Below are 121,285 nucleotides of genomic sequence, written 5' to 3'. Positions count from 1 at the left end.
CCGGGGGCGGCGGCGGCGGCGGGGGCGGCGGCTGCGGCAGCTGCTGCCCGGGCGGCCTGCGGCGGAGCCTGCTCCTGCACGGCGCGCGCAGCAAGCCCTACTCGTGCCCCGAGTGCGGCAAGAGTTTCGGCGTGCGCAAGAGCCTCATCATCCACCACCGCAGCCACACCAAGGAGCGGCCGTACGAGTGCGCCGAGTGCGAGAAGAGCTTCAACTGCCACTCGGGCCTCATCCGCCACCAGATGACGCACCGCGGCGAGCGGCCCTACAAGTGCTCCGAGTGCGAGAAGACCTACAGCCGCAAAGAGCACCTGCAGAACCACCAGCGGCTGCACACGGGCGAGCGGCCCTTCCAGTGCGCGCTCTGCGGCAAGAGCTTCATCCGCAAGCAGAACCTGCTCAAGCACCAGCGCATCCACACGGGCGAGCGGCCCTACACGTGCGGCGAGTGCGGCAAGAGCTTCCGCTACAAGGAGTCGCTCAAGGACCACCTGCGCGTGCACAGCGGCGGCCCCGGGCTCGGCGCCCCTCGGCAGCTCCAGGCGCCGCCCGAGCACGACTAGGGCTGGGCTGGGGGAGGGGAGGGCCCGGAGGCGGGAGCAGGGGGGCGGGGGGAGTGGTGGGGGGCGGGCCTGGGAGGGGGGCGGCCGGAGCACCCCTGATCCTGCCCCTGGTTCTCGGCGCGCCTTCCCTCCCTCTGTCTGCCACCTGCTGGAAATTGGGAAGAGGAATTGCACTCCAGACAGGGTCCCCCAAGGCCCCCTAGACCTGTCCGGCCTAGATGGATGGCCAGCTCATCTCGTAGGGTGGACCAAGGGGCCGGCTGAGCGTCTTCCCTCAGGGAAGGTGCCAGAACGGACAGTGAGGGGGCGAGAGGCTTCGGGCATCCCCCTCAGGCACCTAGCGTGCCCGTTTGGCCACTGGAGTCCCGGTTTGTGATCGGGGGAAGCAACTAGGGAGTCTCAGAGGCCCTCTGAGATAAATGAGGTCCTGCGGTTAAGGGATGCTGAGTCAGGAAGCAGAAGTGTGACGAGGAGATGAGGAACGAGCTAAGGGGTAACATCTCTGGTGACAGCACTGCCTCGCGTTCTAATAGCGCTTTAGACTTTTTTTAAACGTGTTTTCTATCCGTTATCCGTTTTCACCCTTAGCCTGTCCCTCTGAGGTACGTGGGGTAGGATTGTCCCTACTGAGAAAAAAGACCCAGGTGGATGGTTTGCCAGGACGACACAAGAAGAGAGCCGCGGGGCTGGGACCAGGGCTCCTGACCCCAGTGCAGTGTCCCCCACCACACGCACTGCCTACCTCCCATGTCTGAGAGACTTCTGTGGCCTGGCCTCTCTTGGTCTCTCTCTCCTGTCTCCTTCCCCTGAGCCACCAAAACTCAGAAGCAGCAGGGGGCCAACTCCCCGGGTTTCTGGGGGTTGGGGGACCCATCAGCAGCTACACAATGCCCTGGGTTGTGCATCTGAAAGGCTCTTCCTGTGTAGGCATTCCTGGGCAGGAGGTCCCTCCCCCAGCCTGTCCTTCCCACCTCCAGTCCTTCAATCTGGTGCAGCATCTTTTCACTGCCCAGTAGTGACCCAGCCCTCCGAGGCAGCTGGTGCCCTGGGTCAGACCTCACTTTGTTGATTTATTCCAGTTTCCCCAGGGCCAAGGGGTGAGGGAGAGGCTCCTGCTGCCGGAGCAGCCGTCAAGGAAGCGAGTCTCTTCCCAGGAGGGCCGGGCAAGTGGGTGCTAGAGTCTGAGAGCCTCAGTCTCCTGCCCTGAGCCTCCCAACTGGTGCTATCTGTTAACTGACCATGCTCAAGGACATGGACACAGACCCTACTCTGCCCCAGACCCTGCAGGCGCCTCGGGAGGCGCCCAAAGGACTCCCTTGAGTTGGTGCATCTGCTCCGTGGTCCTGAGGGGCCATGGTCTCCATTTCTGCATCTTGCATGACCAGGCACTGGGATGGGGTGGCGTGCCCCAAGACCCTTGTTTGTGTCAAGAATGACTTTTCCTGCTCCTCCCATCGATCCTGCTTCTCTCCCAGTTCAGGGAGCACAGTGAGCAGCCGGCACCCGGCGCCACGTTTGTGAGCATTCTGCTTCCACCCTTCCCCTCATCTGCGCCGCTCTGCTTTCCTCAGACCCCTTTTTGCCATGCAAAGGGAATTCTCAAAATTAAATAAACGGTGTCCAGATTGCAGACTGCATTTTCACAAGGCCAGAGGGTTCTGCAGCGTGGCTCCGTAATGAGCTGGAATCCAACTAACTGGGATTTTTTTTTCCCCCTTCTTTCTGCTTTCTAAGAAGAGGAGTTGAGAAGTTAAACAGACAAATTCAATGGAATTTTTGTTTGTTTGGGTTTTTTTTTAGAGCAGAAGGGAACACTCTAGTCCAGTGTTTTGGTTGGGAGGAGGCAGTATTCTGCTTTAAAAAGTATATGCAGGAAATCAATATTTTCATAATCTAAATCACAGAGAATAAGACCAACAGTTTTTTCTTAATTTTTAAAATTAATTTATTTTTGTGGCTGTTGAGAGTGTGAAAGGGGAGAAATTCCATTTGAGACGTGGGTTTGGAACACCTGAACACAGCTGGAGTCCTTCCCTTTAGTTTAACCTCAAGGAGCTGATTCCCAAAGAGGGTTAGTGACTGAGCCAGAGAGAGGGCCAGGGCCGTCTGGTTCCCACATCCTGGTCTGGCGGATGCTGCCACACCAAGTGTCCCTCAGCTACACTGGGAGACACCCTAGCCTCCAGCACTGGCTTTGGACGTGTCCTAGAGTGAGCTCCACCCCTGGAGCTGATCAGAGGTGGTGACACTCGGTGTGGACCTCTACCAGGCAGCAGAGGTCCTTATTGAAGCAGGACAAAGGTCAAGGGTCCTGCTTTGAAGGTGGATTTTTATTTTCCTTCTGATAATGTGTTAATTAAAGTTAACTATTTTAATTTAAAAAATGCATGCAGTAAAAATTTAAATGGTAAAAAAACAAAAAAAGACACAAGAGTAAAACTCTTTCCTACCAGACTCCCTGTTGAGAGATACCCATGCTAAGAGCTTCTTATATGTCCTTCCAGAACTGGAGAAGTCAAGGCTCGGAGGATGAGTTGGATGGGGCAGAGGGAGAGGAGACAGGAGGCAATGTGGGATGAAGATGAAACATGGCAGGGAGGCAGTAATTGGGATTGTAAGACAGGAGACTGGCCTGGTCATACTCAGGATGTGAGGAAGTTGTAGGTGATGTTGTTTCAAGGTGAGTCAAGGCCAGGCCATGGAAGGCCTTGAATGCCAAGACTATTCCATAGACAAGCTATCAATTAGCCTGGGATCTGCTGTGCCACAGATCCCTCATAGCCCCCTTAGAACTCTTTAGGAGCCCAGGGGTGCCTGGCTGGCTCAGTCGGTAGAGCATGTGACCCTTGATTGCAGGGTCAAGCCCCATGTTGGGTGTAGAGGTGACTTAAAAAACTTTTTTTTTTAAGATTTTATTTATTTGAAAGAGAGCACGAGCAGCCAGAAGAGAGAGAAGCAGGCTCCCCACTGAGCCGGGAGCCCAACGTGGGGCTCGATCCCAGGACCCTGGGACCGTGATCTGAGCCGAAGGCAGACGCCCCTAAAAAATCTTTAGATGCCCAGAGTGTATAGCTCTGAGAGGTCAGAGGAGTGAAAATGTTAGTCTTGAGACAGCAAGTTTAAGCTAGACACCACTGAAAATGAACAATGACAAGGGAACAGTTCTCTTACAATAAAGGTTTTGGGCACCATAACTGGCTCTCTCAGATCTGGTCCCAGAATATTGGGTGTTGGAGAGTGAGGGGAAGGAGGGAACTTCACACTGGGCTCAAGATGAACTAGCCTATGACTATATTTAACGGTATTGGTTTATCCGATTGTTAGAAAAACATGCTACAGAGCATCCTATCAGCCTGGGGCCCTGAACAGGACCATTTGGGGGATGCAATGGCTGGCATTCCATCTGCCGCTGACTCGGAGCCATTGTGGAGGGATATTTCTAAAAGGGTAATTTTTTTTTAAGGTTTTATTTATTTGAGAGAGAGAGCATGAGCAGGGAGGAGAGGGAGAAGCAGGCCCCCTGCTGAGCAGGGAGCCTGACACAGGCCTGGATCCAAGGACCCTGGGATCATGACCTGCAATGAAGGCAGACACTTAACCGACAGCCACCCAGGCTCCCCTAAAAGAGTAGTTCTTGAGAAGAGGGATCTTGGGTGTGAGAATCTCGCTCCCCTCTCCCGGCCCACACCATCCTGTGAGGGTCCCATAGGTCCCCTTCCATAAGAGTCTTAGTTCTAGTGTGATGCTGGCACTGTGTCCTAAAGGTTGAGCACCTCTATTCAAATCTCTTGAGATGTATTTTAAACCAACATCATCCCCCGGCATAGGAATTTCTGTAGGTTTTCTTTCTCCTGTTATAAGAGAAAACTGCCTTTGATTTGTATCCCATTCAAGATTCAAGGGAGATCCCATATCCAGTCTTAGAAGTGAAAGCCAGTGTAGGTTACTTGGGTGTCCCCACAACTTCCATCCCTATGGGGCCAATATCCTTTGACCGTAAAATGACTTGAGTCCCCAGTCAGCAGCCCCTGCCCCATATCTCAAGGATGTGGGGGTGAGGAGGGGAATGGGAGAGGGAGAAGCAGGTTTCCTGCTGAGCGGGGAGCCCGATGCGGGGCTCGATCCCAGGACCCTGGGATCATGACCTGAGCCAAAGGCATATGCTTAACAACTCAGCGCCCCTAGATTTTACATTAATACATTCAAAATTCAAAATGGATAAAAGGATGTGCAGAAGAAAACAAAAAAACTCCTTGTCACCCAGTCACCCAGTTCCTCTACCTGACGCTGACTAGTCAACTATGGAGAAAGGGGAAGTTGCTGGAAGGAAGCTGGAATCCTTCACAGATTCAAAGGAACAGTTGAACAACCAATCCTAGACAGAGAATAATGTGTCTCTATCTCTGCTCCTTTTCTGTATGTTGGGATCATTCTTTAAAACCAACTTAAACTCCAAGAAATGGGGACAAGACTCTTCCTGACTCATACATTTATAGCTTCACTACAGAGGAAATTAACCTGTCCCCTCAGCTCTAGTTAGAAAGATCCCAGGGAAGAGCTCTGATTGGTTCAGCTTAATCATATGCCCACCCCTGGCTCAATTACCGTGGCCAGGAGGCTAGGATGCTATGATTGGACTGGCTTGAGTCAGATGCCCACCCTTCATGGAACAAGATGGCAGCACCCATTCTAAGTACATGGCTAGAGCCCAGGGAGGAGCTGTCCCCAAAGAGAAAGAGGTGCATCTATGCCCAGGAGAAGGGAAAAGTGCTAGGTTGACAAAGCTAACAGATGTCCACTGCCTGTGTCAACTGTCCGCTGTGTCCATACACACATATATGGGGGGCAGGGGTGGTGTGCAGCTGGAACCAAGATGGATTCATTCTAGGAGTCTCACGGACCTGGAGGCCTGCAGGGGGCACGCTCCCCAGGAGGTTATTTATGTGAGAGAAGGATCACAAAAGACCTGGTCCCTGCCATCTAGAGACTTGCGGGATAATAAGGGGAAGAGAATAGAAAGGGTTTCAACTAGAATAAAACCATGGTCCATAAACTTTCTCAAGTAAAAAAAAGTTTGGGCATACATATATGTACGTATATATGTTAATATGTATGCTATAAATCATATGCACAATAGAACATTTAAAGGACAAGAGAAATATTTTTAAAGCATTATTTTAAACTTAATTTGTATTATATGTGATTCAAAGGATACTTTCTCCTGTCACTAGAAACGAGGATGTGGGTAAGATAATGTCTAAGGTCAGTTTCAGCTCTGAATGTTAACGTTCATATTTTATAGACACAGATGACAGGTTACAAGTACTAAGTACATTTTCTCGAGTCCTTTAATACCACTGCCACCAATGGGAATAATTATGAGCCTTATTTAAAAGTTTATTTAAAGGCCCATGTCAAGATCTGAGTGTCATTGGGAAAGGACAAATGGGAAGCTTCTAAGAGACACAACAAGGTAACATTTATGTTGGTGAATTCACTGCAGCTCAAGGCTTGGACCTTGCAACAGCAAAACAAACCAAAATGAGAAATCGCTGGTCACTGAGTGCTTGCTATACGCCAGGCATTCAGTGACGCGAGCATTTGACTTACACTTGTGATTCCTTTTAATCCCATCAACAACCCGAGGATGTGATGTTTGTATTCTTAGTGGGAAGACACTGAAGCCGAGGGAGCATACACCACACCACTTAGTGAGGGAAGGAGCCGGAACACAAAGATTAATAGTGATCAGGAGCACTTTTTGAACCCTTCACCTGACAGGCACTGTTCTAAGCACTTGAACTAACTCATTTAATCTGCACAGCAACTCTGTGAGCTATGTGCTATTATTATTGCTCACTAATAATGAGGAAATGGAGATGCCAAGAAGTTAACGACTTGTCCACATCTAGTAAGTGGGAGAGACCAATGGTCTCGCTTTTCCCTCCCTCCCTCCCTCCCTCCCTCCCTTCCTTCCTTCCTTCCTTCCTTCCTTCCTTCCTTCCTTCCTTCCTTCTTCTCTCGCACTCTCTCTCTCTCTCTCGATACCAGTATAGACACTATTATTTTGCCCCAATTTTTAAAACATTTGCAATTTGAAAAAATGGTTTCGTTTCTTTTCTTTTTAGTGATTCAACAATTCCCTATATTACTCAGTGCTTATCAAGATAAGTGTGTTCTTAATCCTCTTCACCTATTTCACCAATCCTTGGCTCCGCTTTCTAAAGCATCATGCACACCATCTCTGCAAGCCCATGAAATTCAGACCAGCGCCTGGTGCTGCCTCCTTTGCACACTGGAAATTTGATCTAAATATTTTCCCACTGTTCCAGGCTCAGAGTCAGGGGTGCTGAATCATGGTGACTCTCAAGAGACTGATGGATAAGCCAGAGCATCAGTTTAATCATTTCCAGGGGTGGACTGGACATTTGTATCAGCCTGACCTGCACGTTGTCTCCCAGTAACTACACGGGAACCTGCATCATCAGACTACCTGGTGAACACAGAAACAGAATAGAGGGTTCTAGAACTGAACTGCTAATGACCCCAGTACCCAGTATCCTATGTCCTGATATGTCTGTCTCCACAGATATGATACATTTTTCTCTGTGTCTGACAGTAAGTTTTTGTTGGTCTGAGAAAGTAGGTCAGACCCTAGACATATCTCAGTGGCTGACTGGTTTCCTCAGCTTGACCCATCTTTTCCTTATTTTTTATTTTATTTTTTAAAAGATTTTATTTATTTCACAGAGAGAGACACAGTGAGAGGGAACACAAGCAGGGGGAGTGGGAGAGGGAGAAGCAGGCTTCCCGCCAAGCAGGGAGCCCGATGTGGGGCTCGAACCCAGGACCCTGGGATCATGACCCGAGCCGAAGGCAGACGCCCAACGATTGAGCCACCCAGGCGCCCCCCATCTTTTCTTTAGATGTATTAATAATCCGGTCAGTCTCCTGTTGATCTGGTTGCTGTGGACATTATGCCTTCTCCTGGAGGTGGCTTTACCTACCCTTATTCTCTGGTTCACCATTCAATCATCCAAAGATATTTATGAGCACTTCAGTGTGCAAGAAATGGTATATACTGTGGAGGGACATTTTAGTGAAAGGGACACATCACTATCATGTAAACTGATGAAAAAATTAAGTTATTTTGGTTAGTGATAATGCTGTGAAAACTTTTGATCGGAGGATCAGGATTGAGTGTTGGGATGGAGAAGGGTGTTGGGCTGTAGGCAGAGTGGACGGGAAATGTCTCTCTGAGGAGATGCAGTCTGAACTGAGCCCTGCGTGCTAAGAAGGAGCCAGTCTGTTGATTTTTTTTTTTTTAAAGATTTTATTTATTTGACACAGAGAGACAGTAAGAGAGGGAACACAAGCAGGGGGAGTGGAAGAGGGAGAAGCAGGCTTCCCGCAGAGCAGGGAGCCCGATGCGGGGCTCGATCCCAGGACCCTGGGATCATGACCTGAGCCGAAGGCAGATGCTTAACGACTGAGCCACCCAGGTGCCCCCAGTCTGTTGATCTTAAGAGTTTAGTTCTCAGGGGAAGTGCTTCGGGACTGTAATTCAAAGTGGAAGTTCATTGCCTGTCTCTGTAGAGACCATGTGGTGCAAATTAGGCAAGTATGGTTGTAGTAGTGTTTTGTATTGGGTGATCAAATGGAAATGCAGCCATGCTTTCCAAATCAAAATTCCAAACTCATCATTTAACAGTAACATGTGGACTGGATTAAACATTTGAAATCAGGGCTATCTTGGATTTTCCAAGGCATGCGATTACCATTATTAACAGGATACAATGGGTTGGCCTGGGCACCTTGACCCCACACTGTTGATGTAGAAAGTGTATTTCCAGTTTCTTTCTTTCTTTCTTTTTTTTTAAGAGAGAGTGATAGAGTATGAGCAGGGGGAAGGGCAGAGGCAGGGGGAGAGGGAGAAGCAGGCCCCCCCACAGAGTGGGAAGCCCAATGTGGGGCTCCATCCCAGGACCCTGAGATCATGACCTGAGCCAAAGGCAGAAGCTTAACCAACTGAGCCACCCAGGAACCTCATGTATTTCTGGTTTCTAGAAAGCCACATAACAGATGAACAAATGGAACAAAACCACATGTCATTTGGCACCATATCTTTTTTCCCCAACTAAATTACATATTCTTCCCTCAGAGCAAAGTCTGACTTTTATACATTTTGAATCCCTCAAAGCACCTCGCCGAGTGCTAGGCACGAAGAAGACACACAAGGCCCACGTTTGCCTTACATTTTCAACCCGCGCTTGACTTGGAGGGAGCAAGCCCTTCTGCGGTCGCACACTCTGGCCCGAGCGCCGAGTGCCGAGCTGCTGTTCATCCTCCTGCCGCACGGCGGCGCCCTGGAAATCCCGTGCGGTGAGGACGAGCCGCTGGAGCCGCTCTTGGCGCGGGAGGGCCGAACTCCCACAATGCATCTTGTATCAACACGGCCCTGGTGGCGGCTCTCAGGAGGGGCAGGGGGCGCCCACCGGACCGGCACGCAGCACGAGGGGTATCAGGCGGGGCCTGGGTGTTGAGGGACGACTGGCGGCCATGGCGGAGTCGGCGCCTGCTCGGGTAAGGGTGCCCCCGGCACGGATCGCGAGCGCGTTCGGGATGGCGGAGCTCCTGGCCGGGGCGGGGCTTCGAGGTTGGGACTCCGGTGGGGCTGGGGGTCCCGGGGCTTCCCGGGCTGCTCCTAGCGAACACCGGCCTCCTCCCACGACCCCAGGGCTCTGCCTTCCCCCTCTCCGGCTCCTTCCCTGTCGGGCCGGAGCCCCGGCGCCACACACCGTTGCCGAGAAACTTCTCCGAGGCTTGTTTCGTGTTTTTTTGTTTTTGTTTTTGTTTTTTTAGTATTTTTGTTTTTTTGAGAGAGAGCGCGCGATAGAGCGCGCGCACGAGCTGGGGGAGGGGCAGAGGGAGAGATTTTTCTTTTTTTCTTCAGAGAGAGGAGAGCGAGCGAGCGAGCGCGGGGCGGGGGAGGGGCAGAGAGAGAGAGAGAGAGAGAATTTTTTTTTTTTTTTTTTAAGAGAGCGCGAGCCGGGGGCGGAGGGGCAGAGGGAGAGAGAATCCGTTTTTTTGTTTTGTTTTGTTTTTGAGAGCTCGAGCGGTGGGGGAGAGAATATTTTTTAAGAGCCCGCGGGGGGGTGGCGGGCAGAGGGAGAGAATCTTTTCTTTTTTTGAGAGAGCGGGGGTGGGGTGGGGTGGGGGGAGGGGCAGAGGGAGAGAGAAAATCTTAAGCAGGCTCCATGCCCATTAGGGAGCCGGAAGCCGGGCTCCAGCTCATGACCCTGAGATCATGACCAGAGCCGAAATCAAGAGTCAGTGGCTTAACTGACTGAGCCACCTAGCAGCTGGAAAATGTAAAGGATATACCAGGTAAAAGGAAAATTATCCTAAACGTAAAGTCTGAAAATGTAAGCAAGTATGATGATCCGTGGAAATGGGTAAATCTGAACAAATATTGACTGAATGAAACAGTAATGATCTTTTGTGAGGTTAAAAACAAAGGCAAATTAAAATACATGGCAGCATTGGTGTAAAGGTTAGGAAGAGATCAGAATTCATTTGTTTAAAGGGCTTTGTAAGTATACTTCCCGTAATATCTAGGATACTTGCTAAAAGACTAGAAATGGGCTGTAAAACTTACAAGTTAGAAGAGGAAATAGTAGAATAAGAAAAAAAATCACCTAAAGGAAGGCAAGAAAGACGAGCACCAAAAAGGCAAAAAATCAAGAAAAATAGATCAACAGTTACAATAAATGTAAATGGAGTAAATGTTCTAGTTAAAAAGCAGAAAGTTGTCATATTGTTTGTAAGAGATACAAAAGACAAAACTACAGAAATGGTTGAACATAAAAGATACGAAAACATACCCGACTAATCAAAAGAAAATTGGTTCAACTGTATTAATATTGCTAGAGATCGAGGCTACTACTACTTTTGTAATGGTAAGACTCAATTTATCAGCTTGATATTCTCATGTTTTACATGTAATTATATAGCCTCAAAACATATAAAACAAACTGACAACTACAAGGAAAACTGGCACGGTAGAAGACTAACAAAACCTTAAGTTTTTATCAAGCAGAAAAAAAAATTAGGGTGTAGTGCATCCGATAGAACTTTCTGAGATTATGGAAATAATCTGCTTTGCACTGTTCAATATAGTCACTAGAAACATATGGCTATTAAGTACTTGAAATGTAGGTAGTATGGCTGAAGAACTGAATTTTTAATTCAGTTTTAATTAATTTAGATTTAAATAGCCATGTGTTTCTAGTGGGCTTTTGGACAGCACAGATAGAGATTTCTTTAATCCATATATCTTGTCAAAACATAATATCAACGTGTAGGCATGCCTCAGTTTATTGAGCTTTGCTTTATTGCACTTCGTAGATGCTGTGGTTTCGTTCCTTTTGTTTCCCCCACAAATTGAAGGTTTGTGGCAACCCCGTGTCAAGTCTCTCAGCTGCCATTTTCCCAACAGTATTTGCTCATTTTGTGTCTCTCTGTCACAATTTGGTAATTCTCACAATATTTTAAACTCTTTCATTATTATTATATTTGTTATGGTGTTCTGTGATCAGTAATTATGCTTGCTAAAAACTCAGATGATGGTTAGCCTTTTCTTTCTTGCAATAAAGTATTTTTAAATTAAAGTATGTACTTTTTTTTTAGATACAATGCTATTGCTTACTTAATAAGCTATAGTAAATTTATATGCCCTGGGAAACCAAAAAATTCATTTTACATGCTTTATTATGATATTTGCTTTATTGTGGTGTTCTGGAACCAGATTTGCAATGTTTGTGAGGTATGCCTGTATAGAGAGATTAATGAAGAAAAAATGAAGAGAGCAAAAGAGCCTTTTATTTTTTTAATTTTTTAAAAGATTTTATTTATTTATTTGACAGAGAAAGACAGCGAGAGAGAGGGAACACAAGCAGTGGGAGAGGGAGAAGCAGGCTTCCCGCTGAGCAGGGAGCCCAGTGTGGGGCTCGATCCCAGGACCCCGGGATCATGACCTGAGCCGAAGGCAGTCACTTAACGACTGAGCCACCCAGGCGCCCCCAAAAGAGCCCTTTTAGAAATGAAAGTGTGTTCTGGCAGTTCACTGTAGGCTGGGACCGTAGGTAGGGCTGTTAAACTGAGTATCTCCGCGTGCTTTCTCCATATGGCTTGGGATTTTTCAGGTGTTTTCCAGAGCCTGCCTGCCTGATTTGTTCCACTTGACATGGAATGGAGCAGAGATAAACTGTTCCTGACAAACCCTTCTTGAATTGCAGATTCATAAGCAAAGTAGATGTTGTTGTCTTAAGCCACTAAATATTGGGATTATTTGTTGTGTAGTGATCAGTGGTTGGAACAGGTACCTAGGGAATATGTTAAAATATTGAAAGTTATTAAAAATACCTTGAAAAAGGAGTGGCAGACTGTGTATGGATACATTTATCTATGGATTTGATACAGACAAAATCTCTAAAGACATTTTTGTGAGACTTCTTTTTTTAAAGATGTTTTATTTATTTGAGAGAGACTGCACACATGCATACGTGGGGGGGAGGGGAGGGGAGCAGAGGGAGAGGGAGAAGCAGGCTTCCCTGTTGAGCAGGGAGCTTGAGTGGGGCTTGATCCCAGGATCCTGGGATCATGACTTGAGCCGAAGACAGAGCCACCCAGGTGCCCCTGTGAGACCTTTCAAGTGTGTAAAGAATATCAACATCCAGTATAGTCAAGATAATCCTATAAAACAAGGAAGTGGGACTTGTCTTACCAAATATCAGTAATTATTTTTTAAAAAGCTGTGGTTGTTAAAACTATAGTATTGGTAAGGCAATATGAAAAATACCCTCCAGAACAAGACTAGAGATGCCAGAGACAAATTGCTATGTATGAAAATTTGATTCATGACAGAGATAGCATTATAAATCTTTGGGTATATCGATGGATTTTTCATCATATAATATTAGATCTATTGATTTCCCGTATGAAAATTGAGCCCTGCACCACACACAAATATCAGTTCTAGTTGAGTTACTCAAATGTGAAAACAAAACTATGAGTGTTTAGAAGACAATATTGTGGGATATCGATATTTTTTTTTTCACCTGACACAGAAGTTCAAACCATAAAAGAATTCTGATGAAACTCAACTACATTAATTTTTTTATTACAAGATAATACAGTGAATTTTAAAAATGAGGCACAAATAAGGAGAAAATGTTTGCAACACGTATAGCATGGATAAAGATTAGTATCCAGAATTTTCAGAGAAATTCTGAGATAGAAAGTCAGATAACCCAAAAGATAAACGGATGAAAGACTTGAGCAGGTAGTTCACTGAAGGTATTTGAATGGCCAGTAAATATTTAAAAGATGCTTACCCTTATTAGTAATCAAGGGAAGTGTAGATGGAAACCATGATGACATATTTCAGACCTCCTGGAGGGACCAAATTTTAGTCTTACAGTAGCAAGTGTTGACATAGTTGGGAAACATCCAGAATACTTACATACTTCTGACAGGAGTGAAATTCATACAACCACTTAGAAAACATTTGGCATTATTTACTGAAGTTCAAGTTGTGTATATACCCTGTTAGCCAACAATTCCCTCCTAGGACTATACCCTCAGGAAACTTGCCCATGTCTACTAGGAGCCGTGCACAGTCCTGTTCGTTGTAACTCTACTTGTAATGTCAAAGATGGGGACATAATAATGGAATGGAAAAGGAAATTGTGGTATTGTCACAGCAGAATATTATGCAGAAGTGAAAATTAATTATAGCCATCTGCAACAGCAGGATAGTCTCAGTTGTGGAATAAGGATTCTATTTATATAAAGTCCTAAGATAGGCAAAACTGAAGAACACGTATTGTTTTGGGAGAAAAGCATTTGGTGAAAATGTGAAAAAGACAGTTACTAGTGAAAAATCAAATTCAGGATAGTAGTTACTTTAGGGAGTTGTACAGAGGACTTCAGAGGCAATATTTGTATAACTGAGTGGTAGTTAATGGAGATTTGTGGCCATTACCTTACACATCTTATGTATTAAGTTTTTGTTTTCTTTTTTAACTATTCAATGTTAGAAAGTCATGGTATCTCAGAGTTGGAAGGGACTTTAAATATTATCCAGTCCACCTTAGTCAGATACCACTTTATAATGTTACTTATTTTGTATTTTACTCCAGCAGATTGAAGGTTTCTTAGCAACAGGGACCGTGTCTTATACTTAACGGTGACAGGTTTCAGACTGTAGTGGCAGGCCCATTGTAGGATACTTGATCTGACAGTATGAGAGAATGTCCAAGCGGGACTGCCCCAGAAAAATCCAGAAGTGTGGGGAATGTAAGTGTACTTTTTGTATTTCTCACTGCCATCAGGGATACTATTAAATATGGGATTTATGTAAAAAAATTACAAAAAAATACATGTTTATTGAAGAAGTCAAGCAAGCAATAGTTTACAAGGAAAGATTAAAATCTCTCCCTCTCATCTCCCTGAGGTAAGTCATGTTAACAGTTTAGTTTGGTGAATATCTTTCCAGACCTTTCTGTGGGCTGAAACAAACATATATGTTTTCTCTTCTTCAGGAAAGTGGGATCATAATAAATATATTTCCCTAAAAGTTGGATTTTTAACCAGCATGGTATGATGAAAACTCTTCCAAACCATACATACAGGTCATTATTTTTAAAGGTAGTATAGTGTCGTTTTTGGTTGTGCCATAATTTATTCCTTTATGAATAGACCTCGAGATTATTTCCAAGTTTTGACTTTTCCAAAGAATATTACCAGTAATCATTTTTGTATGGATGTCAGTAAATAATGCCTTTTTTTTTTTTTTCTGAAGATTTTATTTATTGGGGCGCCTGGGTGGCTCAGTCCTTAAGCATCTGCCTTCGGCTCAGGTCATGATCCCAGGGTCCTGGGATCGAGCCCCGCATCGGGCTCCCTGCTCCGCGGGAAGCCTGCTTCTCCCTCTCCCACTCCCCTGCTTGTGTTCCCTCTCTCGCTGTGTCTCCCTCTGTCAAATAAATAAATAAAATCTTAAAAAAATTAAAAAAAAAAAGATTTTATTTATTTATTTGACAGAGAGACCGCGAGAGAGGGAACACAAGCAGGGGGAGTAGGAGAGGGAGAAGCAGGCTCCCTGCTGAGCAGGGAGCCCAATGTTGGGCTCGATCCCAGGACCTCAGTACCACGACCCGAGCCGAAGGCAGACGCCCAACGACTGAGCCACCCAAGCACCCCAGTGCCATTTGTTTTTGTAAGATAGATTCCCGGAAGTGGGATTGCTAGGTGAAAGGATTGTTAGTGACTTTTATGAGATTTCCTTCCATAAAGTTTGTAATATTTTTCATTCCTTCAGGGAATGTTAATGAAAATGCCAGTTTTATATCCTACTCACCTCTGAATGTAGTTCCTTATCCCTCTTGTTCAAGTGTGCCAGCCTGGTGGGTGAAAAGTGGTTTTCCTGGGTTGTATTTGCACTCCTAACTGCTTCTTGACCACTTGCATTTCTGCTCTCATAATTACTTACAGTTTACAGTTTTATTTAGGGTTATTTTTTTCTTTCCATTTCATACTTTGTTTATAAATATCCTCTCCCCGTTTGTTTTTTTACGTTTAGTTTATGGCATTTTTCATGGCAGCTAACATTTTCTTCTATCTTGATACTCTAAGTCGTGCTTACTGAGATAATTTACATACAATAAAATTCACTCTTCAGGCATACAGTTGAGTGGGTTTTGATAAATGTGCAGCCATCATCATAATACCAAAATATAGAATATTTCCATCATCCCAGAAAGTGTTCCTTTGCATTCACTCTCCTTCCCCCACCCCCAGACCCTGGTAACCACTGATCTGTTTGTTTGTTTTAAAGATTTTATTTACTCATTTGAGAGAGAGAGACAGAGCACTAATGGGGAGAGGCAGAAACAGACTCTCAGCCGAGATGGGAGCCTGACATGGGGCTTGATCCCAGGACCCTGGGAGCATGACCTGAGCCCAAGGCAGACACTTAACCATCTGAGCCACCCAGGCACCCCTACTGATCTGTTTTCTGTCCCTATAGTTTTGCCTTTCCTGAATGTCATGTAAATGGAATAGAGTAGGTGACATTTTGTGTCTGGCTTCTTTCACATAGCATAGTCATTTTGAGATCTATATTGTTAGGTGTATCAATAATTTGTTCCCTTTTTATTGCTAATGTGTGCTTAACACATTAATTATTAATACATTAATAATGTAACAGTATTTTGTTGTATGGTGTATTAGTACCCTAAGGCTGCTGTAACAAAATATTACAAATTGAGGGGCTTACACACCAGAAGTGTACTGTCTTACAGTTCTAGAGGCTGGAAGTCTGAAATCAAGGTGTCCACAGACTTGATGCCTTTTAGGGCCAGATGCCTTCTTAGGGCCACGACGGAGAATCTGTTCCAGGCTTCTCTTACAGCTTCTGATGGCCCCACACATTTTCTTGGCTTGTGGCAACAAAACTCCGACCTCTGCCTCTGTTGTCACGTAGTTGTCTTCTCCCTGTGTCTTCACATCGTCTTCCCTAAGTGCACGTCTGTCTGTGTCCAGATCTCTCCCCTATTTTATAAGGACATCAAATCATATTTGATTAGAGCCCATCTGATGACCTCATTTAACTTGATGACCTCTAAAGATTCTTCCTTCAAGATAAGATCACAATCCGAGGTACTGGGGCTTGGGACTTCAACATATCTTTTTGTGGAAATAAAATTCAACCCATAACAGGTGGATGGACCTTGGTTTATTGATTCACCAGTTGATGGACATTTGAATTGTTTCCATCTCAATAGGTAGTTCAAAACAGAAGAAGCAGCTTTATTTAACACCTCTTTTCTTAGCTTTTTGCTTAGTGCTCAGATCCTGACCCACCTTCCTTTGCTAAGCAAGCAACAAAATGCTGGGCCACAGAAAGGCGGGAGGAGGCTCCACAAAGCTAGAGATGAGCAACTGAAAGTGAAAAGCAGAACATGGGATGAAAGGAGCCTGCCCAACAGTCTGATGTTCTGTTTTGTTTCATTCGTATTTGTTTTTAATGTAAAAGAAAAATTTACATTAAACTTTTATTTAAATCTTTTTTAGGGGGGACAGTTAAGCTTTAAACCCACATGTTCGTTAATGAACTGAATTGAGTCACTGGAGTAGGTCATGGCCAAGCTTACGGGTTCATTTCTTTGCCAATTGGGTTCGTTTTGTCCCGTTTCTCCAGACACTAAGTCCTGGCCCTAGCAGTTCTTTCAAAGCTCTTTCCTCTCTCTGTCTATTCTTGTGGGTAGAGAAGCAGCCTTGAAGAAAGTGTATGCCATAGAAAAGAACATGAAGCTTTGGGGCTTGAGGACTGAAATGAACATGCAGTGGTACATTGGGGTCAGAGGGAGCGGTGGGGAGACTCCCCACATGTTGGCTTTAGTAATGTTGAGCTTCAGCTGTAGTGATTTTCCTCCTTAGGGACAGATCATAAAAATAAACTGTGTAAGGAAACTGTCAGTAGGCTTCGTCAGATCACGTCAGTAAACACTTATGAAGGATTTAGTTGGGGATGCCTGAGTGGCTCAGTCGGTTAGGTGTTTGCCTTCAGCTCAGGTCATGATCCTAGGGTCCTGGGATCGAGTCCCGAGTAGGCTCCCTGCTTGGTGGGGAGCCTGGTGCTCTCTCTGCCTGCCCCTCCCCCTGCTTGTGCTCTCTCTTTCTCTCTGACAAATACATAAAATCTTTAAAAAAGAAAAAAGGATTTAGTTGGTGTTACTCACTGTACCAGCTGCTTGGGTGCAAAGGTAAATGAGTTGAGCCCTATAGGTCCTGCTGAGGAATTGTGTCTTTGTTGGTCTTAGAGAATATGTCAAGTGTGAAGTGCAGGTAATAAGACATTATGTACAATATGATTTCAACTTTGTGGAAAACAGATAAGTTAAAATATTTAAAAAAAGGCTTAAGATAAATATACCAAAATTCTGACAGCTTATTTCTGAATGGTGGTATTTTACATAACTTTTTCTTTCTACTTTTCAGTACTTTCTTACTATAATGTACGTGTATAATTTGCAGTATCAGAATATAAAAGAGCATGCTTTAAAAAAAAAAAGGGTAGAAACTAGGTAGCTCTAAGCACGCTTGGACCCACTAGACCCATTGTTTTCTTTACTTGATGTTTGGAAATGACACCGACTGACCCTGTGTCTGATTCTTCATTCAGCACAGGAGGAAACGCCGCTCCACACCTTTGACTTGCTCCACACCACCCCCACAAGCAACAGAGAAAAGCTCTTATTTGCAGACCACGGAGCTCTCACTCTGGACCGTGGTGGCCGCCATTCAGGCCGTGGAGAAAAAGATGGAGTCCCAGGCTGCCCGGCTACAGAGCCTGGAGGGGCGGACAGGGACGGCCGAGAAGAAGCTGGCCGACTGCGAGAAGACGGCCGTGGAGTTCGGGAACCAGCTGGAGGGCAAGTGGGCCGTGCTGGGGACCCTGCTGCAGGAGTATGGGCTGCTGCAGAGGCGGCTGGAGAACATGGAGAACCTGCTGAGAAACAGCAACTTCTGGGTCCTGAGGCTGCCCCCGGGCAGCAATGGAGAGGTTCCCAAGGTAGTCCCCTTGGGGATTAAGAGTTAGCCTACTGCACCTGGGTGGCTCAGTTGATTAAGCATTTGCCTTCAGCTTAAGTTATGATCCCGGAGTTCCGGGATCGAGTCCCACATTGGGCTCCCTGCTCAGCAGGGAGTCTGCTTCTCTCTCTGCCCTTCACCCTGCTCGTGCTCTCTCTCGCTCACTCTCTCTCAAATAAATAAAAATCTTAAAAAAAAAAATATGGTCACCTGTGAGCAACCTCTTTAGAAAAAAAAAAGCCTAAATGGGGAGCCCTCCCCTTTATTATTTAAGATTGTAAGTTGCTGGCTTTTCTTTTGTGGCTAGACGGGAGGCACTCATTGTACGATATTTGTGATTTCAGGTATCCAGGTCATTTGAAAATGATGGAGTCTGTTTCTCAGAGCAGGAGTGGGAAAATCTGGAGGACTGGCAGAAGGAGCTCTACAGAAATGTGATGAAGAGCAACTATGAGACTCTGGTCTCTCTGAGTAAGTAGTACTTTTCCCCCGAGAATTCTCTTTCAGACATCTTTACATCCCTGGCCAAGTAGCGTGTGACTCAGACTACACTTGGCTTTGGCTCCTCTGTTGGTCTGGGCTGGGTTGAGAAATGGGAGTCTCCAAAAAAAAGAGAGAGAGGGAAACAAAACGTAAGAGACTCTTAATGATAGAAAACACACTGAGGGTTGAGGGAGGGAGATGGGTGGGGAGTATGGGCTAGATATGTGATGGGCATTAAGGAGGGCACTTGTTGTGATGAGCAGTGGGTATTATATGTAAGGGATGAATCACTAAATTCTACTCCTGAAAACAATATATATATATATTTTTAAGATTTTATTTATTTATTTGACAGAGACAGCGAGAGAAAGACAGTGAGAGAGGGAACACAAGCAGGGGGGGTGGGAGAGGGAGAAGCAGGCTTCCCAGCGAGCAGGGAGCCCGATGCGGGGCTCGATCCCAGGACCCTGGGATCATGACCTGAGCCGAAGGCAGACACTTAACGACTGAGCCACCCAGGCGCCCCTACTCCTGAAAACAATATTACAGTATATATGAACTAACTAGAATTTAAATAAAAATTTGAAAAATAAGAGAAATGGGAGTCTTTAGGTCCTCAATTCATGAAGACTTTTGGAAAGGTCTTGGTGTTGTGTGTTTTGTATTCTCTGTGGTCACATAGTTCTTGATAATATTTACTAATAGAAAAGATGTTATCATTATAGTGTAACGTATATTGTAGTGTAATGTGACCAAGATTCCTTATGCTGTTTTTAATACTTAAAACTGTTTTTTTTAATTAATTAATTAATTTATTAAGATTTTATTTATTTATTTGTCAGAGACAGCACAAGCAGGGAGAGAGGCAGGCAGAGGGAGAAGCAGGCTCCTCGCTGAGCAAGGAGCTCCATTGTGGGACTCGATCCCAGGACCCTGGGATCATGACCTGAGCCGAAGGCAGACGCTTAACCCACTGAGCCATCTAGGCGTCCCAGTACTTAAAACTGTTTGACAAGAGGGGCGCCTGGGTGGCTCAGTTGTTAAGCGACTGCCTTCGGCTCAGGTCATGATCTCAGGGCCCTGGGATCGAGCCCCACATTGGGCTAGCTCTGTGGGAAGCCTGCTTCTCTCTCCCCCACTCCCCCTGCTTGTGTTCCCTCTCTCGCTGTCTCTCTCTCTCTCTCTCTGTCAAATAAATAAATTAAATCTTTAAAGAACAAAAGACAAAAAAAAAAATGACAAGAAATCCTTTGTTACCTGAGATGAGGCAGGCAGCCCAGGTTAACCAAAAAATTTTTCTTGGCCTTAGCTGGAATTACATTCAGTCCCTGTGAGCTCAGTGTCTATTTTGTGTTAATCAGAAGTGCTGCTTAATAGATACACATTTTTATATATAAAATACTAGCTTATTAGTAAGTAGATTTTGGTAGACAAAATCTTTTTTTTTTTTTTTAAGATTTTATTTATGTATTTATTGGAGAGAGTGATCATGGGGAGGAACAGAAGAGAGAGACAAGCAGAGTGCGCAGAGCCTGATGTGGGGCTCGACCCCACGACCCTGAGACCATGACCTGAGCCAAAACCAAGAGTCAGTCACTCAACTGACTGAGCCACCCAGGCGCCTCCGATAAAATCTTTTATTTGTTTTATTTATTTATTTTTTTTAAAGATTTTATTTATTTGACAGAGACACAGCAAGAGAGGGAACATAAGCAGGGGGAGTGGGAGAGGGAGAAGCAGGCTTCCCGCCGAGCAGGGAGCCCGATGCGGGGCTCGATCCCAGGACCCTGGGATCATGACCTGAGCTGAAGGCAGACGCTTAACTACTGAGCCACCCAGGCGCCCCCTAAAATCTTTTAAAACTGAGGTCCATGGAGAAGTGTCCAAAAGGCCAGTGTGACTAGAGCAGAGAGGGAAATAGCAGAAGGGTCGGGGGGTTGTGTGACCTGAGCCGAGTTCTGTGCTCTGCTAATGGCTGTTTCCTTCTCTGTCCCAGCTGGGGATAATGGTGCACCCCTCACCTTGCAGCGTGTCAGTGTGGATGAAATTCGATACGCTGAAAGGAAGCAGCACTTGAGACCATGTACAAGTGAGGGCAGGGTGGTGGCTGGGGAGCCTGACTGCTGGAGCCACAGTGACTAATGAAGGAGCGTTGAAGGCAGCAGCTGACTGAATAGATTTTTCGAATTGGCTCTAATTTTCTAGTGGTCCCAAGCTGCCACTGGCGGGAAAGTGGGAAGAACAGTGGCCTTTTAATCTTTGGAACTTTTAATATCAACCCTCTGACATTGGTCACCTTGTTCATTGGCAACTGACCAGTGTGCAGTGAGCTTTTACTATCTCCTGGGCTCACACTGTGCCTATTCCAACCCAGAGGTCCTTGGCCAGACAGAAGGAGAAGCGGAATTGGGTGCAGGGATGCTGGGTGACTTGGAGGAGGAAGGCCCTGGTGATGTCCACCCAGGTGAGTGGATCCAGAATATTCCATCCTTCTCTCCACTCCTTGCAGCCTATAATGAGCTTTCCCACTGCTAAACTGCCAAACACTGATTATCAGCAACCTCATCTGGTGTTATTTATTTTAGATTTCTCTATGATTTTCATTAGTTCACCTAACATATATGTGTCTCCATTTATTACCACTGTGGAGTCCTTAAGTGTTGTGACATATCCTACTTCATGTCTGTGCTACTGTACAGAGTAGAATGGCTCAAGTGAAAACCTGCTGGAGATTGAGGACAGGGTTGGTCACATCTTAGGAGTGAAGTTGTCTGGGTGAGAGGCAGGCAGAGCATTTATAAGCCAGGTATTGGGGGAATGTGCAGGAAGACTGGGGCTGGATACGTGAACATTTAAGCTTTAGGCTTAAGGGTGGTTGGGTTTTTTTTTTAATTGTTCACATTTATTATTTTAAACTCTTTAGTTATAGTATAATTTGCCATTTGTTTTTAAAGATTTTTTAATTTATTCATCCGAGACAAAGAGATACAGAGAGAGAACATGAGCAGGGGGAGCAGCAGAGGGAGGGGGAGAAGCAGGCTCCCCGCTGAGCAGGGAGCCTGATGCGGAGCTCGATCCCAGGACCCTGGGATCATGACCTGAGCAGAAGGCAGATGCCCAACCATCCGAGCCACCCAGGCGCCCCAATTTGCCATTTTGTACAGGAATTGAATACAAATTTATGGACAAGCTTAGAGAACTATCATTTATAACATTGTTCTAGAAAAATAATCTATTCAGATTTCTCTACCTGAATATGTGTTTAGTTTTTCAGGTCTTAGAACCCAGACTCCTTCTCCAGGGTGTCCTAATGCCCTTATCCTGGGGTGCTTTGATTTGAGTTCTTCTGAAATTCACAGATGTTTGTTTAGCTCTGAAGAAACCAAAAGTGCTAGAATGTGATCTTTTTTGGTCTTCTCTTTCTCGGCAGCCGAAGGGGTTATGATCAAGCAGGAGATCCAGTACGCTCAGGAAGGCTCTGCAGATCTTCCTGGAGAGTTCTCAGGCATTGCCGAAGAGCAGGCTTTCCTGAGCCCAGAGCATACTGAACTCTGGGATGGTCAGGGTGGTTCTGTCCTCTTGGATTCAGGCCCCAGGGACACTAATCTGGAGGATCCCATTGAGGGCAGTAGAGACCCTAGCAGCGGCAGAATTCTGAGCTGCCCCCCAAAGCAGAAACCTAGTAGGCAGGGGCAGCTGGGTCAGGAATGTGGGCAGGGCCTAAAGCTGAAAAGGGACACTTCTGGCCCATATGGATGTTCCGAGTGCGAGATCAGCTTCCACTATAAGCAGCAGCTAGCTGCGCATCTGCAGACCCACTCAGGGTGGGGGACTTACACAGCCTCGGAGCCAGAGGAGAGCCTTAGACCCAGGCCACAACTTAAGCCCCAGTCCAAGAGGGCAAAGATGCATCAGTGTGACGTGTGCATGAGAAGCTTCAGCTGCAGGGTGAGCCTGGTAACCCACCAGCGCTGCCACTTGCAGGAGGGGCCCAGTGCTGGCCACTGTGTCCAGGAGAGGTTCTCGCCCAATAGCCTGGTTGCTCTGCCCGGCCACATCCCTTGGAGGAAAAGCCGGAGTTCGCTCATCTGTGGTTACTGTGGCAAGAGCTTCAGCCATCCCTCTGACCTGGTGCGGCACCAGCGCATCCACACGGGTGAGCGGCCCTACAGCTGCTCGGAGTGTGAGAAGAGCTTTGTCCAGAAGCAGCACCTTCTGCAGCATCAGAAGATCCACCAGCGGGAGCGGGGCCTGGCCCTGGAGCCGGGAAGGCCCAACGGCCTGCTTTAAGGGTGCCAGCCCCTTGTCCGTCTTGGTGGGGGGCAGAAGGGGCTGGCATTGGTCCCCCCGAAGAGACACTGTGCAGAGTCAGGGACTGACTGCTTCCTGAGGAGAGTCACTTTGATTTGCCTTCCCTTGGCCAAGCACCGGGCCAAGCCCAGAGGCTGTGAAAACTATGGAAGAGGAGGAGTCCGGGGCCACTCCTCTCCCTGCTGTTTCTACCCTGCTGTGGAGCTTGTTGTTTCTGGCACCTTCAAGTCTCTGGTTTTCCCATCAGGGCTGATATTCATGGGCTGGGGTTGGCTCTCTGACCCTGCAGGGACTGGTGGCTGGTTCCAGGTCCTGTCCCAGCATTTCAGGTCTTCCCATGAGGTTGGGTCGGGCCAGGGGAGCGAGCAGGTATGTGGAAGAGTTCTGGGACTCCTAACCCGGTCTTTCCTCTTCTTTTGTAGTCTCTTTGTTAAAAACAAGTCGAAGAAATAATTTAAATGACTGCTTACCCTGTTCCGAGGAAACTTTTTTGGAATTAGATTTTAGTTGACTTAAAAAATTACAGTCTGACGCTTGTTTTTTTTAAATTTCCAGCATTGTAGAAGTTGTTCCTAACACGGGGACTGGGCCTACCCTCTACGAGGGATTTGTTTATGGGGCTCTTTTAGCCCATCCACGCTTAGTTAGGTCAGAGATCGGGGGCAGATTGCTGAGCTCCTCCTTGTGGGGGTCCTTGCTCACATGGGGCTAACTGAGTCCAGAGGAGCAAGAGGAGGGGAGTGGGAAGACCTCAAAACCCCTGCTGAGAACGAAGAATGCTGTGTTGGAGCCGAGAGCGTGTTGCTGCTGCTCGGGAATCCAGGTTTCTCACCATAATCCTCCTCCTCTTCCAACGTGGTCCTCGCTGGGTTCTGCCGCCGCCCAGGGTAGAAGACTGCTTTGTTACTTATGGTTGTCTGACTTGTTCCAGTGGGTATTGGAGTTTGTTCTTATTACACCAGTTGTTTCTTGAGATTGTGTAGATTACACATTTTTCAAATTAGTTCTGGGATTGACTGTTCCAGAGGGGATGGAGAAAAAGCACAAAAATGCTTTGTTTCTCAGGAGTGTTGAATGCCTGCCCCACTGTTGTTTGGGGAGATGGGAGTGGGCTCCTGGGTCCTATGTGAATGTCCCCTTTGATGATTTACAGTTGCTTAGAATAAAACTTGCTACTAGCAAAAAAAAAAGCTCATGTTGGATATTTTTCTCCCTTTGTCAAGATTACCAAGGTGGAGAAGGTGGCTGACGGGGAGCAGTAACAGAAGCCTGAAGTCCCAGCCTGACCTGCATTTTTACTTAAATTTAGGACAGATGAGCAGAGGGCATGTATGAGAGTATTCCTGGGACCCTGTGTGTGGTGGTCGAGGGCTGCAGGCAGTCTGGGTGTTGGTCGTTGGAGATGGTGGGAAGATAGGGCAGGTAAGCTATGGTAGGTGCACCGGGGACTACTGAGTAGCACTTAGGGATATTGGCTTAGAGAAGCATATAATGCTGAGTGGGAAAATACAAGAGATTGAATGAGATCTATGTCAGTACTATTTATGTACATTAAAAATGCACATATACAAAACAAAACATTTGGCGAGAACATGTAGAAACCCAAAGTTACACCTTTAAGGCATTAGAGTTGCGTGTGAGGGAGCAGTGAGTGGGATACGGGAATAAAAAGGATTAATAAAATAAACAGATAAAAATAAACTTGGGTCGCTGTAATGTATCGATTGTCTTGGTGTAGCAACTGAACATGGAAGTCATAGGGCAGGCGCCCTGCTCAGCTGAGGTGTTCGGCTTCACCAGATGTAGGAAAACCTAAGGAGCTAATCTAAATTCCTTCTACAGTCTCCTACCCTCAGTCTTTTGCACCATAGATTCCCCTGTACCCCATCCTTGATTATTTTTACGTCCCAACTGAGTAGTACACGTATATATATGTGTGTATGTATGTATTTAGAGAGCATGTGTGGGGGGAAGGCGTGAGGAAGAGGGAGAAGGAATCTCAAGCAAACACCGTGCCGAGTGTGGAGCCCGACATAGGGCTCATCTCACGACCTGAGCCAAAACCAAGAGCAGGATGCCCAACTGACTGAGCCACGCAGGCACCCCCCCAGTTGAGTGTTACAATGTGACCAGTCTGTCTTGCATTGTGGGGAGAAAAACGAAATACAGGGTAGGATTCTGGTTCTCTGGCAATGTTGTTTTCTTTGAGGCAGGAGAATAATTGAATTAGGCAATTGGACCATAGTAATAATGGCTAATAATTACTGAGCACTCAATGTGTGAGACACTCTTTTTAAAATGAACTTAATCCTCACATAACCCTATGTGGTGGGTATGATTATACTCCGTTTTACACATAAGATATGGGAAGCATGCTGAGAGGTGAAGTAGCAGGTGCAGGTAGCTGGGACCCCAGGCCATCTTGCTTCAGATCCCGCACACTTGACCATGGATGCTGTTGCTTCTGGTTGACCGCAATCAGGCACTTTGGGTCCAGGCTGGATTCTGAGTCCTTGTTACCCAGAGTGTGGACCCTGTGCCAGCAGCATCGGCATATCTTGGGAGCTTGGTGGAAATGCAGACTCAGACCCACTGATTTTTTTTAAAAGATTTTACTCAAGAGAGAGCAGAGTGTGCGTCAGTGAGAGAGAGCAGGAGCAGCGGGGAGAGGCAGAGGAAGAAGCGGACTCCCCACCAAGCTGGGAGCCCAACGTGGGGCTCGACCCCAGGACCATGACCTGAGCTGAAGGCAGATGCTTAACCACCTGAGCCACCCAGGTGCCCCAGAATCGAGATTTTAACTAGATCTTCAGGTCAGTCTCTGTACCCAGAAATACCTTCTTGAGAGAGAACAAACTATCAACCTCTTGCCTGCTTCAGCTGTCCATCAAAAGCCAGCTCTGCTAGGTGCTGTGAAGGAAACAGGAAATGGAGCTATGTGAAGGACAGGGATGATCAAATTAGAAAGATTAAATCAACACATGAGGAAGAATTCAATGCCAAACATCAGTGACTCTAATCTCTGCTTCTTCCTGTTCCTACAGGTAGGGTCCTGATCATTGCCCACCTAAACTCCAATAACCTAACTGCTCTCCTACCCTTAACCACATCCTTTTTGCTAGCAGAGTTAATGTCCTGGCATATGAATTGGACATGGGCTTTCCTCCAAGCCTTACAAGGATGTGACTGGCTACTGGTAAAGAGCAAGCTTTTTATTTTATTTATTTATATTTATTTTAAAGATTTTATTCGACAGACGCAGTGAGAGAGGGAACACAAGCAGGGGGAGTGGGAGAGGGGAGAAGCAGGCTTCCCGCGGAGCAAGGAGCCTGATGCGGGGCTCGATCCCAGGACCCTGGGACCATGACCTGAGCCGAAGGCAGACGCTTAACGACTGAGCCACCCAGGCGCCCCTGAGCAAGCTTTTTAGTATAGAACTTACACTTTGACAAACCTAACCTGCTCCGAATTTCTTCACCTTTCACTCTCTAAATTATCTGTGCTGCTGCCACGTTGGGCTTCCTGCTCTTTAGTGAATAAGCCATGCTTTCCATTTTCCAGGAACTCCCTTCTCTGTGAGCCAAATTCTATTTTTCACTGCTCAGTTTATAAACGCCCTTTTGTGAAAGCTTCCCTCATTTGTCTTTTTTATTCAACAAATTATCAAACACCTGATACCTAGGCACTGTTTGTTTTTTATTTTATTTAAAGATTTTATTTATTTATTTGACAGACACAGTAAGAGAGGGAACAGAAGCAGGGGGAGTGGGAGAGGGAGAAGCAGGCTTCCCGCTGAGCAGGGATCCTGATGCAGGGCTCGATCCCAGGACCCTGAAATCATGACCTGAGCAAACACTTAACAACTGAGCCACCCAGGCAGCACCCTAGGCACTGTTTTAAATACTTGGGATACATAGGTGTACAAAACAGATCTTTGCCCTAGTTGAATTTATATTCTATCAAAATCTGTTTCTTCCCTGTGCTGCACGTTTGCATAACCCTTTCCCAGACTAGTGGAAGATTCCATTCTGTTTGAGTGTGTGTGCACTCACAAGTATCTGAGTAGCCCCCACGTGCAAGGTCTACGGAGGAGTACATGGTTAAATCCGAGATCTTCCTCTTGGGTTTACAGGCTGTTAAGGGAATCTAATACAATTAGAAAATTACATGTCCCAAGTGAGGCTAAACAGGTCGAAATTCAGAGAACAATTAAATTTAATTGTGAGGTGTTGGGGAAGACTATGAGAGGTGACTTTTGAACTGGACCTTTAAGGATGGGAAGGATGGGAAGAAGGACATTGTAGTTGGAGCAACAAGAGCAAGAGAGGAGACGTGGGGCATATACAAATAATTCATTTGATTTGGCTGGAGGATAGGATGCAAGAAGGGGCGTAGTGGGGGATGTGGTTGGAAAGATAGATTGGGATCAGGCTAAGGAGTTTGCGTTTTATTGAGTTAGTAATGGGGAGCTGAGTTTGAGCAGAAGGGGGGATGGGGGATGTTAGGAGGTTTCTGAGTGAGACCAACAAGAGCCAATGAGTACTTGATTGGGTGCAGCTGCAGTGGGAAGAGAGCCACGGACAAGGATGGATGGACAAGACCGCCAAGGCAGAATCAACAGGATGTGATGCTGTTTGAACAGGGACCAGACTCCACAGCTCTGCGCACTGGGGCTTTGCACATAGATGCTCACCTTATTTGTTGAATGAACATGTATAATGGGTATTCACAGAATAGGGAGCTCAGGATTGTCTGAACTAGGAAAAGCTCCATGGAGGAAGAGGGACTTGGTTATACTTCTGGTCTTCCTCTGCTAAGACTTCCCTTCCTAATGCTTTATAATTCTGGGTGGGTCCACTTTCTAATCTAAATTACATGCCTGGAAATTGGTTGGAGGGGTGTCCTAGGCATTCTTTCTTTGAGCTGCCCCTGTCTCTTGGCTGAGAATGTGCTGGTGGGGACACTAGTGCTTTAGTATTTTGATCCCACTTGAGTGACCCTAGGTGGTGTTTTTTTGACCCTGAACTTCTAATGATACCACCTTCTGCAGGAGAGGCTTGATGATGGGCTGTTTCAGTGACCTGCACCTTGGTGGAGTCACTCCTATTCCTCCAGGGTCTGCGCCTCCACTTTGGAAATCCAGTGTCAGCTCACCGAGAGGTATTCAGGCTCAGGAGGTCTTATCCGAAAAAGAGCAAACACAGGAAACATTAATAAATAAGGATGCAGGTAATTGTAGTTTATATTCGAGCTATACCAGGCTGGTCTGCTCAGCAAACCACATCGTGGTGTAAAGGTTTTGTGCTTTTTGTTTAAAATATAAAATCAGAGCATGGGAATGGGAGGCAGCTGTAGGAACCTGATGAACACAGTGTTTCTCAGTGTGATCACCATGCCAGTAGAATCAGCATCACCTGGGAACTAGTTAGAAATGCAAATTCTGGCCACTGCCACCCCCTCCAGCCTCAGACCTGGACACTCTGATACAGGGGCCCTGCAGTCTGTGTTGTAACCAGCACACCAGGGGAGCATGATGCACACTCAAGTCTGAGTACCACTGACTTACAAAAACTGTCTAAAAAATCTAAGACAGCTGTCAAAAATTAGAGCACTCCCTCTGAATAGAGCTTGTTAAATACTAATGTTTTCCTCCTCTCCAGTCCATTTTCCAGACTCTTTGCAATGGGCATTAAATCTTATAAGCTCACAACTTAACCAGTATTTTATAATCCTTAATATTTTGGTCTGATCGACCCCCCAGAGATCCTAAGGATGCTCTTAATGCTTTCAGCACACATTTGCAAGTTATTAGGTTGGGTTATTTTCAATAAAGATCTCCACAGTGAATGATGCTATATATTGATTGTATTTCTTAAAGTAAACTTCCTAAGCTTGCCCTAAAGACTAGGGTGCACCTTACTTGGAGAAGGTATCAGTTTATTATATGTCATTTGACCACGCTTTTGCTTGCATCAAATATATGGGCTAATAATTTTCTTCCCTTCCTCCAAAAAGAGAAAATACTAAAAAGGAGAAACTGCAGAATAATTTCTCCTGGGAAGAGTTTGTAGGCTCTAGGCTCTTAAGACTAGGATGAACAGAAATGCAGAAAAGATAGAAGATAAAACTTAGCACGTTGTACTTTATATTCAGTGGTTAACTCTGGTTTTCCAAAGTAAGGCTCTTGGGTTACAGATGAGGAAGTTGGGTCCCAGCTTGAGTGGTTTATTCGAGATGTGTGAGGGTCTGAATTAAGTGTTGGATTTACTCTTGCTGCACTCCCAGCCTGGAGCCAAAGCTACAGAAGGTCCCCGCCTGGTGGCTGGTGGGCGAGTGGAGACTGGGTGTGGCATAGAAGGCTCCAGAGGACTCTGCCAAGCATCCCTGAGCAGAGTGTCAGCTGGGGAAGGAGAAGGAGACCCAGGATTCCCAAAGAGGATTTGGGGAAGGGGGAGAGAGGTTTTTTTTGTTTTTAATGAAATAAATTTTTCCTGAGGTGTATTTGTTCTGGAAAACTAAACAAGTAGTTTTATTTACTTTTTAAGATTTTATTTATTTGAGAGGGAGCGAGCGAGAGAGAGCACAAGCAGGGAGGAGAGGGAGAAGCAGACTTCTCTTGAGCAGGGAGTCCCATGTGGGGCTCGGTGCCAGGACCCTAAGATCATGACCTGAGCCGAAGGCAGCCGCTTAACCGACTGAGCCACCCAGGCGCCCCAACAAGTAGTTTTAAAACCTTTATCTGTCCCATCCTACCCCACCGCCGGGCATATCGTGTATACTCAAACTAAGTCACTTTGGGTCCTTTAGAGGCGTTAAACCGGTAAATCTACATATATTTTAGATTCCCCGGCAAGGACTGCCCTTCTTCTCCCACACAGAGGGGAACTCCCACATTTTCTTAGTGTCCTGCACGGCTGCTTCATTAGCTCCTGCACTCGATTCTCCCAAGTGGGACGCTGGGGCCCTAACGTCCTGGGGTGGGGGGTGGGGGTAGGGGCCAGGGCTGGGCCCAGCAAGCTGCCCCTGCACGGGGCCCGCGGGGAGCCCGCCGCCGGCGTCCACTCCCGCGGCCCAGGCCGGGGGGGGCGGCCGGCCTCCCCACGGGTGACCCCGAGGCCGCCAGGGTGGGCGGGCGCGCGCGGAAGGCCGCGGGCCGCGGGCGTGCGGTCCTTCGGGCTGCAGGGGGCGCTGTGCGCACCCTCGGGCCCGGCCGCGAGCGCAGCTCTTGTTTAAAGGGCCGACGGGGCACGTGGCTCGGACGCAGCTCGCGGCCGCCCGGCAGGAGCTCCGAGGCTGGGCGGCTCCGCTCCGCCTCCGCCGCCGCCTGCGCGCCGCGCCAGGCCCGACAGGCCAGGCCGAGGAGAGCCGCCGAGAGAGGGACGCGAGCAGCCATGGCCGGAGCGGCGCCCGCCCGGGTAAGCGCGCCGGCCCGCGGACGCCCAGACGGGCCGGGGCCGCCGCCGCCGCCAGGGCCCGCGAGGGTCTCCTCCCCGCCGGCGTGGAGCGGCCCCGCCGCGCGGCCTCCCGGCCCGCCGCCTCCGCCCAGGCTGGCGCCTGCCGCGTCGTGCCAGCTCGGTCCGCCCGCCACCCCGGTCTCGTGTCCGGGCCGGGCTTTCGGGCCGACCGACCGGGCGGCCCAAACGGCAGGCGGGGCGGCGGGGGCGGCGGGGCGGCCCCGACGGCGGGGGACAGGCCGGGCTTCCTAGCAACACTTCAGATGACAGGCCTTGCATTGAAACGGAGTGGCTGTTTCCCCCCGTCCATTGTCTGGTTGGTGGCACGCAGGGAGGACAGGGTCGCCCAGCCCCGTGCGGTTCTGACAACCCGAGTCTGAGGCTCAGGGAAGGGACCGGCCCAAGGTCACTCACCTAGTCGAGGCCGTAGTCCGAGGTCTAGGCCAGAATTTTGGAATTCCACCCCCATGAAGGTACCCAGGGTTCTACTTTTACCTAAGAGAAAGGTATGGAATGCTGTTTACGAGAGGGATGGTAGGTAGATTTTTTTTTTTTAAAGATTAGCTTAGCATGTTGAATTAGATTATTTGGATTATTTTGGAATGTTGGTCGGTAATGTGCAGTATGCCCAATTCGGAGAAAAGAATCCTCTGGCTATTTTTGACACACCAGAAAATCTCTTGCAAACAGAATGCAATAAGTGGCTTCTACTATTATTAATATCTCTTAGTGAAGTTTTTCTTTTTTTGAAGATTTTATTTTTACTTATTTGAAAAAGAGAGAATGAGAGACAGAGAGCACGAGAGGGAAAAGGGTCAGAGGGAGAAGCAGACTCCCTGCTGAGCAGGGAGCCCGATGCGGGACTCGATACCGGGACTCCAGGATCATGACCTGAGCTGAAGGCAGTCGCTTAACCAACTGAGCCACCCAGGCGCCACTTAGTGAAGTTTTTGAAACCTTGATTTTTGTGGATCCTTTTAAAGTAGGAGCTTCCCCTCCCTCTCCTTTCATTAATGAGTTTGGTGCTTCCCTTAGGAGTCCCTGAGTGCAAGGGAGAGAAAAGGGGTGGGAATACTGTGGTTTGTGGCCCTGTCCCCCAGGGAATACCCTCCAAGCCATCTCTGTAACTGCGGTGGTGACATCACCAGCTCCCACCGAACCCGGAGCCACTCCCTCAGAACTTTTCTGACCATTTCTATCCGCTCACTCCTTTCCCTCTACCATCTTACAGTACCCGAGAGTCAAACAGGACGGATTTGCCCCCAACTCTTTCTATACAGAATTTTTCTCCTGGAGAAGAAAGAACCACATAATTTTTTTTTGCATTCCCCCATTGCACCTTTACAATGGCAGGTGGTCAGTAGTTGTTACTGAATGAAGGTTGTTTAATTGTGTGGTCTTTCATTCATTCAGTAGGTATTCATTGAGCGTCTGCAGTGAGAGAGGCACTCTTTTAGAAGCTGGGAATACAACAGCGAATCACACACACCCTCGGGGAACTTATGTTCTGGGGGAAACAAACCAAAACCCAGGCAGATGCATGGAATCGTCCTGGATTCTTTTCTTCTTCTTTCTTTTTTATTTTAAGATTTTATTTATTTATTTGAGAGAGAGAGACAGAAATAGCAAGAAAGAGCACAAGCAGGGAGGAGAGGGAGAAGCAGACTCCCAGCTGAGTAGGGAGTCTGACACGGGGCTTGATCCCAGGACTCTGGGATCATGACCTGAGCCAAAGCAGACGCTTAACCAACTGAGCCACCCAGGCGCCCCCCAGCAAGGCTTTTAGCACGAGGTACTGGGACTGGGCTGTTGCACATGCTCCGGCTCATGCCTCAGGCACCAGGGTGAGTTGAGGCACTCTAGAAGCTCTTTCCAAGGTGCCAAAGGACAATGGAATGAAAAAGGTGGAGAAAAAAAGCCCATGGGAACTGCTTCTTGCTGCGTCCCTGAGCCTGAACCATCAGCAGCAGCCTCGTCAACATCCTTATCATTATCATCTTAGCTGAATCAACATGGGGCTTGTGTGCATTGAGTATTTACCACATGCTAGACATTGTGCTTTCAACAAAGATTGTGTCATTCGTTCTCACAATCTTCTCGTGTGAGTACCATTTTCTAGATGTGGAAGTGAAGTTGAAAGCTGTGTGAAAAACCTTGCCCAAAGTCAGCCAGCTTGGGAGTGGCGGGTTGCTGCTTGGACCTGGGCTCTCTGGCAGCAGATCTCATGTTCTCTGTGCTTCCAAGCCTGTCCCTTCATTTGCAGAGGAGGAGGAGACTAAGATCCAAGATGGAAGCCACCTGAGAACCGCAGATGCTTTCTGTCTTTGGCCATGTGTTTCCTCCCGTTTTCCACTTGCTAATTCCTTGGTCCAGCCAGTGTTTCCTGTCCCTCACTGATGTCCCTGCCTCCCTCCCACACCTGCCTGACTGGCCCGTAGGATCCTGGCTGGGGCTTTCCCTGGGCAGGTGTCACTGTGAGGCTTTGTGAAGTACGCATTTTGATGGTGTCATTCTGATACCATCTCCCCTTTTTCTTCTTGTGGACAGGCTCCAGAGAGGGACAAGCAGACAGAGGACGAAAGCCCTTCGACACCTTCTTTGTCACCCCCACCAGCTGCTGAGAAGAACTCCTACCTGTACTCCACGGAGATCACACTGTGGACGGTGGTGGCCGCCATCCAGGCCTTGGAGAAGAAGGTGGACTCCTGCCTGGCCCGCCTGCTTTCGCTAGAAGGGCGGACGGGGACGGCCGAGAAGAAGCTGGCGGACTGCGAGAAGACGGCCGTGGAGTTTGGGAACCAGCTGGAGGGCAAGTGGGCCGTGCTGGGGACCCTGCTGCAGGAGTACGGGCTGCTGCAGAGGCGGCTGGAGAACATGGAGAACCTGCTGAGGAACAGGAACTTCTGGATCCTGCGCCTGCCCCCGGGTAGCAAGGGGGAGGTCCCCAAGGTATCCCTCGGGCACCTGGGGTGGGACAGCCCGAGGGACTGTGCCTGTAAGTGTGTGGGTGAGCGTGCGCGACACTGTTCCAGGTGCCCGTGACCTTTGATGACGTGGCCGTGTATTTCTCTGAGCCGGAGTGGGGCAAGCTGGATAATTGGCAGAAGGAGCTCTACAAGCACGTGATGCGGGGCAACTACGAGACGCTGGTGTCCCTGGGTAAGGCTGCGTAGGTGGGGATCTGGGTCTGTGTCCGCAGATTGGCCTCCAGCAGTCTGTGTCTTTGCTTTGACTTCTCTTCTTCTCATGTCTCTCCAGCTCTGTGGGCAGCTGGGTGGCGGGTGTCCAGTCTTGACCCAGCTCCCCTTCCGTTCTGTATGCAGATTATGCCATCTCCAAACCAGACATCCTGACCCGGATGGAGAGGGGCGAGGAGCCTTGTCCTGAAGGCCCGTGGGGCCAGGAGGAGGGAAGTAAGAGGGAGGCGGCACGCCCAAGGAGGCCAAGCCCTGGTGAGTGGGAGCGAGACGGGGAGTGAGTGGGGCATGCTGCTCTCCTGGGCTTTCCACACGTGCTGGGAGGCCAGGAAGGGGCACAGGCCCTGAAGGCGAAGTGGGGCCCACTGTGTCCTAGGCCCGCCTGGTCAGGGGGGGCGCAGAGCTTTTGTCTTAGAGCCGCCCGGTTTCTGCTTCTGAGTGAGGGGCCGGCGGTACTGGCGTCGTGTGGTTGGGTGTTGTGCGGCCTCCGGGACGCGGCGGACGTAAGCGCGGACTTGCCGAGTGCTGTGTACGCGGGTGACCCTGCTCACAGCGGCATATTGCTGCCTCTCTTGCTTGCCTCTCCCACCTCTGCTCCCTGACGTGAACCCGCGGCTCTAAGGCCTGTCGTGAACTGGCTTCCCTTTGTGGAAACGGCCCTCTCGGAGGAGCAGCCCCGACTTCGTCCCCAGAGCTGGTGTGGTAAGGGACAGTGGTTCCGGAGTTGACAGCACATCAGAGTCGTCTGGGAGGCTTTTTTTTTTTTTTTAAATAAAATTTAAGAAAATAAACGGAAGTAGGGAGAAGAGTCCAGCAAACCTCCAAGTGACCGTCGCACACGTGGAGCAGTGATCAGGAGTCGCCACGTTGGCTTCCTCTGTCTCTTCCTTTTCTCTGAATGTAACCGAAATACCAGTGTCACACCCAGCAGATTAATATCTCATCCCGAGTCCATGTTCTCTTTTCCCCCCCGATTATCTCAAAACTGTTTTCTGTAGGTGTTGGGTCCCTAATGCTGGGACACCGACGTCCACCTGTTGCATTCGATTTATAAAAAGTCTGTTAAAAAGCCTGTGAAAGCTTCCCCCCGCCCCGCATTTAACAGCCTTATTGTGATGGAGTTAACATACCAGCCAATTCCTGGATTAGAGTATACGGCTCATTGTTTGTACTCTCTTCACAGTTTTGTGACCATCACCACAATCTGAACTTTCCTTGCCCACCAAAGAGAAACCTGTACTTGTGGGCATTAATTTCCTGTTTCCCTCCCCCTGCTCCCCGGCCCTAGGCAACTTCTCATCTCCTCTCTGTGTCTTAGATTTGCCTCTTCTGGACATTTCACGGAAATGGAGTCCTACTGTGTGGGACCTTTAGTGACTGCCTTCTTTCACTGAGCGCGCGCTCCAGCCTTACCCACCCTGCCTGTGTCAGGACCTCTGTGGATGCACACGTTACCACGTTCTGGTGCTCCGCTCCTCGGTTGATGGACCATCCTCACCTCCCCCTCTTTAGTATCATTTCTTTGTTGACATTCTAACGTCATTTATCTTTTTTTTTTTTTTTAAGATTTTATTTATTTATATCAGAGAGCGAGCGAGCACAAGCAGGGAGAGGGGCAGGCAGAGGGAGAAGCCGGCTCCCCGCTGAGCAAGGAGCCCGACATCGGGCTCGATCCCAGGACCCTGGGATCATGACCTGAGCTGAAGGCAGACGCTTAACCGACTGAGCCACCCAGGCGCCCCATAATGTCATTTATCTTTTTAAATGCCATCCTTTCCCGTATTCTGGATTTGGTGTCATTTATTGTTCTTCTGTTGCTTCCATTTCCTATAAACTGGTAGATCAGGAGGCTTCTTCAGATTCAGTTTCAACCTTATGGGCAGCATGGCTTCAGAGGTGGTGCTGTGTACTCCCTGCCAGGCCACGGCACGAGGCACGGAGGCTCCGTCCGCCTGCCTTCTGCTGATCCTGAGCTCGATCCTCTCAGTAGTCATTGCCCAGTGTTGCCCAGATTTGTTATTCCATTAGGGGTTGCAAAATAGTGAGAGTCTGTCATACGTATGCACTGCATAGCTGAAATTCTTTTATAAAGAATAATTTCCCTAATCAACTCTTAGTTTCCCTGAAATATAGTCTGTACAGAAAAGGCAGGATAGAAGCTTAATTCTTTTCCTTCATCTGTTTTCAGAGTGAAGAGTTACTGCCTTAGGAGCCTTCAAAGGTGACCACTACTTGGGCTTTTTTTTTTTTTTTTTTTTTTTACTTTTTAATGACTTTAGAGACTGTTGAATATTTTATATATGCCAATCGTTTGCAGCCATTATTTTTTGTGCTTAAATTGTCCCATCTTTAGCTCGTGGGAGCCCTTTCAAGTTGGCTCTTAGGTCATCTTGATGTGAATTCAGTGGCTTTCAGATACCATAAAATGTTCTAGAATCATCTAGTGTATTTCCTGCCCCAGACCTAGAATGCAAATTTCTCCAAGGAGTTTTGATTCCTTTCAGTGACAAATGATATTTGGAGACCACAATATGAGTGCTAGTAGTTGCTAATTTTTGACATTACTTCTAGGTTTTTCAGAAAATATGTATTTTTTTTGAGAAAATATGTGTTTTTGAAAAGGAAAAAATCATGAGCTCATAGTGATATTTCTCATTCAAATTTAATGTTCTTCTTATACTTGAATATCACTTTCTTTTTACATGGAAATCTTAAACAATTAGACTTTTGAATGAAGGCTGAGATTTTTTGCAGTTTTTTTTTTTTTTTAAGATTTTATTTATTTGAGAGAGAATGAGAGAGAGCACATGAGAGGAGTTAGGGTCAGAGGGAGAAGCAGACTCCCTGCTGAGCAGGGAGCCCGATGCGGGACTCGATCCAGGGACTCCAGGATCATGACCTGAGCCGAAGGCAGTCGCTTAACCAACTGAGCCACCCAGGCGCCCTGCAGTTCTTTTTGTCCTCCGAACGCATTCCATTCAGGACTTATAGACAAAGTAATGCCTTTTAAGTCACTTGAAATAATTATTTTCTCTATGGGGTTATGTCACCAACTTGATACACAGTTAAGTTCATTTATTTCTATTTATTTTTAGATTTTTTATTTTATTATTTATTTCTAAAAGATTTTATGTATTTATTTGAGAGAGAGAGAAACCACGAGTAGGGGTAGGGGCAGAGGGAGAGGGAGAAGCATACTCCCCGCTGAGCAGAGAGCCTTACATGGGGCTTGATCTCAGGACCCCGGGATCATGACCTGAGCCGAAGGCAGACGCTTAACGACTGAGCCACCCAGGCACCCCTATTTTTAGATGTTTAGAAATGGTTCTTTTTACCTTTTCATTGAACGTTTTGAATATGTAAGGCGTGTTACGTTTGCAAAGTCAAAATGGTTTAACAGGATACATTCAGGGAAGTCTTATTTCCATTCTTGTCCCCTCCTTTTCCCTATAGATAACCATTTTTATTAGCGTCTTGTTTATACTTCCGGTGTTTCCTTTCAAAAAGATCAGTAACATATATTTGCTTTCCCCCATCCCTGTCTTACACAATTTGTCCTGGAGATCACTTCATATGTATATATATATACACAGACCTTCCTCCTTTACTTTTGTGGATGCGGAATGTTCCAAGGTGTGAGATCGCATAGTTTGTTTAACCAGTCCCTGCTGGTGGACACTTATGGTATTTCCAGTATTTTGCTGATATAAATATGCTGTAGAGGCTACTTTGTGCATAAGGCAGCTCATATTTTTGCCAGTGCATCTTTGGGATAGATTCCTAGAAGCTGCACCGCTGGGTCAGAGGTAAATGAACACATAAATTTTCGAGAATTTATCACCAAATACCCCTCCATGGAGGTTGTATCATTTGCACCTCCCTCAGTGTTGTGAAAGAGGCCCCTTCCCAGCTCCCCCAGCCCTAAGCAATGACTGGTCTTCCTGACTATACCTATACATTTGCCAGCCTGGACATCTCATATAAATGGAATCTTATAATACGTGGTCTTTTGACTCTGGCTTCTTTCCCTTAGCATAGTGTTTTCAGGGTTCATCCATGTTGTACTGTGTATCAATATTTCATTTCTGTTTTCTTTTTTTATCCTGGTCAAATACACATAACATAAAATTTACCATCTTAGCCATTTTTAGGTGTACTTTTTGGTGGTATTAAATACATTATAATGTGATGCAATCCCATCAGAACTCCTTTCACCCTGTAGAGCTGAAACTCTATACTCATTAAACAGTAATCCCTCATTGGGTCCCCTGCCCCAGCCCCTGGCAACCACAGTACTACTTTCTGTCCCTCTGATTTTGTCTACTCCAAGGACCTCATAGAAGTGGAATCACACAGCATTTGTCTTTTCGTGACTGGCTTTATTTCACGTAGCGTGATGTCCTTAAGGTTCATCTGTGTTGTAGCGGGTATCAGAATTTCTTTCCTGTTTTTAGTCTAAATAATCTGTTGTCTGTGCCTACCACATTTTGCTTATCCATTCATCTGTTGACAGACACTTGGGTTTCCATGTTTTAGCTATTGTGAATAATGCTGCTATGATCATGGATATACAAATACCTCTTGGAGACTCTGTCTTCAGTTCTTTTCAGTATATACTTAGAAGTGGAATTTCTGGGTCATATGGTAATTCTATTTTTAATTTTTTTTAAAGATTTTATTTATTTATTTGAGATAGAGAGCAAGAGCAGGGGGCAGAGGGAGAAGCAGGAGAGCCAATGCAGGACTCCATCCCAGGACCCTGGGATCATGACCTGAGCTGGAGGCAGACGCTTCACCGACTGAGCCACCCAGGCGCCCTCTATTTTTAATTTTTAAGGACTGTTACACTGTTTTCTACAGTGACTGTACCATTTTATATTCTCACGAACAGTGTGCAAGGGTTCCAGTTTCTCCACATTCTTGCCAACACTTAATATTTTCTGTTGTTTCTTTTTAATAGTAGCCATCATAATGAGCGTGAAGTGGTATCTTATAGTTTTTTTCTATGTCTAGTCTGTTGAATGGTTTTATCAAGAAAGGGTGTTGAATTTTGTCAGATGCTTTTTCTGTATCAGTTGAGATGATCATGGGGTGTTCTCCCTTCATTCTGTTAGTATGGTGTATTCCATTGTTCGAGTTTCATATGTTGAACCAACCTTGCATTCCAGGAATGCACTCCACTTGGTCATGGTGTTTAATCCTTTTTCTTTTTTTCAAGATTTCATTTATCTATTAGAGCATGAGGGGGTGGGGTGGCAGAGGGATAGGGAGGAGCAGACTCCCCACTGAGCAAGGAGCCCAATGTGGGGCTCAATCCCTGGGATCATGACCTGAGCCGAAGGCAGAGGCTTAAATGACTGAGCCACTCAGGTACCCTGGGAACAGGGGTTTTTTCTTTTCTTTTTTTTTCTTCTTTTTTTTTTTATTTGAGAGAGAGGGGGGAGGAGAGGGAGGAGGGTCAGAGGGAGAAGCAGACTCCCTGCTGAGCGGGAAGCCTGATGTGGGAGTCGATCCTGGGACTCTGGGACTCGATCCTGGGACTCCGGGATCATGACCTGAGCCAAAGGCAGACTCCCAACAGACTGAGCCAGCCACGTACCCCAACAGTATATTTTTAATGGTACCTCTCTTACATGAGTGTGGTTGAGTATCTTTTTATTTGTTTATGGGCCATTTAAATTTCTTACTCTGTGAACTCTTTGTTCATCTGTTTTGCCCTAGGGAGCTTTTTTAAAATGCATACTAATGGGTGCACAGGTGCCTCAGTCGGTTAAGTTCTGACTTTGACTCAGGTCATGATCTCAGGGTCCTGGGATTGAGCCCTGTGTCAGGCTCCATGCTCAGCAGGGAGTCTGCTTCTCTCTCCCTCTCTCCCTCTGCCCCTCTATCCCCCGACTCGTGCTTGCACTTGCACACTCTCTCTCTCTCTCAAATAAATTAAATCTTTAAAAAAAAAAAACTGCAGGGGCTCCTGGGTGGCTCAGTCGGTTAAGCATCTGCCTTTGGCTCAGGTCATGATCCCGGGGCCCTGGGATCAAGCCCCATGTCAGGCTCCCTGCTCCGTGGAGAGTGTGCTTCTCCTTCTCTGCCCTTCCTCTTGCTTGTGTGTGCACGTGTGCACACGCTCTGTCTCAAATAAATAAAATCTCTAAAAATAAATAAATACAATAAAATCTTTTTCAAAAAATGCATACTTCCTAGGCCTACCCAGAACTACTAATGAGAATCTTGGGGTGCTTCCAAGGGGATCCTTATACATCAGCCTGGTATAGGACTCGGGACTGGAAGGCACTGTTGTGTTGTTCTGAGCTGGGAGGCCCTAACAAGCCACATCCTTGGCCCTGCTGTGTCATGACTTGTCTGGTACGATCAGATGTTCCTGTGCTGTACCTTTTCCTTCTTTTTTAGCCTCTCAGGATCAGTGAAGTCCACTAGCCTGTGTTTGGCCTGGTGCCCCCACCGTCAGTCCCAGTGACTACAGTCAGCCCTTCCTCAGAGGCTCCTGCCCCCGGGGGGATCTGTGTGTTGTCCTTGGTGTCACTGAGTTGCATTTTCCAGGCCTCCCTCCACACCCAGAGCACACCCTCAGCCCCGTCAGCCCTGCCCGGGAGGAGCCAAAAGAAGGGCAGGTCCCCAAGCACCAGCAAGACTCAGAGGCAAGAGCAACTGTACCCGGAGCGACCACGGGTGAGTGAGGGCCACCAGGTAGCCGTGTGAACAGCATCTCAGCAAGGACCAGACAGGTGCTACTGAGAACGAGTGCTAAAGCGTGAGGGTGGGACAGATGGTGGGCACCAGGCTTGGCTGAGCTGGACGGGCTTCCTGGGAAGGGGACCCCTGAGACAGGCCTTAGAGGAAGGGTAGATTTGGGCTGGGAACGAAGGGCATTTTCCACAGGAGAAAACGGTCTGAGCCAAAGTGTGGGTCCCTGAGGCCTGCTGGGGGCCAGGCCCTCTGGCCTGGCTGGAGTGAGGGGAGGGACACACAGAGGTGGGTCCTGGGCCTCCTCAGGCTTCCGACCACGGTCACGTTAACCGGACAGTCTGTTATATGCCTATAGCACGGTGCTGGCATGTGCCTTCTTCAGTAAATGTCCTCTCTCTAGAGGCCCGTGAGGGGCTCTGTGGCTTCAGTCCCCCTTCCAGTGATAACTGTCTGCCTGTGTGTAAAGGAAGTTCCTGTCCATCCTTTTACAAAAATGAAGTATAACTCAGAGGGCATTTGGCATAACACGTGGCATATAATCCAGAGTGTTGTTGTCTGTCTCCAGACTGCACCTTGCTAGCTTGGCTTCTCCTGTTCCCATGCCTCCTCCTTCCCCCTCCTTCCCGCGGGCTTGACTTTTCAGTGTGGGTTGCTTTCTCTCCAGTAATTTCTGTGTCTCTCCCCCAATGAATATGAGCTCCCTGGGGGTGGAGGTGATCCTCCCTCCCTCCCCAGTGTCCCTGCTGCCCAGCCAGTGTGTAAGGAGAGAGGACCTTCTCATTGTCCCTGCTCCCCTGCAGACCTGGCACTGTGCCCCAGAGGCTCCCCAAACCCTCTGTCCTTCGGAGGTCCATCAGGGTGACGGAGCTGTCAGCACTGGCCCAGATGGGAACTGGGGGCGTGGCCTTCACCGCTCTCCTCTCAACTCTGAAGCGGAGGCCATGGAGTGGGCAGTCCTCCGGACAGAGCCCTGGGGCCCCCTCATCCTGGCTGGCATTCGAGCATGTCCGGGGTCTGCTCAGAGATGCCTGTGCCGTCCTGCACGAGCCTGGTGTCGGGAAAGGCCCTCACAGTGTCTCTCTCACAGGGCCTCCAGCCTCAGTTAAACGGGAGGAAGAATCTTCAGGTGGGGAGTCTCCAACCTCCCCTCCCGGGGACAGCCTGCCCGGCATGGGGCCAGGTGAGTGATGGGAGGGGGCCCTTGGGAGTGGGCTGGGAGTTGGTGCAGTGGGCCCTGGTGAGGGGCTTCTTCCAGAGGGGTTCCTTCCTCATCCCCAGGTATTGTTGCCCTGGGGCTCTTGGCGATCCAGACCATCCAGGTCCTGGTCTTCCCCCATCACGTCTGGCTTGGTGGGAACATGCTGCTTGAACACAAGCTGCACGCACCAGGTCTGCGGTCTGGTGACAGAAAGGCCTCACGCAACCCTGTGAAGTGGCTCAGGTGCACAACCTCCAGTGTCCTGCAGTTTGTACATGGTGGCTTACGGTTTAAATTTAGGTCCCCCGCCTAGAGGCCACAAAACTCAGCTTACACCCTGATGAGCAGGAAAAAAGAAAGCAATTATCGCCCATTCTGGCTTTGGGGTGGTTTTCTGTCCTAATAGAAAGGGATCCAGTTCTCACCTGGTTCCATCCTGGTACCGGCTTTGGTGGGAGGCAGAGGTGAGATCTGGGCCCACCTTGGGGTAGTGGCATGGTGGGAGTCCAAGCTGGAGATGGGCTTCACATGAAGAGGTCTGGGAACCTTGGCCTTCACATGGAATAGGGCCTGAGACCCACACTAATCCCTAAGTTTAGGAATACCATGGTAGCCCATTGAATGCAACGGTTTAGATGCAAAGTTTAGATGATTCTTATAGACTCTTTACTGATTCTGTAGCTGGAGGACTAAATTACAAACCATTGGGTCATTTCCAACATAGAAATAAAAGTTCTGTCTGGAGTTATTGTGAGGGTTGCCGGTAAGCTGCACTGAGTAAGAACCCCGAGGTCTTGACATCAGGTGCTGGTCCAGAAGGTTCAGCAGTTAGCAGCAGTCTCCTGGGATGGGATTTAAGTTCATGCTTCAGCAAGAATAGAAATTGCTGGTAAGGGGCTAAAGATTTCGTTTTAATAGAGGGTAAGGTTCGCGGTCAGCCTTTGAGCAGACCTTGGGCTGCAGCAGCTGAGCTGCTGGGCACTGGGGGAGGTCAGAGAAGCCAGTAGTCAGGGCTGATTCCAGAAAAGCCCAGAGGGGAATAGCAGTTGAAGGATCTCGAAGAATGCACAGTGTTCCAGGTAGGGCCTGTGGCCGGGACCTTCCTTCCCAGCATCAGGGACCCCTGTGTTGCCTCAGAGCCCCCCTCTCTCCAATGTCCTGGCAGTTCCTATGCCTAAGCCCCACCTCAGAGTCAAGTGTGACTCACACTGAGGTCCAGCCAGGGAGCCTCGGTCCTCGTGCCTCCTGCCTGTCCCTCGAGAGCAGGTGCCAGACAGGTAGTGGATGCTCAGTGTTGATTTGTTATGTGGATGAGTAGCTCAGAGTATGGCTAAGTCGCCCGCCACCTCCAGGCCTGAGGCTTCTCACCTAGTCCAGTGGCCCCAGGGCTCACTGTCATTCATTGATGGGAACTAATATTATCAGAATTCTTGGGGATCCTGTGCGGCCAGTGTATCTCAGGGTCCAGGGTCTCCACTGCATCCTCCACCTGTTGTCTTTCACTCCATCTGGCCTCTGACTCCCCCGGGTCCCTGGATCCTGGTTTTGCGGCTTTGTCTCCTGTCTCCAAGCTTGGCCTCCAGGAATGGGCCACTGGAACATCTGGGCCACGTGACAATAAACAGACTGGATGATGTTGGGAGGCCGTGCCTGCTCGGTAGGGCCAAGGGAACGGGGTCCCTGATGTGTGCTCTGAGCACTTGCAGGAGAAAGGGCTCCGCGAAAGCAGGAGCAGGGTGGGTGCAGATGTGGCTCGGGATGCGCTGGAGGCCAGGGCTGGGGGGAGTGGCCTGGGTGGGGGGCTAGTGTGGCCCACTCGAAATCAATGGAGATTCCTTTCTCCAGGTGGTGGTGGTGTGATCATCAAGACAGAAGCCCAATCTGAGGACGAGATGATGCCTGAGCAGCTCTTCCTGGGGGAGTCCCGTAGCCAGCCCGTGTGTAGAATGCCCAAGGGGCCCAGGAGCAGGACCGGGGGCCCTGGCCGGCTTCATGCCGCAGGAGTGCCACGGGTGCGGGCGGGGGACCCGCGGCCGCCAGGGGCCGTGGGGGAGCCGCCCCGCATCCTTCCTCGCCGGCGAGAGCGGACCTTCCCCTGCCCTGACTGCGGGCAGAGTTTCCGCTTGAAGATTAACCTGACCATTCACCAGCGGACCCACGTGGAGGAGGAGCACAGGGAGACTCCGGGGAGCCCGCCCCCGGGCTGGGGGGAGGCCCACCCCGCTCTGGAGCCGGGGGAGGTGGTGGTGCCGGGCCCTGTCATCCGCTGGCTCCCCGAGGAGCCTGGAGGCCACCGCTCCCTGGCAGGCCGCCCGTGCCTGGGGCGGCGGCCGGCGACCAGCAAGGTGTACCACTGCAGCGAGTGCCTGCGCTTCTTCCAGCAGCGGAAGAGCCTGCTGCTGCACCAGCGCCTGCACACGGGCACCAGCCAGGGCTGGCCGGCCTGTCCCTACTGCGGCAAGGCCTTCCGCAGGCCCTCCGACCTCTTCCGGCACCAGCGCATCCACACTGGCGAGCGGCCCTACCAGTGCCCCCAGTGCGGCCGGGCCTTCAACCGCAACCACCACCTGGCCGTGCACATGCAGACTCACGCCCGAGGCCAGGCCGGCCCGCACTTCCCTGCTTCCTCCGCCCTCCCTGGGAGTCCCCCGCTGCCCCGGCCCAGCCACAGCCAGGAGGGCTGAGCCGGCAGGAGCGTGCAGGGGTACCCTCCGGCTCTCCTGGGGCACCCCCCGCAGGACTCCTGTCCGCCTGCAGGCCTTTCCCCTTGTGCCTGACGCCGGTGCCTCGTTCCGGAATAACTTTGGAGAGAACTTTTTTTCATTCAGATGGGAAGCAGCGGCCGTTTTGGTGACAGTGTGTGTGTGACCAGATGCCTCAATTCCCTGTTTCCTAAGTTTGTCACTTTTTGCCGCCTCTTCTACATTCCTGACTTAGAAAGGATCCCTTAAGGCTTAGAGGATGCCAACTTTCGGTGAGAGCAAGAGGACTGGAGATAGAGGCCCTTGCAGTAGGGGGCGACAGAGACATGGGGCTACTGCCCACGCAGGTCACAGCAGAGTGGACAGTCTGAAGAGTAGGCACTGGAAATTTGAGTTTCCTACTGTGTTATTTTGAAACTTTTTTTTCCCTCCATACGGAGTTTTTCTAGTGCTTTTGTAAGTGTTAAGTGTGGTTGCAAAGGGGACCAGGAGCCCTGAGGGTCAGGAATTATTCTGCCACCTCCTTGTTTGTGGGGATGGTAGAGGGGCTGTCCAGATCAGCCCGGGTGTGGGGGGATGCTTGGCTGCTGCCCTGGACATCAGGTGCCTTCCTGGGTATGCGTTCTTTGGCCCAGAATGATTCCCAATATCCCAACATCCGTGATTGATTTTGGTTATTAGTTGAGAGGGGGAAACTGAGGCCTAGAGTGGCTGACCCTTCCCCCAAGGTCTCAGTATTATGGGTATGCACGCTGCATGGACTGGACCCCGCACAACACCTTAGGGATGGGGGAGACGCAGACCCAGCCCAGGAAGCTCCTCGCAGAGAGGAAGATCCCGATGTGGGTGAAGCCGTTCAGCCAAGCTGGATTCCTGAGCTACCACACCTGAGTTGTTGTTAAAGGAGCAGTTGGTTTCCAAGAATTTGGGGCTGGTAGCAGAGTTAGGCCAGGATTTTTTTTAACCACCTCCAGCCTCATGTTCCTCACCTGTCAAAGGGGGTAATGACCCCAGTGCATCCTACCTCACCTTAGGGTTTTCAGGGTCATAAAAGATTTAGAGGCAGTGGGCCAAATAGGAAGCCTGGTTTTTGTCCTTCTTTTCTAGTTCAGGCCCCCCCCTTTCTCTCCCATGTTCATCTCCAGCCCTTTGCCCCAGTCAGAATCCCTCAGGAAGGACCTTTCTTTTCTAGAGTGAGTGGAAGGTCCCTTGGGTGCAGAGTGAGGAGAGACTTTCCCCTTGGGCTATATCCCCAGGGAGCCCTTTGTATTTCAGTGGAACAAATTCTTACCAAAGCAGTGAGGTTCAAACCATAGAAGTTCGGGCAATAGCATCAGGCCTCCTGGAGAAGTCTTGATGGCAGCTAGCATCTTGTGCCTCTTAAATCACACCACTTCGGGTGCTGCCTAGAGACCAACCCTTGGTTTGGGTGATTTAAAACTGGAGTACTGGGTCCTCGGCTATTTTGATTGTCTTATTTGCCTTGGCACTATGTGAAGTGGCAAGCATTCAGACCTGCTTCCAGGTGCCTGGGTCCCTGGCTGTGCCACTTCTTGTTGCCCCTCTGACCCTCACCCCTCTCCCAAAGTCATAAACAGAGTTGGGGGCAGATGCGAACGTTACCATCATCTCTGGGGCAAGAGTGAGTATGCAAGTCGGTGAGAGCCCAGCCAAGTTCCCCTGGGCTTGGGAAGAAGAGCTGCCACCCTCCCCTGCTGTGCATTCCGCTTGTCTGCTCTGGCATCCCCAACCGTCACCAGGGGCCCCACCAGTCGGGGCTGGGCTGTCAGCAAGTGTTCAGACAGGATATGGTGCAAATGGAGCTGCTCTGAGCTTACCCCTTCGCTTTAAGAGCTAGTCTCAGGTGTTTCCTGGGGATGCCTCAAGGCTCAAAGTTCCTAGACCTTTCTAATGCTTAATGTCCTGTGTAAACGCAGGTACTCCAGCAACGGCACAAGCCAGGAGTGATCGCTGGACACAGGCCCTCCCATTTCTTCCAAAGCCCTCAGTGTGCCGGGTTCCTGGTTACCAGGCCTTGTGAGTTTACCTGGCACGTACGCATCGTGGTGCCGGAGCGGAGCGGTGCTCCAGAACCCTGGAGGCTAGAACCTGGTTTGGCCTTCGACTGGCTCCTAGCTCTGCGTCTTGGCTTCCTCATTTGTAAACAAGGAAAGGTGGGGTCCTGGTGCTAAAGGCTCTTAAGAACTGTGACGGTGGCGGTCCTTTGCCTTCATCGGTGCTCAATAAATATGTTGAACTGAAGGAGTGGTGCTCATGACCTCCCTGCTCTCCGGGAGTCAGCCCTCTCGGGGAGCCCGTCCAGCAGGCGGGCCCGCAGCCCCGCACAGGCCGGGGCTCCCGGGCGGCGGCGGCGCGCGAGAGCAGCCCCGACGCCAGACGCCCTCGGCCGCCGGCCCCGCCCACTCTGGGCGTCCGCTGCGGGGGCGGGGCCTCTCGCCCGGCCAGTGGGAAACCGGCTCCCGGCCGCGGGGATCCGCCACGCGCGGGCCGGGGGCGGAGCTTCCAGGGCTGGCCAATGAGGAACCGGCTTCGGGACGCGGGGCGGGTCCCACTCGGGGCAGAGCTGCCGCCTGCCCCGGCTGCCGCGACGCCGACGCCACGTTCGCCCGCGGCGTGTCCGCCGCTCCGCGCTCGTAGAGCAGGCCGGGACGCACGGCCGCTGGAGAGCGGGGGGGATGATGTCCACCGGGACGCTCGAGGCCACAGCGGCCACGGGGAGCTGTCTGAGGCCAACGATACAGTACCTTCTCCTTTCTCGGCTGCAGTTTGCTAGTCTGCGGACTTAGCCCCAAGATTTGCGAGGTTCCCGCCAGCCCTGACGATTGGCCGAGCCAGCTCTGTGGGTCGGGGGAGGGGGCGGGAGGTCGGGGCGAGGGGGAGGATGGGCCGTGAGCGTGTTCACTCCAGAGAGCCTTCAGGGCTTTCCTTTTTTGGACCTGTCCTTCAGCCCACCCACTACGCCCCCTGCACTGACATCTTAGGGAGACCATCACCCCATTGTCACCCCCTTTTCCATACTGAGACCAGTTGCTGTTGTCTTGGGAGGTTATTTTCCCGCCAACCTAGGCCCTCGCCTTCCTCCTGTGGAGCAGTCTTGCACCTGGCTGTGAGGATCCCCTAAAACTCTTCTAGGCGTGAACTCTGATTTCAGTCAGGATGCATTTGAGGGCCTGCTTGCTCTTTTCCCAAGTTCCCCAAGAAGTCCTTCCTACTGCTGCTGGGAGGGGGTCTGTGTTATAGAGGACCTGTGTTATAGAGGACCTCTCAAATCTGAGACCTTCAGGCTCAGGTTTGACTTAGTCTGTCCCTGGCCTGCATGACAAGAACTGTCAAGACGAGATTTTTCCACATCTCCGAAGGTAGAGGTGTCATCTCCCGGTAGAAATAGCTTTTTTTAAAATTTATTTTTATTTTTTTTTAAGATTTTATTTATTTTTTTGACAGAGAGAGATCACAAGTAGGCAGACAGGCAGGCAGAGGGAGAGGGAGAAACAGGCTCCCTTCTGAGCAGGGAGCCTGATGCGGGCTCGATCCCAGGACCGTGGGATCATGACCTGAGCCGAAGGCAGACGCTTAACTGACTGAGCCACCCAGGCGCCCCTAGAAATAGCTTTGAAATGGTTTTAGATACATCCCTGAGTGCCAGATTTGTTACAGGGCATTACAGGACTAGAAGATGTTCATCCTTAATCTGTGCAGACCAGATCTTCCTCCTCCAGGCTACACCTTGTACTGATCAGAGGCCAGACTCAGAGATGGAACAATTGCCCTGTGAGAGAAGAAAAGAAGGGACTTGGGGCGCCTGGGTGGCTCAGTCGTTAAGCGTCTGCCTTCGGCTCAGGTCATGATCCCAGGGTCCTGGGATCGAGCCCCGCATCGGGCTCCCTGCTCGGCGGGAAGCCTGCTTCTCCCTCTCCCACTCCCCCTGTTTGTGTTCCCTCTCTCGCTGTGTCTCTCTCTGTCAAATAAATAAAATCTTAAAAAAAAAAAAGAAAGGAAGGGACAGGTGTCTGATGACCAGTACTAGTATGTGTTGGACATTTTGCGAAGCGCTTTTTGGAGGAGGTATTGAGGGAACCTCAGTTGCACAGAATTGGGCTATCAGTCTTTGGTTCATAACACATTCTGATTATCGGCCCTCAGCTTTTATGTTTGTTTTAGTAATAATAACATGTGCCAAGGGCAGTAATACACACTGAGTGCTTTTCCACACCTTTAGTTCACTTCATCCTCACAACTACCCCCAAAACATGCAAGATTCAAATGGCAGGGGAGGTATTGAGTCAAGTTCTAGTTAAGTTCCATTTCCAGGAATGTTTCCATTATATCTCGGCTGTCCCCAGGGAGGCATTCCTGAATTTCTTATTTTATTACTTCTAGTAATATACGATAAATTTTCCATGTCCTGGGGCAGGATATTTTTTGAAATATTTTCTTGTTCTGACTACTCTTAAGTGCTGGCTTTCAACTTTCTCTGGCTCCATTTCCTGGCAGCTAGGACCTGGCCTCCTAGTGTGAAGGGCACCCTGGGGCTGGTAAACAAGGCACCTGGGTCACAAGGCCCTAATAGGTCAGAAGGTCACGTGCCAGTGAATGTCGGGGTGGAAGGGCCTTAGAGATACCAAAGCCAGAACAAGCCAGAACAACAGAACCTTACCTCTGAGTCCTGAGTAATGGGGTGGGTTTGCTCTAGAATACTCGACAACTGAAATGGCATTCTGAGTGTGCATTGGTCTCCTAGGAAGTTTTCTGGACCACTCACTTCCTCAATTCTGGGCTGTGTTCCCAGATGCAGAAAAAAAGTTTGGTTAAGTAATTGGCTAAGCTAATATCGCTATTATGTGGTAGAGCTATGATTCGAATCCATTACACTCTGTCCATTCATGATGGTAATGCTTTGTTATTCATTTTCCATTGCCCCTGGGTCTTGGTTCAAGATTCTTCCCTTGGGGGCTCTGTGGTGTCCAGTGTCCGCTGTCTTTGAAAGTCTGCCAGCAAGGGTCTGTTTGGGGGTCTGACCAGTAAGGTCTTCTGGCATCCAGAACAAGTTTCCCCCATTCTAAAAGACCCTGTAGCTGGGAATGGCTCTGGTACCTCTCTCCTGGTGGTTGACTCACCTCCTTGTGTCTAGTTGCAGGAATGGCATATGGGGACTGGCCTCCCATGAGAGGCTCAGATCCAGTCTGCAGAGGTCTCTCTTCTGGCCATCTTGGACGCCGTTCAGATTGTGGAAATGATGGAGTCCCAGGACAGCCAACCTCAGAGCTAGGAGAGGTGGACAGAAACAGCTGAGAAGTCGCCCAACTGCGATAAGACGGCCGTGGAGTTCAAGAACCAGCTGGAGGGCAAGTGGGCCGTGCTGGGGACCCTGCTGCAGGAGTTCGGGCTGCTGCAGAGGCGGCTGGAGAAATGGGAACTTCTGGGTCCTGAGGCTGCCACTGGGCAGCAAGGGAGAGGCCCCCAAGGTACAGGAACTTGGTGGGGTGGAGAGGGCTTGCTTGGCTTCAGCAGGGTCCTCAGACTCATAGTGGAGGGGGTGCCATGTCTGCCAAAACTTGACCTCTTGGCTTTTTTTGTTTTTGAAGATCTTATTTATTTATTTGACAGAGAGACACAGGGAGAGAGGGAACACAAGCAGGGGGAGCGGGAGAGGGAGAAGCAGGCTTCCCGCTGAGCAGGGAGCCCAACATGGGGCTCGATCCCAGGACCCTGGGATCATGACCTGAGCCGAAGGCAGACGCTTAACCATCTGAGCCACCCAGGTGCCCCATTTTTTTTAAAGATTTATTTATTTGGGGCACCTGGGTGGCTCAGTCGTTTAAGCGTCTGCCTTCGGCTCAGGTCATGATCTCAGGGTCCTGGGATCAAGTCCCGCATCGGGCTCCTGGCTCAGTGAGGAGCCTGCTTCTCTCTGTGCCTGCCACTCCCCCTGCTTGTGGGCGCTCTCTCTGTCTCTCTCTGACAAATACATAAATAAAATCTTTAAGAAAAAGATTTATTTATTTATTTCAGAGAGAAAGAACATGGGGGTAGGTGGGGCAGAGGGAGAGAGAATCTCCAAGCAGACTCTGTGATGCCTTCTGGTCTGGGGGCAGGGAGAGGAGACTGGAGCTGGTTTTAACTGTTCTCTGAAATGGCTGTGACTCACGTTGGTGTGGGGGTACCTATACTTCCAGGTGTCTCTGACGACAGAAGATGTGGCCATGTGACTCCGAGCAGGAGTGGAGCAGCCTGGAAGATGCAGAAGGAGCTCTGTAAGCACATGAAAGGGAACCGTGAGAGTCTGGTCTCCCTGGTAAGAGGCTGGCTCCTGGGGGCTTCGAGGCCCAGAGTCCTTGGCTTTATTCCTTTATTGAATCAAAAGAGCCTCTTGGATTTGAGAACAGAAAGCACTTTGAGATCCTTTGATCAGCTGTCTTCAAGCAGGTAGAAGGTATCCTTAATTCCCATGTTTAGGTTTAATGAAATGAAATGAAATACAGGGAGGTTAAATGACTTGTCCAAGGTCTCATGGAGACTGACTGAATTGGCAGCCGCTCCTCACTATATTGCTCTTACCGTGGTACCAGGGGCAACTCTTACGCACACATCTTCTCTCACCTGCCAGCCTGTTTATCTCTGGTGAGCTGAGGCCTCCCCTAATTTATATTTGCACTTCTAGGACTCACTGAGCTGTACTCTGCACACTATGAGTTCTCCAGAAACTGCTGAACGAAGGATATATTGTAGGCATCTTCTTAAGGGTGCCCCAGGGCCATAAAAGGAGGTTGAGTCCTGGAACAGGAAGTTCTTCAGGCTGTGGATTAAGAGCCAGGGCGTGTGCACTTGCGTGTTTGTGTAAGACATGATTAAACAGATTTTGTAGCTGCCACACTCCTATTCCATTTCAGCTTGCACACCTGAGTTCTCCCACTGCTTTGAGGAGCTCAGCAGTCAGCTTTTTGTCCACCTTCCCCAGTTGGGAGGCTGAAGCCCAGAGCAAGGTGCCTTCCTTCCTTTTGCCTGGCCACCAATTTTTCTCTTGCAGAAGATGGTCCCGGTGTGCTGTGAGGCCACGGGGTGAGGGAGGATGCCAGGCTCCGGGGAAGCAGGGGGCACGTGGAAGGGAGGTCCGCGGGAACCCTGCGCTGCAGGATGCACAAACTGACAACCGACCTCCATGCGTGAAAAACTCCCTCTCCCGGGCCTCAGCTTCCCCATCTGTCAAATTAGGTGGCCGGACTAGGTGACTTTGGGTTCTTCCTGCCTTTCTTGGATTCCACTTTGTCCCCTGTGGGGGCAGCAGGATGGATGCCTTCCTCCTGGCCTGGTCACCCGCACTGCCTGCCTGGGGAGCACGGGGGGCTCTGCTTCACCCCAAACTCAGTGCTGTCCTCCACACATCTTGAAGGGGGGTGGATCCTACTCTAAACGCCTGGCAGGCACCCTTTCCCTTCAAGGCCTGCAGAGCCGAGCCCCATCACTGCCTTTAGGGCAGACCAGGCCCATTTCCTCCCTCGTAGACTGCGCCACCACCGGGCCCGAGCTCCAGACCCCAGTGGAGAGGGGAGGCAAGGCAGGCGGCAGGGCAGGGTGAGAGCCCCAGAGCCTGTCCCCTCGAGATGAGTGCAGGCCCAGCCTTCCGCCTTCGCCTGGCAAGGGCATTCTGGTGTCAGGAGTCCCCCCATTTGGAGAAACAGAGACAGAGAAGGGGGCAGTGAGCTGCCATTTGGGCCAGACCCAGTGCCCCGGCGCCCCCACCCCCACCCCGCCCGGCCCTGTGGAGAATTAGATGAATGATGAACAACAGTAGCTCAGGTGTCTTTCTCCGATCGTAGCAGTATCTTCAACATGCAGTTTTCAAAGCCTTTTTTTTTTTTTTTTTTTTTAGGCGAGGAACCCTTTATTTGAATGGCAGCTGGAAACCTATAACACAGGGCAAAGCAGGACCACTCTGGTTGAAGCAAGGGACACGTTCTCTCAGAACACACGTCCTGCCAAGACACCTGTTCCTTGTTTTCTAGACTCAGACATTTTATTTGGGGAGAAAGGCTTACTTTTGGAGCAAGTTCTTTGGGTGTGTGAATGCAGTCACGTTGACCTCAGAGCTGAAAGAAGGTGGGTGTTGACCGGGTGCTGAGTGACGCACGGAAGACAACCAAGGGCAGGCCTAGTATAGGGGCCCCGGGCAGCAGGCTGAGGCAGCGAGCGGGAGGCTGTGTCACCGTGAGTGCTCGAAGGGCAGGAGCCCAGGCAGCTGTTGCAGGGTCCCTGTGGCCACCAGACTGGGCCCCTGCGGCAGGGGTGGCAGGACTGGGCTGTTCCTCGCTCAGGGCAGGCACCACAGTTCTGGGCCGACGTGCCCCCGGGCCAGAGGCCCCCAACCCCAGCTCAGCTTTGCTGGGAAGCTGGGGTTTCCTCCTGAATTGGGCTCAGGCGAGCACTGGAAGGTGGGGGAATGAGGTCCTTAGAGGACTTGGGGTCTGTCCTGTGGCCTGAGACATCCCTGCTGTTTTCACGGTTACTTTCTTGCCTTGCACCCTCTCTGTAAGCTTTTCCAGACTCAGCAGGAGAGAGCTCTGTCCCCAGGACAGGCTTTACTCCAGGAGCTGTTTCTGCGCCCTCTGCTGCAAACATAGAGGCCCCCAGAGACTGCTTTATTTACTGGATGCTTCCACAGGCAGGCTCCTCCTCCTGGGGTCCTAGGGAAAGTGTAGATGTGGGTTCTCCTTCAGTAGGTCTGGGTGGGGTCTGAGTTTCAATCTGGATGTTCCCCTGGTGTTCCTCAGGGGACCCTGGGCAGGTCCACGTTTGAGAACCAAGGTTGGCAATGTCTCTGAACAGAGACTAACCAGCCTCTACCCTCTGAAAGGGTTTGCATTTTGACTCTGCAAGTATATTCTTACAAGAGTACATTCACGCCATGAAATGTAGAAGGTGTAGATGAAGCTGAAGGCTTCTCTCTGTAGGCCACCCTCCCGAGGGTCCCCACGTTGTCACTGTGGCATGTGACATTTCGGGCTCCTCTCATGCATTTTCATACACATGGGAACTGGAAGAATACAGGGTTGCAAGGACATGAATGCCATAGTGCACGTTATCATCCTGCAGCTTGTTGTTTGCACCTGACAATAAGTCTTAAGAACCTTTAGGTAAAGGTTCAGCACATTTTGACCCACTTCCCTCTCCGGGAGCCTGGGCTGACTACAGGATAGGAACTTGGTGTCCAGGACCCGGGTTCATCATGGAGTCAGCCTGGTGTGTGGGAACTGGGCACAGGGGGCTGGGCAGGCTGTCTCCCCAGCATGACCGTGATACAGGTGCCTCCAGGGACACGCTGAGCCCTCATCATCCTAGGGACAGAATCTGGCTCAGTGCTGCACGATGTGGGTAGCCGTTAGATATTAGTGGCCTGGAATATTCTCCATTTGTTCATTGATTTAACAAGAATCATGCCTACCCTGATGGCTGAGGCAGGAAGGAGGAGCAGTGATCATTCCCTATTCTTAAGAGGGCTCTTAGAGATTGGTGCCTTTGGGGAGGTCACTTAGCCCTTGAAGGACATTGACTCATGTTCCCTATGTTACGTAGGATATGTGATTGGCTGCCAGAACAGGGACTGAGAAAACACAAAACGAAGTAATGAGGGCACCGGGGTGGCTCAGTCAGTTAAGCGTCTGCCTTCGGCTCAGGTCATGATCCCGCGGTCCTGGGATCGAGCCCCGCATTGGGCTCCCTGCTCAGCGGGAAGCCTGCTTCTCCCTCTCCCTCTGCCCCTCCCCCTGCTTGTGCTCTCTTTCTCTCTCTTCTCTGTCAAATAAACAAATAAAATCTTAAAAAAACAAACAAACAAAATGAAGTAATGAACTAGTAGCTTCAACATGATAGTGGTGAGTGCTTGCTCTCCCCTGACAGGCTCTTGGTGGCACAGACCCAGGCTCCTTCCAGCTTGTTGCTCTACCCTTCCCAGGATGGGGCCTTGTCGCCATGGTTCTAGACGGCTTGCTACCGTCCGGAGTCTGTCAGGGCGAGGCAAGGAGGGGCGCGGTGCTCTTTCCCTTTAAGGACAGCACGTGTGTTTACTTCTTATTTAATTAACGCATATTTAGTACTTATCATGTTTTTTTTATCAGTATTGACCCACTGAAGCCTCATTACAACCTTTTGTTTACTCCTGTTACGGATCAAGAGACCAAGGCGCAGAGCGGCTGAATAAAGCCGTGTCCCATTTAACGCAGCCCTAGGAGGCAGAGCCTCTCACCCCGTTGAAGAGAACCAGCCACACAACCACATCTGCTCACAGGGGAGGCCTGGAAACGTGGTCCTGTTTAGGTGGCCGCATGTTCAGCAAAAAGCCCCAAATGTTCTGTGACTTGAAGGCAGTCCGTGGTGCTGGAGGACAGCCTGACAGCCTCTGTCCTCGCTCACGGCCTGTCACCTGTGGGCCGAGCTCCCCGGCTCTCCGACAACCTGCCAGGGCTCTTCCCACCGCGACACCCGTCTCTGACCTCAGAATCCCTCGCACAGGCGCATCTGGGAGACGTTGCGGGTCCGGTTCCGACCCCCGCGGGGAAGCTAAGAGTGCAAGAAAGCGGGTCCCAGGAATGTTCTGGTTTCCCAGTGCGGGGGTTGCGAGCGCGCTGCTGCGGTCTGCGGGCTGGGCGGCAGCCTTGCGTCCGCCACGACCACGAGCAGGCCCGCACTGGAAGAGCCCTCCCTGCGGACGGGCCCCCCGCCCCCGGAGCTCTCAGCGGGGCCGTCTTCCTGCCGCTGGAGGGTGGGGGCGGCGCTGGCGGCCGCTGAGCCCCCCGGGTGCCGGGCGCGGGGTCCCCGGACAACCGTGCAGGTCCCCGCACCGACGGCTCGCCCGGCAGCGCGCTTTCTCGGCGGCGGGCGCGTCTCCCCCCCAGGACCGCTGCCTTCGGAATGGGAGTCGGGCCTCTCGGGCCCCGCCGCCGCCGCCGTATCAGCTGAGCTTCTGTCACGCGCCGGATCCTCTGTCCGCCCGGCAGGGGACTCGGGAACCCCCGTGCTTGGCTCGTCCCGGAGCAGCACCTGCTCGGCCGGTCCCGTGTGCTCCTGAGCTTGCGGCACATCGGTCCCCGCTTCAGGCCGCGCTCCTCGTTCTGTTCTCTTGCTGTTTCCACTTCCTCCACGGACATCCTGAACCTTCAATTTGTAAAAAACAAACAAACAAACAATCTGGGAATCACAATAAAGCAAAGTGCAATAAAATGAGATGTGCCTGTAGAGAAAATTAAAAAATATGATGAATACAGGCTCTCCCAGAGTCCGGAGCTTCTAGCAGCCTTGGTCCCCACCGCCCGAGCCCTCTGGGACCCCGTGAGAACAGCCAAGAAAGCCAAGCACAGTGGCGAAGCATGGCATCTGTGTTGGGTAGGAGGGTGAAAGGCGGGGAAGAGCTGAGCAGCTGCGGGGAAAGGGAAGGAGAAGGGCAGAGGGCGGTGTGCGCATGTGCTGGAGGGGAAGTTAGAGATCACCCTGAGGATGGGACACTTGTGGACGTGGGGCAGTTTCTTTTTTATTTATTTATTTATTTATTTATTTATTTATTTATTTATTTAAATTAAAAAAATTTTTTTATTGTTATGTTAATCCCCATACATTACATCATTAGTTTTAGATATAGTGTTCCATGATTCATTGTTTGTGCATAACACCCAGTGCTCCATGCAGAACGTGCCCTCCTCAATACCCATCACCAGGCTAACCCATCCTCCCACCCAGTGCGGCAGTTTCTAATGATAACCAGGTCCCAGCGGTGCGCTCTGGCCAAAGAGGAGTCGAGGTCAAGGCACTGAGGGACCAGGGACGGGGGAGGCTCATCAGCATGGACGCAGAGATCTCCAGGCACAGGCAGAGCACGGAGGAGCAGAGGCCTAAGCCGGCAGGGCTGGTGGGGAAGCATCCTGGAGGCCGCCACAGCTGCGGCCATGAGGCCGGGAGGCAGGTTGCACAAGGGGGGTGCTCCCCCGTGTTTAAAGACAGCGGGACGGCCAGAAGGAAAACCCCAGGTGGCGGTCGTGTCCTGGGAGTGAGAGGGATGTGCAGACTGACACGTAGCTTGACACGCAGTCAGAGGAGAGGGCTGTTGGTGGTAGCTGCTCAGAGCACTCCCAAGAGACTCAGGGAGATGGGAAGGAGGGAGAGGGGACTGGATCACAGAACGGCCACTGACTCCAGGGGCTTGGATGAATCAGTTGTGCATTCTTCAGTTTCGCCGGACAAGAAGACGAGTGGTCCAGGAGCAGCGAACACCCCTGCCAAGTGTGAAAGCGAATGATCTCTGCCGGGGGAGAGCGAGGGGGTGCCGCCCCCGGAGGGCTGATGGAGGCCACAGAGCTTTGGGAAGGGAGCGTAAGGTGGGACAGGGATGAAACAGACGGTGTGTCCGAGCTGGGGCCCGGAATCTTGCACCCCTCAGCCACTAGTTCGTTAAAATACTGTCACCACTCCAAGCAACCTGTGACCTGCTGTCTGTGTTTGCAGACCAGGTTTCATTTTCTAGAATTATATACAAATGGAATCAGAGCATATGTACTCCCCCCCGCCCGCCTTTTTTTTTGTTTGTTTGTTTTTGGTCTGGCTTCATTTACTCAAGATAATTATTTGAGATCTGCCCCTACGGTTCTGAGTATTAATAGCTCCTTCGTTTTTATCCATAAGAAGTCTTCCATCCGAGGCCCACACCGCCCTTTATCCTTGCACCTGTTGATAAATGCTTGAGTTGGTCTCAGTTTTTGCCTTTAGAAATAAAGTTGCTGCGAACCTTCATGCACTAGCGCATGGCTGAGCGCCTTCATTTCTCTCCGGGAAGTCCTTGGGAGTATAATATCTCGGTCGTATGGAAGGTGTACGCCTCGACTTCTAAGGAGCTGCCGAACGATTCCCCAGGGTGGCCGCGGCCGCTCCACACCCTGCCCAACACTGCTCACCGTCCGTCTTGCGGACTTACGTTCTGGCACAATGTAGTCTCTCATCGTGGTTTTAATGTTTATTTCCCTCATCACTGCCGATGTCGAGGGTATTTTTATGTGCTTGTTGCCATCGTATGTTTTCTTTGGTGAAGTATCTTCTCGGATCCTCTGTCCACTTTTTCATTTGGCTTGTTCGTTTTCTTAGGGTTGAGTTTTGAAGGTTCTGTTGGTGCAAATCCTGTAACAGGTAAGTGGCTTGCAAATACTTCCTCTCCGTCTGTGACTTGCCTTTTCCTTGTCCTAACAGTGTCTTTCAAAGAGCACAGGGTCTTAATTTTGATGAAGTCCAGTTTATCGGGTGAGCTTTTGGTGTCATATTTAAGAAATTTTCGCCTAACTCGAAATCACGCCACCAGCTCTCAATCTCAGAAGGAAACCGATTTTCTTTAATGTTGGCAATATGACACATCAGTAAAAACTTTATGAAATTTTCTATGTAAAAGCCCAAATATTTCTGGTTTTTGGAACGACAATGAGGAAGTTGTCAGCCCTTCCCCGACACGATGCAGCAGGAGTGGTGCCCCTTGAACACCGTGTGTAACAAACGGGTCAGGGAGCCCCTCGTCCTGTCCTCTCTCCCCGCTGCTGCTGTGACCCCGTTCTGCCAGAATTCACTTCATCACGTTGACCTCACGGCACATTTCTTGCTTTCCTGAGAAATGTAACATTCTGGCTATTTTTGCTTATGGTTTCTTTCTTAGCGACCACAGTTAATGAGAACAGTGTCGGGGAACCGTCCCTTCCCAGCGCCGGGCCTCAGCAGTCCCGCCTCTCCCACACACTGTCCTCCTAGAGTCTTCTCTCCTGTCTCCCTTTCTGGCCACCTCCCACGGGGCCAAGCCCAGCAAGACGCTTCTCTCCCCCGCACCCCTGTCCTGCCAGCCCCGAGGCCCACACCCTCGGCGGCTTCAGCGTCTCAGGCCTGTTTCCAAGCCTGGCTGCTCAAACAAGTCTCCTTCCCAGAGGGGACTGGAGTGGCGGACTGGCGGCATGGGTGTGGGAGAGGAGCCTGAGGGCCGGGAGCCCATGTGGAGTAGGGCCAGACAGCAGCCTCACACCAGCTTTCTGTCAGGGGAAGGAGCCCGCGAGGCCGGGCTCACCTGGGTTCACACAAGCTCTCCGCCGAGGCCGGGGGCAGGGACCAGTCAGGGGCCAGGTCCTGCTCGCTGGTTGCCACCTCGTTGCCCTCCAGTCAGTCGGAACTAAAAATATCACCCCCTTGGGTCAGTGGACCAGTGGACCCACTGGAAGGAGCCTGTGGTCCATTTTGGTGTGTCCCGGCGGCCTGGAGAAAGGAGGAGAGCTCAAAAAGTATGAAATCACTTCAGGTGCAAGGTGACTTGGCGCAGCAGCCCAGGCTCTAGGGCCTTCGTCAGGATTTCTGAACAAAAGAGCTACTTCCCTAGAGTCCTGTGAGCGCATAGACTATAGGGAAGGCTGCTTCTAGGGGACAAGAGAGGGGGCGGGGAGGGCACTGGGAAGGGTTGATAAGGTCTCAGACCCTCTTTTGGCTTCTCCATCACTGGGTGGGGCTGAGGTGGGAGGAGCTTCCTTGGGCTGTGTCCCCCACCAGTGCAGCCCCTCGCCTGGCCACCTCCTCATTCCCCGCTGCTCACAGCGCACAGAGCTGCCTACATCTGCTGGGGAGTCTTGGAAGCCACCGTTTTCCACGCCTGGGGCTCACAAGCAAGCTACCACAGTGTTCCACCCCTCCTCAGCTGGGTTTTCTCCTTGAGCAGGAATCTGGAACTGGTCCACCTGATTCCTCCACAGTATTCAGCAGGTTAAGTGGATGAGCACATGGTGGAAAGGGAGAAAGGGGGTCCTCTGTGTCTCCGGGTGTGGTGCCAGGACCAGGTTCTTGTCCCAGACCTGCTCCTGCATCCGTGCAGAGACCTCTCTCCTCAGCACCGCAGTGCAGGGAGCGGGGAGAGGACCAAGGCTCTACTCGGATGGGAAAGCCAATGACTGCCCACCACGGCAAAGACGGAACAGGGGTGGCAGAGGTAAATGAGCCAGAGGGGGAGGAAGAGGAAATGGAAGGAGAGGGAGGGATGAGCCGGGCCTGTAGAAGCTGGTTAGTAGGTGTTTATATGTGGATGAATGAGTGAGTGATGACTGGGAGAGCGGGGCTGTCGTGGGGCAGGCTGCCTGCTTCCAGGAGCTGGTCTGTAGCAGTCCAGAAACAAGGCAACTGCGCAGTTCAAGGGGTGCAATTAAGGTTTAAAGGCAGGCTTGGGGGCATAGCTCAGGGGTAGAGCATTTGACTGCAGATCAAGAGGTCCCCGGTTCAAATCCGGGTGCCCCCTTGCTAAAGTCACTTTTGGCTGTGAAGTAGTAAATAAGAAGGAGGCAAATAATTCTGATGCTCTGTGCCTGGGTTCTCTTCTGTCCTCATCTCTAGGAGTGGACAACAGGGAGGGTGGTTGTGAGGGTTCCTTGAGGTCAAGCCTGTCATGCTGTGTCACAGGCTTTCCCCAGCACCAATGTCTGGGAGGACCCTCATTGCCTTAGCAGGAATCCAGACTTCCAAAATGTTTCCTGGCTTGATGAACACACCTTCCTTGTGATCTCAGTCTCAAGCCTCACTGATCTCCAGACACACTTGACCCACTTTTTAAAAACATTTTGGTTCTTATTCCTCCCCTGGCCTTATTCTTCCTTGGCCTCCCTAGCTTCTTCATTTTATCAGGGTCCTGCTTGTCCATTTCCTCCAGGAAGCCCCTCCTGACTTCCTAGCAGCATAGCTTCTTACTCCCTGTTCTCACAGCTCTCTGCTTGGACTTCTGCCACTCCGTGGAAATACTTTGGTTCGTGGGTTTGTCTCCTGTTTGGACTAAGACTCTTGGAGGAACAGGGATAATGTTTTATTAGTCTGTGTCCTCAACATGGATGACAGAGCCTGGCGCCTATCATGCTCCAAGAGGGTTTGTTGAGTGAATAAATGAATGAGTGAAACAATGAGCACCCTCCTGGGGCTTGGAGTATGGAGGAGGCTCTCCCTGGGCTGAGCGTGAGGTTCACTTAAGGCCCAGAAGCAACCACTGTTGTTCTGATGACTATGTGCCAGCCTCGGCAGAAAGACTAGTACAGACTTGAATGATCTTTCCAGGTGTGAAGGTTGATGCCATTGCTACTGCTTGGGGAAGAGAGCAGGAGAGAGGGGGACTAGTTAAGTTTGAGAGGGGAAGACAGGAAAGTAGACTACAGTGGAGGAGACTTGCCACCTCCTGGGACATGCAGAAAAAACCCAGCAAATTATAGACACAGAGGTCCTGAGTGCAATGCGTGGGTGAAAAGGTGATAATGAGAAGCAATAAACAGGAGGGGGTATAGCTCAGGGGTAGAGCATTTGACTGCAGATCAAGGGGCCCTTGGTTCCAATCCAGGTGCCCCCTTTCTTACTTTTTAAATTACTGAAGCGGGTGCTGGCATTTCTGCCTCTTCTCCCCACATAGAACCATTAAACGAATGCTCTTTGTCTTGGGATAAAAATTCAGGATCTGCACCAGGACCAGCTCCCAGAATCTTACCCTAAGCATCATCCAGACAATAGCTACTGGGGTCACATTTCACCGAAGAGGCTGATGAAGTTGGCTCAGTCCCTTCCTACCTACCTGGAGACTCTTGCCCTTCATGGCCTGTGGGGAGACTTCACTCCCTTTCTCTTAATGTCTCATTTTCTCAACCTTGTTATAATCTCCAGAGAGAAGACTATCTCTTCGTTCTTACTGCTACCACTTGTGAAGTGTGGATATGCATCTTCCTACTTCCCAGAAGTGACTGTGAGAGTTAGCATATCAAAAGCAGAGCGTCTGTCCTCCCCCTGGGAATCTCTCAGAGAGGCTGCCTCCACCACACACTTAGACCACTTGATTCTCCCTTCTCCCTCTTTTGTCTCTTACCACTCTTTCTTTTTTAACCTGCATCAGTATTTCCTTGGTGAGAATGCCTAGAAGTAGACCCTAATTTATATAATAATTTTTAGAAATTTAGTCAAAAGATTTAAAACATATAATGGTATAAAGAATCCTGCAGAGGAATTTCCATGTTCCTTAATGAAGAAGATAATTTGAACCAATCTTTCCTATGAGGACAAATAAAAAAGCTGGGAAAATATTACAAACATCTCATCAAAAGCCTCAGAGGGCCAACTAGTTAGATAGGAAATACAAAGTGGAGATTCAGAACAAATGGGAAACAGAAAGATAAAGCTCCACATGAGAGGCTGCTTTGGCCCTGACCATGGTTTTCAGTCTAAGAGAGGCAGCGGAGAGGCTAAGTGAATTTCTGGAAGTCTCTCAGGACCAGGGGGATAGAAGTCAGAATTCTGGGCCCGCCTAGAATAGGGACATGGGTAAAACCAACTCTGGCTTTGGGCTAGGACCCTGAGGAGGAAGGGTGAACTGAACAAAAACAGTCCCTGAAAGAATTTGGGGCTGGTCTTTGTGACATCTGGATGGCCCAGAAAACTCAAGCCTTGAAATTATATTAAGATATCCTGACTGCTAGAGCCACTCAGATACCCGGAAAAAGCAAATGAAGGATACTATCATCTCCACCTGGCTTCAGATTAGTTCTACAAATATATTTTTTAATACAGTGTTCAATATGTAGTCAAGAATAACTATGTACACAATGAGGCAAAAACCACCAATGAAAATCAATAGAAACAACAGACCACAGAACTAAACACAGGGACTTTTTGTATTAGAACTGCCAGAAACACACTGTAAAAAAAAAACAATGCTTGCTGTTTTTAAGAAGATAAAAGACAAGCTTGAAAATTTCAGTAGGAAGCTGGAAAGCATAAGAAGTAACTAAGAAGATGTGAAAAGAGAACAAAGAAATTTTGTATCTAAAAATCAATAACTAAATTAAAAATTCAATAGGTATGTCCATGTTATAGTCAGTGAATGATTTCAGCCAAAGAGAAAATCGGTGAATTAGAACATTGGGATGAAAAAACATCCATTATAAAGCATGCAGACAAAAGCACAGCAAACACAGAATAGAGAGTAACAAATCTAGAGGATACAGTAGGAAGGTCTAGTGTACATTTAAATGGACTCCTGGAAGAGAAAATGAGAGAATGAAGTAGAGGCAATATTTGAGGAGACAAAGGCTAAGACTATTTTGCAACTTAGGAAAGACATTAATGCTGACATTCAAGAACCCCAGTGAATCTCAAACATAAGAAACAAAATTAAATCCATACCCAGAGTTACTGTAGTAAAACTGCAGAAAATCACAGACAAGAAACTCAAAAGCATCATAAAAAGAAGACACATTATTTTCAATGAGGTCCAATGAGATTGACAACTGAGTTTTCTAGAGTAACAATGAAAACCAGAAGGCAGTGGAATTGCATCTACTGAAATACTGTTAACATAAAATTCTGTACTCAGGTAAAATATCCTTCAGGAGTGAAGGTAAAATAAAGACAATTTCAGACAAATAAAAACTGAAATAACTCATCCATAGCATGCATGCACTCAAGGAAATTCTAAAAGGTATATTCTAAGCAGCAGGGAAATGATTTGGATGGAAGGACAGATGTAGTAAGGAAGACAGAGGCCAAGAAATAGTAAATATCTGAATAAATTTAAGTGAACATTGTATAAAAAATAACAATAATGAGGTTAACACAACTTATGGAATAATGTAAAAGACAAAAACTGCATATAAGTTGGGAGGAAAGTAAGTGCAGTTGAAAGTATTCTAAGGGGAGTCTGGGTGGCTCAGTCTCTAAGCATCTGCCTTCGGCTCAGGTCATGGTCCCAGGGTCCTGGGATTGAGCCCCGCATCGGGCTCCCTGCTCAGCGGGAAGCCTGCTTCTCCCTCCCCCACCCCCCTGCTTGTGTTCCCTCTCTCGCTGTGTCTCTCTCTGTCAAATAAATAATTTTAAAAAAAGTATTCTAAGATGCTGGGGCACCTGGGTGGCTCAGTTGGTTAAGCGGCTGCTTTTGGCTCGGGTCGTGATCCCAGGGTCTTGGGATTGAACCCCACATTGGGCTCCTTGCTCAGTGGGGAGCCTGCTTCTTCCTCTGCCTGCCGCTCCCCCTGCTTGTGCTTGCTTTTCCCCGCCCCGTGTCAAATAAATAAATAAAATCTTTAAAAAATTGTAAACAAAAAAAATTTTTTAAAGTATTCTAAGATGTTTGTATTACCTGTGCAGAAGATAAATCCACTGGTTAACCACAGACTTTGAGAAATAACTATGCATATGGAGTTTGTAGCATAATCACTAAAATAGAAGAAATAGCATTTATATTTTTCAAACCAGTAGGGAAAAATAATAGCATTATAAAAATCTCAGTCAAAAAAAAAAAAAAAAGGAGAAAGAGAGAAAAACATAAATAAGCACTATAAATTGAAAGCATAAAATGAGGTAGACTTGAATACAAATACATCAGCAATTACACTAAAAGTAAATAAATTAAATGACCCAGTTTAAAAGACAGAGATTATCATACTGGGGTTAAAACCAACCAACTATATTCTATTTACAAAAGACATCATCTAAAATTTGGGATACAGAAAGATTGAAAAGTAAAAGGATGAAAAAATAAATGACTGGCAACACATTAACAAAAAGAAAGCAGGTGTAGCTTACTATCAGACAAAATAGTCTTTAAAACATGAAATATTACTAGAGATAAAAAGATAAATTATTAATAACCAAAGGCTGAATTTAACAGGAAGATGTAAAAATTCCTGATTTTTATGCTTCTAGTAATATAGCTTCAAAATATGCAAGGCAAAAACTTGACAGAATAACAAAGAGAAATAAACATACCTAGAATTAGAGTGGAAAATTTTTATAAACCTTTCTCATTAATTAACAGAAGGGACAAAAACATTATGAATAAATAAAAATTTTTAGTTTCTTTCCCCTCTAGGTTTATTGAGATACAATTGACAAATAGAATTGTAATATATTTAAAGTGTACAATGTATGATATGATTTACATATACATTGTGAAATGATTACCAAAATCAAGTCAATTAACACACCCATACTTACTTGGCAGGGGAGATACCATGATCATGAAGGTGGTTTTCCAGGGTGAGGCTTATTCATTGCAATCCGGATGTGCTGACCCCTGTAATTTCCCCAAATGTGGGAAACTCGACTGCATAATTTGTGGTAGAGGGGACTGAAAAAAAAAGTTAACATACCATCACCCCACGTAGTTACTTGTGTGTGTGTGTGTGTGTGTGTGTGTGTGTGTGTGTGTATGCTTAAGATCTACTCTCATAGCAACTTTCAAGTTTACAATACAGTATTATTAACTATAGTGTCCATGATGTACATTAGATCTCTGGAACTTATTCACCTTATAACTGAGTTTCTACCCTTTGACCAACATCCCCCCATTTCTCCCACCCCTCAGCCCCTGGCAATGACCAATCCACTCTCTGTTTCTGGGTTTGACTTAAAAAAATTTTTTTTCACATATAAGTGATACCATACGGTATTTACCTTGTTTGGGGGGGTGGTTCCTGGCTTATTTTGCTTAATACAATGCCCACCAGTTTCATCCATGTTGTTACCGATGGCAGGACTTCCTTCTTTCTAATGGCTGAATAATATTCCACTGTGTGTGTGTGTATGTGTGACATTTTCTTCATCTATTCATCCATTGATGGACATTAAATCAGCATTTAGAGAAATACTTGTAGCTTTGAGCAATATGCTGGAAAAGAAGAATAGAAATAAACTAAAAATCCATCTCAAGAAGTTAGAAAAACTGGATAAAAGAACACTATGAGAGAAGAAAGAAAAGAGCAGAAATTAATGAAATAGAAAACAAGCACACAGTAGACAGGATTAACAAAGCCAAAAGTTGGTTTTTGAAAAGAAAAGATTGACTAACCTTTCGTGAAACTGATAAGAAAAATAAACAGAAACAAATAAACCTATATCAGAAATTAAAAAGCAAAACTGCAGATTCTTTAGACTTTAAAATAATGATTATTTAACATTATGAAAAACAATATACAAAAAATTAAAAAATCTAACAAACATGAACAAAGAACTTAAACTGTGTGGCAGGCATGATTTTATGTACTTTAAAAATGTTAATTTTTATTTTATTAATGTTAATTTAATTTTCATAACATCTCCACAAATGAGGCATTATCACTGTGCTCATTTCTATAATCATGCCCTTTTTATATATGGCAAAACTGAGGCTAAGGTAGTTAATCGATTTCACTAAGTCCACTCAGAGCCCAGAATTTGAACCCACATATTATGTGTTAAGCGTCCAAAGACTTTGCTACCATGCTATGCTGAAATTGAGCAAGAACTTAAAAAATACTACAACTTAATAAAGCTGACACACACAAAAAATAGAAAAGCTGAATAGTCCTCTAAGTTTTAAGTAGTTACTTTATTCAAACTATTATTTGAAACTTTTTCACAAAAATTTCAGGTAAGATGGTTTTACTGGTGAGTTTTGTCTCATCCTTAAATAAACAGTAACTATTTTTACATAAAAATCTAAGAATAGAAAAGATATATACATTCTATAACTCCTTTTACGAGATTAGCACAATCTTGATACCAAAACCCAACAAGGACAGTATAAAGAATGCATAGGCCAATCTCACTCATAAACATAGGTACAAAAAATTAAATTATTATCTAACAGAATTGACAAATATATATGTATATATCTGAGATATGTATATATATATATATATATATATATATATATATATAGGATAGGGCTTCATGACTAAGTTGGATTTATATCTGGAATCCAAAGTATGTTTAATTTTACAAAAAGCAGTAAGTGTAATTCACCATGTAAATAGACTAAAAGAGGAAAAATCATATGATTATCTCAATAGATGCAAAAAGGGGGTTTGATAAAATTTCACATCCATGATAAATTTTTTTGCACACTAGAAATTGAAGAAAAATTCCTTAATTTGATAAAGATCACTTAGAAAAAGTATAGTTCACGATATGTACTTAATGGTAAAATGTTGAGAGCTTTTCATTTGAAATCAGAATGAGTCAAGATATTTACTATTAACACCCTTATTCAACATTACACTTGAGGTCCTAATCGGTACAATAAGGTAAGAAAAAAAAATCTTAAGGCCTGGAACAAGGGAAATAAACTTGCAAATTACTTAGACGGTATGAGCATATACATAAGAAATTGAAAAGAATCAACAAAGAAATTATTAGAATTAATGAGTGTTTAGCAAGACTACCAGCATATACCCTGCATTCTTTTATCCCCTTTTGCCTGGGAAAATCACAACTTTTGAAATGATACACTAGAAATTTCTGCTTTCAAATCTTAAAGTTCTAATGTTAATCAATAGTTTTATCCTCCTCACAAATTACATAAAGATACTTTAACTCTTATCACTCTGTTCCTTGTATGTTATTGTTAACCAGTATTTTAGTTTTATCTTTTTTTTTTTTTTTAAGATTTTATTTATTTGACAGAGAGAGACACAGCGAGAGAGGGAACACAAGCAGGGGCAGTGGGAGAGGGAGAAGCAGGCTTCCCACTGAGCAGGGAGCCTGATGCGGGGCTCGATCCCAGGACCCTGGGATCATAACCTGAGCCGAAGGCAGACGCTTAACGACTGAGCCACCCAGGCACCCCAGTTTTATCTTTTTAAAAAAACTTTATAAATTATACATTAGCATTGTGTTATATGGTCAGTGATTTTTTTAGATTTATTTACATATCTTATATTTTCTTTTTTCAACATTCCTTTTTTTGTCTCAGATCTCCCATTTTGGGATCACTTCTCTTTTCTCTAAAGTATATATTTAAAATTTGCTTTAGTGAGAGTCTGTTGGCAGTAAACTCTCTCAGCTTTTGTCTGTTCTTGAAGAATAGTTTGGCTGGGAATAGAATTCAAAGCTGACTGTGATTTCCTCTCAACATATGGAATGTGTTATTGTACTGCTTTCTGGCTTCCTTTGCAACTGTTGGTAAGTCATACAGCAGTTGAAATATTGTCCTTTTATAGGTGATCTCAGATTTCCTTCTGGCTACCTTCAAAGGACAGAGTCCTCACCCTCGGCCAGGAGACCAAGTACACACTGGTGAGTGCAGGGACCAGGTGAGGGGAGTGTGGGGAGATCAGAGGAGGGGACAAACACACCACCTGAGCAGAGCTGCCGGCTTGGGCGTGATCTCTGCTTCTTCACCCTTTGCAAGAAAATTCAGAACCCAGATTCAGCAAGAGGAGAGGAAATTGGAACTTCCTTACTGCCACCACCACCACCACCACCACCACCACCACCACCACCACCACCGCCGCCGCTAGTGGCTAAAATGCCAGGGGGCACCCAGATTTGAACTGGGGACCTCTTGATCTGTAGTCAAATGCTCTACCCCTGAGCTATACCCCCTGCTATACCAGGGAGATCCAATTAATACCCTTTCCCTGCGCAGCCACACCCAGAACTCCCGCCCCGGATGGCCCCTTCAGCACGGAGGCTGAGTTGCAGGACCTGCTTTACTGCTAACTCATTTCCCTGCTTTAGGAGAAGCGGCAGCAGGTTGCTTTCTCCCCCAGCTGGGCAACCTCTCCATCTTCAGGTCCTGTGCGAGAGCAGTAACTTGGGAAGCATTCCCTGACAGCTGGAAGGATCTGTCGTAACATCTGTATTGTGGTTTTTGTGCTGAGCACCCGAAAACAGACTCAGAATGCCCAGAATGCGCACCACTTGAAGGGTAGAAGACACACGGACTGGCGGTGGGTCGGAGCCCTCCACACAATGCTACACCCTCGGATGCAGCCAGAGCCCTCTCTCATCGCCTCAGCTCTCCACGTAGTCAACCCTTAAACTGCTGGGTGAGATGAGCCACCTGAAGAAATGACTGTCCCTAGGCTCCAAGTCCCCCTTTCTGGGCTCTGTCCTGCGATGCTGGCTCTGGGACTCTGTAAACCACGCTTACCCTTTGCCGGGTGGCTTCCCGGTTGGTCCCCCGTAGGGCTCTGGGAGGGAGACGGGAAGGTGGGAGCCTGCTCTGCCTGCGGTGGTTCCTGTCGGGGTCACCTAGCAGCCACAGCCCGTCCCAGGAGCAGCCGTGATTGCCGCCTGCAGTTTGGTGCTCGCAGGACCCACCTTGCCACGACTCTTCGGGGACACCAGTGCCTCCTTAGGGAACCGAGGCCAGGATCTGCAGAGAATCCCCCCACGCCCGTGAGATTTCCCAAGTTCCTCCTCCTCTCTTTGTTCCCCCGGCCCCGGAGCCCGAGCCGCTTCTGACAGCTACCACCTCCGTGAAACTCAGTCCCTCCTTTTCGTCCATCAGTTCTCCACGTTCTGGTTGTTATGGGTCAGATCTCCAAAAAGATCTGCTGAAATCTTTCCCTTGGTACCGCAGGATGCGACCTTACTTGGATGGGGCCATGGGGAGACAGCTAGCTGGGGTGAGGTCACGGTGGAGAGGATCGGGGCACAGTATGACCGGGTCCTGGTAGGAAGAGGAGAGACACACACAGGGAGACGACAGCCAGGGAGGACCCTCCTCTTCAGAGAGGGTGCGCCCTGCCCCAACCCCTTGATTTCCGACTCGGGGCCCCAGAGCGGTGCGCCAACACCTTTCTGTTGTTTGAAGCACCAGCTTGTGGTACTTTGTTACAGCAGCTTTAGGAAACTGATACACTCGTTAACGATTATTTATATTAAATTCTCTGCTAAAATAACGGAGGCAGCTTTTGCCTCTGGACTGGACCCTGGATGATGCTGAAATTGGGACCATTGCGGCTCTGGGGAAACAGACCCTCAAAAAGGACATTTGGGATGGATTCGGCCTTGTCCTTGGTCTTCAAGGCGGTGCTGAGTCTATGGAATGACCATAAGTGTGCTGGATCGTAGGCTCAAGCCAGCCTCGTCCTGTCTGGGGTACTAGAGGACAGTGGCTATTCAACTCAATTTTGTCATTTCAGGTGAGGGAGGAAAAAGCAGCTTCTTGAAGGGGGCACCTGGATTTGAACCAGGGACCTCTTGATCTGCAGTCAAATGCTCTACCACTGAGCTATACCCCCTCCTGTTAAAGAAAGTGTAATTAATAAGCTTACACTTCCACACACAGGCTGCTCATTCGGACTCAGTACAGAACTGCTAGGTCTGGGCAACTATAAACGCGGCCTCACATGCCATAACTATCCTCCTTTTCCAAAAAGGCACCATCCCTTCTCGGCACCAGCTTGGAAGATCCCTGAAGTTTCCATCTGAGACCACGATGTCTGTACCCGGCTTGGTATTCCGGCAGAAAGTGAAGCCCCGGGGTAAGGTGCTGCCCACTGAACGATGACTAGAATGTTCATTGTCAGCTTCTCCATGTTAGTCCTGCACGAATTTACCTTTTGATATAAGCGAATTGATCCTTTCTAGTTTGTGATTTGGGGGCGGTGTCAGGATGGCGTCGGGATGGTGCCTTGAGTGTTTGGGACAGATGCGGTGCGTGTGCTGGTTCTGGTGGAAACAGACTGGCCCCCAGCGCTGGGGCTGGCGGTGGGTGTGGGTGTTTCTTCAGCACGCCAGGTCTGCAGCTCGGCTTGGGGCATCGTTCCTAGAAAGCTTGCCTGGAGTCTCCTTTCCCCGTCCTCTTTCCTGGTGAGATATATATTTGTAATAAACGTTTGAGGCTCCATCTGGCTTCCGTTGCTGGACCCGAGGGCTCTGACTGCCACAGCGCGCTAAATCCCGAAGTGCCTTATGTTCCACGCTGCTGACAAATGCATCTCCAAGGGGGATGAAGTCGAGCAAAGCTTTTCCAACTTTCTGCAGCGAAGGATCAGCTTTATTTTTATTTTCCAAAATTCTGTCATGGCTCAATAACAGTGCATCAGACTTGCGGACTTTGAGACCACCCCCCCCCCCCGCCCCCTGCCACCAACACCAGAGCTGGCTAACGTCAGACTGTTGTAGAATTTCTAAGCATTGACAGAGAGCTCATGGACGACACTTTGAATGGCACCAGGCTCGTGCTTGCTTTCGCGACGTATTTACTGAAGGGCACCAGGCTCGAGGACATGCTGACCATGAACTCCTCCGGAATAGAGGGATGACTTTACTATCTGTTGAGATAGTCATGCAAGCCCTCTGTAGAACTACCTTTTCCAACCAGCAGGCGAGTCATACTCCACCAGTTAGAAACTGCATTCACTTAAAGAATGCAGAAATGACCAGAAATGAGAGTGCTGTTGTGCGGGGGGCAGGGGGGGGGGCAGACTCGCTCACTACTGTGCTGTGCATTTCTAGTGGGAAAGACAGGAAGTTCCTGGGGGTGCTTACAGGCAAGGAAGCAGCCAAATGCACATGGGCCCTGAGCTCTCTTCATTCCACAGAGAGGTGGGCTTGGACCAGGTGGAGCTGGGTGCCCCACAAAACGTGCACCTGTAGAAGGATCTTTCCTTGCACTGCTATACATTGTCATAGGGGGAGCTAGGAAGACCTCAGGAGTGCTCAGTTGACTGTAACAGTGGGAGTTTCTTGGTCAAGGAAGTAGCCTTCTTAGAAGAGCCTCCTTCTAATGAGTAACTCAGACCTACTGAGCTAGGTCCTTGATACTTCGTAGTTGATGGGGAAAGGACAGGAGCCTTCTGACTCATGTTGATTTGTGGTGTAAACACATCTCCTTTGTGGTGTAAACAAGCTAGATACACACGCCTTTCTTTTGCAAAGGGTGTGTGCGGATGAGCAGACCTGGACTGGCATGGCCACTCCAGGGTGTCTTTAGGGACACAGGTTCCTTTTATCTCTCTGGTCAGCCTTTTTTGAAATGTGGGTCCTATCCTCAAGGTTGACCCATGGTCCAAGGTGGCAGCTGGTACTCCAGCCATCACATCTGTGCTCCAAGTAAGAAGCAGGAGTAAAGGCCAAAAAAAGGACATGTCGTGTTTGTCCTTCTCTGAAGTTTTCCCGGAAGTCTTGTCCAATGACTGCATCTTATCCCTCTTTGCCTCCCCTAGCCAAAGAGAGGCCAGGAAATGTGGTCTTTAGGGTGGACATAACTGCTCTATAAAATCAGGGTTCTGTTACTAAGGAAGAGGGAAGAATGTATATTGGGTAGTTAACTGGTGAGCTCTGCCCCCTCCACACACACACATGCACACACACACACGCTCACACGCACACTCACACATGTATACATATGTGTGTGTTGCACAGTTTCTACTTTTTTTTTTTTTTGTAAAGGGGGAAAATGTGGCTAGTATCTAGGGTCAGTATACTGCATAACTGCAGGGTACTATGTAACTGGTGGAGTTGTATAATGCACAACCTGTGCATCCGTACCTGGCTGCCCTGTCAATAACCATCTCTCCAGTGTTCCATCTATAAAGACCTATCATATGAATGCCTGCTGTTTCTCAGAGCTAATGAGATATTGCACTCCTTTGATAAATAGGTATGTTTCCACTCCTGTTTGATTACCAGGAAGCTCAGAGATGAGTTTTATATTCAGCAATAGTAGCTTCTCCTAACCTGGGCTCTCAGGAATAATTATTTACCTCCTCTCTGAATGCTCAGTCCTTGCCTTTTTTCCCCTTTCAATTTAAAAAATTGTGGTAAACAATACATAACATAAAATGTATTGCCTTAACCATGTTTAAGTGTACAATTCAGCGGCATTAAGTATACTCATATGGCTGTGCAACCATCCCCACCATCTGTCTCCTGACCTTTTTCATCTTCCCAAACTGAAACCCTGTCCCTGTTCATCAATAACTGCCCATCCCCCTGCCCCCAGCCCCTGACATCCCCCCTTCTGCTTTCTGTCGCCATAATTTTGACAACCTCATATAGTCAGCCCTGTTTATACTTGTTTGATCGGTTGGACTTTTATGTATCTTTTATTGCGAGCTGCCTCAGATTCAATTTTTTTTGAAGCAAGCTTGGTATAAACAAATAAAATCAGGATGGTAATAATTAGGCACAAGGGAAACACTGAGAAAGCCTAGGGCAGGTTTCCTCTATCCCTTCAGGAAATGAGTATGGCTGAGATAAACATGACACACTCAGTCTTCACTACTTGTTGGAAAGCTAGATCCCGGGAGGCTGGGCCTAGGGGTAGCAAGGAGCTGTCCTTCCACTGGAGTGAAAGGTCCTCCACATAGAGGCATCGGGATTTGAACTGGTGACCTGTTGGTTTGCAATCAAATGCTCTACCCCTGAGCTGTACCCCCACCTCCCTTTGTCCTTTTAATAAGATACTTCCATAATTCCAGTCTTTGCCAAGCTGTGCTCCCACGGTGGGCCTCCTGGGGAGCTGCCTGAGCGCCTTCTCTGGGCACGCAGCTCCACACCCGTCAGAAGCTGCTCTCCACCTCCCGCCTGCGCACCTGTGTCCGCGTGAACACCCCCTCTTCCCAGGTGATGCCAGTGATGATGATGCTGGTAGTGATTACCGGGTACCGGAGGGATCCTACCCATTCCCTCCACATCTAAGATGCTTGCTTTCTTTTTCTGCCTCTCCCGCTCTGTTTTGCTTTCCTTTCCCAGGGACTAAGACCTGGGACTGATCAGAGGCTTTCTCAGGGCTTACCCCAGGGGAGGCACCCGGCCTCCGGCAGGCAGAGAAAGCTGCAGCCCCAAACTGTGGGGGGAGGGGAGTGGGCAAGGACCAGCCCAGGTGTCGGCAGGCGGGAGGGCCGGGGTTGGGCATGGGGTGCTTGCTCTCAAAGAGCCCCTGCTCGGCGGTGATGCATTTCTAATATTGAGCCATTATTGCATTTCCGTTGAATCTTTCTTGGTTATTTTGTCCTGTACTATTGGATAGAATTTTCTGCTCTTGTATTGAGAGGATTCTGAAGTGAGATTGGCCTTCCCTGGTAGAGGAGGATGGTTCCCTGCTCGAGGGTCTAGTAGTAGCTGCTCCCTGTGCTAGACCCTCCAAACAAGCTCTCGGGTCCGTCTGTAGAGGATGTAGGCAGTCAAGCTCCCAAGACTCCAGACACAAGCAGATGAGGTGCTGTACTCGGCAGTCCGCCTTTCTTTAAAAAAAAAAAAAAAAAAAAAGAGTCAAGAGCGTTGGAAAGTGGATGAATTTTTTCCAGGATTATGAACACTTCGATGAACATAAGCGCACGTGTTGCCCACTTCTCCTGATTTCCCTACGATGGCTTCCTCAAAGTGAAATGTCAGGCTCAGGACGTGGCTCAGCGACGTGGCCCTCCCAGTGGCTGTCACATGTCCCCCCTCACGTCCCTCCCCTGTGGTCCCCCCAGGTCTCAACACAGACTCTGCCCCTCAGCAGGGTGCTAACAATCCGCTTCGGAACGGGGTCTGCTAATCCCCAACCGGCATAACCTCAGTGTGGTCGTCCCAGTATGGAGCTCGGTTCCCAGACCCACATGCCAGACCCCCGAATGCAAAGAGGCCCCCTGATCTGACCCGGCTCTCAACACCTCCCCAGTCCGCCTCTCAATACAGATCCAGTAAGCCGGAACGCCCTCCAGGTTCCCCGGGAAACCAAATTAGCTGTCAGAAGGTTGCTTAGTAAGGCTGCAATCAGAGCAAATGGAATCGAATGTTCTTGAGGGTTTTCTGCTCAGGCCACAGAAGTTGTTCATGAATTATTCCCATTCCAAAGTACTGTCCCTTCTCTGGAGGCCAGAATACTCACACCCACCAGAGTGGGCATCTCAGTGTGTCCTCGGCTGCCCCTACTAGGTGGCTGAGTCCTGTCACCCCATGTCCTGAACGCATGCACCCCTTCCCCGCCTCGTGTCTCCACTCTCCGACCTGCTAAGTGTGTTCGAGTCTTGGTTCACAAACGGAGGGCTAGAGGATACGTCACTTCATTTTTCTACAAAACAGCTTGATCTCTCTTTTGTGTCCCATCCTGCTGAATGACAGAAATTGAATGACTCAACTCTGGGGTTCCCCACAACTTCCCCTGTGCTGTGCCTAAGTTCTGAAGGGGCTTTCGGAGTACCTCAGCTGTCGGGGAGGGTGGGCGTCTAGTCTGCCACCTGGTCTTGACCCCAGTGTGAGCACTGGGACCCTCTGATCCCATGCTGGTCCTGTCTGCATCTTCTGCTTGGCTACCTGGTACTTGCCACCATGCCCATGTGGCCCTTCCGTGCTGGGACGGAGTTGGCTGCAGGTGCCAGTCTGTATGGTCTGAATCCCCCAGCGCCCAAATGGCTGGAACGTGAAAGCTGAGCATTGACAGTTTGCATTGACAGGCTCATCCCTTCCCCCTGGTATTAAGGACGCAAGCTCTCCCTGGCTGGCTGGCTGGCTGGGGGGCGGGGGCTGGGGTGGGATAGGAGCCAGAGGCGCAGGAAATCTTAGTTACCATCTCCACTGTGACCGGCCGCACCTGAACTGCAGGAAGACTCAGCTGCCCGTCTCCCCTCCACTGACCCCAGGACCCTCCATCCTTACAAGACAGCTCTCGCAGGGGCCTTCCTGCGAGTCAGCGTTGAACGCTTTCTGTGAATTGTCACCTTGAGTCTTCACGTCCACCCCTGAGCTGGGCACAATTATTATACCCAAGTTGCAGATGAAGAAACTAAGGCTTAGAGAAATTCAGGAGCCCAGACAGTCTAACTCTGGGACTAAAGCTTGTGGACCATGTTGCAAGTTCTAACGCACAGAGTGAATCGGGTCTCTGCGTGGCAGGACAAGATGAAACACCAGCCAGTTCCTTACTGTGTGCTTTCTCTTCTGAAATATTTGAGAGATAACAGCGTGTCGCCCGATACTGTAGGCTATTAGGCTATGATGCAATTAGTGAGGTCATAGCTCCCTTTTACCGATATTCCCGTCTCAAGAAGTCCCTTTGAGTGCGCCTGCTCAAAAACACATCTCTCGGGGGCACTTCTGCTGGTGGCCAATCCCATCTGTTGCGTGCTGATTCTAGTTTCATGTTCACGGGGCAATATTATCTTCACGTTTTAGGGGTATCACCAGCCCGCGTATAAACCAAAGTGGGCGTGTCCTAGGAGCTGGAGGGAAGCACTACCCCCCCACCCCCCAAACCTCTGGGCAAGTTGAGTCATTTCGCCAATCCCTGAGGTGCAAGCCCAGCTGGCTGGAGGAACACCAAGCAGCTAGAACTCATTGCCCCGTCCATCCACTCGTGACCTCACCCTGTGTTGCTGGTGATGCTCCTGATGCCACCAATGAGCCCGAAAGCATAGTAACTGGTTCTGTGAGCATGCTTCTTTGTTTCTCCTTGCTTTTCAGTGAAGTTGCCTTAGAAGTCAGCCTTTCTCCATGGTGCTAAGGGGAATACAGAGAGTTGTCGTCCTCACACACGGATGCACGGCTGATTAATGTAAGATACAAACCCTCATCAGAACCAGAAAACGAAAATAGTATTTTTTTTTTTTTAAATTGGGGAGTGTAATTTCCTTCTGTTATACTTAAAAATACTTACTATGGGAAAGGGATTTTTAATTTTTTTATTATGGAAAATCTCAAATATATACAAAAGTAGTGGCATCCATCATTCAGTTATTGGTCAGGGTTCTCCACAGAGACAGAGACACAGAAGCAACAGAGGCGATGGTGGTGGAGGGAGAGAGGGGTTTATGATAAGGAATTGGTTCCTGTGATTGTGGAGGCTGAGACGTCCCATGATCGCGCACCTGCAAACTACAGACCCAGGGAGGCTGGTGATGTGGTTCTAGTCCAAGCCTCCCGTCCTTAGAACCGGAGAGCTGCTGATGTAAGTTCTAGTCTGGGGCAGGAGAAGCCGATGTCCCAGCTCAAATAGGGAGAGAATGATTTGCCCCACCTCTGCCTTTTCCTTCTATTCAGGCCCCCGATGGATTGGATGATGCCCATCGGCATTGGGGAGGGCAATTGGCTTCACTTAGGTTTTACTGATCCAAATGCTAATCTCATCTGGAAATACCTCACAAGCACACCCCAAAATAATGTTTATCTAAATATCTATGTGCCCTGTGATCAGTCAAGTTGACATGTAAAATTAACCATCATATTTTCAACATGGCCAAGCTCATTAGAGATAGAGGCTTGACCAGAGTTCAACCTTTGGCAAGAAGATGTCACTGGAAGGACTGTGTACTTCCTTTGCATAAGGATGCTCCTCATGTCTGCTTGTTTCTCTTTTTGTGGAATTGGGACTAAGTGGTGTGTTGAGAGGTTGTTAACCTCGTCAATTTCCCCATCGAACATTTATCTCATGGCTTTAGCAGGCATTGGTGATACTTGCTTACATCTCTTATGTCATTAGGAGCTGCAAATGGTTTTATTCCCATCCTCTACCTCATTAGCTCAAATTCTTTTATAAGGAAAGATATCCTTTACCAGCTATTTGGTTCTGCTGGAATATAGTTAATAGCAAAGGTATAGAACAAATGCTTGATTCTTTCCTTTTATTTATGAATTTTCAAAATAATGAATCCATGCCTTAGCAACCTCCAGATTTGACCAGTGAGAGCTTTAAATATATATACATATCCTCATGGATTAACGGATTTTTAAATGCATGTTTTCTGTGTTTCAATCAGTTACACTAATTTTTCTTTGTGATCCTCAAATAATCCCACCTTTGGCCACTGGGCACTTGTTTAATTTGGCTCCTATGTCCACTTACCATGCTTCTACTAGTCTTTGAGAATTTCTGTGTGGGTGAGTGTGAGGGTGTGTGTTTGCACAAGCAAAATGAGATTGCCAGGCTGGGTGGGCTGCCTTTAGTAGGCATCAAGCCCCATCACACAGATGGACTTGTATTTGTCTGCAAGGTGGAGGAAGGTGAGCCTCACAGGGGAAGGGTTGGCCGGAGCTCCGGAGCATGATGGGAAGGACAGGTAGAGAACACAGAGTCTTGGGAGAGAACTCCAGCAGAACCGGGGAGCGCCAAGGGCTCAGGCCTTAGCGGGGGGAAGCCCCACAGGAGCTGCTTGCCTGGAAGAGGCCGGAGCCGACCTGGCTGAGGATGGGCCTCGGTGCAGATTGTCCACACTGGGGATTCTGGCAAAACACAGCAGAAAGGGGGAGGACATTCAAACAGACCCATGCTGGATTCCCCACCAGTCTTGGTGGGTGAGACCTTATATGATTTATTTTTAAATTGTGTATTTTATTTTAAAAAGATAAACACTGAACTCACAGAATTCATATGATACAGTGTTCAAAAGGTACAAAAAATATGCTGTTGGAAGCAATTGTCGCTCAGGAGGTGAATGGATAAACTGTGGCGCATCCAGACAAAGGTATATTATTCAGCGCCGAAAAGAAATGAGCTCACGAGCCAGGAAAAGATGTGGAGAAATCTTAAATGCCTATTACTAAGTGAAGAAGCCAATCTGAAAAGGCTGCATACTGTATGGCTTCCCGAAAAAGGCAAAACTATGGAGATGGTCAAAAGTTCAGTGGTCGCCAGGGGTTTTGGGGGTGAGAAGAGAGATCAACAGGCAGAGCACAGAGGATTTTTAGCGGGGGGTGAAGGTACTCTGCATGATACTGTAATCATGAATGCGTGTCATTGTACATTTGTCCAAACCCACGGGTGATTATGATGTGCATCACGGTCGCAGACGTACCACGCTGGTGGGGGGTGTTCATAGCGGGGGCGGCTGGGGGTGGGTGGAATGCAGGGGTATATGGGAAATTCCTGTACCTTCCTCTCAATTTTGCTGTAAACCTAAAACTAAAAAAATAAAATCTTTTTTTAAAAAGATTTTATTTATTTATTTGAAAGCAAGAGAGTGAGAGCGAGCGAGCACGAGCAGGGTGAGGGGCAGAGGGAGAAGCAGGCTGTCCGCTGAGCAGGGGGCCTGATGTGGTGCTGGATCCCGGGACTCCAGGATCATGACCTGAGCCAGAGGCAGACACTTAACTGACTGAGCCATACAGGCGCCCCTAAAAATTTTAATTTAAAGATTTTATTTATTTGAGAGAGAGAGACAGAGACAGAGACAGAGAGCATGAGCAGGGAGGAGGGACAGAGAGAGAGGGAGAAGCAGGTTGCCCGCTGAGCAAGGAGTCCCATGGGGGCCTCCATCCCGGGACCCTGGGATCATATCCTAGGACCCTGGGATCATGACCTAAGCCAAAGGCAGACACTTAACCAAGTAAGCCACCCAGGTGCCCCCTAAAAAAATAAAATCTCAAGAATAAATAAATAGATTTAAAGAATAACATGTGAAAAAGGTACGCAGTCAAAATTCTCCCTCTTCCTCATCTGACAAACCTCCCTCTTCTGATGCTTGGAGGAAAGCCAGATTAAGTTTCTTTTACGGTCTTCCAGTCTACATGTAGCTAATGCATAGGCTCTCTTGGACTTTATTAATAAGAACTCACCCCTTCCTAGCCCTAGGAGAAAGGAAACCCCAGAGTCAGAGACTCAAAGTCCCTGCGTGCATGCCATGCTGTGAGCGAGACAGCAGCCAGATGGAGGGAACTGTCGGGTAATTACAGGGGACTTCTGGATTTGAACCAGGGACCTTGCGATCTGCAGCCAAGTGCTCTAACCTCTGAGCTACGCTCCCTGCCTGAGCAAAGAGATCTTCGCATTTTGGTAGCTACACCCAAGACACCTGGGAGAACTAGACTTAATGTTTATCGAACACTTCTAATGTGCTAGAGAAACTATTCTAAGAGAGATATATATATATAGAATATAGATACATATATATAGATATAGATATGATTTAAAAACCATCTTGGTGGTATTATCACCACCACCACCATCACCATCCTCATCGAGGATGACACGGACACAGGGGATTAAAGCAACTTGTCCCAAATTACAGAGTAAGTGACAGACTGAGAGCTAGCCACCACTTTGCTCATACGTCATACTCATTTGCAGAGCTTTGTCTTGTAAGTATTTTGGTGGAAATATTTGTCTTATAAATATTGTGTGGAAGAAATGTGCTTTGAGTGGAATGCAAAAGACAATGCCTATGAAAATCTTGTGACCAAAATACATATTGCAATACAAAAAAAATCAGCACTAAGAATACTCTTTAATTAGCACATTTTGCTCCGAGCTTACCAGTCACCTCAGCACCGGTATCAGAGCATTTTCACTAAATATATTATGGGCTGCAGAGCAAATTGAAGGTGGCTGTCCGGGGACCTGGAAATCCATGGGTTTCCTGCACCTTCCCAGAGCCACCTGCCTACCGCCGTCTCTTTCCTGTAATTGGGGGAGCAGCCCACCACACTGTGGGGAGCAAAAGGAGCCTCTCTGTACTCTGACCTGCACACCCACCTACCCCCTCAAAACTGCCAGAAACCGGTGAGGCTTCCCCCGCTCAGGAGGGCCCACCATCTACAGGTGGCTGGTCCAGATGGACAGGAGCTTTAGGAGGAAAGTGCTCACCAGATTTCAAGGAGTCCAGAAGCCCCACAAAACATAAAATATCTCATTTAGAAATGTTTATATTGATTACATGTTGAAATGATAATGTTTTGGATCTATTGCACTAGAATACAGAAATCAGGGCGCCTGGGTGGCTCAGTTGGTTAAGCGACTGCCTTCAGCTCAGGTCATGATCCTGGAGTCCCAGGATCGAGTCCCGCATCGGGCTCCCTGTTCAGCAGGGAGTCTGCTTCTCCCTCTGACCCTCCCCCCTCTCATGTTCTCTCTATCTCATTCTCTCTCTCAAATAAATAAATAAAATCTTTAAAAAAAAATTAAAAAAATACGGAAATCAGTTTCACCAATTGCTTTTTACTTTATATTTTTAAAAATGTCCCACCTTTGTTGAGATATAATTGACATTTAACATTGTATTAGTTTAAGGTGCACGACAATAATTCAGTATTTGTATATACTGTGAAATGAGCGCACAATAAGTCTAGTTAACATCCATTGCCTCATATAGTTATATATTTTTTTCCTGGTGATGAGAACTTTTAAGATGTACTCTCTTAAAGATTGATGGATTGATTGATTGATTTGTCAGAGAGAGAGAGAGAGAGCACAAGCAGGGAGGGCAGGCAGAGGGAGAAACAGGCTCCCCGCCGAGCAGGGAGCCCCACGCGGGACTCAGTCCCAGGACCCTGGGATCATGACCTGAGCCGAAGGCAGACGCTTAACGACTAAGCCACCCAGGTGCCCCAAGATGCACTCTCTTAGAGGCAGCCGGGGTGCTGAGTTGGTCGGGCACTCAGCTCATATCTCCTGTGGTGAGATCAGCTCCAGTGCAGAGTCCGCTCGGGATTCTCTCTATCCCTCTGCCCCTTCCCCTACTTTCTCTCTCTCTCTAAATAAATAAGTAAAATCTTTTAAAAAAATCTACTTTCTTAACAACTTTCCAAATACACAACACAGTATTGTTAGCTATGCCACCATGCTGTACCTTACATCCCAGGACTTAATTATGACTGGAAATTGTACCTTTTGACACTCTTCACCCACCCTTTTTTTTACTTTACTTAATGTGGTTAGCTTGCATACTATTTCTGGGGCTGGCAAGGCTGACCTCGCCTGGGACCCCAGAGCCCAGGATGTGAGTTTCTCTCTGCTCTCTCTGGTCCTGGTTCTTGGGAGCCTGCTCTCGGCAATGCTGTGGGCAGAGGGCAAGAGAGGATGGGGGAATGGTTGCAAGAGAGGATGGGGGAATGGTTGCAAATCAGCTTTGCAGCCAGAACGCGGGATAAAACACACAGTGCACGCAGGGGGCACCCGGATTTGAACCGGGGACCTCTTGATCTGCAGTCAAATGCTCTACCCCTGAGCTATACCCCCAGGCATGCAAGCCTTGTCTCACGCACACTCTTCTACCCACAACAGCTGCAACCGGTCTTGCCGGCCTCTGCAGCCTCCGCGGCCTCCCCGCCTCCAGCTTCCTTCCGAACTGGCCTTTCTGCTCTGAACACCAGCTTGCTCTCTTCCCTGGAGTTAGGTGGATCGAGGGGTCAGACGCCCACAGCCGGAGGCAGCAGAGGTTCGGGGAACCTCTCCTTATCTAGACGCCAAAACCCAGGCCTCCTGGAGCCCCTCTCCACGCCCTGCACGGGGTCTGAGAGCACGGGCCACCTGTTTTTTTTTCCATCTAGCATCTTCTCTCATCTGCCCCCCTGGGGTCCTTTCTCCCTTTTGCCCTTCTCCTCCCCCGGCCCATTCCCTGGTGTCACTCAGGGCCTTCCCCTCCGCTCTCCTCTCCTAGCCGCCGAGACCTCGTGGGCCCTTACTAAATCAAGATTGTCTTCCCCCAAGCTAACTCCTGGCCTGCGCTGTGAATGGGAGACCAGGCCCAGTAAATACAACGGAATCGGTGACCTAAGCTGCGAGAACTGTGAAAATAACAGGAGCAACACTGGAGGGCTCGTGGAGGGCTCGTCCTGGTAAATAAGAAGACCTCTACTAAAGCACACGACTGAAAACAGCCTGAGGACAGACAGACCACCTGAATCCCAGACCTGGGGAACCGCCAATGTAAAGCCACAGTGTAATAAAATAACCACAAATGTTTATCCAGCCGTCATTATGTTCGGGACAATTCCATAGGGGCTGTGATTGTTACCCCCATTTTGCAGATGAGGAAACTGAGGTGCCCAGATCTTCCATAAGTAATCCAACGTGCAATGATTAGTCAGTGAGCTTGCGAACCCAGGCGGTCGAGCTCGCCCACATACCTCACCTCACCATATCATCACTGCCTGATCGCAACTGCGGTCCCAAATGCACAGGGAAAGGAAAGGCCATTTATGTAAATTATGCTGGGAGAATTTAGTTGGCCATTTGGGAAAAATTATTAAAGTAGCAACTAAGCTTCTCTTTGTGTATCAAAATAAAGTCCAGGTGGATTAAAGCATGACGTATAGGGGCGCCTGGGTGGCTCAGTCCTTAAGCGTCTGCCTTCGGCTCGGGTCATGATCCCAGGGTCCTGGGATCGAGCCCCGCATCGGGCTCCCTGCTCAGCGGGAAGCCTGCTTCTCCCTCTCCCACTCCCCCTGCTTGTATTCCCTCTATCGCTGTGTCTCTCTGTCAAATAAATAAATAAAATCTTAAAAAAAAAGCATGATATATAAATAAATAAAAGCAAACGAGTATAAATGAATATCTAACTGATTTAAGAACAGCAAGGAAAGCATTCCCGTGGAAGAAATCACAACAGAAAATAGCAATAGATTTGGCTAATAAGCATTAAAAGTTTAAGTAGGTGGACAAAATCAAAAGGTTAATAGCAACCTGGGAAAATATTCTCATCATTTATGATAGACAAAATATTACAAATTAATATCCTTCACATGTAAAGAGCCCACATATAATGACAAAGATCATCAAGGATGTGTTCAGTCTCAATAAATCAGAATAAACCTTAGTAAAACCAAAGAAATACTAATTAAAACATTATAATATTTTACATCCATCAAATTAGAAAAAAAAATTTTCTACAATAAAATGTATTACTTTCAAAATCAGAAAAACCAATAAATATTACAAATTTAAGAATATTTCCTTCTAGGGGCGCCTGGGTGGCTCAGTTGTTAAGTGTCTGCCTTCGGCTCAGGTCATGATCCCAGGGTCCTGGGATCGAGCCCCGCGTTGGGCTCCTTGCTCAGCGGGGAGCCTGCCTCTCCCTCTCCCACTCCCCCTGCTTGTATTCCCTCTCTTGCTGTCTCTCTCTCTGTCAAATAAATAAAATCTTTAAAAAAAAAAAAAAAATTTCCTTCTAGGGGCTCCTGGTCGCTCAGTTGGTTAAGTGTCCAATTCCTGATTTGGGCTCAGGTCATGATCTCAGGGTCCTGGGATCAAGCCCCATGTCGGGCTCTGTGCTGGGTGAGGAACCTGCTTAGGATTCTCTCTCTCCCTCTGCAACCCCCCCGCCCCCCAATCACGTGTGCTCTCTCTCTCTCTCAAAACAAAAACAAAACTATTCCCTTCTAGTAATTATAAGCAATATAATTTCCTATTGACATAATTAATAAGTAATTGCTTTAAGATCAAAAGAATCAATGGAATACTTATTTGGGAAATATGCATTATAATTTAGGTTTGTAGGAATAGTTTCTTCCATTTTGAAGATGAGGACACAGCCTCAGAAAGTTTCCAAGAGACTCAATTTCAAGACCTCCCGGGTCCAAGTCCGTGGCTATTTCCATGATACCACACTTCTTCCATCCGTTTGTGGTAACGGTTGGGTAACTGGAAGAACCTGAGGGTGGGCTCACTGGGGGTCTCTAAGACTTACCACCTCAGCCGCCATCTTGCCCCCCTGCGAGTTAGGAGGTGCGTCAACCTAAGATATTAATAATGGCTTGGATATGTTGAGTGTTTAGTATGCGAGGCCCTGCTCATACCTCTTCCCATTTAACCCTCCCAAGGACCCTTTGAGGTGGGTACAATTATTATCTCCTGTGAAGTAGCTAAGATGACCCCGATTTTGTAGATGAAGAAATAGAATACTAGAGGGTTTTAAATAACTTTCAGTCACGCAACGAATACTTAGTAAGCACCCACTCCGTTCCAGGTTCCAGTCTAGCACCGAGCGAGGCCTCAGCAGCGAACAAGGCGAACAAGGTCTCTGCCCTGGAGGAACCTATGTTCTGAGAGGTGTGGGGTGACAGCCAAGAACACAAAGGAAGCAGATCATTGCAGATACGGAAAGCACGAGCGTCACATGGAGCAGGGTGATGTGATGGAAGATGATGGGGCGCAATGGAGTGCTCAGGGAAGCGACAATTCGAGCCCCAGTCTGGATGATAAGCCAGTGGGTCAGATGGGGACGCAGAACCTTCCCGGCTGTGGGTACAGACCTGCCGGGGCTCTGAGGCAGGGACGAGCTCGGCAGGACGGGGGAGTGTGACCAGCGCCCGTGTGGCTGCCGCAAAGGGACGGTGTGGGACAGGGGTTCAAACAGAGGGCAGCGAGGCGGGACAGGGTCAGACAGTGGCCGTTATTTCTCGGGCCACCGAGGAAAGGGCGGAGCCTCGGCTGAAGGCAGACTGTCTCGGCCCATGGACCGCGGCCCCCGCCTCTGAGACCCTCTCATGGGCTCCCTGCAGGGGACTCAGCCCAGGGCCTGCCGTGTCAGGCCGGTCCCACTGCAACAGGTGTCCCCGTGTCAGTCTGTAAGTCCCCTTGGCCATGAACTTAGGTTTGTCATTGTTGCTTCAGTCCATCTGGCTCCCGGCCTCGTGGGGGCAACTTTCTAGTGGAGGAGGCACACCCGTCCCTCAGGAGACACACTGTCACTCAGGCACTCCTTGAGAGGTGATTGTGATGATGGCCCTGAGCCCGTACATGGGGCGGGGTGACCTGAGTCTGTGGGGCTCCGGAGGGCTTCTCCGGGGCGGTGGCATCTCCATCTCACCTTGCGGGGGAAAGGGAAGTTAGGCGGAGACGAGTGGTTCCCGAGGACCCCGTGCAGTTCGGGTGGAGGCCTGAGCCAGAAGAGCAGGGAAGGCCAGGGTGCCCGAGTCAGGGGAGACAGCCTCCTGTGGGTTGAAGGGGTGCCCCCAAATTCATGTGCTCCCAGGAACCTCAGAATGTGGCTTTATTTAGAAATACGGTCATTGCAGGGGCACCTGGGTGGCTCAGTCCGTTGGGCGTCTGCCTTCGGCTCAGGTCATGATCTCAGGGGCCTGGGATCGAGCCCCGCATCGGGCTCCCTGCTCAGCGGAGAGCCTGCTTCTCCCTCTCCCTCTGCCCCTCCCTGTGCTCGTTCTCTCTCCCTCTCTCAAATAAATAAATAGAATCTTAAAAAAAAAAGAAAGAAATATGGTCATTGCAGATACAATTAGTTAAATTAAGATGAGGTCATACCGGATTAGGGTGGGTCCTTAATCTAACCCGACTGTTGTCCTTATAAAAGGAGAGACACCCAGATGGAGACACAGGAGAACACCACGAAGACACACACACAAGGAAGGTGCCATGTGATCAGAGAGGCAGACACTGGAGTGAAGCAGACATGGGAGTGAAGCGTTTCTAAGCCAAGGGGTGCCAAGGATTGCTGGCAGCCGCCAGAAGCTAGAAGCGAGGAACAGATTCCCCCTCAGCTTCTGGGGTGTAAAGCCACCCAGTCTGCGGTACTTTGTTAGGGCAACTCTGGGAAACTGGTACACAGCCCAGCGGAGGGCTGCAGAGCCAGGCAGGGCCTGGTGGGCCCGTCGGGACTCTGGATTTTACCCTCAGAGCAACGGCGAACCACTGCTCTGGGGGTGACAAGTAAAAGAGGACCACGGTCAAATCTCATTTTCAGAGGATCCCTCCAGGTGCTCTCGAAGCATCCAAATCCACCGAGCGTCGGGAATCGGGCCCCACAAGGACCCAGCCACGGCCCCAAAGCCCTGCCGGCTCACACGGAACCACACACGCTGTTCCTCAAATGCCAGGCGACTGCTCACCTCCCTCCCCTGCCCCGCAGGCGCCGGCCTTCCCGGTTCCCAGCCCGGCCGGCCGCCCGGTCCCCGACTCCCGATCTGCGTCCCGCGGACAAGCACGAGCCGGTGGGCATTCCGGGAGAAGGTCCGGCAACACGCATCAAAAGCCTTAGGGGAAAAAAGTCCACACCCCGTGCCAGGGCAGTTCTACCGCCCGGAAATAGCTGGACCAATGTTTGAACACGTATGAAAGAACAGACAAGAAGCGCAGCCCCTCGGCAGGGTGCTTCTCGAGGTCCCCGTCGCGGGCTGCGGCCTCCAGCCTCCGGCCTCCCCGAGCCTGCGGAGAGCGGGCAGAGCAAGCGCGGCCCGCGAGCGCGTCCCTGCGGCCTGCAGCTGGGGGCCGGCCTCCGCCCGCCGCGCCCCGCGACTCCCTTCCCGCGGCCCCTCCGGGTGGGGTCGGTGTCTGCGCCCCCGCCGCGCGGCGAGCCCCGAGGCCTCGCCTTTGTGTTCGCGCCCCGATCTGCACAAAGGACGGGCCCCGCGAAGCTCGGGGAACGGGGCCGGGCAGGCGGGGCGCGCGAGGAGACGAGCACACGGGAAAGGGCTGGCCCCAGGCGGCGGAGGCCGCGGCTCCGGGCCGCCCCGCAGGGAGACACCCCGGGCTTCTGGGGACGGCCCCCTGGTGGGCAGCGGCGGCCGCCCGCGCCACCACCGAGAGGCCCGCGTTCCTAGAGCGGCCGCGGGCGGCCAGGTGCGCGCGGCGGCCTCCGGGCTCCCGGCTCCGGGCTCCGGCCGGCAGGGGGCAGCACGGCCGCGACCGCCCCACGTGGCGGGGGCGCGGGCAGCGAGGCCGAGGGCCCGGGCCGGCCCGGGGGCGCTGGGCGCCTCCCGCGGCTGGGCGGGCGGCAGGTCCGGCCGAGCAATTTTAAAAATTCGAGTTATTAAATATTAAATGTACAAAACGCATATATACATGTATTTAAAATAAATCTATAGAAATAACGTTTTTTAAAATAAAAAGCTGGCTTTCCGGCAGCTCCACCCGCTCGCAGCACGCTAGCCGCGCCGGTCCCCGTTTCCCAGGGGCGCGCTCGGGCCCGGCCTGCCGGGGAGTCGAGGAGGGCTCGGGCGGGAAGGGCGGGAGCAGAGGCCGGCGCGGGGACTGGGCGCGCGGCGGGGCGGGGGCCGGGGCGCGGGGGGCCGCGTCGGCCGTGCGGGGGCTGAGCGTGCGGCCGCCGAGAGCGGGACGGCGCCGCGGAGCCGGCCGACTGGGAGCCCGAGAGGCTCGGCGGCGCCGCGGGCCTGCGCAGACAGACGGACGACAAGGACAGCTCGCAGCCGGCCGCGGAAGGGTGGGAGGGCTTCCCGGCTGCCGGGCAGACGCCAACGGCCCCATCTCCCCGCAGCCCAGCTCCGCTCAGGCTTGGGCTCAGGAGGGACTAGGGTGACCCTCCTCCCGAGGCGGGGGCAGCCCAGAGGGTTCCTGTCGTTGCCCCGGGCACCCCGCGACTGCGGTGGGAGGATTGGGCAGTGACCCGGGGGCTCTACCTAATACCGAGGCTGAAATATCGGAGGGAATGATAAAATACATATCTTTGAAAGGGTTTGGCTTAGCTTTAATGAAGAAAATAGTCTGCATCCCAAGCGGGCAGAGACTGGGCAGGGGCGGGGGGGTGGTTTACCTGTGTTCCTTCCTGCACAGAGTCACCCGTGGCTCCTTCACCCCATCACTTAACATGCATTGAGTCCCTCGCTTGGGTCAGCCCGGGGCGCTCAGGGGAGCCCAGGGGAGCCCCGAGGAGCCGGGGGACCCTCCAGGCTGCACGCAGCCATGTTGTGTGGCCGAGGGTCCTGCAGACGCCTCTTGCACCTGGATCTCCTCTTGCCGTCCCAGTGTAGGCTGTTGCTGTAAAAATAACTTTGGGGATCCTTGCAGCTTCTGACAGGGCTTTTCTGGCCATCTGTGCTATTCCCCCCCCCCAACACCCCGCCTTCCAGGGATTCTTGGAGAGTGTCACCTCCCTAGATTTCACCATGACTCGCCACTGTCTGATGAGAACATCTGCCCAGTGATGGAGAGGTTTTAGAGAGTAGAAATGCATATACCCCCTAAAAGAAGAAAGAAACTTAAGAACCCCCCTGATCTATCAGAGAACGAAGTAAGTGTGCGATGAGTTGCTGGATACATTAAACACACACAGTTTGGATTGAACTGAGAAGTAAGGGAGAAGGGTGGTCAGAGACCCCCAGGACAGCCCCAGGGCCGGGGAGGGCTGAGCAGGTGGGCTTAGTACCCCCCTCGGGTTGGTGCTCCAACTTGGCACCCGGCTGCAGGTATTTCACTTGTTTACCTTCAGAAGATGGTTTTATTTAAACGGGATTCTGGGGCTAAAAACAAAAGCCTGAAAACACGGATGAAGCACAGAGCATTTGGCGGATCATGGTAAATTTAATGAAGATGTTGTGTCCTTAATCTGAGATTCTAAAATATTATAGATTTCGTTCCTACCTATTTAGTTTCTTCCAAGGAAGAAATGGCTTCATTTCCCAGGTGTGGAGATGGTTAAACGTCCTCATACTGCGTGGTAAATGAAATGATTTCTTCTGTTACATTTACGGACAAGACTTGATACCTTCTCTTGAAGAAATAAAGGGCTCAGTCAATTTTAAGATAAACTTTTATTGGTTGGGACTCAGAAATTCCTTTCACAGAAAAATATAACAATGCTATTTTCTTTTGGGAGAGAAGGGTTTTCAATTAAATTCTGAAATTCTATTATGCGATTATTACATACTAATGAGAGTTCATCTTTTTGGTAAAATGAACACCCAAGCATGTTTGTATGCAGTTTATGCTCATTCCAAGACTCTAAGGAGCTGGCACAGATTCGGGCAAGAAAAATGTGTCTATTTCTTCTCAATATGTCTACTGTTTGAATTAAATATACTGGAGAGATTGGTGTAATTTGGTCTGGATATTGACTTGCTTTTTTAGCAGTGCTCTGAAATGTTGGTTTCATTTTTTTCCAAACCTATTTCAAAATATATTACAAACCTTTGGCTTAGTAAATCATCAATTAAGTCAAGATAAGCTAAGGAAACCACCGCATTAAAGTGGGAAGGGAATAATAATAATTTTAGTTGGGTATTTGTTATTAAATTGTTCAAGGGAAACCAATTTACTGCTTTTGCTTTTGGACAAAATTAATGTGACTTTTAGGGATGATGATTAATCCAAGTAGGACAATACACATATAAACATTTTATGTTAGATTTTAACACCTTAGATTTCAGAATCTGTATAAATAAATTGCCTGCAGAAAATCAGATCGTGGAACCGTGTGGCTCTTGGATCATACCTTCAGTGGGAGAATGGCAAAAGTCACATTTCATAACCTGTTTAATTTTCTGCTGAATTTAGCTTAAATCCAATCAATTTCAATTCTTTGAGGGCACAACCTTAGTATTTGTGTATCCTGTAAATAAAGAACTGATTGAATATAGTTCTTAAGGAGGGTGTATACTTAGACTATACCGATTCTGAAATCAAACAGTTTGTTATCCTGATATTCATTATTTAAATAAAAATTACTAATGAGGATAGAAATTTTCCTTGGTATATTTTGTCATTAAAATTCAACTTTGCATTACTCTAGCTGATAGACAGTGGTGGTGCTCCCGTCTTATACTCGAGTTATTTTGAGAACCTGGATATTATTTTACAAAGAAAAAGGGAGTTTCGTTCTCATGGTGGTGGTGGAAGGGATGGTGAGAACCAAGAGGTGGTGTAGGCCTGGAAGATGAAAGTGTGATTTTATTAGCAGGTGCGTTTTCTTTGTAATAATCTCCCTCACCCAGCTCCTTCTCTGTTAAGCAAATGGCTTGTTAGGTCCCCACTTCAGAAACAGAAGGGGAGCCCCTGGCCTTAACACACAGCTCTCTCTTCCCAAATGCTTGAAGCAGGAGAGGGGCTCATTTTTAAAAACAGGGGCTAGGGGCGCCTGGGTAGCTCGGTCGGTTAAGCAGCAGACTCTTGATATCAGCTCAGGTCAAGATCTCAGGGTCATGGGATTGAGCCCCATGTCGGGCTCTGCACTCAGCGTGGAGTCTGCTTGAGGTTTTTTCTCTCTCTCCCTTTCCCTCTGCCCCTCCCCTTGCTCTCCCTCTCTCTTTCAAGTTAATAAAGAAATCTTTAAAAAATAAAAAAAGGGGCATCTGGGTGGCTCAGTCAGTTGAGCAGCTGCCTTCGGCTCAGGTCATGATCCTGGAGTCCTGGGATCGAGCCCCTCATCGGGCTCCCCGCTCAGCGAGGAGTCTGCTTCTCCTTCTGACCCTCCCCCATCTTGTGCTCTCTCTCTCTCTTTCAAGTAAACAAATCAATAAAATCTTCAAAAAAAATTAAAACAAACAAACGGGGACTAGCTGGACAGCCCAGCCACGGAGGAACCGGCCCCTGCCAGCCGGCAGGTGCACGGGGCCTTCCCAGGGGGCCTGGGCTGGGCTGGGCCGGGCTGGGCTGGGCCTGGCCATCCAGCAAGCTGTCAGCTTTCAGCCATCTGCAGAACTTCCGCAGTGTCCACGGGACAGTCAGAGCTGCAAATCAGAGAGAAATAGTACTCTTTGCCTTTTTTATTAAGGATCCACGATGAAGAAATTGGAAGGCAGTGTGTAGGAGCAGTTAACAGCAGCCACTTGGGGCCCCACACACTTAGGTTTCAATTCTGGCCATGTGACCTTGGGCTCATTGCTTAACCTCTCTGAACTTCGTCTGGAAAATGGGGGACGAATACCGATTTCACAGGTCGTCACAGGATAAGATTCAATGAAAGCATTTACTTGGCGCAGTGCCCGGAACATGGTAAGACCCAATGAATCGTCCCTCATGAACTCAAGGCTGGGGCTCATGACGGACCGGAAGTTCCCGTGTAAGGCCACCGTTGGTGCTAGATTTAATTTTTCTCTTCCTTTTCTCTTTCTTTCCTTTCTTTCTTCTCTCTCTCCCTTTCTCGCTTTCTTTCTTTAAAGAAAAAAAAAATCCTTTTAACCAAGAGTTACCTCTTGTAGAAAGTAGAACTAAAAGCGTTAGATTCTATTTTAACTAACAATACTCACGTCAAGGAACCCAACTAGAAGTGGTAAATGCAGAACTGATTTTTTAAAAATTGAAATCTAGACGTTCCCACCATGCCTGGGAAGCAGTGAGAGGCTTCAGTAGCCAAACGGCTTTCCAGAGCTGGAGGAGAGGCCTTGGCCTGACTCACCGTTGCCCTGGCAACAGTAGGGCCTAAGGCCTCGTCCCTGATCCCTTAATCTGAGGAGCCTCCGCGATTGTGCCTCGGGAAAGGTCTCCCACAGACACCTGGCTGGTTAGAGCTGCCCTGGCGGACAGGAGGGACAGAGAAGGGATGGAGGTGGGCTCTTGCTTTCTGCCTTAATGAGTCTGTGATGGTCCCAGCTTTCCAGACCCCCACAGGCTTGGTCTAGAGGACTAGGCCGCAGAGTCTTCACCCGATTCTAAGCGCTGTCAGGGCGGTAGATGGCTTCCTAATCCCCCCGTTTCACCTTGGAGCCCAGCACCACGCTTTGCACACGAGTGTTACTTCCTAAGTACCCGGGGCTGTAGGACAATGAGCATCCCCTAGGGCACTGGACCCAGGCCCTGCTCCCTGGGCTGCCCGCATCCCCCGCCCCCCCAACAAATACCTGAGGGAGGAAGCAGCACAACCATTTCTCCAGCTGCAAGGCCACAGATTTGACCCTGAGGCCTTTTTTGCCTCTAAAATTCTTTTTTATTCTCTTGCTATGTTCATAATGTTGGCAAATATATGGCTCAGAGCATGTTCTGCTCAGCAGATCTACAGTTTCCTCAAATTTTGTCTTAAATCAGAGGATAAGATGAAGCAATTTGAAAGAAGTGCTGATTTCCTTTTCCAGTAACCATTCAGGTCCCAGGGAAAGAATGTTGCAGTGACGCACATGGGTTTTGGAGACAAAAAGATCGGAGTTCAAATCCTGACTGTACCATTTGGTTGCTGTGTGACTTTGGACCTACTTAACCTCTCTGAGCCTCAAGCTCCTCACCTATACAATGAGTATAACGTCATGTCTATAAAAGTAAGGAGCATTTGGTTAATGGCAATTACCCTTTCTGGTACACAGCTCTGGGGGGGCCAATGGTAACTGGCAATACAGGAGTGTGAAAGTCTGGCCTTCCAGTTAAATCAAGGGCACCCTAAGAAAGCACTGTGAAAGGTACCCGAGCCCCAGAAAGGTGGGGTGCCGCCCACTGCCGACTCTGGCTTGTGGCTGAGAGGTGAGTTTAAATCCCTGTCCGCTCTGACGCCGAGACCAAGATGTAGTTGCCCGTGGCTTTGACCGTCCTCACACTGAAATACCTTCTGCTTCTGCCTGTGGGGGAAATTTCCTTCTCAGAGATTCATTCTTTCAGGATGCAGCCCTAGCCCACTACCCACCTGAACGTCCGTGTTCACTAAATGAAGTCGTCTTTAACTGTGATCTAATAATGAAATTAGCAAACTTTGATCGAGACCTTAGTATGTGCCAAGGTCTTTGCTATTTATTCTGCATGTTATTGAAGCCTCAGAACAATGGAAAGCTTATTATCCCCACTGAAAAGATGACGAAGTTGAGATTCTGTTGATTAACTGGTTCAAGGCCATACAACTGTCAAGCTTAAATCCACATCTGTTGGACCCAGAGTCGGCCTACGCTTTAGTGACCATCCTCCGGTAGGTGTTGGCCTCGCGCCATGGAGATTATGGTGGATGGGAAGTGAGAACCAACACAGGGCCAGGGAGTCGGGATGAGCGGAGGACACCTTGGCGTACAGGGCCCCTGGAGGCGGGGAGAGGCATGAAGAGGGTCAGAGCCAAGGAAGGGAAGGTAGAGCCACAGGGAGCCCAAAGCAGCCCAGCTCCGCACAAGTACCAGTCTCTGACTATATTTAATCCTTTATAACCAGATTTCCTAGGAAAAGAAAGGCTTACCATTCCCACGTGGCCCACGATGCCCCGAGGATGTCCTGGTAACCGTGTATAACAAACAAAGTCACTCTGAGCCTCCCCAGACCACCGTGGTCTCCTTCTCAAGTCTGAACATCTCCAGCACTCCCTGGTCCTCACATTCCCGGACTAGTAAAGGTCTTGGGCAGCAATGGCCCTCCACCAAGTATCTCCAAAATACCTCTGCTGACATCTCTTCCAGGCTTCCAATGTCCCCGTGTGGCAAAGGCCCATTTCCTCTTTCATCCCTGCAACCTCCAGCCACCAGTTCCATGGTCTGTGGCCTGCCCATTGCACCTGGTTGGCTCACCCAGATGGCTGACCATGGCAGGTTTCCAGCCCATCAGCCTCAGTCTCCTGCCCCCCAACTGCCTCACGCCTCTCCCCTGCTCAGCAATGGTTTACCATACACCATCAAAACAAACTCCTCAGTCGTGAGAGATCCTAGATCCAAGACCCCCTCTGCATGCCGAGTCTGCTTCAAGCCAACCTTCCTGACCTTGGATTTCTACACAAACCCCTTGTCCAGTTCCGTGGGTTTCATTAGTTACTGCCTCTTAACATGGGAGCCCATTTTCCACACTCCCCCCTTTAAGAATCCCTGCATGGAGAAGGCCTTGCCCATTTTTTCATCTGTGGAATCCTCCCCAGCCCAGATGATGCCACCCCACCCAGGCTCCTCCTTCTGTGGTGAGCAGAGCACCACTCCTGCGCTTGGCACCTCAGGTTTACTGCACGGGAGTGTAACTACCTGCTCCCGGATGGGGTTCTGCAGCCCAGGACCCAGACTGGCCTCACCAGCCCTTCATCCCAGCCCTGGCCTCCGCCCCTCCTCCGGCTGCTCACTCTGATGTCCTCCCAGCCTTGCAATTTTCGGTGAACAGAAAAGTCTCATCCTTTCAAATGTGAGACCTCGAACATCACTTCCCCTTTCTGTGCGTCTTTATAAAGGAGGGGGTTGGTGACCTCTTGGTCTCTTCAGAGTCAATAATATGGCAACTTCTCTCTTAAATTCCCTTCTCTGAACCACTTAAGTACACTGTCCGCTCCTCTCTGCCCTCAGACTCAGGACTTAATCTACCTCCCTTCAGTAGTTCTTGTCTCTCCGGCTCTTCTGTTTTCGGCCCAAGTCTGGCCTCCCCAGGTTCCGGGGCTGAGCCCGGCCCTGCGCTAGCTTCCAGGAGCTGTCCCTTCCGATTGCCTGAATTCTCTCTGGGTCATTGCCAAGCCCGGGAGCAGGGTGAGAGTAAGCCGCTCTGTGGCCAATGTAATGCGCCTGCCGTTTCTCTTTCTCTGCCTCATTGGACGGCCATTGGAAACGAATGAATCCTTAGACCGAGGGTGCATTCCTGCATTTAACAAATCCAAAGAGAGTAGCTTTGCTGCAACATACACATAAAAAAAGGTCTGACTGGAGCCTTTTGTGGTTTCCCCAACGACTGGCACCAGGGGCCTCTGCACCCCTTCCCTAGCCCTCCCTGTGCCTCCCTGCACCCCTGGCCCTGCCACCGCCCGCCAGCTGCATTTCAAGCTGGGCGGGAAGTCCACGTGGCCCTGGGCAAAGCGCGTAGATTTGCCCTATAACCGTCTCTCCAGCGCATTCCAAACCTGTCAACTCTGAGCATCCTCGTCAACTGGGCCCTACTCCTCCCTGAGCGCCCCCTGTCCTCCCCGCACCCGGCCCTCGCGAGGGTCCGCAGCCTGGAGCGTGTCTGCCCTTCCGCACACCAATTCACTACTTCAAGCTCGTCAGCCCCGTCTCCTTCTCGATCTTACAGTCGGTGGGATCTGCGCCCCCTCCGCCGCCCAACGCGGGGAACGAGCACAGAAGACGGGCTCAACGGAACCTGGCAACTGACACTAGGCACAGAGCCCTCGGCCACCTTCTCAACCCCTCCCCTTCAAAACCAAACAAAAACGGCAAACAGGAAACGCTCATCTTTTAAAAATTACTCTATTATTATCAAATAGAACCACAGTATCCAAAAGGTAATTATAAAGTTCTATTCCCCAACTAAGTGGCCCTGCACCGCCCCTCCGAGTGGCCGGCGGCCAAATCACTCCCCCCGTGCTGATTGGTTTCATCCATTTTATTGTCAAGGAAATTAACAGCCCGAAGGGGTTCCCCAGGTCCGCGCACTCACCCTCCCCCGGGGCCCCCGGTAAACACGGCAGCAAGCGACCTGGTCTCACTACCCCCGAGTCCTTGGGAGGAGGGACGAAAGGAGGGGGGGGGGCTCACAGCAAAGGGGCTGGGGCGCCCCGGCCCCGCCCGCCCGGCTCGGGCCTCGCGGCGCCCAGGCACCTGTCCGGGGGCGGGGGGCGGGGGGCGGGCCGGGCGGCGCCCCCGGCCGGCCGCAGCGGCGCGCGCGCTCACTCGCCCGTGTGGGTCCGCAGGTGGTACTTGAGCGACTGCTTGTAGCGGAAGCACTTGGCGCAGTGCGTGCAGGGGTAGGGCCGCTCGCCCGTGTGCGCGCGCTGGTGCTCCAGCAGGTGGTGCTTCTGCGTGAAGCGCTTGCCGCACTCGGCGCAGTGGTAGGGCCGCTCGCCCGTGTGGATGCGCCGGTGCTCGAGCAGGTGGTGCTTGCGGATGAAGCTCTTGCCGCACTCGGGGCAGGCGTGCGGGCGCTCGCGCGAGTGCACGCGGCAGTGGTTGGTGAGCTTGGACTTCTCGCTGAAGCTCTTCTCGCACTCGGGGCACTTGAAGGGCCGCTCGCCCGTGTGAGTCCGCTGGTGGCGCAGCAGGTGCGACGGGCGGCTGAAGCTCTTGCCGCACAGGCTGCAGATGAAGGAGACCTCGTGCTTGCCCGCGTGCACGCGCTGGTGGATCACCAGGCTGATGTGCAGCCGGAAGCTCTTCTTGCACTCGGGGCACGTGTAGGGCCGCTCGCCCGTGTGCGTGATCTGGTGCTTGGTCAGGCTCGACTTGTGGCTGAAGCTGCTGTCGCACTCGGGGCACTTGTAGGGCTTGGGGCCGCCGCCGCCGCTGCCCGAGCTGGGCGACTTGGGGCGCGGCTTGAGCGTGTGCTTGGGGGCGAAGCCGGGCCCGCGCTCGGGGGACGCGTAGCCGCCGCGGACGCGGTGGATGCGCTGGTGCAGCGTGAGCTGCTGCTTGTGGCGGAAGCTGATCTCGCACTCGGCGCACTCGTACGGCCCCTCCTTGATGTGGTTGCGCTGGTGGATGATGAGGTTGATCTTGAGCCGGAAGCTCTTGCCGCACTCCATGCAGGTGAAGGGCCGCTCGCCGCGCCGGTTCCGCTGCTGCTGGCTCGACGAGCCGCGGCTGTCGCCCAGGTGCCGCTCCCCGTGCGCCGGGGGCGCCAGCCTCTTCACCGGCGGCTTGCCCAGCTGCAGCGGCGGGGGGCTCTCCTCGCCCTCGGGCGACAGCTCGCCGGGCAGCGGGGTCTGGTACATGCTGGCCTCGTAGCGCCCGGACAGCTGCCCGAGGGCCTGCAAGTGCTGCGGCAGCTCGTCCTCCTCCTCCTCGTCCTCCTCGTCCCCCTGCTCCTCCGTTTTGATCACGATCCCCTCTGCTCCAGGGACAGGGAGAGAGACGGACAGACGTCAGCCGTTGCCCAGGGCCTCTACCCTGGACGGAGGCCGGGCAGGTGGCTTCACCTTCGCCCCCCATGCCCGTGTATCGTCACCCCCCCCCCCCGGGGCCGCCTTCTGGGGGAATCCTCCTTTCCGCTCCCTGCTGCCCGGGCCCCCCGCCTCCGCGGGGCTGGATGTGTAACCCGGGCGGGCCTCGGGCTCGGTTCAGCAAGGAACCCTCTCTGGGAACCTTCTGCGGCCCAGAAGGGGCACGCGGCCCTGCCTGCGCGCATCTCCCCGAGCGGGTGGCGGGCAAGTGCCCGCAGGGTCCCCCCCCTCCCCGGGAGGGGGCACTCGGGCTCAGGGTGCCGGAAGCTGGCAGCCTCGTGGGCCTACCAGTTATCACCTGACGCGGACCTTCCCTTTTCCACTGGAGCTACTTGAGGGCTGGGTTCCTACCACCTGTATGGCAAGGGGCCTGACTCCTCAGGCTCGGGTTTCCGGGCCCCAAGGCCGCCTCCGCCCGAACTCCCCAGCCTCACCGCTCTGCCGCTTTCCTGAAGGCACCTGCTGGTTTCTCCTTAGGTGTCTGTACTCACCCTCCTCCAGCGATCTGCCCCTCCTCTCCACGTCTCCAAATCACGCGGGCCACATACCACCCAGCTCCAATCCTGTCTTTGCCCTTAAACCTTCCTTGACCATCCCAACCTGCGGCCCTCAACCCCTCCTGGGCACGCAGCACTCTGGTGTGCCTGCCCAGGGCTTAGGACCTCGGCCTTCTCCTGCAGCACGACCCCCACACAGGTGGGTGACTCACAAAGCCTGAAGCTAGGGCCAGGGTTTCTCCTGCCTTTCCGCCAGGCTCTGGTGTGCGGTGCCCCCCCCCCCCCCCCCGGCCCAGGAAGGGCTCCACTAACACCCCAACTGTAGGATGTCCTCCTCCTCCCTGGCCCTCCATCCTCTAGGCTGGCCCTTTAGGGCCCAAGATATTAGCTGTTCTACACGGTGTTCTAGTGTGTTCCCTGAGAATGTTAGTCCTAGAGAAAAGGAGTGCCCTCTGACTCCTGTCTGCATTTTCTCAAATGCCTTGTACTTAGGTACTCCCTAAACACTGTTACTTGGAGAGCTCTGTTTTTAGTCACTGTGTGACAGGAGAAAGCCACTCGCTTTTCTGAGCCCACCTGTCAGATGGGCTGCTGTAACAGTCTGCATTTGCAGAATTCTTAACAGCAAACAAACGAGAACTTTTCAAGTTCTCGCCTTAGAGCTTGTCTTTTTATTCACAATCTCTTATGGGATAAGCCAAGAAAGAATTTATCCCCATTTCACAGATGTGGGGCATCCAAGCCCAGAGATACCAAGTGATCGTTCCAAATAAAGTAAGTAAAGCCAGACTTCTTCAGAGCTTCTAAGTTAGGGTCCATCTAGTCTGTCCCCTCAACTGACAGGGAAACAAGCTGGCTGTGTGCGTGAGCTGGCCCAGGTCTTACAAAGTAGCCGGTAGTGACCGCTGGGCCTTGGCACTTCCTCCTGCCCTTCTGAACCCAGGAAACAGCAGGGTCACAGTTAGGACACAGGTGTGCCTCTTGTCATGGCCAGTGCTGCCTGGGCCCTGTTGGGATTCTCAGCAGCAAGGGATGCAATCCAAGATGCAAAGTCCCCCCAAGTACCATGCAGAACTTTCCTGAGGTTCCCACTAGAGTGAGTGCAAGTGCTCAGTGGGCAGGCTGGCGTTTCTAGTTCGAGGCTCCACTGCAGCCCAGCCTCACGGCCTGCCCTGCACCTTCCACTGTTTTATAGAGACAGCGTGTAGATTAAAATGTTTTTGGGAATATCATGCGGTTATTTAAAAGCAAGGGGTTAGATCCACATCTTTTGACCAAGAAAGATGTCCGTGATATTTTACGAAGCGCGAAAAGGCCAATTGCAAAGGGATTCTCTACAGGCAAAATGAAAAAATGTAAAAAATCATCAGCACAATACTTTTAAAAACCTAGTAAATAAAATGGATGTGGATACATTTCTAAGTACAAGTAGTATAGAAACTGCTATGATAGTTATTGGCTCTTTGGCACAGAAGTAAAACATCTAAACAAAAAACCAAAACCTAAGTGTGTTCCTTAAAAATTTGGCAGAATTCACTTAATTCCTATCTTATACATTATTTTCAGAATATAGAAAAAAAAGAGAAAAAGCTGCCCAGTTCACCTTCATAAGTTGAGTATAATCTTATTTCCAAAACTAGATGAGGATGATTCAAGAGGGATCAGGCTGATTTCATTTACGAATATAGTTGAAAAGCCCCTGAATAAATAGCAGCTCACTAAGTTTCATGGTGTATGTAAAAAGTACACCAGATGACAGTCGGGCTTTTCAGCATCACACAATCAGCCACAAAAGATGTCCTGAGGCCACTTCCTCACTGTTCTTGAACTCACGAGGAGCCGAGAGTGTGCAGAAGGGTGACCCAGAGGTTTTATAATTAAACACAAGTGATGGCTAGATCATCCCAGGAAGAGACAGCGCCGTCCGTTATTTTCAAAAACATGCTCGGCTAGGGCTGAGACCTCTGGGTCATTGAAGCTTCTAGTGTGACCTAAGAACTATCAAGAACACAGCAGAGATGGAAGTTCTGGCCGCACCACAATGGCATGACCTTGGGTAATTTATGTGACCTTCTCTGCCTGTAGATGGAGGGAGTTGGAGAGGTGATCTCTGAGATCCCTTCGGGGCCTACATCTGACCTCGTCTTTGGCTGTAATACCCTCTTCCTAGCCTGGAGACTGATTCGTACAAATCCAGAGGCAGGAAACCCGTCCCCGAGGCCGTGCCTGGGGTTGTCACACCTGTCAACCCATCGAGGTCAAACGAGCCTCTTGAAGGGAAGCCCAGCTTTCCCACCAGGCAGGGGCCCGTCTGCAGACCTCACTCATGGTAGCGGCTCCCCCCAGCCCGCACCCGCTCTAACTGACCTGTGCAGTTTCGCTGCTGCACCAGCATCTGTTTGAGCTCGCTGAACTCACTGGAGCCTTCCGTGGACTCCTCCAACGTATTCTCCTGTTCCTGCATGTCCAGGTCCGGCTGCTCGCCACACGGGTCTCCCAGCTCCGAGTCCTGAAAGCCGTGCTCTTCCACCTGCCCCATGAGGGGCTCCGGCGTCTCCAGACTCTCGGAGCCCTCGTCGTTGGTCTGCACCTCGATCTTGATCACGATCCCGTCGTGTGCTGTGAAGGTAGGGAGGGGTTGGGGGGAGAGGACAGAAGAACCCAGAACACGTTCATTGCACGAGGTTTTTGCAGCCTGGGATTTATATTTCAAAAATTCTCATTTTAGAGACCATGAGGAAAGATAATGTGGGGTTGAGTGAGCAGACACAGAAGTTTCTGGACATCCTGTAGCCTTGAACATCAGTACCAACCGCAGTAAAGTTAAAATAGATGTGGAGTTTGTATTCCATGACCCCTACAATTTTAAAAATAGTATTGTCAGGGTTGTTTTTTTGCTTTTTGTTTTTTGAACAAATGAGATCTTAATTCCCTTTCCTGGGTCAGGCCAGTCAAAGTCAACAGACAGTTTCCCTCCCTCACAGTCAAGTTGAATAATGAAAAGGCTCATCACCTCCTCACCGTGCACACCTTTTGAGCCCAGCCCCCCAGGGTCCCATGAGGACAGACCAGACACCCCCAAGCCCCCTCCCGGCCCCCAGTTACACACACACACACACACACACACGCACGCACTTGGAGCTCTCAGCTTTGTTTTTAAACAGCATCTGATTACACACATTGCCCTTTTTTTTTTTAACTTGCCAATAGATCTGCAGGTAATTTCGAATGTCCACACACACACGGGCATCATTTTGCATAAATGGAATTTAGCACATAATCTTTTAGTGTGGTATTTTTCCTCTTTTGATTTGCCTTCCTCCTCCCCTCCCTTCCCATTTCACAGCTGCGACCTCCCCAGGTCACCCCTGTAAGTAACCTAGCAGTTTTCTCTACACTTATGTAGGTATTTATGGCAACACCTTTATGTTTCTCTGTTTTTATTTTCTGGCCATTATTGGTTTAAAAAAAAAAAAAACTGGCATATACATAGTCCTCTCCATTCCTTTTCTCCCTCAGATGTCTTGCAGAAATCCCCTGAAAGCAATTTCTGTAGAGCCACCGCCTTCGTCCTAAGTGCTGCAGGCAGCCCGGGGCCAGGACAGCCGCGTGCTCGGCCCTTCCCCCTCCGAGGAACGTGTGTTTTTTTTGGTTTTGCATGATGAACTATCCCGCAATCACAGGTGGATTTACATGTCCCACTGTAAAACAGGGGTTTGATTTCCATGCGAGACCCAGGCGTGGGGCCGCAGAGTCAAAGGTGTGGTTATTTTTAATCTGATAGATGTCATCAGGTTGCTTTTGAACAAGGCTGTGACAATTCGTATTTCTACCAGCCCTGCGGGAGCACAGCCTCTTCCCCACCTCCCTGCCAGAGACTGACACCACTGCTCTTTCATATTTTCCTCGGTCAGATGGGTGTAAGTTGATAATTTTCTGATACTTTAATCCCACTTTCCCGACCAGGGTCATCTGAATATCGTTGTCTTTTCCTTATTGGCTTTTTCAAGTTGATTCCGTATGAACTGTGTTCTGTTCTTGTCAAACTGGTAAGAGTCCTTTGGTTCCTGTGCTAAAGATAACCCGTTTTCTCTTATCAGCATTTCAGACAGTCCCCAAATCTAGCGTTTGTCTGTTGACTCTGTGCCATCTCTTATCAGACCGCTTTCTTCAAGTCTTCCCATGGTCACACACGTCCCTCTGTCTTTTATGGCTTCTGGGTTTTCTTAATTAAGAGGGTCTCCTCTGCTCCTGGATGGTTCACAGGGTCTCCTGGAGTTTATTTCAAGGTTTTTATTGCTTTATTATTTACATTTAGGTCTTTGCTCCATCTGAAATTTATTTTTATTTTGTGTAGAGTGTGAGGTAGGGGTTCAGCTTTACTTTCTTCCCCTATGGAGAGAGCTGTGCCAGCAGAAACTCCCTCCCAGCTTGAAAATCACGTTGTTAATTAAGGAAATTATAGATGTGTAATGCATCAACAGATGCATTTATTCCTTCATTTAATTCATTTATTCAGTGGTTACTTATCGAGCACCAACTAGGTGCGATGGGGTATTCTAATGACATGGGATACATCGGTGCACATAACAGAGCTCCCAACCCCCATACACCTTACCCAAGGCAAGAAACATAATAAATTATATGGGATGCCAGAGGGTGGTTAAGTGCTGTGGAAAGAGAAAAGACACCGGGAACCTGGTAAACAAAGCCAAGAGTCTGTGCCCCTGGAAAGCCTCCCCGCTGTTAACCACACCCACTCGTGATCCCCAAGGTAAAAGCCAGGAAACCAGACCCACCCAGTAGGCCGGCAGCTGATGCCCCGGGACTCAAAACTGGGTTCTCTCTGGTGCCCAGCAATCCTTTCATTCTCGTCTGAGCAGCCAACCAATCTCCTGCCAGCCGTGTGGTGCAGCAGAATATAAAGCAGCTGTGACGGTCCCCGACGCCTCGGGGCCACAGCCTTAAACCCGGACCGTGCCTGCCTTCCCCCACAACCAAGTCTCCAAAACCTCTTCCTCCTATTCTCGGTCTCACAACAAAGATGAAGTCACCCACCCTCACATCCTTGCCTCGCTCCTGCTCTAGCTCTAAGTCACCCGCTGACTCCCCCTTTGTCTCCCACCTGGGGAGACGGTGACTGCTCGCTGCCTGAGCCCCGCTGCGTTCCTGGGGCCACCACGCACCCCCAGTGGCACCCGCTTCTCGCTCTGCAACCCTTGTCTCTGCGCTGGAGCCACGACCATGACCGTGACCCCAGCATCAGAAAAATACCTTCCTGACTTCACAAACTCCTGAAAATATTTTGCCTGCCTCCTCCCTAAAGCAGTTTTTAAAAACTAAGCACCCCTTTGCACTTTTTTGAATAAACATATAAAATGCTTCAGTAACTGCAAAAGATGTCATTTCTGGAGTACTGTAAACATTGATGGTTTAAAATAAACTCTTCTGTCCCTCTTGAATGTCGCCAGTGGGATCTGAGAACGCCGGCAATTTTCAACCCACCATTATTCACTTAAAAAATACATGAACAAGTTCTTCTTTGATAGTTGAAATTTTTATATCATTCCTTTTCACCTTGAACTTCTATTTCCATTCCCACTTTGCCCACAGAATTTTATCCTAGTAAAACATATTTTTATGCTTCGAAGCCTTTTACTGATCTCCTCGTCTACCACTCTGCCACAAAAATGTGTATGTCAATTGAAAGATTAATTTTGCTTTCATTTCTAATAACCACGGGGCTCTAAGTGTTGACTGTTTTCCTGGCTTAAGTTATCCTTCGTTATTATTACTGTACAATGATACACAGTTACTCAAGATAGAAAACTAAAAACTTGTTGGAAATGGCTCTTACAAGGATGGGGAGGAATTTTTTTCCCCCAATTAGTTTGCTTATCTGAGAATGAATATTCTTATTACTTGATTTAAGAGTTCAGAATAAAATCTGTTCCTATCTTTCATTTTCATAAACACAAGCATTGGCAAAGCTCATTTACATAGATATATAGATGGGCTGGCAGGAGCTTTGTTATAGAATCATCACTTGATTCTCCGAATTTGTTCTGAATTATAATGCTGTGAAAGCACATGGTTAACAGATCATCAAAAATTGTTTCTAATGACCTATTAGCTGACAACTTAATTAGGTTCTCTTTCAATTTTGTTGAAAGCAAAGTATTGCGAGTGATCTAACTTGCAAAAGAATTTGCCATCCAGGGCCCAGGGCGCCACACTTGTGGTCCTGTGCCCCTCCGTTCTGGACTGTCTCTGTAACCCAGAGGGCTTTCTATACTTCAGAGAAATGCTCCCTCAGGAGATGGGGACGGGTGAGGGGTGTGGCTGATGAGGACCAGCATGGCAGGGGCTGCATGTGCTGTGTGCTCTCACTGATGAGATTTATGAATGAGACAGATCGACTAAGGACTTCCTGAGCCCTCAAAGCCATCTATGCCACGTCCCTCTTGGGAGGTCTCCTTGAACCCCCGGGGCACTGGTACTCTAGCCCCAAGACCACTGCGTTCAGTACCCGCCCCTCCCTCACGACCTCGCTCCGCCAAACCTCCGATGCTCTCCGCCAAACGGAACTGTGCTTCCCTCTAGGGCGTTTACTTCTTCTCCCTTTGGGAGGTGCTGTGTTTACACATTTTCGTGCCTCTCCTCCATTTGTCAGACAGTTGGGAAACCAGTGGGCTCCTACCAAAAAGGGTTCCCCACCCTAAACAACTTCTGAAAGAGTACTGACGACCAGATTGCATTTATAAGCAGTCATTTGTTCTCCCATTAAAAAAGTTAAAGACACGTACATTGCAGGAATATAGGCTATGATCAAAGGGAGAATTTCAAGCCAGTGGGGAAAAGTTTTAAATAAATGGAATGGGAATGAATGGAGTGGGGGACAACTGCTTCGCAACAAGAAAACAGTCTTCACATTAAAATAAATCACTGATGAAACAACAATTTAGACACAAATAATGAAATCATACTAGTATTAGAAAAAAACAGCTTCTTTCCTTCTCTCTCTCTCTTTACAACCGGGAGCTGAGGAGCAGGCTATTCCTAGCCCCCTGGGACTTCAGATCTGGAGGCATTGGCCGGTCGCAGCAGACATTACGTGTGCCCAGCACATACCAACTCTCATTTTTAGGTGTACATTTTTTTGCAAGAATTTCTGTAGCTTTGCCTTGACATTGTCTGGTGACAAGGAACTGATTTAATTTGTGCTTGGTTTGTGATCTCTGCAATTATGTTTCTTCCTGAGAACTCTTGCAAGATGGGGGAAAAAAACAATCAACCCTACAAATTGTTTCCAAATGTATTGTGTGTTTGTGAGCACTACATTTAATAGTTAATGAAGCTGATATGATGTTATATTTGCAGACACTTAGTGAAAATACTTAACTATTTGTGTTTTGCAAATTTTTTTTTGTTTTCTGGAGCAAGAAATATTTTATTTCAGATTTCAAATATTTTTAGAGGTTTTTGAAAACCTCATAGGCCCAAGACCTGTAATCACGTTTACTGAATAAAAGGGGCTAAGTAAGTATTTCTATGCTTAATATGAAACCCAGACACCATAAAGAAAGTTATGGGTAAATGTGAATACATAGAAACTTAAAACTGATAAAATCTGAACATACAAAAATTTAAAATATCCACACCACACACACAAATACTAAATACAGAGGTAAACCATATATTCAAAAATATATCCGCATACATAGGAAAAGAGCTAATATCCTTAACTTAAAAAAATTTTTTTAAAGATTTTATTTTTGTGAGAGAGAGAGAGAGAGAGAGAGAGAGCGAGCATGCACACCCACGTCCCAGGACCCTGGGATCATGATCTGAGCCGAAGGCAGATGCTTAACGAACTGAGCCACCCAGGCGCCCCATATCCTTAACTTTTAAAAAGCTTTACAGATCGATAATAAAATGATGAATAATCCAAAAGGACAATGTTCAGAAGATAATTCGTAAAATAAGACATCCTGGTGATCAATAAAGGTATGAAAATAGGCTCAACATCACTCTTACAGAAGTTGAATGAAAGCATCAAAATACTGTCTTTTCTACCCATCACTTTGGCAAATAATAAAAAGATAAATAATACCTACTATCGGCATGGGTATGGGGAAAGAGGTAGTCTCATGTTTGTGTATAAACTGGAGGTGTATTAACTGGCACAATTGTTTTGAGGGACATTTAAAATATGTATCAAATTTTTAAATGGGTATATCCTTTGACCCAGAAAGTCTATTTGCTTTTTTTTTTTTTTTTTTTTTAGATTTGATTTATTTATTTGAGAGAGAGAGCAGGGGGAGTGACAGAGGGAGAGTCTCAAGCAAACGCTGCACGGAGCAGGGAGCCTGACTCAGGGCTTGATCCCAGGACTCTGGGATCATGACCTGAGCTGAAGGCAGACGCTTAATGACTGAGCCACCCCGGCGCCCCCATATATAACTTTTTAAAAAAGATTTTAAAAATTGGGGCACCTGGTTGGCTCAGTCCGAAGAGCGAGTGACTCTTGATCTCAGGGTCCTGAGTTTGAGCTCCAGGTTGGGTGTAGAGATTACATAAACAAACTTAAAAAAATAAAGAATAAAACATTGAAAAATGCATTAAGAAAGACTTTAAAAATTAATATGCCAAAAGCTTTAAAAATCTAGCAGAAAGTATAGCCATAAAGATGCTGGAAAGCCAAGTCAACCATGATTTCTCTGCTTTGAGCTGGTGAAGAAGGTTAATGTGGCAACACTGGGTTTTACTTTCCAGAAAAACTAAAGTTTCATCAGCATAATTCAAAAATAATAAATGCAGACAGAGTGAAAGCCCCATATAATTCTCTTCAGTGTATTCCTTCCAATTTATGTGCTTGAGACTCTCCCTCTGTCCCTCTCCCCGCTCGTAATCTCTCTCCCTCTCTCTCTGAAATAAATAAAATCTTAAAAAAGAAAGTTATATATGCACACAGGCTGAGGGTTAGTTTCTCAAAACTTGTTTTTATTTTTATTTATATTTTTAAATAAACATTTATTTTGAAATATTTTTAGAGTTACAGAGGAACTGCAAAATTAGTACAGAGGAATTGCTTTTGTAATATCAATTTAAGCCTGCTATGGTCTCCTTGGATTTATTTTATCATTTTAGGATAATGAAAAATAAGTTCAGGTAATGAAGCTAATCCTCCTCTTAGTGATAAATTTGAAAGCGAACCGTGACACACAAACTTTACTCTGTCATTAATATCCATGGTATTGTTTTTACATGGAAGTTTTTTAACATTACGAAAGCTTTAACATTTTTCAAAACTTGTTTTTAAAAAGCTCTCCTCCACTCCCCACCTATATTTCCTGCTCCCCAGAGGCAACACTTCCAATTCTTCGAGCTAATTCTTCTGTTATTTCCCTTCATATCTCTAAGGAACACACTCCTATTGCTACTCCTTGAATTTTTTTTTTTTTAAGATTTTGTCAGAGAGAGAGCAGACATGCGTATGTGCACATGGGGAGGGGCAGAGGGAGAAGCAGTCTCCCCGTTGAGCAGTGAGCCCGATGCGGGGCTCCATCCCAGGACCCTGGGATCATGACCTGAGCCGAAGGCAGATGCTTAACCAACTGAGCCACCCAGGAGTCCCTTGAATTTTCAATGTAAACATCACCCGATGACTTCCAAGAGCTGGAGGTGAGGACCATCTCTCCCCATCCAGACAAATCTTTTCCAAATCCCTGATCCTTCCAGTTTAGTTTGCAATTCTGTTTGGATGAATATTGGGCATTTACAGTATTAGATTACATAAATGTTATGTAACATTGAACGGTGGAGTATACTACAGTTATTTTCTATGTCTGTGTCTTTTGCTTTCCCTGGCGTTTATAATTTTTTCCTTGGCTTAGCTTACGGTTTTCATTAAGTCAGCTCCAAACTCCCCGACCTCTTCTGTAAGTCTCTCCTCAAAACATTCGGACATAATGGGTATTTCTCAATTTCATCGACTTGAAGGAAAATTTTTACAACCTTCTGATGTGCTCCAGTCTGCACTGATTGCCTCCAGGGGCACAGCTGTCTTCTCGGGATCCCCCTTTGGCATCCCGGGGATCCCCCTCACCTCTCTTCTGTTGGAGCTCCTAACACCTCTCTTGGTGTACTTCCTCATTTCAGCAAAGCGCCTCCCCCAGTTGGAGGAAGGGTGCACAGGAGACCTTGAAAATGTTTTGATTTCATCTCTCACATTTAATTAGAATCGTCTGGCTGATATAAAACTCTAGAACGGTTGGAAAGTATTTTCCAATTTTGAAATTTAGATAATTTTTTTTTTTTTAAGATTTTATTTATTTATTTGACAGAGAGAGAGCGAGAGCAGGAACACAAGCAGGGGGAGTGGGAGAGGGAGAAGCAGGCCTCCCGCCGAGCAGGGAGCCCGATGCGGGACTCGATCCCAGGACCCTGGGATTATGACCTGAGCCGAAGGCAGACGCTTAACGACTGAGCCACCCAGGCGCCCCGAAATTTAGATAATTTTAAAGGTATGCTCTACTGTCTTCTTCCAATATCGTTGGAAAGTCCAAAGCCATCCTAATTCTTGTTCCTTTCTATGAACCTTTTTTTTTTTTTTTCCCCCTTTCTGGAGACTTGTAGGATCGTTTTGGCCTCAGTTGCCCGGAAATTTCTTGCTGAAGTATCTAAGGCATGGGTCTGTTTTCATCCATTGTTCTGGACAGTTGCTGGGCTCTTTCAATCTGGAAAACCATGTCTTTCAGTACTGGGAATTTTCCTTGAATTATTTCATTGCTAATTCCCTCCTCCCTATTTTTGTTATGCTTTTGTGTGTGTGTGTGTGATGTTCCTAATATCTGGATGTTGACTTCCATCCTTTACTTTTTTTCTTTAAGATTTTATTTATTTATTTGACAGAGAGAGACACAGTGAGAGAGGGAACACAAGCAGGGGGAGTGGGAGAGGGAGAAGCAGACTCCCTGCCGAGCAGGGAGCCTGATGGGGGGCTTGATCCCAGGACCCCGGGATCATGACCCGAGCCGAAGGCAGACCCTTAACGACTGAGCCACCCAGGCGCCCCTCATCCTTTACTTTTTAAAATTCTTTCACTATTTTCTTTTTTGCCTTTGTGCTCTATTTTCCGGGACACGTGCTCAACTTTATCTTCTAACACTGCTACTGAGTTTTTAATTTGTATTATTTTTAAATTCCAAGAGTTCCTTTCATTCTTTTTTTTTATAAGCATTATACTTTAAAAAAAAAGATTTTATTTATTTATTTGACAGAGAGAGAGAGAGCACGCACAAGCAGGGAGGAGGGGCAGAGGCAGAGGGAGAAGCAGACTCTCTGCCGAGCAGGAAGCCCAATGTGGGGCTCCATCCCAGGACCCTAGGATTATGACCTGAGCCAAAAGCAGATGCTTAACCCACTGAGCCACCCAGGCACCCCAATAAGCATTATACTTTTGTGTCATGGATGTATTCACTTCTTTTATCTCCTTAAGGAATGTGAAATACATATATGTTATATATATTACATAACTATATATAAATATATACATATGTATTTAAACATAGTTTTTTAAAACTCTCTGCATGATCTCTGTTTCTCTGAAATTTATTTTTTCTGCTTTCTTTTCCTTTGGTCTCTCTATATTAGAGGCTTTTCCCAAATGTCTGTGGTCTTGGTTATCTATAATTAAAAGTAGAATACTCAAAAGAGATTGAAAGGTTGGTGCCTTTAAGTAGGGCTTGCTATGATGCGTTTCCCAACAGGATGGCTTGGCTGAGTCATTTCCTGGGGAGATCCCTTGGGCTGGTCCCCAAAGTCTCCAGGCAAGACTTGTCCAGTATGCTGCCTGGGGGTTTCATCCTGGATGTCCACATTGCTTGGGAGCCAGGTTACGGAGGAAGGCTGCAGATCTCAGTATCTGCATGTCATGTTTCACTTACTGTCTTGTAGTCGGCATGGTGCCCCACCCTCCACTGTGCCCGGTGTCCACCTTCAGACATCGTTTTGTTCATCTTCTCCAGAGAAGAAGCCTTGGCTGTCCACCAGGGCTGGGAGAGGCAGATGCCGGCTGAGGGACTGAGGGAGGCCGCGGAGGGGAGGTGAAAGATGTCTGACCCATCCTCTGTTTTTAAGCCCACCTTTGCCCCCATCTCCAGAGATACCTAGAGTCTCCGGTACTGCTCATTCCCGAGTCTGGAGTAGGGAATGGGGGTGGAGTGCAGATCGAGTTTCTTTTCTGCTTTCCCCAGTATCAATTTTGGATGTAGCTTTCTAAATCAGTGATCACCCAGCCATCTGCTCTCGGGCTTCCAGAACGTACTTGCTGTTGTCTCCTTGTTCATTCCTTAAAAAGCCCCTTCACTCTTGCTTTAGAAGGATTCTGGGAGGCAGGAGTAAACACATGTTCAACCTGCCATCTTTAACTCGAAGCCTTTCTTCGTGCGTTGTTTTTGTTTGTTTGTTTGTTTTTTAATTATTTTTACTGAATAAGAAGTAATACTTGAGAATATTTCTACAAAGCATAAAGAAATATGATTTCGTTATGTTTCCATTCAATTTTTTTTTCCTATCATTTGTTTACATCACGGACTTGATGTTACATTTCCATTTTCCATTTCTACATCATTCACTTGCCCTATCGACTGGATCACCGCGATCAGCTTCACACCGGCGTCAGCAATCCCCATCTGAGGCAAACACAGCTGCCCCCCAGCTACCGCCCCATATTTCCACTCCCCACTCACAGCTAAACCTGAAACAGCTGATGACAGGTGCTGCCTCCCTCACCCCCCATTCCCCCCTCAGCCCGCTCCAACGGGCTTCCACCCCACGCACCACCAGTGCTTCTCCTGCCGAGGTCACTGGTGTTGCCCAGCTGCGCATCCCGGGGACACGTGGGTCTTCGCCTTACTAAACCACACTGCAGGATTCAGCAGGCTGACCACACTCCCTCCTTCTGGAAACACTCTTCTCTTGACGCACTATCTTAATTTCGCACGCTCTACCGCCTGAGCCAGCCAGGTGCCCCAACTCTTCTCATGTCTTGCTACCTTTCTGACCACTCCTTCCATTTCCTCTGCTTCCTCCTTCCTTCTTCAAATCCTACAATAGTGGTTCTCGGCCCTGGCTGTGCATGAAAATCACCTTGGCACCGTTTTAAAGACTACCCGTGCCTGGGCCCCTACCCAGACCAATATATTCCAAATCTGCTCTGAAAGTCAGGGCTCCCAAGGGCATGGCCTGTGCTCTTTCCCTTCTCCCTCTCCGGACCGGGTCTATGCTACCAACGCCCAGATGTCTGTCTCTAGCTCAGATCTCGGTCGGTTTTTAACTCTATTCAGCCACTTTCTCAACACTGGAGCTCCCCCGGGGGCCTCCAGCCCGACCTGTTCTTGTCATCTCTCCAGGTCCGCACCTCCTGCGGTCCTCCACCTCCCCCAGCACTTCACTGCGCTCACAAGATGGGGAACCTCCCTGTCAACACCGCCCATCACAGGTCCTTCCAAGCGTCTACTGCCAAAACCGGTCCCTGGGGATACCCACCTCTCTCCTGGCCTATGCCACGTCGTCTGCCTGGACTACAAAGTCTCCAACCGGTCTCCCAGCTTCCAGACTTTCTTCCCTCCAGTGAGTCTCCTCAGGGCACCTGGAACTCCTATTTGCCCTTTAGGTTCCCACTAAAAACACCACTTCCTCAAAGAGGCCTTTTCTGCTGTCCTAGCTCAGTGAAGTCCTCCATGCTGTGTCTCTCACAGGCCTGGACGCTCGCCTTCATAGCACTACCACCCCCCTTACTGTAATATTGTATGTGTGTGCGTGTGGGGTTAGTTATTACTGTTGGTCTCTTGACATAGTACTTGGTACAAAAAAAAAAAAAAACAAAACCCTGATGGGTTGCCTGGGTGGCTCAGTTGCTTAAGCGTCTGCCTTCGGCTTGGGTCATGATCCCGGGGTCCTGGGATTGAGTCCTGCTTCAGGCTCCTCAGTGGGGAGCATGCTTCTCCCTCTCCTTCTGCCCCTCCTCCCCACTCATGTTCTCGCTCTCTCTCAAATAAATAAATAAAAATTTTAAATAAAGCAAAAACAAAAAGCCTGATGACCTAAATAATAAACATACAAATGAAACATACGGTATAAAAACTTCATTGATGATTTTAGCGGCTGTGTAAGAATTTATCACAATGTAATATAGGATCTGTCCATCTTAATCCATCGTTTGGATTCTTTTCCATGCTACAGACTCTCAGAAAGGAAAGGAAATTCTTAGGTCAAGTATATGAACGTTTTAAATATTTAAAGCATATTTTAAGACTAAAAAATATCAAATTGCTTTTCAAAAAGACTGAGATCTTGGATTTCAGCCATGCCTTCTGGTTTGTTTTTACTCTCTGCTAATTTGTTCCGTGAAAATGGGACCTGGCTTCCCCAGACCTCCATTACCCCCCTTCAAGGGCCATGAATGGGAGCCCCTGCTCTAAGTGTTCTGAGAGCAGGGTCAATATCGGAATCATTTTTGGATCTCCTTGCCCTTAGGGATCCAAACCATAAATAATAGTTGATTGAATACATTCACTTAGCGAGTTCATAAAATTGTCATGTTCAGTGTACTTGGAACTACGAGAACTCTCAGTTTGCTAGGCTATTCCCTGTCGGTATCGTAGCAGAGCTGGTTCTGCAGCCACCTTCTAGGAAGATGCGAGAGCTCTGGGGCTCGGATAAGGGCCGATTCACAGAACAATCCTGCTCTCCAGCGGCCAGGACCCCTGGCCTCAAACGGAGGTGTGAGCTCACGGCCAGCCCTGTGTGGCGGGGGCCCCTGTGCTCCCCGTGCTCCCCTCCGTCCGGGCTCTGAGTGGCTGGAGATGGTCCGTGGAGCAAATGCACGTTCCAGCCACACAAGGCAGCCTCTGGGGGGGCTGCCGCTTCCCACAGCCGCTCAGGCCACGGACATGCGTGTGCTGGGAGGAACCCGGCCCGAGGCAGAGTGGGCTGAGGTTATTTGCTTTTGATTGTGTGGGAGGCCCGTCTGCGAGGAGGCTGTGAACACGCAGACAGAGGAAGGGGATGGATGCTGTGGTCCCAGCGTGCACGAGACAATGCGTGAGGAGCAGCACCTAGGCCACAGAACCCCACTGGGACATTAGGCTGGATTTTAGGGTATTTACCGTGAACCACTCGCCCAGATTCTCATTCTCTGCCTCCCAGGCCTGCTTCCTTATTTTTCTTTTTTTAAAGATTTTATTTATTTATTTGAGAGAGAGAGAATGAGAGACAGAGAGCATGAGAGGGGGGAGGGTCAGAGGGAGAAGCAGACTCCCCACCGAGCAGGGAGCCCGATGTGGGACTCGATCCAGGGACTCCAGGATCATGACCTGAGCCGAAGGCAGTTGCTCAACCAACTGAGCCACCCAGGCGCCCCCTGCTTCCTTATTTCTTCTGCTTTGAATCTCTCTCTTCTTTCCACCTGACCCTTGTTTTTGGCTGTGGCCACTCAAACCTTGTGGACAAAAGGACCTTCTGCCACATGTCATTCTTTGTCCCCAAGTCCCCAGTCTCACCTGCTTTTAAATCACCTTTTTTGTCTCCAGAATGAACTCAGATCAGCCTCTACCCTCAATTTAAATCTCTAGCAAATCTCTAGGAAGGAAGGATGCTGGATTGCTCTGCGAGATGCCAGCATTTATTTTTCCAGAGGCTTCTGTCTCTTCTGTCAGTTACAGCTCTCAATCCACGGGGCTGACATTACTCTAGATGTTTCTGGACCTCCTGCTAGGAGCCAGCTGATAGGTCCCAGAACCAATGACATTACTTCATAACAAGACCTGGCCTTTGGCTCCGGTGAGTTCTCTAGCTAGATTATCCTTTTTCAAAAGATAGGATCACCCATGATGTCTGGCTGCAAAGGACAAGGATCGGCTTCCACCACAGACCTTCAAGGTAGATGATTCAAGTCCAAAGGCAATTCCAAAGCAGGAGCTCCACAAACAGACCACGCACAAGAGCACCTGCAGGGCAAGCACGTGGGCTACTGACATGGGGCTGGCGAGGGACGACACCCATGCAGAATGACACCAGCTAGTGTTTACTGGGCCGCCGGTACAGCCCAGTCACCCCATCAGGCCCTAGAGACTAGCACCAGTCCTATCTTATAGATGGGGAAAATAAGCTTCCCAAAAGGCTGAGTCAACCAAAATCATACCGCCAGTGAGCCGAGAAGCCGGGACTCGAGTGCAGGCGCCTGACCCTGGGGTCTGCACTTGAGACACACGCCTTTCTGCTGCCTCCGTCAAACCGCCCCGTCCAGACACTGTTCTGCACGTCGCACAACATTTCACGTCAAGTCTGTCTGTCCCTATCCCTCCACTGACCAGCTGCAGGAGCAGGGGTGAGGCCCTTCTCTGGAGAGCTCCACGAGGCACCATCACTGGCACCCTGACAAGTGACCACGTTTCTTTCAGTTCCGGTTTTGTTTCCCGCCAAGAGTGAGGTGACACCTGGTCATGTCAGAAACTCCCCAAGACGATGAACCCAATGGCATTCTTATTTCTCAGCCACTTGGGCCACTGTGTGTTGGGGGGGGGCGGTCAAGGAGGCGTCAGGCAGGTCCCAGCACCTGCAGGCCTCCTTCCTGCACACAGCTTGCTAACACAGCCCTCGGGGGTCTACTATGGATTGCAACACCCCAGGCTGGGCCTCCTGAGGGCCGAAAGGTCTAGAAGGCAGAGCTTCTATGTAAATGGTTAACATCCATTATTATATCTAAGGAGCCTCTACAATTAGTAAAAAATAAAAAAGCAAATATAAATAGGTAATTCATAGAAGAAATGCAAATGGCCAGTAAACACAGGAAAAGATGCACAAGTTCACTCATCATCAAAAAATACATATGAAAATAATGAGGCGTCATTTTTCACCCATCAGGAAAGACAAATATTTCAAACAGAAGAACATCAGTTCGGGCCTGGGCATGGAGGGACGGCCCTGCCGCGCCCTGGGGTGTGAACGTCCACAGCCTTCTGGAGGAAGTGGCCGTGATATGGTCAGTGTGCGTCCTCTTCGCTCGGCAGACCTCCTTGGAAGCCGTCCTCCTGAAACACTCGTGCAAGCGCACACGGATGCACAAGGCTGATCATGGCCCTCGGTGACAGGCAGGAGTCGGGGTCAGCGTGCTGCTCAGTAACAGCAGAAAGGTCAAATGCCCAGTGGCTCATCTGGAATGCCGCACCATCCTTCTGAGCAGGCCTACCTGTGCAGACGTGGAAGGCTGTCTAGGGCCTACCCTTCGGGAGAGTAAGTGACCAACCCCATCTGTGCAAGCCACAGACGGCGTGTGCACAAGTGTGTATGTTTGCATGTGCACAAATAAGGAAAAAAGAATGCAGGCCGAAGGGTTCATGGTGGTTACCTCTGGGGGGCAGTACTGGTGGGAGGGTGGGCATTGCTCTTTATGCCATAAATCTAAATTTTCACAATTATGTATATACTTTAAAAAGAAAAGAAAAAATGAGTTAAAAAGAAAAAGTTGCCTTAATGGGGAGGTATATGTATATTCAATGAACAATTCTAGCAAGAATCAAAGTTTCTACGCAACTTGCATATGTAAATGTTTTTCTAACTTTTTTTGTGTGCCCAAAGAGTTCCCCTTACCAGACAGAAGGATACACATAAAACTAAAGTATATTTCCCAGGTTTTCCTCCTTAAATACTCTTATTAAATGAAAACAACAAGAATGCACAGACTTTGGGGGAAGAGAGTCCTCAGTGAGATTGTTGTGACTCGCTGGTGGGACCCAGCATGAGCATCAAACTCCTGGGTCACAGCCTCCTCTCTGCATGGCGGAAACAACACCCCGGGGGACCCTCCAACAGTGACAGTGCTCAGTCATTTGCATGGGCGAAGGGGAACGAGCACTAACACCTGTCTCAGCGCCTTCACGGGAGAGGTGGAGGATTAAATGACTTGATTCTCGTAAAGCCCTTCACACTCTGCTTTGTAATTGTTTGCTGAACAAACTCATTAAATATATACATACAGGGCCAGGGGGGAAATAATGTAGAGGTGAGACCCTGCCGTCTGTCTTCTTCCCACCTGTCCCCAAGGCTTCTCAGCAGAGCCGTGCTGTTGACGAGCTGTCCTCATCTCTGCTGCCTGGGGGCATTTGTTCTAACTGGTTGTGTGCTCTAAAATTCGGTTTTCCTTGTTTCTGATTATTGGTAGGACTGGAGTTCAGAACTCCCAACGTTTTCAAATGAACCTCAGGCTAGTGTCAAGGAAGCCCCCCCAGCGTGGGTGAACCTTCTCCTTACCCATAGAAACCAGAGACTCGTAGTTGCCCCGCATCACGTTCTTGTAGAGCTCCTTCTGCCACTCGGACAGGTTCCCCCACTCCTGCTCGGAGAAGTGGACGGCGACATCGTCGAAGGTGACAGGGACCTGAAACCACACAAGCTCGGCTTGGACCAACTGGACGGCAGTTACAGGCCCTCAGTTGCCAAATCCCAAGGCAACGAATGGCTCTAAGCCCCGGCCCCTGGCTCAAACACCTCTTCTTAGGACTGCAGTGGGAAAGGCCCAAAGGCACAGTGGTGGGTGTTCACCACGGACCTCTTTAGAAATCTGGCCTGACTTCAGCCACTGTCCTGGCCCCCACGGAGAAGGGCCTTGTTTTGTCTAGTCCGTTTTCTAATGGGATTATCCTTGCTGCTATAAAGCATGGTCTGCAGACCAGGGAATTTGCTAGAAATGCAGACCCCCAGGCCCCAATCTTAGACCCACTAAATCAGAGTCTGCATTTAGTAAGATCGCCACGCTAACATTTGAGAAGGGCTGGCCTACAGAATAAAGTCCAAGTCTCGTCCCTACATAAGGCTGTGTACGGGGACAACACACAAAAGAACAGAAAGAAAACCAGTCCACATTCAAGTTCTTTTAGGATCTTCTGGGAAATAATATTAAAACCTAACTATCTCTCGTTTTTTAGGATACCGCTTGAAATCACATTTTTACTGGCATTAACATAATTTGTAAGTCAACTGATAAAACTGTGGAGCAGGACAGAGCCCCGGAACCTTCCCCCAAGGTCTCCGTCCACCTTGACAGTGAACCGCTAGGTCACTCTTCTTGTGAACTGAACACCCTTCCAAACTGACCATCCCTGATCACTAAGAGGGCTTTACCAAGAGGACAAATCATGTGATTTTGGCCTATCTTGTGCTTGGTGAAGAGATGTTGGTATCACTGTATTTGTTTCCTTCTTAACCAGCTCTTCTTCTTTCTTTTATATGAAATTCCTAAACCACATGCCAATTCAGATCCCTCCCCAGGAAGCCCCAGCTGGGATAGCTTTACCTTGGGAACCTCTCCATTGCTGCCCGGGGGCAGGCGCAGGATCCAGAAATTTCGGTTTTTCAGCAGGTTCTCCATGTTCTCCAGCCGCCTCTGCAGCAGCCCGTACTCCTGCAGCAGGGTCCCCAGCACGACCCACTTGCTCTCCAGGTGGTTTGCGAACTCCACGGCTGTCTTCTCGCAGTCCGCCAGCTTCTTCTCGGCCGTCCCCGTCCGCCCCTCCAGGGTCAGAAGCCGCATGGCCTGGGCCTCCAGTTTTCTCTCCACCGCTTGGACGGCAGCCCACACGGCCAAGCGGGTGATCTCCGCCGTAGGGAGTGGTGTGTCCTTCTGGGCTGCAGAAGAGATCTGGAAGGGAGTGTCTTTTTGGGAAACGGGGCTCTGAAGCAGGGGGTCCATGTCAGCCTCCGGAACTGTGGGGGAAAGGGTGAGGGGGTCTTTCTCAGGAACTTCCGGCGAGTGGAGTGGGGCTTCTTGGTGGGGGGTGGAGTGGGAGAGAAGTGATATTTCTTGTTCAGCAGCAGCTGGGGGTGGATACTGGGTCTCTTCCTGGGAAGTCATGGGACCCTGGAGATGAGTCTCTTGCTCAGAAGCGGCAGGATACAGGAGTGAGGGTCCCTTCTGGAGAACATGCGGCATTCGGCCAGAGGTCTCTAGCTTGGGAGTCTGGGGTAGGGAGCCTTGTTGGGGAATGGGGGGAGACGAAGAAGGAATCTCTCTGGGGGGAAGAACACGGGATTGGAACAGAGTTTCTCGGGGGAGTCCAGCAGGGGCCTGACGCGGAGTTTCTTCTTGCAGAACATTGGGGAATGACGGAGGTGATGAGCGTTGGGTCTCCATGTCCAGCTGCTGGACCTGTGTTCAAGGAAAGAAAGGACAGGATTGAAGGCCACAGGCTCCAGCTGGCAAAGTAAATGCCAAAGATAGGCACCCACCTAAAAAGGGTTGCGGGTTTACCGGCAATAAGATACATTGCATGGACTTGAGTCTCTTCTTAAGAACCTAGCGCTGATTTAGACATCAATTATAAAACTATTATTAACAACAAAGAAAAGAAAATTAACAACGCCACCTTCCGCGTTGGTAGAACCATCTCTTTCTTCATAACACGCATCTCCCAGGGACCACCCAGGACTAGGAGTGGACGAGAGGGGAAAGCATACCAGCTTCGGCTCTCAGTCCCGTCCACGCTGACGGCGGCCGGCTTACTGGGCTTCCCCATTCTCAGTATCCTCACCCATAACACAAAGACAGTATCTAACACGCCTGCCACCTCACTGAGTCTGAGCACTGAGCATCAAATAAGACTTCGTAAAACGAAGGAGCAGAATTTTGTCAGTGCCGGGCACTGTTACTACCCCAAGACTCCCAGCAAGGCGGGAGGCAACTCTTGGGGCCGGCGCTGTTAAAGGACTTCCCTCGACGGTGAACTTGACATCTGGCCCCACTGCTCCTGCTTGTGTCAGCAGGCAGTCCCAGTGCTCCCTGTCTTTCCCTCACGTCCCCCAGTGGCGAGGACACACAAATACCTTCAGTTTCCCAGACTCTGATAAAAGCTGAATTGTGGACTTATCAATACAATTTCTCAGAGTATGTATATAGTGAGACATGTTGCATGGACCCAGCCCCTCCTGGAGAGGCTGAATGGGCTTCTGGGCATTCCAGGCTGCCTTCTGCTTCCCCAGAGAGAGGAGAGACCCTGCCTGAGCCAGGCTAGGGGACGGCAATTTGCCCCTTGTACGGGAGCCAAAGTCCCCAGGGCAGATGGTCCACTGAGGTAGGTGTGCGCTGGTGGTCTGAGTTCCTCCTTGTGGTTTGTGAGATGGGCGATGAGGAGCAAAGGCCTGGAGGGACTGGAAATGGAGCGGAAGTCAGCCAGTTCTGTGACTCACGTCAAGACTGGCAGGGGGATGAGAACCAAATAAAGACTGATTCCTTTGAGGATTTTCATTATTTATTCTCTCCCTGTTCCCCACCTTGCCACATTCATGTTGAGAGAATTCTTGTGTCACCAGGAAGGTGAAGCAAAGGTCTTCTGAGTGGCCAGTTCTGGGTTTACTTATCCAGACAATCAATAGCTTTATTGGAACTGAACTGAAGTTCTATAACATGTTTGTCCATTTGCTCATAATCTTCCTTCAGAGAATCTGTTGAATGACCCATCACTGTGCCATGTACAAGTGATCTTTAATATAACTTGAAATTCCCATTCTCTTTGTTTGAAAGGGAGCATCTCCCTGGGGTCCAGTCTGACATATAATATGTGCTCAGTAAATGTCTGCTGAATGAATGAACAGTAGAAATTATTGGGTCATGGGAAAAAAAAATGTTAGGGTGAAGAATGACGTGGCTTCGGTCATCTATCAGAGCCATCTAAACCTATTTATATCTCCTACCGCTTTCTTTCCTTTATTTGTTCATTCATTCACTTACGAGGGCCTTCACTGAGACAGCACCACACTTTGAAGCCAAGAATTGAAAACCGAAGGCCTGTTCAGGCGGAATGTTCTTGAAGGTAGTATGATCCAATAGCTCTGCAGCTAACCAGATGTGAGAGCTAATTAGTCAGATAACAGCTAACAGTTAGTCAGCATTTATCGTGCGCCATGAACTGTGTTAAGCATTTTAAAGGCTTATCTCACATCATCCTCAGGAAGCCCTATGAAATGCCTTCGACTCAGGTCATGATCTCAGAGTCCCGGGATCGAGTCCCACATCGGGCTCCCTGCTCAGTGGGGAGCCTGCTTCTCCCTCTGCCTGCAGCTTCCTCTGCTTGTGCTCTGTCTCTCTGTCTCTCAAATAAATAAATAAAATCTTAAAAAAAAAAAAATAGGGACTCTGAAAACTGTTACCCACACTTAGCATATGAAGACACCGAGGCTTGGAGAGGCCAAGCCAACCAACTTGCCCAAGGTCACAAAGCGGGCTGGCCGCAGAGCCCCGGCCCTCAGCGGGCGCTGTAGGATGCCTCCGGGCCTCATCTGTCAACTGAGGCAGCAGGTCAGGTAAGTGCTCTGAATCCTTTCTACCTCTAAAATTCAGAGGCCTGGAGATTAAACAAAGACCTGTGGGAGGTTCTATGGTGGGGAAGGCCCTGTCCATAAAGACATTTCAGGGACCCCTTTGAAAACCTGATGAAAGTTGTGGATTCTCTCCCTCAAAAAAAACAAAAACAAAAACAAAAAAACCACATGTGGGCGTGCATACAAAATTCTGCAAACGCTTTCAAGGGGTTCACAGACCCCTAAGCCTGAAGACTCGTCAACAACTAAGCTACCTCTCTTCACAGGTGAGGGCAGAGAGGACATAGGAGCCTCAGACGCAGGGAAAATGACTAGCAAAACGCAACATAATAGGCACATTATGGCCCTGTCCTTGGAGGGGGATTAGGGTATTTGCCTACAACTAATAGGAAGAAGGGAAAAATCCCCGGGGGCCAAGTTAGTCTCCCTGAGTAATACAGGGGTTTAACTAAAACAATGAAGAAAAAAAAAAAAAAGCTCCAGTACAGTACCGAAAGCCAGCAGAGTAAGATACCTTTACCAACTAGTCTAATCAGAGCTCAAAGGAAAGTGCCATTTCTTTGCTATTACTAGATTGGCTCTCTCCACTTCCAGATCTGGAGGACTGTAGAGGGATGAGGGGGCCCCAGGAACACACCCCTCCTCTACCCCCAAATTAAAGCCCCTTGCTATAATGTCCTCCGTACCAGTAAACCACGGCTCGATTTTACCCTAAGCATCAAGAGAGTGATGGAGCTGTAAATATAGTATCTAAGATTAATAAGCCTGCCTTCTCAAACTGTTGTGGGCAGAGGGAGGATTCTGGACTGTGTATCACAGGATTTAAATGACCCTCCCTACCTCACGCATCCCAAGTGGATGGGGTCTCCAGGACTCATGCACCTTAGCAGAAAAAATACATAACCATTCATATCAACTTATAAAAAAAGAAAGCCGTGCCATTTTCTTGTAGGACCCAGTGTGATTAACTCAGAATTATATACCATTCAGGGGCCCTGGAGACCGAAGCCCAGAGGTAGGCATTTTTAAATCTCCATTTTATTTTATTTTTCCAAGAGATGATTATTATTTTTGTTGAACCGGGAGGCTCTTTAGAAAGCATATATCCCGACCCCCTCCTGCACACAGCAGTAAACTGAGGCTCACAGGCGCTGACCCCCATGCAGCAATCCTGCTCCCCAGCGCAAGCCACTGCATCTCAAAGAGCAGGTCTGCGGGGAGATCTTAGTGCCGATTTTTAAATAATGGCCCACTAAACAGGACCATCGGCCACTAAACCCTTAGGAGCTCGCTCCCCAGACCCCATCCGTCTGGACACCCAAAATTTGGCAGGGGGGCCCTCCAGAGGAAAGGGGCTGGAGGCCCAGGCGCCCGAGCCCGAGGGTCACCTGTTCCCCACGACGCAGCCGCGGGGCTGGGCGCTGCCCAGCCTCTCACCCCGCCGTCACCTCCCCCCCGACGGGCCGCGTCCACCGCGCGCCGGGCCAGGCCCCTAACCCAGGGGAGGCCGCCGCCAGAGCCGCCCCTTCCCCGTCCAGGCCCGCAGCCCAGGAAGGCTGGTATTTCTGGGGACGCGGGCACCGGGCCACGGATGATTCGCTACGTGACCTTGGGGCAGGCCGGGCAGGTCGCCGCCAGGTGTCCGTGCCTCAGTGTCTCCGCTCTGCGAAATGGGGAGAGCCGCGTCAGCGCCGCGCTCCGGCCGCGGGAGGCTCGGCGGGGGCGAGCTCTGCGGAAAACGTGCGGCGGCAACCCCGACGGACGCAGCGCCCGCTCCGCAGGGAGCGAGGTGCGCCGTCCCCGGGCGCCCACCTCCCGGCCCGCGAGCGTGCCAGGCCCCGGCGTCCGCGCAGCCTCGCCCGGACGGCGGCCGGATCCTCGGGCCCGCTCCCATCCCGCAGCACCCCCCTCTCCCGTTAAGGGGCGCGCGAGCCCTCCGGCACCCCCCTCCCCCGCCCCCCACGTCGCGGCGTTTCTGTCCCTTACCGAGACCCCAGGCCGGGCCGCCGAGCCCGGGACGCGCAGGCCGTCCCCCGGGCCCCGAGTCCGCGCGTCCGTGCGCGCGCGGGCCGCCCTCACCGGAGCCGGGGCCGCCTCGGCCATGGCCGTGCGCTGTCCGGCCCGGCCCGGAGTCGCCGCCGCCGCCGCGCGGCCCCGCGCAGGCCGGCCCCCGGCCTCTCCGCAGGCGGCGCCCGCCCGGCCCTGCCTTCC

The 121,285-nt window shown here is 49.3% G+C and overlaps 4 protein-coding genes, 5 non-coding genes and 1 pseudogene across 9 annotated transcripts in view; 6 read left to right on the top strand and 4 right to left on the bottom strand.

Annotated features, from left to right (window-relative positions):
* Positions 1–600, top strand: part of ZNF282 (zinc finger protein 282) — a 23,535-nt gene extending 22,935 nt beyond the window's left edge. Inside the window, exon 9 of the mRNA XM_032401235.1 lies at positions 3–600. Within this exon, the coding sequence (XP_032257126.1) occupies positions 3–563 (561 nt within the window). The 3' untranslated portion in view covers positions 564–600. The remainder of the gene's footprint in view (positions 1–2) is intronic.
* A 7,999-nt stretch (positions 601–8,599) lies between these two features.
* ZNF212 (zinc finger protein 212) lies at positions 8,600–24,202 on the top strand. The gene is made up of 5 exons (XM_032401375.1): positions 8,600–9,146; positions 17,812–18,201; positions 18,566–18,692; positions 21,079–21,168; positions 22,135–24,202. Exons 1-5 carry the CDS (start codon positions 9,123–9,125, stop codon positions 22,992–22,994), a joined length of 1,491 nt encoding a protein of 496 aa, XP_032257266.1. The 5' UTR covers positions 8,600–9,122; the 3' UTR covers positions 22,995–24,202.
* A 6,093-nt stretch (positions 24,203–30,295) lies between these two features.
* Positions 30,296–46,504, top strand: ZNF783 (zinc finger family member 783). The gene is made up of 7 exons (XM_032401374.1): positions 30,296–30,430; positions 33,017–33,418; positions 33,502–33,628; positions 33,793–33,921; positions 40,225–40,353; positions 41,459–41,551; positions 43,415–46,504. Exons 1-7 carry the CDS (start codon positions 30,407–30,409, stop codon positions 44,251–44,253), a joined length of 1,743 nt encoding a protein of 580 aa, XP_032257265.1. The 5' UTR covers positions 30,296–30,406; the 3' UTR covers positions 44,254–46,504.
* A 13,002-nt stretch (positions 46,505–59,506) lies between these two features.
* TRNAC-GCA lies at positions 59,507–59,578 on the top strand. Its single transcript has one exon. It is a non-coding gene; the product is annotated as a tRNA-Cys (tRNA).
* Positions 59,579–60,595: 1,017 nt separating this feature from the next.
* On the top strand, positions 60,596–60,667 carry TRNAC-GCA. Its single transcript has one exon. It is a non-coding gene; the product is annotated as a tRNA-Cys (tRNA).
* Positions 60,668–64,288: 3,621 nt separating this feature from the next.
* On the top strand, positions 64,289–64,462 carry LOC116631187 (annotated as a pseudogene).
* Positions 64,463–67,593: 3,131 nt separating this feature from the next.
* Positions 67,594–67,665, bottom strand: TRNAC-ACA. The gene has a single exon. It is a non-coding gene; the product is annotated as a tRNA-Cys (tRNA).
* Positions 67,666–69,239: 1,574 nt separating this feature from the next.
* TRNAC-GCA lies at positions 69,240–69,311 on the bottom strand. Its single transcript has one exon. It is a non-coding gene; the product is annotated as a tRNA-Cys (tRNA).
* An 11,567-nt stretch (positions 69,312–80,878) lies between these two features.
* On the bottom strand, positions 80,879–80,950 carry TRNAC-GCA. Its single transcript has one exon. It is a non-coding gene; the product is annotated as a tRNA-Cys (tRNA).
* Positions 80,951–94,633: 13,683 nt separating this feature from the next.
* ZNF777 (zinc finger protein 777) overlaps positions 94,634–121,285 on the bottom strand; it is a 27,744-nt gene continuing 1,092 nt past the window's right edge. Inside the window, exons 2-5 of the mRNA XM_032401233.1 lie at positions 116,055–116,906; positions 114,968–115,139; positions 99,065–99,415; positions 94,634–96,088 (exon numbers count right to left, since the gene is read on the bottom strand). Of these exons, the coding sequence (XP_032257124.1) occupies positions 94,932–96,088; positions 99,065–99,415; positions 114,968–115,139; positions 116,055–116,891 (2,517 nt within the window). The 5' untranslated portion in view covers positions 116,892–116,906 and the 3' untranslated portion in view covers positions 94,634–94,931. The remainder of the gene's footprint in view (positions 96,089–99,064; positions 99,416–114,967; positions 115,140–116,054; positions 116,907–121,285) is intronic.

The sequence above is a fragment of the Phoca vitulina genome, unplaced genomic scaffold (assembly GCF_004348235.1).
Source record: "Phoca vitulina isolate PV1807 unplaced genomic scaffold, GSC_HSeal_1.0 scaffold4, whole genome shotgun sequence".
Taxonomy (NCBI): Eukaryota; Metazoa; Chordata; class Mammalia; order Carnivora; family Phocidae; genus Phoca; species Phoca vitulina.
The sequence above is the reverse complement of the archived record's forward strand: the minus strand, read 5'-3'. Positions and strand labels throughout refer to the sequence as shown.

Bases quoted from the DNA above. Each gene is read 5' to 3' on its own strand.
- ZNF783 (XM_032401374.1), top strand. From the start codon at position 30,407: ATGGCCGGAGCGGCGCCCGCCCGG. The intron at 33,922-40,224 runs GTGAGTGGGAGC...TGCATTTTCCAG, and splicing joins CCCAAGGAGGCCAAGCCCTG to GCCTCCCTCCACACCCAGAG. The intron at 40,354-41,458 runs GTGAGTGAGGGC...TCTCTCTCACAG, and splicing joins TGTACCCGGAGCGACCACGG to GGCCTCCAGCCTCAGTTAAA.
- ZNF212 (XM_032401375.1), top strand. From the start codon at position 9,123: ATGGCGGAGTCGGCGCCTGCTCGG. The intron at 9,147-17,811 runs GTAAGGGTGCCC...TTCTTCATTCAG, and splicing joins CGGAGTCGGCGCCTGCTCGG to CACAGGAGGAAACGCCGCTC. The intron at 18,202-18,565 runs GTAGTCCCCTTG...TTGTGATTTCAG, and splicing joins GCAATGGAGAGGTTCCCAAG to GTATCCAGGTCATTTGAAAA.